The sequence below is a fragment of the Biomphalaria glabrata genome, chromosome 4 (assembly GCF_947242115.1).
Source record: "Biomphalaria glabrata chromosome 4, xgBioGlab47.1, whole genome shotgun sequence".
Lineage (NCBI taxonomy): Eukaryota > Metazoa > Mollusca > Gastropoda > Planorbidae > Biomphalaria > Biomphalaria glabrata.
In genome coordinates this window covers 38,044,081-38,158,149 of record NC_074714.1, presented here as the reverse complement: position 1 = coordinate 38,158,149, position 114,069 = coordinate 38,044,081, and the positions used below count along the sequence as shown (strand labels likewise).

At 35.3% G+C, this 114,069-nt stretch overlaps 4 protein-coding genes across 24 annotated transcripts; all 4 read left to right on the top strand.

Moving 5' to 3' along the window:
• The first annotated feature begins 2,778 nt into the window (after window positions 1-2,778).
• On the top strand, window positions 2,779-11,623 carry LOC106077650 (chitin deacetylase 7-like). 2 transcript variants are annotated; one of them, XM_056028021.1, is made up of 8 exons: window positions 2,779-3,008; window positions 3,340-3,574; window positions 4,768-4,850; window positions 5,002-5,227; window positions 6,743-6,890; window positions 8,189-8,409; window positions 9,153-9,317; window positions 11,226-11,623. In XM_056028021.1, exons 1-8 carry the CDS (start codon window positions 2,981-2,983, stop codon window positions 11,446-11,448), a joined length of 1,329 nt encoding a protein of 442 aa, XP_055883996.1. In that variant the 5' UTR covers window positions 2,779-2,980; the 3' UTR covers window positions 11,449-11,623. The 2 variants fall into 2 exon arrangements, with proteins under 2 accessions (XP_055883996.1, XP_055883994.1); XM_056028019.1 differs by having other exon boundaries at window positions 2,781-3,008; window positions 3,337-3,574.
• Window positions 11,624-29,966: 18,343 nt separating this feature from the next.
• LOC106054082 (6-phosphofructo-2-kinase/fructose-2,6-bisphosphatase-like) lies at window positions 29,967-82,935 on the top strand. Of its 11 annotated transcripts, none has more exons than XR_001215372.2 (16): window positions 59,248-59,419; window positions 63,314-63,964; window positions 68,377-68,502; window positions 69,133-69,229; window positions 70,996-71,062; window positions 71,446-71,580; window positions 71,690-71,873; window positions 72,556-72,629; window positions 72,746-72,817; window positions 73,790-73,936; window positions 74,905-75,009; window positions 75,222-75,263; window positions 75,831-75,918; window positions 78,474-78,567; window positions 80,363-80,490; window positions 81,372-82,935. XR_001215372.2 is itself a non-coding variant. In XM_056025693.1 (16 exons), the coding sequence occupies exons 3-16, from the start codon at window positions 63,625-63,627 to the stop codon at window positions 81,429-81,431; spliced, it is 1,665 nt and encodes a 554-aa protein (XP_055881668.1). In that variant the 5' UTR covers window positions 59,251-59,419; window positions 61,188-61,293; window positions 63,314-63,624; the 3' UTR covers window positions 81,432-82,935. The 11 variants fall into 11 exon arrangements, 10 of the variants coding, with proteins under 10 accessions (XP_055881671.1, XP_055881670.1, XP_055881668.1 ...); XM_056025693.1 differs by lacking the exon at window positions 78,474-78,567 and adding an exon at window positions 61,188-61,293 and having other exon boundaries at window positions 59,251-59,419; XM_056025696.1 differs by lacking the exons at window positions 59,248-59,419; window positions 63,314-63,964; window positions 78,474-78,567 and adding exons at window positions 29,967-30,286; window positions 46,508-46,830.
• Window positions 82,936-84,694: 1,759 nt separating this feature from the next.
• On the top strand, window positions 84,695-93,857 carry LOC106054084 (glycerate kinase-like). Of its 2 annotated transcripts, none has more exons than XM_013209809.2 (6): window positions 84,695-84,750; window positions 85,460-86,169; window positions 87,134-87,294; window positions 87,386-87,561; window positions 88,262-88,683; window positions 90,593-93,857. In XM_013209809.2, exons 2-6 carry the CDS (start codon window positions 85,661-85,663, stop codon window positions 91,134-91,136), a joined length of 1,812 nt encoding a protein of 603 aa, XP_013065263.2. In that variant the 5' UTR covers window positions 84,695-84,750; window positions 85,460-85,660; the 3' UTR covers window positions 91,137-93,857. The 2 variants fall into 2 exon arrangements, with proteins under 2 accessions (XP_013065263.2, XP_013065262.2); XM_013209808.2 differs by having other exon boundaries at window positions 84,726-84,816.
• Window positions 93,858-95,143: 1,286 nt separating this feature from the next.
• LOC106054086 (glycerate kinase-like) lies at window positions 95,144-113,429 on the top strand. 9 transcript variants are annotated; one of them, XM_013209814.2, is made up of 8 exons: window positions 95,147-95,254; window positions 95,955-96,014; window positions 98,497-98,527; window positions 99,549-100,050; window positions 100,779-100,930; window positions 101,956-102,131; window positions 102,990-103,414; window positions 104,167-107,096. In XM_013209814.2, exons 4-8 carry the CDS (start codon window positions 99,557-99,559, stop codon window positions 104,705-104,707), a joined length of 1,788 nt encoding a protein of 595 aa, XP_013065268.2. In that variant the 5' UTR covers window positions 95,147-95,254; window positions 95,955-96,014; window positions 98,497-98,527; window positions 99,549-99,556; the 3' UTR covers window positions 104,708-107,096. The 9 variants fall into 9 exon arrangements, with proteins under 9 accessions (XP_055882635.1, XP_013065268.2, XP_013065266.2 ...); XM_013209812.2 differs by having other exon boundaries at window positions 99,530-100,050; XM_056026660.1 differs by lacking the exons at window positions 98,497-98,527; window positions 99,549-100,050; window positions 100,779-100,930; ... (1 more) ...; window positions 102,990-103,414; window positions 104,167-107,096 and adding exons at window positions 108,654-109,128; window positions 109,367-109,572; window positions 110,648-110,799; window positions 111,722-111,897; window positions 112,064-113,429 and having other exon boundaries at window positions 95,144-95,254.
• The last annotated feature ends 640 nt before the right edge of the window (window positions 113,430-114,069 follow it).

Sequence of the window (114,069 nt, the reverse complement as noted above, 5' to 3'; positions counted from 1 at the left end):
CTAAGGCATTTCTTTTACTACTTTCTAGATCCTTGAACCGAAGCACAATATCTTAGACTTCACTGAGTCCCATCATTGATAACATTTGTACAGGTCAAGTACAAAGAATTAAAGTATCCTTTACAGACCTTGCGATCCATGGATCACGTGACGTATAGGTAATATGTTTCTCTGGTTAACGAGGATGTCATGGGGCCAGCACGACGATCAACCATCACCAAGTTTATATTCTTGAACGTCAGATATCCATTAGAGTTGCAGGGACTCGGTGGCGTCCTTAGAATCCTAAAGTTCAAAATCCCATTCTTCAATACCAATTAATTTTTTTAATGAAAAAATTAATACTTGACACTTACTTTAAGAGGAGAGGTAGTCTTCGTTTAAATTCGAACCTAAGAGCCCTCACCTCAGGAGCTCCCCCCCCCCCAATCCCATTCCACTCAGCTACTACATCCCTTCAGTCTACTGTAGGTGGGTTTCCAATTTGAAATAAATAGGACGTTAGTCAATGACCAGTATCGCTAAAATACATGGGACCTTATTTCCAAATCAAGATAACTTCTATGTGGATGTCTAGACGAAATTGAAGAACAATAAGTACTTGGGCAAGTCAAATATCTGGCACACCAGAGACTGTAGGAATTAGGCAATAAGTACTTGGGCAAGTCAAATATCTGGCACACCAGAGACTTTAAGAATTAGGCAATAAGTACTTGGGCAAGTCAAATATCTGGCACACCAGAGACTGTAGGAATTAGGCAATAAGTACTTGGGCAAGTCAAATATCTGGCACACCAGAGACAGTAGGAATTAGGCAATAAGTACTTGGGCAAGTCAAATATGTAGTACACCAGAGACAGTAGGAATTAGGCAATAAGTATTTGGGCAAGTCAAATATCTAGTACACCAGAGACAGTAGGAATTAGGCAATATGTAGTAGAGAAAAGAAAAAAAAGGTAAATAGGTAAGTAGTGCAAATAAACCGAAAAGAAATATTAAAAAGACTTGACCAGTAAAGACGGTGCAAAGAAAAAGCGGGAGCTGGGGACCTGGGGTCACTTCAAGAATTGTAAAACATGTTCGTCCTTTCCTAGAGGTGATTCCAGTTCAGAAGAAGTGGTTTATGCAATCTGACGACGAAGAAGACATTTGAAGATAAAGCGCTGGAACACTTCGTGAATGAGGTCTGTGGCTGCCGCTGCAAAGGTCACTTCTGAAAGCCAGCTTAAGTTATAGGCCTGGCTTGTTGCTGTATTAGAAGTATGCTTCACGGGCAGTTACGAGGAGGCAACTGATGCACTTTTGCGAATGCAATTTGAGAATCAATGTGTAAGTAATATTTGCAGACGTATAAATCTAACATGGTACTGTGTGTGTGGTACTGTGTGTGTGTGTTACTGTGTGTGTGTGGTACTGTGTGTGTTACTGTGTGTGTGTTACTGTGTGTGTGTGGTACTGTGTGTGTGGTACTGTGTGTGTGGTACTGTGTGTGTGGTACTGTGAGGTAAGTCAAAAAGTCGTTAATGTTTTCTACATTCAATACAAACAATATCTTGTAATTTAAGTTTTATTATCAAAATATACAAAAGAATTATCTGTTAGTCAACAAGATAGTTGTTAGATAGGTAGCATGTGTAGCTGTATTGTAAGATAGGTAGCATGTGTAGCTGTATTGTAAGATAGATAGCATGTGTAGCTGTATTGTAAGATAGATAGCATGTGTAGCTGTATTGTAAGATAGGTAGCATGTGTAGCTGTATTGTTAGATAGGTAGCATGTGTAGCTGTATTGTAAGATAGATAGCATGTGTAGCTGTATTGTTAGATAGGTAGCATGTGTAGCTGTATTGTTAGATAGGTAGCATGTGTAGCTGTATTGTTAGATAGATAGCATGTGTAGCTGTAGTGTTAGATAGGTAGCATGTGCAGCTGTATTGTTAGATAGGTAGCATGTGTAGCTGTATTGTTAGATAGGTAGCATGTGTAGCTGTATTGTTAGATAGGTAGCATGTGTAGCTGTATCACGCGAAGGTAGCTTTACCTTTATCTTCACCTTTCCTTTAGTATGTTGGACTGTTGGGGCACCACACAAGATCTGTTGACCAACTTTTCCATCCCTCTCTGTCTTTTGTCTTGGATCTCTTTCAATGTCAAGCCCGTCCATTCTTTTATATTGTCTTCCCATCACTTTCTCTGTCTGCCTCTTCTTCTTTTTCCTGCTAATGTTCCCCGAAGAAAGATCTTTGGGAGCCCTGAGGACTTTGTAATATAGTAATCATTTAAATAGCAACTGAAATGAGGAGCGGTTTAAAAAGATGTTACGGCTGCGAGCAAGCTCCTCAGGACATTTAGACTTAGTTTGTTAGTATTTTATTTTAACTGGTCACTACTACTTGGCCTGCTTGAGACTTAGAGTAGTCTCACTGGCTACATAAATATTCATTTGTGTAAATATTTAAACAAGATTCTAGATGCATTACATTAGTTTGTCTCTAGTCTCACTGGCTACATAAATGCTTGGCATATGTATTATGTTAGTTGATTGTTGTACTACCAAAGTGCCTTAGTAAGTCTGTGCTTGACAACCTTCCCTCTCTCACACACATACACAAACACACACACACACAAACTACACGAGGCCGCCATTTTCACATCTTGATTTTATTGCTCATCAAAGTTTCTATATCTGTCACTTAAGTTCACCTGACAGGGTGAACCTTTGATTTCAGTTTGAACAAGAGAATCTCTTTTTTTTTTATATTTTAAATCAAATTTCATTGCACCAATGAAAGACTGTATAAAATACAAGAGACTTCTTTTAATTAGACTACAGTAGTGACCTTTTTTTTTTGTTTCATTTAAAAGTTTTCATTGGCTTTTGTGAACTTTAGCCAAGAGTCTAACGTGAGGATAGAGATCAAAGTTTAGATCGTATAGAACAGCACTGGTTTTAAATACTGTCTGATATAAATAGCAGCACTATGAAGTCTAGAGGCTGTATGAAACTAGGTAAATAACAACAGTGTATTATATTATGTAGGATATATATGTATTAGAATAACTGATGTTTATATTATATTTTGTAATGGGAAGGTGGCCAAAAGAAAAAAAAATAGACAACGCATTTGTCGGTGTCAGGTGACAAAATAAGTAGGTCTCGGACGGGTCTCCGTGCTACTTCAAAATGCTGCGCTCTTCTTTAATCTTCTGGTCGAGCGCACTGCCTTATTATTAATATTATTATAGTTCATGTTGATATGTTTCATTACTTCTACTTATCTTTATATTTTTTTTATTTGCGTTTCTCAGCTTTGTAATTCTATTTCCCTTCTACCAGAAGATGTCCTCAGGTCAAACATCAAACTCTCTCTACTTCTGCTCCTGCTTAACGTCTCCTCACTGACTGCTGCCAACTACGGGGACTGTCTGAACGTTCAATCTTATCGCGGTGTCCGTAAGATCCGTAACGGGCATAAAGTGTGCGCCAAGGGCGACAAATATGATGACGATGGTCGCAAATGCACTCTGTGCTTCAACGGACACGCGTTGAACAGAGTCTGTTATCAAGAACATGGGTAATGAGAATTTTATTTATTTATTGTAATAATAGTGTAAGGTAGTTAAAAGGTTTCTACAGATTTCGCTAGGGTATTGTAGGTCTTGACGTCATATCTGGGACATGGCAACGAGTTATTGGCCTAAACTGCCCACAGGTTGCGACGTCGCAGGTCAGTGATCAAGTGATCAGTGATCTATTACGATTGGTCTCGGTTGTACTCCCCTTCTCTTATTATCCTAATGATGTCAGGCTTCTGTTGAATCCATTAGTTATTATTTTTCTTTTTCTTTGGCCCTTATTTATCGGTATAAGACAATAAGTCACATCGGTCATTCACAGAAATGGAGTCTCGAGTTTATCTGGTATACAAACTATGGAAGTATAGATAAGCATATAATTTTTTTTTTATTTTAGCACTTTATATTCAAATTTCTAAACTGTTCCGCTTGTATAAAAAAAAAGTATGTTGGCAAAAAAAAAGATGTATAACATAGGAGCATATACATTGTTTTGTTTGTCCATTTACTTCAAAGTTCTCATAATGTTCCTTTTTTTCATTTTCTTCCTTTTTTCTTAAGAATCCATTGTATCGTCACCACTCTTTTCCGTATCGCTCTCTCTTCTTTATTTAAATCTCTTAATGTATATAGCGCAACATTTTATTTTTACAAAGCTTATATCAACTCACTCTGTCTGTCTTTTAAAAAGTTTGTACACGTTATTTCTCCCTCACCCATTCTCGGATCAAGCTGAAACTTCGCACAATTATTCATTGACATAGATAATGAATCAATTTTTTTTTTAAAGTAACCAGTTAGACTATTAATTACTGGTAACTATTTTTTTTTATCAATAGCAGCAAGGGAAACTACTACTTCCATATTCACAGATATAACTAAATATGTTGGGTTTAGTCCCCTTAAAAAAATGTTAACGCTATTTCTCCCTCCCGCATTCTCCGATCAAGTTGATACTTGAAACAATTATTTAGTGTACCTAACTCAACATGTCAATAAACAAAAATACTAACTTAGTCAATTAATTATTGGTAATAAATTAGTTTGATATCGAATAAGGGAAATAACTTGTACATTATTGGTAGATATAGTTTTAAGGGCGGAATTCTTCCCCTTTAGATAAGCTTAGATCTTTTTTTTTTTATTAAAAAAAAAGGATTTTTTATATTTTGCTTGTTTTTCTATTATACAGTTGGATAGATAGAGTAGTGAATAAGCCAGGGAAATCAAAACATACCATATGTTACCCTGAAGATGGTTACCCATATCATAAAGGTAAGCGACGGTATAGCCTGTATGTTTATACACTCCACAGTGTACATGATTTTGTATGTGTGTGTTCTGTAATAAAGTTGCACCATACTAACCATTTAAATTCGTTCAGAAACAAAATGCATTGTTTTCATCCTAATAACTCTTTTTTAAGGGGAATCCCAAGAATGTCCCGAAGAAACCTGCACTGCTGAGAACTGCCAACTGCCGGACTGCTTCTGTCACGGAGACTCGCCACATATTGATCAGTCTGAGAGGCCCATGTTCGTTGTTATCACTTACGACGACGGCGTGTACGAAGTGAACTTTGACACGCAGCTGCGGCCTTTCTATGTTGACAATGAATACGAGATTTACAATCCCAACGGGTGTGGCATAAAGTAGGTAGAGGCTTCTTAAGTAGAGGCTTCTTTAAGTAAGTAGAGGCTCTTTTAGGTACGTAGAGGCTCTTTGAAGTAAGTAGAGGCTCTTTTAAGTAAGTAGAGGTTCTTTAAGTTGAGGCTGCTTAAAGTAAGTAAAGGCTCTTTAAAATACAGAGGCTCTTAGAGGTAAGTAGAGGCTCTTAAAGGAGAGGTTCCTTAAAGAAAGTAGAGACTCCTTAAAGAAAGTAGAGACTCCAAAAAGTAGAGGCTCCTTGATGATTGTAGATGCTTATAAAAAGAAAGTAGAGACTCTTTAACTCTTTATCTCCGTAATTATTTTTGCACTTTCTGACGGAATTTTTCATTTTTCACCTTTGCACCTTCTACCCTGTTATGATTGAACTTCAATAACATTTTTGTTTGTAATCAGAAAACGTTACTTTTGGTATAGATTTATAGGAGAATAAATGCTTTTATTATAAAACACAAATTACAGTTTATAAGACCAAACATCAATTTAATTTAATGAGGTTAAATCAACGATGATATCGATAATTAGGAGAGAAAGAGTTAAAGATAGTAAAGGTTAGTAAAAGGTTTCTTAACCATGGTTGTTTTAAAATTAACATTCATTAATTATTAAGAGAAAACAATCGCTCTATAAGTTTTGCAAAAGGCATTATTGTCTTTCTAGAAAAGTATTGTAAATGTTTTACTTTTTATGTTTTACTTGGTATAATTGAGTTCATGGTGTTAATTATGGTCTAGGTTCACAGTCAGCAATAAACAAACAACAACCATTAGTGTCATGGCGGAGAATGATACTTTATTATACTGAACGCGTGCACCTTTGCGCACCATATCAACATCTCCTTTTCTTTAAAAAAAAAAAAACAACATCATAACCAAAAAAAAAAAAAACACAACAACATAAACAACAAAACATAACATACATATATACGCTTCAATGATTATGAAACATATTACATTTAAAAATCAACATTCAATTGTTCATTAAGACACATAGTCATTGAATCTTGTCGGTTTCTTCAACTGATCTCTTGATCGCAGGGAGTAATGAGTTGATGAGTGGCGAATGTGTTGATTTATAAGTTCTATTGTTCTGTAAGTTGTCATCAGTATCGGGGAATATATCTCCTTCTGTTTCTCTGTTCGGGTTAATATGCACTCTGTTCCTTTGGTACACTGCACCATTGTCACCTCGAATAATGTAAGCTCTCTGATTGACTTGAGACTGGATTCTTCCACGTCTCCATGTAGAGTCATTAGGAGATTGGAAATCACACCGCTTCCACCATGTTAATTATGATCTAGGTTCACAGTCAGCAATAAACCAACAACAACCACAATGAGTGTCATGGCGGAGTACGATACTTTATTATATTGAGCGCGTGCACCTTTGCGCACCAAATCAACACACGGAGTTACAACATTGTTGTCCGGTGTTTCGTGTCTCAGTCCAGAACTTAAAACTAGCTTATGAACTTTTTCATTTCGGTTTGAATCTTCTAGAACCACTCTCTTTGTCTCCATGGACTACACCCAGTCTGACAAGGTGAAGGCCATGTACGACGCTGGAAACGAGATCGCAGGTCACACAGCAGACCACGGGCTGCCCAGTGGAGAGGATGAAGAGGATTATAAAGATACCATTGATGCGGTAAGCCCTCTAAAATTCAACAAGAATGTCGAAATATTGTATCACCGACTGTAAAAAAAAAATGTTTGTAAAATATTTTACGTGTTTCGGATGTTCCTTCAGAGCTGAAGATAATTTGTTTCCTAATCCAAAGCCTCCCGCAGGAAGGCAGAGGATGGCAGTGGGCAGGGTTTGAACCCGCGACCATCGATAAGTCCGGACGACAGTCCAGCGCGCAAACTGCACGACCCGGTAGGCATATTACCAATGTATAGTAGTTTACATTGAATTCTTCAAAACCATACTATGCCGGGGTTAGAGTAACAAATAAACTGTGTGATAACTACAACATTGGTCAAACACTGAGATATGGTCCATCAAGTGTAGACATTTTATACAGCTAATCTTATGCTAGTTAGTTATTGCAGAAAAAGGATTTAAGTTTGCAGTTAAACTCTACAAATCTATACATTTTAATTAAATGGGTTCGTTTGAGTATTTGCAGCCAATTATAATTTCTCGTTAACATGATTATATTTCTAGTAGATTATAACCTTTTCAAAATTGATATAAAAGTGGGCAGTGCAAAACTTAACTGTATTGGTTATATTCCTGACTTTGTACCATTGCTTTTTTTTTATCTTTGCTAGTCATTCTTTACAATAGTTATGGTCTTAGCAAGGCCTGTCTTAGATAATTAGGGGTCCTAGGCGAAGTGAATTTAGTGACCTAATTGAGATAGAAAAAAAATGGTCAATCGGAGACGATAAGCAGCCGCCTAGATTGTCTGCGCCTAAAGTCGGTCCTGGTCTTAGCAAGTCACGCAATAACTCTCCAAGTATGATCTTTGTAAGCAATGAAGCTCTTTTCAAATAATGATAATCTTTATTTACTAGATATCTTTTCATTTGCAAATTATCTTTACAAGTATTAAAGATCTTATCGTGTAGAACGATCAGTGTGAATACTTATGATCTTTTTTTTTAAATATTTATTATCATTGCAAGTACTAAAGATCTTTACGAATACCGATGCACATTGTAAAGTGATCTTGATAAACACAGGATTTTTTCCCAAATATTGCTGGTCTTTGCAAGTAATGAAGATTTTTTTTAGATACTGGCGATCTTTGTAAGTACTGAAACTCTTTTCGGATACTAAGGATTTTTTTTAAAATTATTGCAGATCTTATTGCGTACTGAAAATATTTTCCAGTACTAAAGATCTTCAAATACCAATGATCTTTATAGTAAAATTGTAAAATCGTTACGTCTGGGGAGTACTTCACTACCCAATGTTTTGAAATATTCCTGTTTTAGATCGATGGTATGAAGCGAATTCTGCTGGAAGAGACCGGTGACTCTCGCCTGGTCAACTCCATCCTTGGATTCAGGGCTCCGTACCTTCGTGTGGCTCACGAGCAACAATTCAAGGCTCTAAGAGACCTGGGCTTCGTGTATGAGACGTCGTTGATTTCTAGACGTCTGGCCAGAGAGGGCAGGCCGCTGTGGCCCTACACATTGGACTATAAAGCTAACAAGTATATTTTGTTTTTACAAAGCTTATATCAACTTTGTCTGTCTGACTGTCTGTCTGGTAAAGTTTGTACACGTTATTTCTCTCTTACCCATTCTCGGATCAATATAAAAATTTACATTACACAATTATTTTTTGGCATAGACAAGACAATAATCAATAAAAAAAAAATAACCAGTGTTAATTAATTACTGGTAATTACTTATGTTGTCTTATATCTATTAAGGAAAGAAATTGTATTTGAATGATGTGGTGGTATAAGTTGATTTAGTTCCTTTACACATTACAAAGAGAAATATGTTTGAAACTAGCAATAGATAACTATAAATCCTTCTAATATCCTAAGCACTTAGTTAGTACTGTGCTGAGTATAGTAACTTGATGAGGCTACAGGTCATTCAACTTTTTTTTTTATAAATGCATTTAAAAAGCGATCACGTTAACCTTCACACATTTTATCCCTTCTTTCTCTCATAACCTCTTGTTGAACTAGCCCAGATAAGTCATAGGACCATTGCATTTCTTTTTTTTTTTTTTTGAAGCCTCAAGTCATACATTTGTCAATGTTTGGTTTGAAGCTTCAAGTTATGTATTTCTCAATGCTGTTGTTGTAAGCCTCAAGTCATGTATTTCTCAATTATTTTTCGGGGGAAGCCTCAAGTCATGTATTTCTCAATGTCTTTGTTTGAAATTTCAAGTCATGTGTTTCTCCTTGTTATTTACCAAACCCAATGTTTTATTCAACAGGTGCGACAGTGCTTACTGCAATCATTATTGTTACAAAGGATTCTGGGAAATCCCACTGAACGTCTGGAAGTGTTCCAACGGTTATTACAGCGCCATGCTGGACTACTGTTGTGTTGGTCAAAATAGCAGCACAGCCACAGTGGACGACTGGTTTGACTATTTCTTGTGAGTACTTAGCTCAGTTTTAACATCTTTGTGAGAATATGTTTCGAAGGGTTTTATTACCCTCCTCTTTGATCTAGGATCTTAAGGACAGTGGCGGAGAAGTAAAAACTGCTATGCTGCCTATCAAGCGGGTTGGAATTCGAATCACAACCCAAGATGTGTTTTCTTGGACGTGCGCATAAAGATGGTACAGAAATCTGCTTCCAGACATCCCCTCCTCCCACCAGTTCACGAAAGAGATTGCACCGAAGTGCACTAAGCATTCTATCCTCCCTTACAGGAGCGGGTCCTTGGGCGGTCGCCCCTGTTTGAAACCCCCAAAGACCGCCTCTTCTTTTTACAATAAGCCTTTTTTTTTCAACCTAGTTTTATAGAAGGTGGCGCGGTGGCTAAGTGGCTAAGCGCTCGGCTTCCGAACCTGGGGTCCTGGGTTCGAATCTCGGTGAAGAATGGGATTTTGAATTTCGGGATTTTAAAGGCGCCCCTGAGTTCACCCAGCTCTAATGGGTACCTGACTTTAGTTGGGGAAAGTAAAGGCGGTTGGTCGTTATGCTGGCCACATGACACTCTGCTTGTTAACCGTTGGCCATAGAAACAGATGACCTTAACATCAAGATCGCAAGATCTGAAAGGGAAACTTTACTAGTTTTATAAAAAGGAAGAGTACTGTTGATCTACTCTGCTCCACATTGCCTTTCAGAGTGTACTTTATACTTTATACAGGATTGTTAAAGATTTATTTTTATCATAAAATAAGATTACATTTCTGTATGTTGGCTTTTGTAGGACTTTGTTCTGGACGTGTTTGAACCCCAACTCACTGAGTTGTACGGCAAATGAAAGTGCTATTCCAAATAATTCTTTTTATTGATACAGTCGGATGGCTGCCTGGTCGTGCGGTTTGCACGCTGGACTGTCGTTCATATTTATCGATGGTCCCGGGTTCAAACCCTGCCCGCTCCCATACCCCGTCGTCCAGCGGGAGGTTTGGACTAGGAAGTAATTATCTTCAACTCTGAAGGAACATCCGAAACATGTAAAACAAAACAAACAGTCCGTGCTATGAAAAAAATATTTGCTATTTTGATCTTTTCTGGATATTTACGATCAGCAAAATGTCAAGGACGCTAAATTGAACTCCAAAGTTGCCAACTAAATAGAAGATACTAACCTATGAACATAGAAAGTTGATTGGCGAGGCTAAAAAAGTGCAGAAAATGTTTAAACAAAACAAAAACAGCTTCCTTAATTCTTTACATCGAACAGACACAAAAAGCAAATTGTAAAATTCCTTTAAAAAAAAAAGCAAAGCTTATCTAAGGAGAAGAACTCCGCCTTACAGTTATATCATTCAAGAATGTACAAGTTGTTTTTTTTTTTATTATTTTTTTATAACAAACTAAATAATTAATTAACTAACTCGCTAATTTTTCTAAAAATAGATTCATGTTTTGTTAAGTGTAATAAATAATTGTTTAAAGTTTCTAACATTGATCCGAGTATCATCCGAGAAAGGGTGTGGGAGAAATAACGCGTAACGTTATTTAAGGGGACAAAACCCCACATATTTAACCACATTGTGAATATACTAAAGAATTAGTTTCATTTGTTGGTATTAAATAAAATATTTAATTACCACTAATGAATTGACCAAGAAATAATTCTTTAATTTTTTTTTTATTGATTCATGTATTGTCTACGGCAGTGAATATGTATGTAAATGTTCAACTTGATCCGAGAATGGGTTGGGGGGGGGGAGAAATAACATGTTCAAACTTTTTACCAGACAGACAGAAAAACAGATAGAGTTAGTTAATATAAAAAGTTGTAAAAAAAAAGCCAATTATAATCCTATATGAACATCTCTATCCTAATTCTCATCTCTATGGTAACTCTATGTTCTACCAGGCACAATTTCGAGCTTTCCTATGACAGCAAGACGCCCCTGTCGTTCTACACCCACACCCACGTTTTTGACTTTTACCCCAACGCTTTCCCCGCCTTTATACGCTGGCTGCAGCACATCTCCAGGAGCTACAAGGACGTCTGGTTTGTCACCATGCAACAACTTCTGCGCTGGATGAAGGACCCGCTGACACACAAGCAAATGCTGAAGAAGTGGCAATGGTGACCGATGGGGACACTGATGGGGACACTCTATGGACAATAGACGTGGTACTTAGATTTGTATTTTATTTAGTTCGTGTATTACAAATACTCTTATAGTATGTGACTACTGCTGACATGCTGATATTGTTGCTCAGCATGTAACCAACGTTTGAAAATGAAACATAATGACAAACTTTTCTCTGACTTGTTTTGTGTATGTGTGTGTGTGTTTGCTTACTTCCCTTTAGACAACAAAAGTCAAGTTGAGTGCTGTTGGGGAATGGTGGATTCAGTACAAAGGGGTGTGTGGGGTAGGGTTGATCCTCCTCACTACTCAAAGCCAATAGGGTTGCGGCTAATTCATTTTAAGCATTTACACAATTCGTTTCAATACATGGTTACAATGACAGTTTGTGTGGAAAGACTAACTCAAAATCGACCCCCCAAAGTAGTTATCGATCATTCTTTCCCTCTAGACCCCCTCCCTTTCAGCTTCTCCCTACCGTGACTAAAAAAGTATTACATTAGTAAGGCATTAGTAACATTAGTAACATCAGTAACGCGGGTTACTTTTAAAACCCTTTTATCGTGGAGAAATAATAAAAAAAATGTGTCAAAACGGCAATGGAGTCCAAGGATTAAGGATGAGTGCAGTGTTTCAGACAGACTACGCCAGCCCAGTTGTGACCTGCATATTTTTCCTCGTCAGATGCAGACAAAGCAAAATGGCGACTGAGTTGATCTTTATTTGACATTTTGGATATTTGGCACATCGGCACAATTTTAGCCATGTCGTGGCCCGTATTCCGCAAGGATTACGTCTCCATATCCTGTCAAAGAAAGTCTTTTGCGTTTTACTAGTCCATAGTGTTTTGTCGTTGTTGTTTTTTTTTTCATAACTTTGTAAAACTACATAAGTTCTATAACAAAACGAAGTTTCATGCGTATCAAAATGGATCACTCGCTTTGGTATGATTACAAAATTGCAACTTTCTTTTTATTATTCAATTTTTTTTTTGAAAGGGTGTTTTCTCAAACCTGGCTGGCTCAGAGTACGACAATCTAACAAGAAAGGCGTGTGGTGAACAGTTTATTTTAAATATGACGTTATAGAACCTGCACTACCGTTGACTCCAAAGGTCATTTAAAGAAAACTTTTCAATGTGTTTTGTTCACGTGATTCTACGTTGCAACGGCCGAATGTCTGTAGTGCGTCGAAAAATAAACAAATCAGAACTAATGACGTTCTAACTTTATTTCATTAAATTTGAAATGCGAAATCGTTTATATATTTTTTTTTAAAATGTAGACTGCACCAAAAAGTCACCACCATTTGCACAACCCGCTCTGAAAACAAAACACGTAAAACTTGTAAAAATTGCCCTTGAAGAACATTGTCTCAAAAAGTTCATTTATAGAAAGTTCTATGAGGTTGGTTGAAATACTGATAATAGTTGAGCTAGATATCTCGCGTAAAATTATTGTCGCTATTAGCACTTAGGTCAGTCCGCCCCTAGCGATGACAGTTCTGTATGAGAATTCTGTCATGGAATCCACATATTGATGAAACTACAAAAAAATCAAACAAAGCATTAGGATTTATTAAAAGAAATTTCTATAAATCAAATAAGAAAATAAAACTAAAATGTTATTTAACCTTGGTTAGGCCAATAATAGAATATGCATCCACTGTTTGGGACCCCTCAACTCAAGAAAACATTAAGAAACTAGAACAGACACAAAATATTCATAACAAACGAATATTCACATTTGACTAGAGTAACACCTTTAGTAAAATCACTAAATTTAGAAAGCCTTCAGGACAGAAGGCTCAAAAGTAAAGTAGCAATAATACATAAAACACTGAACCATAATCTTCAAATACAAAAACAAAATTTAATAAAATACTCTGAAAGACACAAAGATAAAGGCACATTTCTCGTCCCATATGCTAGGACAAATTTGTACAAATACTCCTTCTTCCCTAGTGCTATTAGAGCATGGAATGGGTTGCCTGAGCTAGCCAGGAAAACCAGTGACTTGGCAGAATTTAAGTCATTGGTTAATATGCATGACTAAATGCATGACGCGTAGGACGTAATCATCTTCTTTTTTGAAGTAACGTCTGTATTATATAAGATAAGATAAGATAAGATACAAGAGGTTATGCTAAAAGCAATTTCAAGCGGGAATTTTCCCGCCTTAATTCAAATGACCATCTCTTAGTGTTTGCCAGCTTAACAAATACAATGACAGATTTGGGCTCTTCATATATCACCCAAAAAAGGCATCGCTTTTTGCATGCATTGATAATTCAAAGAAATATACTCTCTGAACAAAATAACAAGAAGAAATACCGACACTCAGAGCTCAAAACCAGAAGACTGCAAGAATGGTTACTTCTCAAGATTGATCCGAATATCTTCACACTATACACATTTGAGACCCCAATTGTCATACTAATTAACATACACCTCTAGCTCACTCTAATTAATCAACTCTAATAGTATACATCCTATCTTACTCAAAACTGTCATTACTAATAGCATATACGCTTACATATATTGTCACAAAACTGTCATTACTAATGGCCTATACGCTTACATATATTGTCACAAAGCTGTCATTACTAATGTCCTATACGCTCACATATATTGTCACAAAACTGACATTACTAATGTCCTATACGCTCACATATATTGTCACAAAACTGTCATTACTAATGGCCTATACGCTTACATATATTGTCACAAAGCTGTCATTACTAATATCCTATACGCTCACATATATTGTCACAAAACTGTCATTATTAATGGCCTATACGCTTACATATATTGTCACAAAGCTGTCATTACTAATGGCCTATACGCTTACATATATTGTCACAAAGCTGTCATTACTAATGTCCTATACGCTCACATATATTGTTACAAAACTGTCATTACTAATGTCCTATACGCTCACATATATTGTCACAAAACTGTCATTACTAATGGCCTATCCGCTCACATATATTGTCACAAAGCTTTCATTACAGTTAACATACTTAACTCATATCTGAAAATGTTTCATTACCATCAGCATACTTCGTTCATATCTTACCTTAACAATGAAAGCTTCTATTGAGACAAGAGACTTGTATGATAAAACAAAATGTCTGTTTCTGGCGGGATATTCCGCTGAAGTTCCAATACTACCCGCCACGTATAACTGCCACTGAAATGATTCCACCTTCGCTAATTGGGTGTATGTTAATTACATTAAACGTTTCGAGTGAGAACTTGCTTTTTGAAGACACTGTCTAACGTTCGAATGTAACAAGCTCTGAATCCTGGGGCAAGAATTAGGCGAGCTTTAAAACTGGGGAGGGAAGATTATGTCAGCATTTTGTGTGCGTGGCGTGGTGAACCGAGAGTCTCGGGTTCGAATCCTGATGAAGACTGTGATTTTATTATTTTGGGATCCTTAGGGCGCATTTGAGTCCACCCAGCTCTAATGGGTACCTGGCATTAGTTATGGAAAAGTAAAGGCGGTCGGTCGTTGTGCTGGCCACAGGACACCCTTGTTAACCGTGGGCCGCAGGTGACCTTTACATAATCTGCTCTATAGACCACAAGGTCTGAAAGGGGAACTTTACTTACTTGATGTGCAGGATGACAGAATAAAAAAGGTCGAAAAGCATCAGAGACTTTATTTCGATAAAAAGCTGAAAAGTCAATGAATACTTAGAGATTGTATGTAGGTTAGGATACCATACGATAAAGGTATTGGTGAATGGCCTGATTGGCCTCTCATTATTGGCTTTTAGAGAACGTACTTCCCTTGGGTTAAGTGTCTAATTGAAATTAGGCCAGAGCTAGACCCATGTCATGAGACTAGTAATAAATAAAACACTGTCTATTAAAATTTTACTTTTAAATGTGAGCATTCTTTTTTTTTAATTGAACAAAATTCTTTGCTATAGAACTATTAACATTGGTCCAATGACCAAATCGAACAGAGCGAGTTATAGATCTTGTAGTATAATGAATAGTGAGCATTTGTGAAATCGATAGTATTCAAATGACCAGGGTCTATCTAAAAATATATTTTTAAGCGCTATTAAAATTCACGTGCTAATTATTATATTTTTGTTACTGTTGGAAATGGGTGCGTAATAATGCAAGACGCTCTACAAGACAATGTTTTAAAAAGAAAACATTCGCAACAAATAAAGAAACATGTCAACTTTCACGCTCTCTTTGCATTATGCGGGATATTAAATCGCCACACCAACTTTTTTTTTTTTACTTAGAGAAGTACGGGCAGAAGCTAGTACACAAATTAGGAAATTCAAAAAATTAAATCTAAGCAATTTGTCACTATCGTTTTACCGATCTGCATCACTGAACACTAAAGTAAATAAACTTACCGCCTGGCTTGCATAGTCTGCTGGCTGAAGGACGCGTGCCAAGGGTAACGTCGTGTGTCACTGAGTACGATGGACGTCTTGGTTCGATGATTATGCTTGTACACTGAAGTTTGAGTCCGCGGATTTCTTCTTCATCTTGCAGATCCACGAAACTGTGCGTGCAACTTGAGACTGCGTAGAGTACAAGAATAAGGTAAATATTTAGTTTAATGACACAATGTTTGGAATTGGTCGAATTGACCAAGGGAGATAATTCACTTACGTAACAGCATTGTAAGTATTTTGGCTGGCCTCCTTTCACTACACCTACTGGTCTCTATCCATCACTTCGTGTCTCTCTCTATTTTACAAAGCTTTCAATATCAACTCACTCCGTCCGTCGGCCTGGTACAATTGCCTATTTCTATCACTTCCCACTCTCGGGTCAAAGTGAAACTTTGCACAATTATTCAAGGTCTCAAAAACAAAAAATACTGAATCCAGTATAGAAAAGCTTTTAATAAAAAAGAAAAAAAAAGCTTACATTAAGTGTAGTTGTATCAATTACTTTGGATCAGTCATGTAATTATCTACTATATGTAAGCGAAAATAACCCCTATTAACTGATTAGTTGATCATAAAAGCTCTTAAACTGTCGTACGTACTTAAAATTTCGTACACAGGTTCCTTTTACCTCCTAGACTCTCACTAAGAATGGTTTTTGAAGGAATCACAAACTTGAGACTTTTCTATCAAACCTTTGTATTTTATTTTCGTTATATCTCTAGAAGGTCTCAGTCTGTCTCGAACGCATTTTTTTTTAATATCACGAATTCAGTCTTTTTTAAAGAATTTTGTTATTCTGTTTCCTAAGTCTACTTGTTTTTTAATATGCCTTGCGTCATTTCCACTTTCCTTCAAAATAGACTCAACAAAACACTGAATGAGTTGGAGGGGATAAGAAGTGCTACTAAAATATATGGGCCCACAGTATGTTTCGGGGGCGCATTATGAAGCTGGTCTTACCAAATCAAGTCTATATGGAATTAATTACGATGCGCAGGTAAAAACAAAAAAAAAATTGGGGAGACAGAGACAGAGAGAGAGGGACGTGAGATTTCATTGTAAGAGATCCACTATTTCACGGGCTATAAAAGTAGGTTAGGTGGATTGTTAAAATAGGGTCCGTTTATTAAAATAAAAAAGGCGTGTTCCGGCCATAAAAAAAAGAAGTTAAAAAAAAAACCTGTGAACAAATCAACGCGTGCAGCATGTGTGTAATACTAGTTTGTAATAGATCTAATTTAGACTAACAATAATTTAAAATATTTTTAACAATTGATTTCCTTTAGCGCAATTTCATGCTTTTATCTTTCTCAAAGACGCTATGGTCATGTCACTTGTCTCACTACGCTATGATCCTGTCACTTGTCTCACTACTCTATGATCCTGTCACTTGTCTCACTACGCTATGATCATGTCACTTGTCTCACTACGCTATGATCCTGTCACTTGTCTCACTACTCTATGATCCTGTCACTTGTCTCACTACGCTATGATCATGTCACTTGTCTCTCTACGCTATGATCCTGTCACTTGTCTCACTACGCTATGATCCTGTCACTTGTCTCACTACGCTATGATCCTGTCACTTGTCTCACTACGCTATGATCCTGTCACTTGTCTCACTACGCTATGATCCTGTCACACTTTTATGTACCAGTTGGACAGGGATAGGGGGAGAAGGGGGTATCGCTTTTTAAATGTAGGTTTAAGGAAAATAAGGGGGAGCAACCTTAATTCGAACTCGAGGTCTAAGACCTCCTCAGCCTCCTCAAGCCAACACGTTAGCCACTGTGCCTAGAAGCTGCTTATGAAAAAAGGTTTTATAGTTATTTATAAACGTTTCTTTCTACAAACAATAAAGGGAACTAATGCAACGTATACCATCTCTTCAGTAAAGTCAAATTATTTTTTTATTATTCGGAATACCAAAATTAATTAACTTAATTAACTAATTGGCTTTTCTAAATTGATTCTTGTGTTGGCAGATAGAAGAAATAATTGTGCAAAATTTCATCTTGATCCGAGATTGGGTGAGGGAGAAATCATGTGTACTTTTTCCCCAGACAGAGTGAGTAAGTGAGTTGATATAAGCTTTGAAAAAATAGCCAATTAGTTGGCTATCTAGAGGTGATTAATTAATTTAGTTTGTTATAGAAAAATAGAAATAAATCCTATAATATTTAGAGATATGACTGTATGCGCAATTCTTTTCCTTATATAAGCTTTGTTTCTAAAAAACAGTTTTGCTTTTTATCTTTTCATCTTTATTTTTCTTGTACCTAAGTTATCTTTTGTTACTATACGGTGAGCTGCGTACCTTCCTTCTATCATTGGAGTATGTTGTGAATGTTGATACTTTGTTGTCGGTTTGTATCTACAAACATCTAGTATAACTATACTGGTGTGGGTGTATTGTAGTCTTGAAATAAACTTGAACAAACTTATTTAAAAACAAAATTGAATGTAACTTTTATATGCAACTACGTTCAGATTTCAACTTCAATATACATGTAGGTAGAAATACAAGTGAACAATGATACTTGAACACAAGATATATGTAGGTAGAAATACAAGTGAACAATGATACTTGAACACAAGATATATGTAGGTAGAAATACAAGTGAACAATGATACTTGAACACAAGATACATGCAGGTAGAAATATAAGTGAACAACTCGATACTTGAACACAAGATACATGTAGGTAGAAATACAAGTGAACAATGATACTTGAACACAAGATACATGTAGGTAGAAATACAAGTGAACAATGCGATACTTGAACACAAGATACATGTAGGTAGAAATACAAGTGAACAATGCGATACTTGAACACAAGATACATGTAGGTAGAAATACAAGTGAACAATGATACTTGAACACAAAATACATGTAGGTAGAAATACAATTGAACAATGATACTTGAACACAAGATACATGTAGGTAGAAATACAAGTGAACAATGATACTTGAACACAAGATACATGTGGGTAGAAATACAAGTGAACAATGATACTTGAACACAAGATACATGTAGTTAGAAATACAAGTGAACAATGATACTTGAACACAAGATACATGTAGTTAGAAATACAAGTGAACAATGATACTTGAACACAAGATACATGTAGTTAGAAATACAAGTGAACAATGATACTTGAACACAAGATACATGTAGTTAGAAATACAAGTGAACAATGATACTTGAACACAAGATACATGTAGTTAGAAATACAAGTGAACAATGATACTTGAACACAAGATACATGTAGTTAGAAATACTAGTGAACAATGATACTTGAACACAAGATACATGTAGTTAGAAATACAAGTGAACAATGATACTTGAACACAAGATACATGTAGTTAGAAATACAAGTGAACAATGATACTTGAACACAAGATACATGTAGTTAGAAATACAAGTGAACAATGATACTTGAACACAAGATACATGTAGTTAGAAATACAAGTGAACAATGATACTTGAACACAAGATACATGTAGTTAGAAATACTAGTGAACAATGATACTTGAACACAAGATACATGTAGTTAGAAATACAAGTGAACAATGATACTTGAACACAAGATACATGTAGTTAGAAATACAAGTGAACAATGATACTTGAACACAAGATACATGTAGTTAGAAATACAAGTGAACAATGATACTTGAACACAAGATCTCACTCACTGAGAAGACACGTCTTTCTGCCTCCCCTTCTTCAACTCCCACACTTCTATTTAGTAACTAGTACTACGACAGACCACCTCGTGGTTTCATCAGAATCTCTTCAGCGTTCACAACCAAACCATCCGCTCACCTTTATATATGGTTACATCAGAAACACACCCTTCCCCACAAAAACACACCGACAAAATCCTGGATACGCCTATGACATATATACTGCTCTATGTGCATTCTCTAAAAGCAGCAGTCTTTGCTAAATAAAATTACATTATTTGTGGGAAATGACCTTGTTATAATTTGTTTAAACTAGTTTTACTGGAATTAATATATTGTACACTAATTAACTTTCATACCTACATTTGACATTTTTCTCAAGGTCACATTATTTCAAAGTGTTTACATAACAACAGGGGGCGCGGTGGCTGATGGGTTAAGCGCTTGGTTTCCAAACCTTGTGTCCTGGGTTCAAATCTCGCTGAACACTGCGATTTTGAAATTCGGGAAATTTTTATGGCACCCTACGCGTTAACCGTTGGCCAAAGAGACAGATGACCTTAACATCGTCTGCCTCATAGATAGGAAGGTCTGAAAAAAGGAAACTTTACTTATCCTTAATCCATACCAACTCAGATTCGAGCGACATCTTTTTTTAGAGATGTTAAGAACTTCATCTCTTAAGTAGGCATGCTAAACATAAAATGTTTAATCTCAGTTCAAAGTTCAAATTGGAGATAGAGAGGAGGAGAGGAGGAGAAATGGGGCGAGAAAGGGGAGAGACTGAGAAGGAGAGAGAGAGAGAGAGAGAGAGAAATGGAGAGAGAGAGAGAAGAGGAGAGAGAGGGAGAATGAGTGAGAGCATGTGTTTAAAAGCCAGCATGGAGCCTAGGCCGAATTCCTCTCTCTTTGTAGTGTTTAGTTTTAAAATCTCTTCTTAATTTGCTTACCAAAAGGGTAAAGGTGTAGACGATGCCATCCTAAATATATTAAATTGTGTCTACAAACATCTGAACTTACCGAACACATATGTAAGATTGTTCTTTATTGATTTCTCGTCAGTTTTTAACACTATACAACTTCATTTACTCATTGAAAAGATGAAAGCGTTGAAGATTAATCCATACATAATACGATGGGCTAATGAATTTTTGAGCCAGAGATCGCAGAGGGTTAGGGTAAACAATGTTATATCAAATAAAAGCATAGTTAACACAGGGGCGCCCCAGGGGGCTGTGACATCGCCATTGTGGTTCATTTTGTACACCAATTATTTTCAATCCGATAGTCCTTTTTGCTCCTTCACAAAATTCGCTGATAATGCGGCTCTTCTTGCCCTGCTCTCAGAGAGCTCAGACGTAAATGAGTATTTCAGAGAAATAGAACACATTGAAAAATACTGTAAAGATAATTTTTTATTATTAAATGTAAAAAAAAAACAACAAAGAAATGATAATCAATTTTCGTAGGGAAAAGAAGGAAAATGATATTGTTTCTGTAGCTGGAGAGACTATTAAAATAGTGCAAACCTTTAAATACCATGGTACTATCCTAGACAATAAACTAAATTTTACTGCAAATACTGATTATATCAGCAAAAAAGGGCAGCAAAGATTACGATTACTAAGAAAACTGTCCTCGTTTAATGTTAGCGAAAAGGCATTGGCTATGTTTTATCACGCTCACATCTGCAATATTTTAAGTTTCAATATCACTGCCTGGTATGGCAATCTGAGCATTAAAAATAAAAATAAAATCCTAAATGCTGCTGGTAAAATCATTGGCAAAAAACAAAACCCATTTGGGCAGTTGTTTGAGACAAACATCTATAAAAAAGCTAACAAGATCCTTGAAATAAAGAATCACCCATTGTGTCAGGATTTTGTGATTTTACCATCACAAAAGAGATACAAGACACCGATGGCAAAGACAAACAGACACAAACACTCTTTTGTTCCCCTGGCAATCAAATCATTAAATAACAACAATCTGCTATAAACTTTGTCACATGTAAATTATGAGTGAGTCTGGTGTGAATGTACACTTTGGTTTCTTATAGTTATAATGTTTTTTGTCTGGTGTAATGCACAAATTGTGAGACAAATTTCCTTACGGACAATAAAGATTATTATTATTATTATTAAGAACAACGAACCTACAAATGACAATTTCCTATTCTGAATCTATTGAGCACGAGCAATTTTTTAACATTTATTTTATTATTATTTTTTAAAAAAATATTTCATTAACGTTTTGTGTCATTGTATGAGCAGGAATAAACTGACTTGTCATTCTCAACGCACTTTGTTCTAAAGAAAACATTACTAGGACAAGCTGTTGGACACTTGCCAGTGTAGTTGCCAGATGCTGGATCAAAGTACAATATACCATCCTAATGACACATAGCTTCAGTACAGACTAAATGATGATGATACTATTGAACGTGTGTAGAGATGTAAATATTTTTTTTTTAATGGCCAAATGGTTTAAGGGCCAGATAATAAAAAGCTTAATTGTTTATACGATCAAACGGTTCAAATGGGGGTGACATGTAGCTAGCAACACGGCCTGCCGACTATACAATTGTAATGGAGCTATTGAAACTGGGTGGGGCTATGAAGGACTAGAAATCCATCATTACACGCCATAGCCTTTTACATTAAGAAGAACTAGAGATTCATGGCACAAGATACGAAGCATTTAATGACTCGGTTAAGGTAATTATATAGCAGCGTCTTCTTGTCTTGAGATTATATGGGTTAGTGCAGAGTTCCGTATGCATGCATAGACCCAGCTGCGACCTACATATTTGCCACATCTGATGAATATGAAGCCGTTTTACCTTCCTTTTCTCTCTAAATTGTAGGCTATGTGTAAGATTTATTCATCTGTGCCAGAGAAGATAAAATAGCACCTACAAGATCAATGATGCAGTTTTAAATAAACAACAATAATGGTTATAAACAAAGCGATATTCCGCCCAAAAAATCCCCCTTTATAACTGTAGATTTACCTAATCCAATATTTACTTTTATCTAATAAGAAAAGAAAGGTCTTAGCAATGGTACGTCACGAAACTAATGCATAGAATGGCTCCCTAGTACGTCATCATCTGACTGAAAGATAACTAATTGGGGGGGGGGGATGTAATATTGTTGATATTGAATCCAGGAGGATTGTTAGTCGATCATTTATTAATTACATTAGGTCGGTCTGGTCGATGTAATGGATTTTGTTAATATGCTTTGTATACAATATTTGGATCTTCCTGCAGCTTTATCAATGAGATTGAATGTTATTTGCAATAGCTTTGGAAACTAAAAATTCATATATGCTATCACTATATTACAAAGTTCAAATGCAGAACTGCTTTATATGCACCATTCCATGGGTTTTCATTACTATCGTAGATAACAACTCAACTAAAATATTCGCTTTTAATTAGATGTTTTCTGCTTTTGCATGACCACACATTTTATGCCCCTTCCTAGCGACGCCACTGCAGTATATTATTTAAAAGAAAATTGAGATTTGGAATGTTTAGTCTGTTTTATGTTTCCATTTGCGTCACATATCTTCTCGTTTTGGCATTATGATTCACTAAAGCGTGAATTTGTATATTTATGCCAAAACAAAACAAAACCGGAACAAATAGATGGGGCGGGGACAGGAGGCCGAGACAGAGGGCGAGAGAGAAAATAAATGGGAGAATTGTTTAATTTTGTTTTTCCCGTTGGTCATTGAAAGTAAGTTGGAAGTTGAAATCTCTCGTTTCAACAATCAGTTCTATATTCTGTTGAAGTGGTATTGACTGAAATATGATTGGGCTGAGAATCGAGATGGCCTGTATCCAATGAATGATCTCCATTCGTTAGTATTTGTCCAGCCAGCTAGAATTCATGACGTCTACAGTCCTGGTGCAAACTTTAAAATAGATCTATAACTATAGTGCTATGTGTGAATCAGTGATTCCCAAAGTTTTCTATATAGACCCGTAAGGGTTTACGGCGACTTCCAAGAGTTCTATGTAAGTCAAAAAATAAATTGGGGGTGTATGAGATGTAAACAGGGGTCTACGATAGTTAATCTTATTTTAGCAGGTAGTTACTTTAAATAGGATTTCTCATTAAAGAAGTTACCTTATACTATATACTCATTTATGATTTGTAGGACCTTAGGAAATCCTTTCAATTGTAATCCTGTTCTTTGTAAAGCAATTATTACGGTAAAAAGTTTCGGGTCCGTATTCTCGTTAAGGCTGAGTTGAACCTATATCCGTGAGCTATTACACGCTTTCCTCGTTTCTTCAGTTACAAAGGGTAGCTAGCAGGTTTAAGAAAGAACAAGTCTGGCTTGAGTGTTCGTTGTATGGGATTGAATGATACACCTACTCTAGGCAGCCATTGATATCAGAAATACATTGCGTTAGGTTCAGGATCTAAGCTAAAACTTCTTTTTTTTTTTTTATGATTGAAATGAATGAATTAAAATATTCAGAACATGTTTTTTTGTTTTGTTTTTTTGTTTTACATGTTTCGGATGTTCCTTCAGAGTTGAAGATAATTACTTCCTAGTCCAAACCTCCCTCAGGACGACGGGGTATGGGAGCGGGCAGGGTTTGAACCCTGGACCATTGATAAATCTGAACGACAGTCCAACGCGCAAACGGCACGACCAGGCAGCCATCCATACGATTCAAACTAAAACAAAAACATGACCCCGATCTGAATCTTAACCATAAGGAAGGTTATGTTAGGGCAGCTGATGCCATATGTGCTTTCTTTACAAGCAGAGCTCTATTGTTTTTCTTTCACAATTTTTTAATACTTTTTTTTATATGCCTCTCCCACTGCAACACCTCTGAAACGTCAGTGATTATAATTTGAGTCATGAACTATTTGATGTCGGTACAACAGTAAAGCCATTCGTAAGGTGCCGAAAATGAAATGGAACATAATTACATGAATAGGGCTGTTGACGTAATCACTTCGGCACGTCTGTCAATTTTTTATCGACATCGCAAAAATGTCAAAGGCGTTAGTCTAGAAGCTTCTTTTTGTAATCGATTAAACGTCTAGATCTATATGACGAATAGGGAAACTAGGAAAGTCTCTTACAGCAATTTCGACTTTAGTTTGAAATGTACAACGTAGACCCAAACTTGTACCCACACACACACACACATACACAACGATTTGTCTCCCCTTGTTAAGTCATGTCAGCAGTACCGAGCTACAAGAAAAGCTCTGCTTATTTCCCATTGTTTCTTTCAGGAGCAAAAACTCCTGTCACGAAATGCAGACAACTAGCAGACGCGATTTAGGACGAAAGGTTTTAGCGGGGAAAATGAGAGAGGAAGGAACATAATTCATTGCGTAGGTTGGCATTGTTCCTCTCCCCTACCCGTAGCCCTCCCTCCACCAGGTCTCAAGCTGGCAGCAGTGTACAAAGCGAGAAGTGCAGACGAGGCAACGCCCCTCCATTTCCACACCGAGTCAGAAACCCCATTGACAACGAAAAACATGCTGAGAATTACTCCCTTAGAGCACGTGAGAGGAAGCGAGCAGTGAGTCTTAAGGTTGCCTTGTCCCCGTACAAGGACAGCCTCTGTGTCGTACATGAACCAGTAATCTCTCTATCTATAGTTTGTCCCAATCGTCCTTCGTGCAGAACTCTGCATTCGTAAAGAATGTGTTCTATTGTTTCATCGTCCTCCATGCAATGGCGACACCGTGTGTCGTAGTTCTCCTTCCATCGTCCGAGGTAAGCACCAATTGGACAATGGTCGACCCGGAACTGGGCTAGGACTGCCTGTTCCGCACGATTAAGTTGCCACCATGCATCCCTTCTGTCTGGTCTCCTCATTGCCCGATAAAGCTCACGCCCCTTGTCCGAAGAATCCCAGCCGTCGTGCCAAAGTGTCAACATGCGCTGGTTGACTAGGGATCGTACACTTTCATATGAGTACGGTTCATCATTTTCGAGCGCCGTTGCGACCGCGGTTTTCGCGAGCTGGTCAGCCAAATCGTGGCTGACCACCCCACAATGGGCGGGCACCCATTGCAAAGTAACGTTCACGCCGAATCGTAGGAGGCGCCCTCCGACCGTTAGGACGTCCCATACCCTTCTAGCACCTTCATCCAGCCGTTCTATGGCCTCCAGTGCGGCCACCGAGTCCGTGAAAAGGACTATGTCGTGCGCTGACGCAGTCCCGTTACGTACCATCGTAGCCACCCAGTCCAGTGCTTGGAACATTGCTTCGAGTTCAGCCTCGAGGCTGCTTTTCTGCTGACAGGATCCACTGAGCTCGTCACTTTCGGGATTGCCAGAGAGTCGAACTACCGCTCCGTACCCAGCTTTCACAGTTCCCTCGAGCGTCCGCACAGAACCGTCTGTGTAGATGGTGGTTACTCCGGCTGGATATGATGCGATAGTCTCTCTGGCTGCTTGTAGTAGCCGTGTGGTTGGACTCTGCTTCGTCACCACTGGGTCAAGTAGGCTCTTCCGTATCGTCGGCATGCCGAGAGCCTCCATCGGGAAGTTAGAACCGGACGGGGAAAGAGCAGCCCGCTCCACCGGCAGATTCGCCTCTCTGACCAGCCCGCGTGCCACATGCATGAAACAAGGCCGGTTTTTGAGACGTCTCCTACCCTCCCAGTTGTCGACCAGACTTCTGAGTGGGCATCCATCTTCCAGCCGCATATATCTCTCGTGAGCTAGTATGACGGCTCGTTCTCTGCGCAATTTCAACGGTGGGATGTTTGCCATAACTTCGCCAGCGGCAATTGGCGTTGTCCTAAAGGTTCCACAGATTAGTCTTAAGGCTTGGTTCTGAACAGAGTCTAGGCTTGCTAAGGTCGTTTGCGAGGCCCAGACCTGAACAGGAAGACTGTAGTCCATGTGAGAGCGTACTGCACCCATGTACAGTCCTCTCAGCACGTCAGCTCTCGCTCCCCACTTCGTTCCAGCTAGTTTCTTTACGATATTCAGCTTCTCGGAAGCTGTTTCTTTTACCTGCTGGATATGATCGCACATAGTCAGTTTCTGATCGAGAATTACTCCAAGGTACTTGGGCTTTTTATCCCATTCCAGAATCTTGCCATCCATTCTAAGCTCGACAGGTTCCTTCAATATATCACGGCCCAGCGTAAACCATGAGTAAACCGACTTCGAGTGGTTTACCTCAAGGTTCCACATTCTGGCGTAACAGGATATAGTTGTTAATGCCTGCTGGAGAGTGTCAATGAGTTGTTGACGGTCTCTCCCTGACTCCCACAACACGATATCATCTGCAAACAACAGCTTCTGACATTTCAAAAGAGCCGGCAAGTCGTTGATAAAGACCAAAAACAGCGTACAGCTGAGTGCCGATCCCTGCGGCACCCCCTGCTCAAGTGGAAGTTTCCTCGACAAGTGCTTACCAACACGAGTCTGTACCGTTCTTTCCGTGAGGAAATTTTGGATCCACCTAAGCATATATGAACCGACACCTAAGTTCATCAGTTTCAACAACAAGCCGGGCCTCCATACTCTGTCATAGGCCTGCTTGAGATCGATAAATACCGCTAGCGTCGACTGACCAGGTCGATTTGTGTTGCCCCACTGGAAGCCATCCGCCACTTTCTGCATGAATAACGTCACTTGATCGATCGCATTTCGTTGCCTCCTGAACCCGCCCTGTTCAGGAGCAATGAGACCCTTCGTTTCTAGAAACCATGTGAGCCTTCTGTTGACCATGCGTTCGGCCGCCTTCCCGACGTTGGACGTCAACGAGACGGGTCGGTAGCTTTCTGCACGATCTGGGATTTTCCCCTTTTTGAGCAGGGGAACAATCGTTGCCACTCGCCAAGCCTTGGGGAAATCCCCCTTAGTCCAAGTACGATTGATCAAATCCAACAGTTTCCTTCTGCCTATGGGACCGAGATGTTTCAGCATTTCGTTGCTGATCCCATCTGGCCCCGGTGCCTTGCGCAATTTGCACTTCCGAAGTGCAATTTCTAGCTCTCCGTAGGTAAAAGAGTTGATGAATGTGCTCGTCTCATCCTCACCATAGACATATCTGCGTTTCGCTTTCGCCTTCATGATGCTGTCTAGAGCCTTCGACACTTCGCTCCTCTCACCCGTCCTAGAGATGGCCGCAAAGGCATGGTTTAGAGCGTCCGACCGTTTAGAGTCAGTGACCACCAAGCCTTGGGTCGTTTGCAGGGGCGCAGCTGCTTTTGGTTCTTTCGCCCTGGTTAGGTTATTGAGAAGTTTCCATGCCTGTCGTCCGTCCGCAAGATCCAGGTTAGCACATGTCTTTGCCCACTTCTGTCTCGTACCCTCCGCAATGGCTTCCTTTACCTCCGCCGTTAGCTTGTTGTAAGCTCTTCTGGTTTCATCGGTTTTTCGACGACTATGCTGCCTGCGTGCAGCCCGCCTTAGTCGGATTAGGCGTGCCAGTGCGGGAGACCAAAAGTGACTAAACTTGCGCCCCCCGTAGGACCTTGGGATAGCTTTTCGAGCAGCACCTAAGATGGCTTCGACAAAGAGTCCGTAAGTCCGGTTAATGCAATCTGCTTGGATATCCAATCCGTCCAGAGCTACATCCGATGCACTCCTAAACAGATCCCAGTTAGCACGTTTATACACCCATTTTGGTTCTGTATATGGGGTACTCACGCTGAGCTTTCCGAGTTCGATAGTGACCAAGACCGGCAGATGATCACTCCCAACGTCGTTGAGCACGTCCACTCTTGACTGTGACCTTAAGTCAGTTGACACCAGGGACAAGTCTGGCCGCGACATACCCCCATGCCCGGTGTGCAGAAAGGTCGGGGGGCTGTCTTTGCCCTGCAAAACAACCAGATTTGTTTCGTCACATATCTCAAGTAGTCGGCGCCCTCGGATATCGGAGTCCGCGCATCCCCACATTGGGGACTTAGCGTTAAAATCACCCGCAACGATCATCCTTGTACCAAAAGGCTCTTGCAGTTTGAATTGCAACTCAGACTTAGGTGGATTGTATAGGTTTACGCATGTGAATCGCTGACCATGTTTGTACACCTCCACTGTCAAAGTATCAGTCCCACCGGGTCCCGCAGGGGCGCTGGATTCCACTACTCGGGCTGTAAGCGTATTACGTACGAACGTTACAAGTACCTGGCACCTCGAGCAGGAACACCGGTAGGCTGTGAAGCCGTAAAGAAGAGGTGGCCCCTCGTCTGAGCGTAAAGTCTCTTGGCACAATAGGACATCTGCCTCGTATTGCTCTGCTATCGTATAGACCTCGATCCGTTTCAGCGAGAACTGCCGATTCAGATTGAGGTGGATAATCCGTAGCTGTTTGCTTCGGTCGTAACCGGGTGGGGGGGGCACCACTCCCCCCTGCCTTGCCTCCTGGTGCGTTCACCTTTCGGGTTCTGGTGAATGAGGGTGTACCACGTCCTCTCGCCTTGCCTCCTGGTACGGTCACCTTTCGGGTTTTCGTGGGGGGCACAACTCCCCCGTTTGTGCGTGAGGCCATCGTGGCGCTCTGGGCTAGTGGGCTGGGCTCGGGCGTCGTACTCGAGGGATGCTGGCCACCTGTCTCACATCCTATGATATTGCCGGTCTTTTGGTGGGGCACGACTCCACCGTATGTGCTTGAGGCCATCGTGGCGCTCTGAGTTAGTGGGCTGGGCCCGAGCGTCGTACCCGGGGGATGCTGGCCACCTGTCTCACATCCAGAGGAAACCGTTTCCTCCCGCGTTTTCTTGTCCGATAGTAGCACATTTTTCGACCACAAACCTATCGTTGCCGTTGTGTGGTCGGAGCCTGTTAGACCGGTAATGCTCATACCCGCGTTTTCGACACTTGACTTTTGCATAGATAGAGAGAAATTTTGCCCCGGGGGGGGCGGACTGGTTGCATGTAAGACACATAGGCTGTCCCAATCGTTGAGACAGTAGCTGAATGTCTTGGACTGGTGTCCAAGACCGCTGAACCCATTGTCGGCACTGCGAGCTTGCCCTCGAGAGAGGGGAAATTTTGGAGACCGTCTCTTTCAACGTTCGTTACCAATGCCGTCGGCGTGGCGGCTTAGTGCGATGCCGGTGTCTCCGGAAACACTGGCCCCGAGGTCCCCCAACGTTTATGGCGCGCCGTTTCGTAGCACGCTGGGCTCCGGTCTTTTCACCCCCGTACTCAGCCTTGTGAGCCGAATACAGTGGCTACTAAGTTAGCCATGCTCCCCCACTCGGTGGGGGGCGGAGACGTGTGGCTGTTTTATTTTACATTGATCACCCGGCCTTTAAAACCTGTAATCAAAAACCAGTTCCACTTGGCCACCCCCACATGGGGTGTTCACGCGACAACCACGATGAGGTGGGATCTGGAATTGCCGCGCCATTTCCACACCAGACATTGTTTACCAACAAGCTGCGAGTAGCAGACGATACGTAGTCAGAGCCCGGTCACACGCCCACCCACACACATCCAATAACACATCTACCTGGACATGTCCACCGTGATTATGATGTGTAGTAGTAACAATTTGGTGCGTGTGTACCAGTGACACGGTCTCCTGTTAATTAGTGGATTTTTTTTATAGTGAATAAGTAAAATATGTGTCGTATATTTCAGAAGGATTGAGGATTAATGTTTCTGTAGGTTTTGAGTATAGGCCTACCTTGCTTGTGTAAAGCAAATGTTTTGAACAACGTGAATCCAGATCTAGATTGGTTCTTGATCTGTTAAGGTAAGTAAGAAGAGAGTATTAAATTAGCAACATTTAGGTGTAATTATGTACCTACATTCTACATACTATATAGAGGTAAATCTTTATTTGAACAAATGATATAAGAATACATCCTGTTTAATTTGTACGATAACTTCGTTCTATTTTGGGCTTTGAGCTATGATCCGTTTTAAATGCAACATATTCACAATAATTGAAGCAACGATATGTAGATCCATATTACAATGCTTCCACTGATTTGAATGTAGATCTATGTTAGCGTTTCTCAAATCGTGGATCGCCCACCCCAGGGAGGGCGATCGTAAGGGCCTAATTGTTTTAAAGGAAAAAGTCATGATGTATTAACATTGTTGTTAAAAATAACAATATCGAGTATTGCTCTAGCAAACGTGACACTATTACACATGTTTAAGAAATGAAATGATTCAATAAATGACGTAATTTTATCTTGTGAGTGATGGTATCCCAGTGGAAGTAGTGAAAGTCAACGAATCACTCCTGCTCCCTGAACTCTATATTCTCCTCTGCCGCTGTTGGGAAACAGGTCATGTCCCACAGGACATGCGTGACGCAACTATAGTCACAATATACAAGAACAAAGGGGATCGGAGTGATTGCAACAACTATAGGGGTATCTCTCTCCTCAGTATAGTGGGCAAAATCTTTGCTAGAGTGGCACTATCCAGGCTGCAAGTGATAGCTTCTAGAGTCTACCCAGAGTCTCAGTGTGGATTCAGGAGTGGTAGGTCCACTATAGACATGATATCTTCTCTACGACTACTGCAGGAGAAATTTAGAGAGAGAGACAGACCCCTTTACATTGTTTTTGTCGATCTGACTAAAGCTTTTGACATGGTCAGCAGAAGTGGCCTTTTCAAACTCCTGAGGAAAATAGGTTGCCCTCCCAAACTACTGAAGTTAATTGAGTGTTTTCACGAGGAAACTAAATGTACTGTCAAATTCAATGGAGCCCAATCAGCACCTTTTGAGGTTTGCAGTGGTGTCAAGCAGGGATGTGTGCTCGCACCTACTCTGTTTGGCATATTCTTCTCGTGTCTACTGAATTATGCGTACAGCGACATAAACGAAGGTGTGTTTCTCCATACAAGATCCTCTGGAAAACTATTTAACGTATCAAGGCTGCGGGCAAAAACCAAGGTTAGGAAGCTACTCGTCAGGGAACTCCTGTATGCCGATGATGCAGCTATTGTGGCTGATTCTGATATTCAGCTACAGTCCATGGTTGACAAACTATCTGCTGCTTGCCAGAAGTTCGGCTTAAACATCAGTCAAAGCAAGACTAAGATACTTGTCCAAAACACAAACACTGCACCTCAAGTAAGCATTAATGGCCAACCACTAGAAATTGTTGATCACTTTTGTTACCTTGGCTCCATCATATCCAACAACACTCTACTGGATAAAGACATAAACACCAGGATAGCCAAGGCAATGGCCACCATGTCACGGTTGCAGAAAAGAGTCTGGGACAACATATTGCTGACTAGCAGGACTAAAGCCCTAGTCTACCGGACCTGTGTGTTGAGCACCTTGCTGTACGGAAGTGAAACATGGTCAACCTACTCATGGCAGGAAAAAAAGCTGAATGTCTTCCACCTCCGATGCCTAAGGCGGATCTTTAAAATAAGGTGGCAAGATAAGATAACAAATGAGGAAGTGCTACATAGAGCAGGATGCCAGGACATCCGCTCTGTTATCAGCAGCAGACGCCTTGGCTGGCTTGGCCACGTTCGTAGAATGCCAGTAGGTCGACTTCCACAGGACATCCTGTATGGCGATCTAATTGAAGGCAGGAGAGCCGCTGGTCGCCCACTTTTACGTTATACGGATGTATGCAAACGCGACATGAAGCTCTTCAAAATCGACACTGGCAACTGGGAAGAGGTGGCACTGGACAGATCCACATGGAGAGAGAGCATAAAGGAAGGGTCACAGATTGCAGATGTCATACACAACAGAAGCAGAAAGAAGGGTGAAAATGCAATGGCGCCTGGTGATTTTATATGCCCAACCTGTGATCGCAGCTGTGTATCAAGGATTGGCCTCTTTAGTCACACAAGAAGTTGCAAAGGGAAAAGATCGTCTCGCGAGACGTAAAATGCCACAGACGACATTTCATACAGTTTTCTGGTGAGAGGAGTCTGGCTTAGGATCGATTCAAAATGTTCTTTTCAAGTTCAAAGGGCATTACAAAGTCTCACGCACTTCAATATCGACCTATTTCATGATTCATTGAACTTTAAATAGACCTACATTGTTTTTTTTTGTTGTTGTTTTTTGTAATTAAATTGTGTAATGTCCACGCCAGGAGAATACATTTTAAAAATCTTGGAATGCGGGAAAACGCTTGTCTAAAGGAGCAACATGTAAAGTTTTAAGAGACACTGATCTAGATCTCGGTTACTATACGGTGCACCTAATTGTGTAATGTAAGTCAATTACTAATTACTCGTGGTAGTAAATATGGGGCTACGCGAGCGATTGTTGGTCAAAGCTTTACAAAATACGGTCAATAGGCCTACTTCATAGATGTATTATAAGCATATTAGGCCTATTTCATTAATGTATTAGGCAGCATTAGGCCTACTTCATAGATGTATTAGGCAGCATTAGGCCTACTTCATAGATGTATTAGGCAGCATTAGGCCTACTTCATAGATGTATTAGGCAGCATTAGGCCTACTTCATAGATGTATTAGGCAGCATTATGCCTACTTCATAGATGTATTATAAGCATATTAGGCCTATTTCATTAATGTATTAGGCAGCATTAGGCCTACTTCATAGATGTATTAGGCAGCATTAGGCCTACTTCATAGATGTATTAGGCAGCATTAGACCTTCTTCATAGATGTATTAGGCAGCATTAGGCCTACTTCATAGATGTATTAGGCAGCATTAGGCCTACTTCATAGATGTATTAGGCAGCATTAGGCCTACTTCATAGATGTATTATGCAGCATTAGACCTACTTCATAGATGTATTAGGCAGCATTAGGCCTACTTCATAGATGTATTAGGCAGCATTAGGCCTACTTCATAGATGTATTAGGCAGCATAAGACCTACTTCATAGATGTATTAGGCAGCATTAGGCCTACTTCATAGATGTATTAGGCAGCATTAGGCCTACTTCATAGATGTATTAGGCAGCATTAGGCCTACTTCATAGATGTATTAGGCAGCATTAGGCCTACTTCATAGATGTATTAGGCAGCATTAGGCCTACTTCATAGATGTATTAGGCAGCATTAGGCCTACTTCATAGATGTATTAGGCAGCATTAGGCCTACTTCATAGATGTATTAGGCAGCATTAGACCTACTTCATAGATGTATTAGGCAGCATTAGGCCTACTTCATAGATGTATTAGGCAGCATTAGGCCTACTTCATAGATGTATTAGGCAGCATTAGACCTACTTCATAGATGTATTAGGCAGCATTAGGCCTACTTCATAGATGTATTAGGCAGCATTAGGCCTACTTCATAGATGTATTAGGCAGCATTAGGCCTACTTCATAGATGTTTTAGGCAGCATAAGGCCTACTTCATAGATGTATTAGGCAGCATTAGGCCTACTTCATAGATGTATTAGGCAGTATAAGACCTACTTCATAGATGTATTAGGCAGCATTAGGCCTACTTCATAGATGTATTAGGCAGCATTAGGCCTACTTCATAGATGTATTAGGCAGCATTAGACCTACTTCATAGATGTATTAGGCAGCATTAGACCTACTTCATAGATGTATTAGGCAGCATTAGGCCTACTTCATAGATGTATTAGGCAGCATTAGGCCTACTTCATAGATGTATTAGGCAGCATTAGGCCTACTTCATAGATGTATTAGGCAGCATTAGGCCTACTTCATAGATGTATTAGGCAGCATTAGGCCTACTTCATAGATGTATTAGGCAGCATTAGGCCTACTTCATAGATGTATTAGGCAGCATTAGGCCTACTTCATAGATGTATTAGGCAGCATTAGGCCTACTTCATAGATGTATTAGGCAGCATTAGGCCTACTTCATAGATGTATTAGGCAGCATTAGGCCTACTTCATAGATGTATTAGGCAGCATTAGGCCTACTTCATAGATGTATTAGGCAGCATTAGGCCTACTTCATAGATGTATTAGGCAGCATTAGGCCTACTTCATAGATGTATTAGGCAGCATTAGGCCTACTTCATAGATGTATTAGGCAGCATTAGGTCTACTTCATAGATGTATTAGGCAGCATTAGGCCTACTTCATAGATGTTTTAGGCAGCATTAGGCCTACTTCATAGATGTTTTAGGCAGCATTAGGCCTACTTCATAGATGTATTAGGCAGCATTAGTCCTACTTCATAGATGTATTAGGCAGCATTAGGCCTACTTCATAGATGTATTAGGCAGCATTAGACCTACTTCATAGATGTATTAGGCAGCATTAGACCTACTTCATAGATGTATTAGGCAGCATTAGGCCTACTTCATAGATGTTTTAGGCAGCATTAGACCTACTTCATAGATGTATTAGGCAGCATTAGGCCTACTTCATAGATGTATTAGGCAGCATTAGGCCTACTTCATAGATGTATTAGGCAGCATTAGACCTACTTCATAGATGTATTAGGCAGCATTAGACCTACTTCATAGATGTATTAGGCAGCATTAGGCCTACTTCATAGATGTATTAGGCAGCATTAGGCCTACTTCATAGATGTATTAGGCAGCATTAGGCCTACTTCATAGATGTATTAGGCAGCATTAGGCCTACTTCATAGATGTATTAGGCAGCATTAGGCCTACTTCATAGATGTATTAGGCAGCATTAGGCCTACTTCATAGATGTATTAGGCAGCATTAGGCCTACTTCATAGATGTATTAGGCAGCATTAGGCCTACTTCATAGATGTATTAGGCAGCATTAGGCCTACTTCATAGATGTATTAGGCAGCATTAGGCCTACTTCATAGATGTATTAGGCAGCATTAGGCCTACTTCATAGATGTATTAGGCAGCAGTAGGACCACGCAGCCACGTGAAATACAACACTCCTCATTACTTGTCGGATTGAAGACAAATCTTATTGTTATTATTGTTCTACACTACAGAATAGATTTGTATAATGCTCAGCCTCCCGACTTTAAGTAAGCACTCCTCCATTATGTAGATCTCGTATATATTACTTCTCTGGAGGGTTTTTAACTCCGTTCAGCTTAGTACCTCGAATTTCTTTTTTTTTTTAATTCAATTGAATATCCTTCATTTTTAACATACACACACACGCGTGCAAGTGGTGACCTAAGCGCCACCCCTGCTCACTCCCTCCTCCGGTTCCTATTTCCCCACCCTACGACCTTTGCTTATGGTCCATCCACTAAAAGTCCCATCTCTAACAGTACGCTTCTCCCTCATTGCCTTCTCCGTGACGTTTTAACTATTGATTAATGATCTGTCTGGCAGTGTCCCGGCGTGTCAGTGTGTGTATGCGTGTGTATAAGTGTGGGTGGGTGGGTGGATTGGCGTACGCGCGGTGGTTGCGGATGAGAGTGTGAGAAGGGGGTGGGGAGGGGAGGTGTTAAACTTCCTCTCACGGTAAGACACGCAACAGGTCAACGAGATGTCGTAACTCATTTGTTTTTATTTGTGTAAAGATCTACAACACTGGCCTAAAGATCTACATCACTGGCCTAAAGATCTTTAGAAGTAATACGTTTTTATTTAAGTCTGTGGTCAAGAGTATATACGTTATAGGCCTAGATATAAGGTCAACAAAGTTGTGTGGATTTCATCACTTCTAAAACATTAAGGTAATTCTCTAGCTGATGAAATGTGAGTTCACACTTCTCTGTCGTCATTCTGTAATAGAGTCATATGTTTAAATGTCACAGATCTGTCTTTGTTCTAAGCTCCATGTAAAGCTTACCGTGATATGTGTCACTAAGCGGCGGTATTTTGCAATGTGTTGCGTTTGTGTAATTGATTTTTTTTTTACATCTGTGTAAGTTTCATCGTTCAGGACTTTAACATCTTAACAGCTGACCATTAAACCTTAACGCTGAACTTAAGACTGGAGAATGATAATTAGATGTATTAAGAATGGAAAGAAAAACAAAACAACTAACGACAAAAGAACTAAAGAATTGCTGTAATTGTTGTATTACATTGCAACTAGATCTATGCTCGTTTTATGTTCTCCTTAAATCTTTTCAAATACGATTTTCAAAAGTCCAATACGATTTGGTCATTCTTTAGTGTTACTTAATTTAATGTTTGATTTTTTGTAAGAGTCTCTGTTGATGTATACACACCTGCACACTATTTACAGGCAAGTAAAATGAATAGTGCGATTTGTATTAAGAGCTTACAGTAGTCCTGAACAGATATAGAAAAATGTTGAAGTTTACAGTATATACAAATGGTAAATACAACTTTTCTTAAGATAATAATTAATGAAATATTCTAGAATGGCAAATATTGTTCCACTTCTTTCTTTAGTATGTGGTTAAGTTTTTTATTTGTCATTGTACCTATATATATATATATATATATGGAAGAAAGTATGGCCTTATTCAGTCGCAAAACGACTATGGATCATTTCATGGAAATGAGATAAATGCCTGGACATTAGCTGTGGTCGAAACGATGTCGCCCACACCGCAGTTCCCCCCTCTCCACGCAGTTGATGTATCTAAAGGAACGGCAAGTGTCGATACAGTTTGGGATCAGCGGCGTCGCAGGCTCCGTCAGAGTGTAGTGCTGAAAACTGCCTAAGGGTCGCCGGCACCTGATTTTTACCCAGGGTTGTCTACTGAAGTCTTTCCAATGAATGGGTATAGCTTAGAGGCAGCAGAGATTTGAATTCAGAGTTTTTCTTCTCCTAGTTGGGTAGACCCCCCCCAGCCCGAATCTCACAGGTTTAGACTCCACTGGAATGCCCCTTCTCCTGTTAGTGTATAGTGTTAACAGTTCCGCCCAACGTGAAGGTTCCGTAAGGTTGACGGATACTGGATATAATCACCACACTACCTATAGAATGCTTCCTATTGGCATGCTTCTCAAAAAGACTTTGACAACTAGTCCAACTCCTGGCCTTCACGTGTGGAAGAAAGTACTAAATAATAAACTAGGTAATAATACCATTTTTTTAAAAATCTCTTCGTCAGCTAATAATGTAATGCCAGATCTTATCATTTTCAGTGAATCGATGCTTCATCACTCGTCAATCACAGCCTCTTCGCAGTTTAACGAAGCGTGTTTAATGACCGGGGGGGGGGGGTTATCTCTCTAACTAGCCGTATGAAAACTGGAGATATCCACGATCCGTGACAATGTCTCAATGAGTTTATTATGTGAGTAAAAAAAAAAAGGTTTATGTCACGATCTCGGGTTTTATTGAGACCTTTTGGATCTGCTTTGCCTGACTTTTTCTTTTCCTCATAAAAAATCCCAATGTTTTTATATTGGCACTTTGTTTACTGTGGTTCATGCAGGTAACCTTGCGATTATCATGCCACGTATTGTATTAATTTGTGAGCTAGATCTATTGATTAGAAATGCGAAATTGTATTCCATATCATCACCTTTTTATATGTTATCGTGAACTATTCAACCATGGAACTATAATTTAATGATTTCCTATGCCATACAGACTTTCACACATGGAGGCTCATCCGCAAATAGCAAGTTCTTGGTGTATCCGGTGTATAAAATAAAGGAAGTGTCAAACTAGTTTTTTTTTTAAAGTTAAACGTTAATTTGTGTGCACTTTTTAGCACTACAACATCAAGATGTCTAGATTTGTAAATCACTTTTTTTTTACTTAGTTGGCAGCATTAAAATTTAATTTAGCGTCCTTTGTATTGCTTAGTTTATTGTGAAAATATCCAATAACTTTACCGATGTGTTAAAAAAAATAGTGTTTTCTTGTTAGATCTAGATGTACCGGTACATTTTAGGTCTACACTTTTACACAAGTTCATTGTCCTTGAAAGTGTTGAACTTGTCCTAGTTTCAATGAAATCCGACAACTAGCGAATCGGAAATTTCCACTCCGCCATTACAATTACTGAACCCCTTGGATACGTCAATAGCAAAAAATCAGTGATTTCGTTAAGCATCTTATTTGGATATTGTTGGCTTTTAATTAAAGTAGAAGTAATTAGGAAATGTTTACTTGGGGAAAGGAATGAGAATTTTGCAAGTTTCTATAAAATGGGAAACTTTGGTTCAAGAATGTTTTCTTGATCGTGATCGATATTCGTTTATGAGAAACAAAGTGCACTGTTCCTTTGCAGTGCCTTCTGGGAAATTGTGAGGCAGAAGTACCACCGTTTAGCAGGTTACTAGAAAACTCTATGGACAGGTATAAACAAGACTTATTTAATTACAGCTCTAAGAACAGTTTAACAAACTAAAAAGGGGGAGAATGACAAAAAAGTTTAGAAAATCTGCTAAAATAATGGGCAAAGAAAATCCTCAGAAACCTTTATGGTGCCATTCACGAGGAAACCGGATGGAAGACTCGCATCAACCAAAAAAATAAACCAGCAATGTGAAGACCTCTCCATAGTGACAGAAATTAAAAGGAACAGATTACGTTGGGCAGGTCATCTCGAAAGAATGCCAGAGAACAGAGGAGCAAAGATTGTTCACCGGCAAAAACCAAAAGGCAGGCGTCCCAAAGGTAGACCACGAGTACGATGGCTTAATGACGTAGAGGCAGATCTACAATAGAGCTCTTTCCACAAGACCAGGCAGCCATCCTGATACAGTATTTTATCATCAGATATTCTCCGACATTGCGCTCAGCCTAAAAATTAGATGAGAATCTGAAATTGTGAGAAATTAAGTTCTACATTATATAACACAAATGTAACTACAAGTAGTTATATAAATAACAGCAGATCAACACAATTAGTTGAGACTGAGAGCTTGATCTTTTAAATTGAATTGTCAACTATAAGTCTTGCTGGCCTGGGTACATCTGAACTATTCCAAACAGAGCAGTTAAGTAGTCATTGTTTGCATTCTAAGCTCTAGTAGACCGTTGTTGGGAAGTTGGACCAGTGTTTAGTAACAGCAAATAGATGTACGTGAAAATAATTTAGGTAATAACATTTGAAAGTCAAAGATATTCATTTGTGGGACATGGTTTGAGTGCTCTGACCTACTTTGCAGCTGAAAGGTCACGTACTACCAATTTTAAATCTCCCTGGCTCTTTTTTTAAATTTTGTTTTTACCCCCCCCCTCTTTTTTTATTATTTATTCTTTGGCGCCCTTAAAAAAAATTAAAAAAAAATCTTTCAAAGTTATAATATGATGAACACGTCTCCTCTTGATGAACACGTCTCCTCTTCTCTTTCTCCCCTGTTCTTCGCTCAATCTTTCCCATTGTCCTATAGACTAGAATCTGCGTCAAGCTTTTAAATGATTTACAAATGCTACAATGGGATGATTAATACTAAACAAAAAATGAATAAGAACACGGCAAAGCCCTTTGTATGACAGTTTGAGATCCAACAGTTTGAACAGACATTCTGTGCAATAAAAGAGAAACCTTAAGATTTAGTTCACACGTTTTGTTCCCTAGAGGAATGTCAAATACATTCAACTGTGTATGTGTTTTATAGAGCACCGATTATTTTTGGTTCTTATGACTATACAAGGGAAGTATAGTGACCTATCCGCATTTAGTGTCAAACTTAAAACTTTGGTCCTTTTTGATGAGAATTTTTGTTTAGGAGGGCCTGCAAAAGATGAGCCTGGATTGACTCAGTTCTAGTGCACTATGTGTCATACACCAGTTCGTTGTTTGGAAAGTTAAAGCTGAAAGTAAATGTAGACTACAGAATAACTTCATCTCTCTGTGATATCTGATCGGAAATATAAGATGTTGGCCATGTTAACAGTATTTTCATATTTAACTATTTCCTAATCTCTCTATGTTTCCTCTTCACTAGAATCTCTATTCATGGTTCTTTGATTCTATCTTCCCCTTTATCTCCCTCTTATTCTTTCCCTGATACTGTTCCCTGCAGGAAGGTCTCCGAGGACCTCGTGATAGCCATACAGTGTTTCGTCTTGTGATTGTGGTCACATCCAGTTTCATTCTTTGACGTTTTTCCATTTTCTGGTACTGCAGTCTAAAAGATAGTGGGTTTGTTTTTTTGTTTTTTTTCTCCTGAGTATTTTCAATTAGTCACGAATCGAGACAAATCTTCATAGAAGGGCTGAACACTGAACTCCAAGGTCATAACCTGTGGGCACTGGAGGCCAATAGCCCGTTGCCAAGTCACAGGTCTGTACCACGTGGCAACGACCCATTGGTCTCCACTGCAAACAGGCTACGACGTCTCTGGCCAGTGTTCAGGTCTTCTATAACAAATGGTCTCGCACGAATTCGCTCATTTAAATCTCTGACCATTTCTGAACCTCTGTCGCTTCCTTGAAAGAAATAAAAGTGTTATGGTATTGATATGTTCCAAGCTTGATACCACTTAGAAAGTTACTGCTTCTCACAACTGTGATTATATCTAGATCTTTTATTGCTACTCTTGGTACTTGAAAAGTAGCAAACTCGTTCAAAAAAAAAGGGGGGTAGCTACATCTGACATTGAATCTTGTGCACTTGTGGGTCAGCTAGATTTGAGAGTGACTTTGGTGCACTGGTAAGTTAGCTATATCTGACAGTAACTCTGATTCACTAGTACAAACTAGATGAGAAACCATTGCTAAAAAATTATGTTAAAAGATATGGTAGACAGAATAGTTCCCCGAATACTGGCACATACCAAGTACTCATCATCAAAGAAAGGAGATGTGCAACTTTGGCCAAGAACATTTTTAGCATTCAACCCCCCGTCTTTACTTACTGCTATCTAGAACCGACCAAACTTCATTTCATGTCGTCAATGTGAAGCCTTAACAAACATTGGTTTCACAGAATTATCTTTTACTTATCGGTAGTTACAAAGCTTATATCAACTCTGCCTGTCTGATAAAAAGTTTGTACACGTTATTTCTCCCACACCCAATCTCGGATCAAGCTGAAATTGTGCACAATTATCTAGAACAAGAGAAAGAAATTGTATTTGACTGAAGTGGTGGTATAAGCGGAATTAGTCCCCTTCATAGGTCGCCGCTTTAAAGTAAGTTTGAAACAAACAATAGATAATCATACAATCTTCTGTTTTTTTATAAGCACCTCCCAAGCAAAGTGATAAGTATGTCGGCTTGAGGAGGTTTGAGCCATGAGTTCGAATTCAGGTTGTTCCCCTTTTTTCTTTCTTCCCTCCCCCAACTGGTCCAGATAAGTGATAGGATCATAGCGAATTGAGAAAGCTAAAAGCATGAAATAGTGCCAGGCATAAACAATTGCAAAAATATGTAGTATTTTTATGCTTTTCTCTTTTGTAAAATTGAATACTCTTGCGACACTGAAGCCCCGCCTTCGTTATCCAAATAGAAAGCAATTTAATTTTCTATTTACCGAAAAATTTCTGAAGAGTCTCATATTCGCTTTAAAAAAAAAATACTTTTCGGGGAAAAGGTACATTAAAATAAGCTTTGCGTTGAACAGAAATTAGAATAGTTTTTGCTCCATCATTTGCGGGTTTGGGCCAATGCCACATACCAAGAATTTGAAGACACTGTGATGCGAGAGATAAACAATGACAGAGACCGTGGTCACTGAGCTGCTACTGGAAACACGACTGCCCTATTCACTAAGCCCCATCCGACAAGACTTGACTTGGACACGTAATAACTACCTCGTGACCCGGACACCAACTGAACCCTTCAGAAAAACCAAAGTGATCAAAGTTCTATTGTAAATAAATTGTTAACAAATTTAAAAATATAAAAAAGGAAGGAAAAAAACAAATCACGGACTTTTTTTTAATTGTTGTCAAGGTCAAACTTGTTTGTCATCTGAAGTTTTGATAGTCTAGACATCTGACGTCTGCGTTTTGTGTCACCTGCCTTATGCAGCTTCTTAATGCATTGATATTATCACGGTCGGGTGATTCCGACCAGGCCACGAAGACATCATTATTGTACAAAGTCTATTCGATTACTGTTTGACATTATCCCTGATGTAGTCTGAGTTTTATGTTTGATTATTTATAAGTATTATTTAGCAGTTTAACTGAGCGCATGTATATTTGCATTATTTTATAGCGAATATGAAATTGTTATTGTATTCAATTGCGAACTCTCTCCAGGGCCGGCCTTAGCCCACTGCAACCTTTGCGGCCTCAGTGGGCCTAGCACTTTCATAAGCCACATGCTAATTATAGGTGTAAATTATTAAATTAGACCATTATAACTTATATATATAATATAATAACAGGGTTTCCGCGACTTCGGATTATTCAGGGCCTCCTGGAAATCTCCTTAAATTGCAAAATATAAAAAAAGTCCTGGAAATCTGAAATTATTAACATTTCATGAAAACTAGACAAAATTGTCATTTTGGTGTGCCAAACTTACGAGCAATAAAAAAAAAAACGGCTTTATCAGCTTTCATTTAATTAAATTTATAGCAAGACGAATGTATTTTCTTTTACAAAATCCTACTTTGACATTATGCTTATCCCTCTCTACCCAGATTGGGCTCCGCGCAAATCGTTTCGCATAGGGGCCCACAATTGTTAGGGCCTGCCCTGACTCTCTCTCTTTCTCTCTTATATGTATATTAGATAACATTATCTGATACTTTTTAGAAAGCAAAATGCAATGAGGGCTTTTTGGGAAGTAATAATGTATAACTTCTTGTCATTTTATTCCTTTGTGTGCTGTTTCAAGTTTATAAAACATTTTTCATTTGTCATGTAACAACATTTGTCTAAAACTTGAGACTTATTTGATTAGGTCTCGTGGATTAAAACTTCTACAGCCCTAGATGCCAGTTCACGCAATGTACAAGTGTGACATTCAGTGGCGTCGATAGGGTCGGTGTCACCCGGTGCGGTTTCCTCAGGGTGGCATCCTACCCCAATCAACTTTCTCCCGAAAATTTTAAAAAGTAAACCATCGTTTTGTTTGTTCTTTTGGTTGAACCTCAATATAGTTCGCTAATTATATACATTTGTTTCTTATTGCAACAACTGTAAAGTGAATGTTAACACTATTTTATTTTTATTTAATGTTGTTTTTGTGCTTAAGACCTGTTGGTAATTTTATTACATACATCAGAATGTAAGATTATTAAAATGACAGACTTAATATCAACTAAAGTTATTTCCTTTGTTTGACTTTTAAGATATTTATTCTTTATGGAAACGGTGTTTCTCAAATTTTGTTTATAGTGACGCCCCCCTCCCCCAGACCACTTGTACCCAACATATACTTTTCCGACACAAATGTTCAATGTTATTGATCCGCTGCATGTATTATGCATTATGCAACGAGGACAGGCATGTCTAAAGCCCAATAACACAGCGTCTCGTGACATAGTTTACTTATTGCTGCTTTAGACCAAAACATTTACGTTTGTGGTCCTCTTAGCTAGGGGTCTGCAAGCTACTTGGCGGTGAGCGGAGCCGAGCCCTTGGCGCTTAACGTTTTCCTGTATTTCTGAGGTTCAAAATCTCATTCTCTTAGCGTTTACAACACAGTTTCAAATGGTAAGAACATTTCAGGTGACCAAATTATACTAATAAGGGATGGGACAGGTCGATACTGAAGTTTGAGAGACATTTGAAGCAGTTCTGTTCACGTCTATGACCGTAATAGTTCTCATGCATTACTCTGGAGAAATGGTTCCGTTCTGAGGTAAGGAGGTTGTAGACTCTTGAAAAATAGTTGGCGAAAAATACATTGTAGGGCCTACAGCGAGACCACGCGTTCTAGAAGGCCTGAACACTGACCTGTCACGTCACAAACTGTGGGCAACTAATAGCTCGTTGTCACGTCGCAGGTCGTGACGTCAGAACTGTTGTAGATCGTTTCTAAAAACGTATTTGCATAAGGCATGATCGTATAAGCGGACCAGCAGGTTAAAAGAAGCAAAACGATCGCGAAGCAATATCCTCCGATTTACTGGATTCAAAAGCACTAACATATGTGTTTATAACTGTGAATAAAGTCGATTTTGTCCTTAAATAATTGCCATTGCCCTCCCCCTCTCTCCCGTCTTCCCTTTTGTCAGCTCTTAACGTTTTTGGACATTTGTATGGAATTTAAATCAAAATCGAGATCTATATATTAAACAGGCATAAGCATGTCTGTGTATGTAGATACTGTCAGAAATTTTTAAAATGTTTTTGCAAAAATTCATTTTTCTTCCATCCGGTGCGCCCCCTATTGACGCCACTGTGTGTCACCGAAAAGATGTATGGTTTCCTGGTAAGATTAGTATGTGTTTGTTATAAGCTATTTTTAGAACTCATAGAAGGTAGATGTGTTTATGTTCCTTTGTGTGGTATTCAAACAATGGAAGTTTTGGAGAGAGAAAAAATCACTAGAAGTTATATAATAGAAAACCGGTTTTGAGATGTTTGATTTTACAAGTAATATTGAAAATGGCACACACGCACACCACATTGCAAACAGTATACTTGCTCATGTTTTATTGTATTTTTCTGAAAATCTTTCATTCCTTTTTTTGTTTTTATAAAAAAAATAGGTGCCGGTACTCAGTAGTTGATTGCCTAACTTTTAACTACTAAAAATTAATAATATACGTTAAAATACAAGAAAAGTAATAATTTTTTTTCAAAAACGTGCCGATACGCCGTACCGGTGCGTACCGTCACAAAAAAGCCATGTATATATATATATATATATATAATAACTATTACTTTCTCCCACTTTCTCCTTTTCTTTTCCCAAACTCCTACTTGTAAGAATATAAATGACCACAAACAGCCTGGTATAGGTTTGGTTGTAATTCCTAGAACATTCTTTAATTTTTGTCTCTCTTAACCCCCCCCCCCCCTTTTTTTTCCTTTTTCCATTTTCTCGATCAGTTGAAAATGTTGGGCAGATGAGACGTTAGTTCTGGAATCGAATCCTGGTGGATTTTGTTTTTCTGAATTTAAATTACTTTTGAGTCCACATGACATCTCTTGGCGCTCGGTCATTGTGCTGGTCACGTGACGTGCATCACCTGCTCAACATATCTTGAAGTCTGGAGGAGAAGCTACACTGACTTCTGTTTGCTTGACCAGGCAATGGAGAGCATTGGATGACATGGTTTAACACACACGATTCGTTGTATTCACAATTCCATTCTCAAACCCTGAATCTTGTCTAATTTTAGTAGCTCTTTACATTGAAATTTTAATTCTATAATTACTGTTGGGGAGGGATGGGGTTTTGGTAAGCTAATATAGCTACTACTATCCCCTACCTGTTTATCAATATACATGCCAACTAAGACTCTTTTCGTACCCAAGTTCGGTTCATGTGGTGTATTAGTAAACAATACGAATATCTTGTTCACTATAAGCCAATCACGTGACAACATCGATACCAAAGTACGTATAGTGAAATATATAGTGCACATTTAAGTGGCTCTAAACTAGTGGTGTATAGTAGTACCCAAAGGTTGGTGACCCTGAAATTTGCCAATATTTTTTTTTACTACCAGTAAGAACAAATGTGTACTATAAAACTAATCACCAGATCGATGATCTTTCTATCAAAGCTATCAGTGACAGAATTGGTATAGAAGACTTTGCGTTGCAGGTCTGAAACACAAAACTAAATGTCTTTTACTTAACCCTAAACCCGGATATCGTTATCAATAAACTGCGTTTAAATCTCAATGTATCCAAGTTTACATTTATCTTGGCTCATAGCCAATGGTTGAGATATATATGTTTACAGAGCTACAGTGAAATAGTTGATCCCACAATAGTTATTGTTAGAAGGCTTCACACTTTCTTTTTGAATATACGAATCAGTGTTTGTTTAGCTTGACAGCACATGCATAATAAGATGTGCTCATTTTAGCTCGACTGACTTTGATCTTACAAAATGTTGAACACTTGGTGACACAGTACGGGGCTTAGGGGGGGGAATCCATTAAAAGACAGGACCGCACTGTTTGAAAACCCAATTATATTTGTTTGTGTTTATCTTATCCACCTACCACGTGAGTGACTGACATAGATTTGGGTTTCTTTACCATTCTGTCATTCACTTGTGATGTTGACTAATAAAGACCCAATAATGGCTTTTTTTTTCTTTTTTTTCCTTCAGGCTTTCTTTGTTTGCTCTGTAGCCACCACGGCAGCCCCTTCACACATTAAATCTTTGACACGGATTACTTATAGATAGTGAGCGAATCGCTTGCGGGTTGAGCGATAGGAGCCTTAAGAGTGGACTAAGCTTACCAACAGACACTATTATATAGTGACCAGAGGAGCGGAGTTAGCAGCTCTTATCTTCGTTTGTCATCTGATAAGAGTGTTTGTCGCCAGGCAGTTTTTTTTTTCTTATTGTTGAAGAATATTTTATTTCAAAAGATGGACTAAAGAGGTCTGAAGGGAACGAGGAAATGCCAACGTTATTGAACCATCACTGTGAGTAATTCTTTTTATGTACATCTCTATGTCTAGCGGCAATAGTAATACAGGGGGAGGGACGACGTGCGACACAATTCTAAAGCATAAATGTGCTTTTTTTTTTAAAGATGTAGAGCTACAGAGAAGTGAATGTGTCTTGTTGACATGGAAAGTTTTCCTATTAGATTATCATGTATACATTTATTTTACATCCCATACCCTATGTTTTATACGTATAGATATGTTATTAGATCTATATGTTTTTATTATATAATATGTTTTAGTACAGCCCCTGATTATAACTGCAACTTATTTTGTTTTATGTTGCACATTTCAACAATAGTCTGTGTCTATTGATTTGTAAAAATCTATATATTTAATAGAGAAAAGCGTGTGCATGCTTTGGTGAATTTGGTATTGTGGATTAAGGTCAGGGGGGTTATAGTTAAGTTTATGTTAGTGTTTGTTTTGTGGCTTTGTGACTTTTCGTGGTATTTTTTTTACACAGATTTTGTACAGTGTTAGAAACCAAATAAAAGTCTTTAGGCCTATATAGAAGACTTTTAAACACAAGGTCTTAATAGAGAATATCTGTATGCACTGAAATGTGTTTATTTATCACATACATGTATGTTCCCAGGCCGGCCTTAGGCCACTACGTCTACAATCTATGCGACCGCAGAGGGCCCCACACTTTTATAGGCCCGGCGCTAATTCTGAGTGGAAATTATTAATTAAACCATTATAACTTATAACAGGGTTCCCGCGGCATCCTAATTATCCATGTTACTGGAAATTTCCTGAAAACTCATGAAAATCTTCAGAAAAATAGACAAAATTGTTGTTTTGGGGTGTCAGGCATTGCCAGCTTTCATTTAATAAAAGTGTAATAATAGTGCGAATTTTAACCAAAACCGGAAGTTCCATTACTTTTACTTTAATAGTCACTGGCATATAAATATTGATCTAAATCTATCTCGATCTCTTTAAAAAAAAAATCAAAAGCAATATTTTTTTTTAATTTGATCGCGATTTTGTACTTGATAAAGAATGAATAAAATGCAAAGACGAATTTATTTTCTGATACAAAATCTTAATTTTCCCTTATTATCCTTTCCCTACCCAGACTGGGCCTCGCGCAATCCGTTTCGCATAGGGCTCTGTATGTTCCAACACAGTTTTCACTAAATGATTCCCATAGAGTGACCTGGTGTGAAAATGGCTTTTGTTTCTAAAGAAACGTCTCCCAGCTCTATTGCCTCATTTATTCAAGAACACTGATTCCTTTATGTATATTTGACATTGCGGGGTCTTTTAATGATCACTTGTTGGTTCATTTCTTTTTAAATCGATATATTAATTAGTTTTAATAATTAGTTTATTAAAAGAACTATTCAAAGTGTAACAGTTAATGTGTTGACCTTGACCCACATTGTGAACTTGACAAAAAAAAAACTGTGTGCAAGATAACTCTTGCAGACCTATTTGTTTTTAAGCTGTGCAGTAGGTTAAGTCTATGGTCAGAGTGGAAGAGATGACGAGTGCAGTTCATAAGTGTTCAATCTCTGGAGAGACCACTTTTGGCTGATCGATAAGAAGCTACTCTGTGGTAATGAGAGGTAACCAATGATAAAATATGTCTACGTTAAGCCATAGCACTCTAACCAGGGAGTCAAGAGAGTCATAATGCATAGACAGCAGATCTCAGCCTGTTGTCGAATTCTTCCCCTTTAAATCGTTCTTGAAAAAAAAGTGGTTATTAACGTAAGGATGATACCTAACTTTTAGATGAAAAATGTCACGCTTTCAGCAGCGTTTCTCAAACTGTGTGACGGGAGCGCGACGTCCTCTCAAGTAGGGGAAGTCATTTCATCTTAGAACAAGGAGCTTTTTTAAATGTCTGCCATTTACGCGAGAGGCGTCTGACACAATATCGACTTTAAAACGTTTTGAAGAAATTTCCAAACGTCTCTTGTTGTGTCAGAAATGGTCGAAATTGTCCTGACTGGTGTATGTCGTTATTGACTTTTTATAGCCCAAAATAAAATTGTTTGCAGCACGAAGATGATCTTACAATGATCCCAGACGTACGTGCGCTACATGTTCCTCTAATTCCCCTTACATAACAGCATTGGCCAGTACTGCTTTATTCCTTATTTCACATAATTTGACCTGAGGGACTTTTTATTTACTAGGATGAATAGTACGTTCTGATTGCAAAGTATCACTTCAATAGCTTCCCGCATTTTGACTTTTTGTCATGCGCTCCATTTTCATGTGAGTCTTGACGCTAGGAGACCTACTTTCTGTAATTTATAACGTAGGAGTCCGTTTGGCGGCTGGGCACTACAAGGCGCTCCACCAGATCCCCTTGCTGAATCGAAGAAGAGCATGCTGCATCTCCAATACTATCTACTGAACTAGCTTTTTTAGTATACAAAAACGCTTAACTATCTACACATTAACATTGTGAATAATTAATATGTAAAATACAACGTCAGCCTTAATAATAAACATGTATTATGTAGATTTGGATTCTAAACAGAGTTGAAATAGCAACTTTAGAAAACAAAGACGTTCTTTACTTTTGTATGACATTTTCCACCAGGTTCGAGCTGGCTAAGTGGGCTGGGAAAGATTTTTTTTTCATATCGCATCCGGCAGGAGTTTGAGAAACACTGCTTTTAGTAATGAAGCAGAGTAGTGGTTCCGATCTTGTTACAAGGTTATTGATCTTTATGTAGTGATTGTGAGGCGACCTCAAATTTTGTAAATTAATTTGGTCTTTGAAAATTTGGTTGTCATGACACATAGATCTACATCTAATAATCGGTGCTCTGATTGACACGAGGAAGTTGGCTCACTCGCTCTCTCTCCAGACGTAACTAGTAAATAAAATGTAAGTGTCGAAGTTCACAGGCGGATTATTTATTTTGCTGATGTTTGATTAGCTCTTTACGTAAACATGAACTAAAGGGCGGATTATCATGGGGGTCTAGTGCTTTGTTAAAAGCTTTGGGTAGATAGGCGGATTTGTTATTATTGAACTTGAAAATCATTTAAGTGCCTTACATGTGAAATCAGACAACATGAAGAACATTAAGACCTACCTGTTTAAAACTTTTTTTAGATTAGTTTGTCATTTTAGCTCTCGTGCTTTTGTTTGCAATATTATCACAGCGCTTTGAGCGTACATTTTGTTTGTTAACAGCGCTATATAAATTAAATTATTATTATTATTAAAATAATTAATGCAATTTCATATTGTTTTTAAAAAGAGTTTTTTTTTCAATATTTTACTTGTAAAACTACTCATGCATTGTCACTGTTTTTAAAGCTTTTAGATTACTATTCTTTAGTCGCTAAAAGTGCATATATGTATATATGGAATAACGCACATAACAATCTTATCATGTTTTCTTAACAGCATGTGACTACAACTGAATTGCCCGGACGAATGCCGGGCTCCTACTTAATAACTTGACACAGAAGGAATGACTATGTCAATAGACTAATAGCATGCACAGACACGGGATAATAGAAGCCTCGCTTAGCTAGTGACATGCCTGTAAATAGTCTAGATACGAGTTTAGGAAATGTAACAATAGCATAAACAGGTCATCCAACCCTTAAGGTACATTTACACATCGTATACATTGTAGATTTTTTGTGATTTGTTTAGGATATGTTAGTACAGCTTGCACTGAGACATAAGCCTACAAAATAAATATGGATAGAATTAATTAGTTGTTTTAGGTTGGTACTGTTTACGCAGTGCAATGATACAATGGTTAGGTTTTCAGCGTGGAAACATGAGTCAACTTTTGCAGCATTTGCATTAAATGGAAAAACAATTTAAAACAAAAAACAACAAGTTATTCATTATTTACAAAACAAGTTATTTATTATTTACAAAACAGATTATTCATTATTTACAAAACAATTTATTCATTATTTACAAAACAAGTTATTTATTATTTACAAAACAAGTTATTTATTATTTACAAAACAGATTATTCATTATTTACAAAACAATTTATTCATTATTTACAAAACAAGTTATTCATTATTTACAAAACAAGTTATTCATTATTTACAAAACAATTTATTCATTATTTACAAAACAATTTATTCATTATTCACAAAACAAGTTATTCATTATTTACAAAACAATTTATTCATTATTTACAATATTTTCCTACCTAATATTCAAATATTAGAATAAATTAAACGTTGCAGTTGTAAAAACATGGTAAACAAAGGTATGAGACCAATTACACATAGATAGCCTTCAACCAATTACACATAGATAGCCTTCAACCAATTACACATAGATAGCCTTCAACCAATTACACATAGATAGCCTTCAACCAATTACACATAGATAGCCTTCAACCAATTACACATAGATAGCCTTCAACCAATTACACATAGATAGCCTTCAACCAATTACACATAGATAGCCTTCAACCAATTACACATAGATAGCCTTCAACCAATTACACATAGATAGCCTTCAACCAATTACACATAGATAGCCTTCAACCAATTACACATAGATAGCCTTCAACCAATTACACATAGATAGCCTTCAACCAATTACACATAGATAGCCTTCAACCAATTACACATAGATAGCCTTCAACCAATTACACATAGATAGCCTTCAACCAATTACACATAGATAGCCTTCAACCAATTACACATAGATAGCCTTCAACCAATTACACATAGATAGCCTTCAACCAATTACACATAGATAGCCTTCAACCAATTACACATAGATAGCCTTCAACCAATTTAAATAGTAGTATAGAACTAACAGTAAGCAGTCGGCGTATATACAGATAAAGTCACGTTACTTGCCCCTTATGCTGGGACAAATCATTATTAGTGATCTATATTTCTAGTGCCACTAAAGCAAGTTGCCTGAATCAGTTCAGAATATTAGCGTGTAACAAAGATAATGTCTCTAGATTATCATGTGATTCTTTTGCTGTTGCATACTCCGTATTATTTTTTTTTTGTAAAGATGAGATAATTGCGTAACTTATTAATAGTTTGTAAATTTAAGTGTTACTATAACTGCCACCAGTTTACACAAGTTTATAATCACATTCACCCTATAACTTGGTTTGTTGAACGATAGGGGTATTGTTGAATGTGTGTTGAATAGAATTTCTTTCAATGACAGGTCCGTCCATTCTTTGATGTTGTCTTCCCATCGTCTTCTTTTATTTTCTGTCCCCTGAAGGAAGGTCTACTCGCGTCCTGCCAACATTCTGATAAGGACATACCGTTTAAATTTGCTTTTTTAATAACAGAGGTCAGCAGGTCATCTTGGGGCCAAATTGCCATTGTAATCCTGTTTGAAATCTCCTCATTTATGATGCGTTCTTTGTAGGTGCTTCTGTAGCATCTCAATTCCATTGCTAGTATCCTCCTCTCTATCTCTGCAGCCGGCATCCAAGGTTGACAATCATAAAGAATGTGGCCATCACGAAGGTTTGGATCAGTCTGATTTTAGTGACGAGGTCTATGCCTTTGTCTTTCCAGATTGTTTTTGGCTTTGCAAGTGCTGGTGTGGACTGTGCAGTTCTGGCCAGTAGGTTCGGGTTTGGTTCCTTTGTCTGAAAGGATACCTTACCGATCCCTTAGTGACTTAGTCTGTGGGGGCACCAAGTTATCAAGCTCTGTCACTGCCAGACAATCTATATCAGCGCAAAGTTAATAATATTCTATTTCAAAGCTTATACCAACTCACTGTATCTGTCTGGTAAAAACGTTTGTACACATTAATTCTCACCCAATCTAAGCTAATCTAAGCTAAAATTGTGCACACTTATTTCTAGTACCGTACCTAACAAAACAAGAACCAACAATAAAAAGTAACCAATTATTTAGTTAAATATTAGTAATTAATTATTATGTTTGGTATGAAACGATGGAAAGAAATCGTACTTGACAGATGTGGTGGTATAAGTTGAATTAGTCCCCTTGGGGAGGCTTGAGCCCTGAGTTCGAATTTAAGTCGTACAACTTTTTTTAATGCATTTTTTTTTAAATGGTTCCCCCCCCCCCTCCTCCTTTCCCAACTGGTCCAGACTAGTGAAAGAATCATAGCTTATTGAGACAGCTCAATAAAAACAGTTTTAATTTCTAATCGCACAGATTTATTCTTGTTAGTTTTGTTATATTACAAATTCAATTACATGACTAATTGATACAAGTATGCTAATATACGCTTTGTAAGTTGTTTTTTTTTAAAGTATTTTTTAAAATGTCTTGCTTGTCTTATCTCTGGACGTTGGGCTTGCTGTTGTGTTGTCTGTAGTGCCAGCTGCGATGATAGATTGTAGCTCTGACACAACACACTTTGTAGTGTATATCTTGCACTGGAAATATCTATTTGTTGAATGAAATCAAATATTTCAGTGAATCAAATTAGAATAGGTAGAGTATAGGTTGAATCACAATATTCACTTCACGTGAAATGGGTTTGCTAGCCGAAACTAGTAAAAAATAAAAAAAAAACAGAATGAATCGAACAACCTAATTCCAAGCAACTGTCTGGTCGGTCTCATTACATTGTCTATGGAGAGACCTAGAGACCTTTCTAACTAAAAGCATCAAACCTCCACCAGGACTAGAGGACACAATATGTCATCGTTTGAAAAAGATCGATAGACTCAACACGTAATGAAAAAAAAAAAAATTTTTAAGTTGCGTCTACAAAACAGAGACTAAGTCTTGTTTAATTAAAATTTCTAGTCATGGAAAAGGCTACAGGAAATAGCAACACGATTAATTCGTATAAGGAATAGGCCTACACTATTTATATATATATCGTTGTAGTTGCTTAAATTCCTACTATTTCGTTGCTTACAGTCCTATTTCATACTCTTTTTTTTTTTTTTTTGGTTTGTGTGTGTCGATGTTTCATAAACTATAGACATTTCATTTTGTTTACAAAGCTTATATTAACTCGCAAATTTAGTACACGTTATATCTCCCACTTCCCAGTAACTTATTATCATCTGATTAAAATAAACAATAAAAGAAAAAAAAAAGATTATTACTTTCTTTGCATTTTTTATTCAATGTTGCTTTTACCTATTACAAAAACTAAACTTTGTCTACATCAAATTGACAGTATGATCTAACGCTACCTCCATATATTACATTCATGCGAATAGCAGGAGCCTCATTACATAAACATGGAATTCAAAGACCGTTCGGTGTTTTCCATTGCGTACGTACGTGATATGTGTGACTTTGTGCAATTTGGTCTTCGGTCGTGAGAACCTTTGAACTTTTTGAATAACCTTAAAAAAAAAAAAGAAAGATTAGAAAAAGATTAGACAAATCTGCTGGTGACTTTCCTGTAACCTTCTTGACTTGACCTAGCTGCTCTATAAATAGAAAAGGTTGCGCTGTTCGGGTCACTCGGTCCGAAAGTATAAAGGTAAAAAAAAAGTCAATATTTTAAAGTAAATGAAGCTGGGACATTAGCCACCCTTTTTGCTCTTGTCTTAAACACGTAGTCTGGATTCTTCCCCTTTAATACAAGTGAATTTCAGCAAAGAAACAAAATGTTTGTCTGTATTTTCACATTAGAAATACAAGCTTCACATTAGAAATATAAGTTTCACATTAAAAATACAAGCTTCACATTAGAAATACAAGCTTCACATTAGAAATATAAGTTTCACATTAAAAATACAAGCTTCACATTAGAAATACAAGCTTCACATTAGAAATATAAGTTTCACATTAAAAATACAAGCTTCACATTAGAAATACAAGCTTCACATTAGAAATATAAGTTTCACATTAAAAATACAAGCTTCACATTAGAAATACAAGTTTAACATTAGAAATACAAGCTTCACATTAGAAATACAAGCTTAACATTAGAAATACAAGCTTCACATTAGAAATACAAGTTTCACATTAGAAATACAAGTTTCACATTAGAAATACAAGTTTAACATTAGAAATACATGTTTAACATTAGAAATACAAGGTTAACATTACAAATACAAGTTTAAAATGAATCTGTATACAAAATAAAATAAAATTGGGGCGCTGTGGCTGAGTAGTTAAGCGCTTGGCTTGTTGATTCAATGGGGTTTCGGGTTTGAATCTCAGTGAAGACTTGGATTTTGAATTTCGAGATTTTATAGGTGCCTGAGTCCATCCAAATCTGATGGCTAACTGACCATGAGTTGGGGAATGTAAAGGCGCTTGCTAGTTGTTCTTGTCACATGACTCGTTAACCGTAGTCCTAATAAACTGATCGCAGGGTCTGGGTTCTATTAATAAATGATAGTTCAATTTTTTATTTACATTGAATGTTAAATATTACGCCATTAGCTCAAGTCGTGATTTCGAATGTCAAAATGCAGGGGCCCCTAAAGAGGTCAAGCCCCCGGGCAAATTCTTATCTAAGCTACTGATGTATATCCTATAATAAAAGCAAAAGAGAAAGATTCTGACAGAGAGAGAAAAAGAGGGAGAGAGAAAGGTAGAGAGAGAGAGAGCGCGCTAGAAAGAATGTTTGAAAGAGAAAGCGAGAAAGAATAAAAGAGAAAGATGTGGAGAGAGCGCGAAACAGGTAGAGGGAGAGAGCACGACAAAGAGGGACAATTGGAAAGAGAGAAAAAAGGTGAGAGAAAGAGAGAAAGATGTAATTATCTTCAGAATGTGAAGAAACACCCGAAGCATGTGAAACATACAACCTGGTTCCCTGCCCCACTTACACCGCGCAACCAATGTCCACCAGCTCCATCTAATCATAATATTACTAATAATATAGAACGCATAGAAAATTTAAAAAAGAACTAGTCGACCCACGGCGTAGCATACGAGGCTATTTTGCAGGGCCTGCCTTAGGGCACTGCAACCTATGCGACCGCAGTGGACCCAGCACTTTCATAGGCCCCACGCTATTCCTAGGTGTAAATTATTAAATTAAACCATTTTATTTACTTATAACAGATTTTCCGCGGCCTCCTGGAAATCTACGGAAATTGCAAAATATACAAAATAGTCTTAGAAATCTTTTGAAAACTCATAAAAATCTCCTAAAATATATAGACAAAAATTGTCATTTTGGGGTGTAATTCAATATGGAAAACGCCAATCCTACGCGCGATAAAAAAAAAACGGCTTTATCACGCAATTTTGGAATCTGGTGAAAGAAGCTTCTCGCGCCTCAAACTAATGAAGAATTACTTAAGGTTAATAATTATTTGCTAATTCTTGCTAATTAGGCCTGTTGTTGGCGACGATAATAAAAAGAATTTCAGTGATACCCAATATAGACTATGTCCCAATAACAAACCATTGCATAACAGGAACCTTTAAAATTTACTCTAAAAATCAAAAGAATATTCGTTTTTAACTGGTGCACTATGGTGTATTTTTTGTTTACCTAAACGTATATATATTAGTTCCTTCAAAAGAGAAGTTACATACATAGTACACTTATCCTTGTGTTAATACTAGTCGTGCATGCTAATCTGAGACTCTAACTCTACTAAGCTTTTGGTTTTCCTGGCTGATTCAGGCAACCATCGCGTGACAGACAGACCGACTTTTTCTAAAGAAGACAAAGTGGGATAACTCATGTTTTAAATGACGTAGAACGATTCAAGAGCCTCCACTTTGTAAGTGCTATGATGTATATATTTATCCTGGTTATTTCCCTTTTACGTACAATTATTTTTAAAATATAGTCGGACCACAAGTCTATCGTGCGCACAAACACAATCAAGAGTAATAAAGAAAATATTTTTTATTAATGATTCACTTTTAATTTTAAAAAATCAATTTTAATGGTACCGGCTAAAATGGCATTCTGAAATACCGCTCTTTCATATTTTCTAAACTACATTATTTTAACAGTCAATTATTTTTTTTAATGTGATGTTTGTACAAATACTTTTTCAAAACGTGATCGCATGGTAGAGAGGAAGATCCGGTGTGACGTCAAACCTATTAAATAATGTTGGTCATAGGTGTACACTGGTAGTACTTCTTTACGTTGTGACCTTTGAGTTCATGGAAATGATCTACTCACATTGTGTAAAGAGATTTACATACTAGTTTGGAAGAGCAAAGATTATCCAAAAAATGATACATTTATAACGGAGAAAAAGACTTTTTTTTTAAATTTCAGTTATAAAATGGCCAATTTTTCCTTTTAATTGGGCTCATTATATGAGACATTGTAGAGATTATTATATTATTTTTAACGCGTACTTAACGAAAAACAAATCCACTCTATTTCCCAATTTTCTGCTCAGCCCAAACGCATGGATATAGTATTTATTATTATTATGTTAGAAACGAACAAGTATTCGTTCTCTGGCACTGCCAGGGTCGAGTTTCGTTATAGAGAAACAAAATTCAATACAGTCTCTTTATCATTGTCCACTGAGGAATTTTCTGGAGAAGTGCCGTCTGCAGCAGTACCTCCCTCTGACAGGCAACGAGAATGTTAAGGGCCTTGAAGGTATCTGTGAGGTCAGTTGTTATTATCCCCTCGGTTTTTCGTTGTTTGTCCATTTCCGACAGTGGTACGGCGATGTCAATAATTGGTAGCGGTTTTTTTTTTTTTTTTTTTTGTATCAATGAACAGCAGATCAGGGCGATTAAAATCTACCGTTTTGTCGGTCAAATTAGGCCTATCACAGTACAGCAGTTGATCAGTAGACTCGAGAAACTCTATTGGCGAGTAATTGTAATAAGGAGGAGTGTCCTTACCGATCAAATTGTGCGTCAAAGCCAAGTGCTGTGTATTAGCTTTGCATTTGTCCTTCGGCATTTGTCAACAATATTGAGTTTTAGGTTATGCTTCTCGTAATTTTTTTGTCCTAATAACTCTGTCCTGTATTGCTATTATATTATTATTATTATTATTATTATTATTATTATTATTATTATTATTATCTTGTGTCTCTGCAAAAGAAAGCCAAAATTGTTCGAACAAATGCCTAGATTATATATATATAGCCTTTGTATTTCAACATCATTTCACTACGTGGGGGCCTAATATTGATCCTTTACTCATTTTGTTTTTACAAAACTTACTCTAATATATCCTTAGGCATTTCTGTACACATAGAGAGTTAGGTAATAAACTATTAGTAATATTATTAACACGCATGATGCTTATGACCTCATAAGGTACCCCGACAAAATAGCGCGAACAAAATAGCGCAGAAAAAAATATATTTCACTCATTTTGCAAGAAATAGGCTACTTTAGATATGGTAAAATAGGAATTGTGTCAATATTTTTTTTTTGTTTTGTTTTAATGAAATCATTTTTCAGTCATTTTGCAAGAAACACTTTAGATATCTTAAAGCATACATATACAAACAGTAGGCAAAAGTTATAACAAGCGAAAATGAATTATTTCAAAATATATTCCAAAAGTGAAAACTGGCAAAGATACTTGTCAGATTTATACACACACATACACACACAAACTTTCACAAAGTTAAATTGTAGGCAATGTCACGTAGAAATTCCATCCTTGTTGGAACGGGGTCAAAACATTTCAAAATCCTATTTTTAGCAAGTTATGCATTTTAAACAAAGGTGAAAAAGGGGAATGATATAAAATTTAAAGTACTCTAGTTCTCTGCAAATATGGCATACTTTCAGATCTATTAATGTTAGAATACGTATGAACATCAACAAAAATGCTGCCCCAGACATTAAATTACTAATAATCTGGTACTTTTATATAGTTTCTATGGCCGACGGCTAAAGTGTGACCAGCACAGTGATGGTCTGCAAGGAAAACTTGACCTTTACAGTTACCAACCGCCTTACTTCTCCCAACTAATCTCAGGTACCCATTAGAGTTGGGTGGACTCAGGGGCGTCCTAAAAATCCCGAAATTCAAAATCTGTCTTCACCGAGATTCGAACCCGAGATCACTCAGTTATAGGCCAACCGCTCTACCACTCAGCCATCACCGCCCCCCCACACACACACAAACACTACACCTTTCTAATCTTGTTGGCATAGTTGCTATTTCAAATAAAAAAAATAGAAAATACTTTCTTAAAATTTAGTTAAGCTAAAATGTACACACACTTTTCATGTTTCATCCCCGACAACAGCTTGTATTGATTTTGAAGACTAATACCTAATTTATCAATTAAACTTTGAAAACACTTCCGATGTGTTTACGTTTGAAGAAGCGGGTGGGTGCTTACAATTTCAGGGTATCGATCTAGTTATATTACTTATAATTTGGCTAATATGTTTACTGTACAAGCTGCTCAACAACGCATGCGCACATCAGTTCAAATCAAAAGTAACCCTTCTCCAGCTCATCTCTTTAAATTTAGTGACAAGGGAGGGAATGAGGTAGACGCTGTTTTTTTTTTTTTTTTGCCCCTTCTTTCGGCACACGATATCGGGAAACGGAATAAAACGGCTGGGCTCCATTGTGACCTCATTTAGCCTAAAGTTTCAAGCTAACTCGTTTACTGCTTTAACACATGTGTGCACTAGTTAAACATGCAAATCGACCTTGATTTTTATGATTTGTGCAGTTTCTGACATTTGTGTTACGAGTTTACAAGTGTGCATTTTTTAATTGTTCGTAGTTATATAGATATAGATGTACTAGGTGTAAAGCGAGGAAGACAGTTCTGCATTGCCAAATAAGCTTTCTGGCTAACTGGATCAATTCGGTCAATAGTGTATCTGCTTGCGTGTTGCTGTGTTCTGTTTGAATTCGGTGTGCTCGAAGCGAAGCAGCTGTCGCTCTGGTTCGCCGTGCATAATTTGGTTTGCGTATGTCGTAGAGGCTCGATTCTGACCACATGGTTACTACCTATGACAACAGTTACAGCACACCATGTGTCAACTCATAAATCATTTACATGATATAGGTGTATATGTCGTCATCCCTCTCTCTCTCTCTCTCTCTCTCTATTTTAATCGTGTTGTTTTTCCAAAATGTAATAGCTACAATTTGCAGTAACTTTTGTTTGCATGTGAGATGATATATCGATGATGTGACCTTCCAGGGTTCAGCCTCTATTGGAGTTGTTGAAATACTTAACCTTAATCCATGATAAGCAACAGCTCTGACCTTGGTGTTGGAACTTGCCCAGACAGAGCTAAAAAAAATCCTTTGGGAAGGTGCCAGGGTTGAACTAGATTGAATCACTGGTAACAATCTAAGTTGTAGATTATATTTTCATTTAAGTTAGGCCTACCATATTGCAATGTTTAATCGGGAGAGATCTTTAGCTCTAAGCTATAAATACGTGCAAACTTCTCATCATTTTTTTAATATGTTAGACATGCATGTGCTGGATTTACCGATAGGCAACACACAGAGTCCCCACTTGCTTGGCCACCCCACCACCTCCAACAAATTGTTCCAGGGTTTTCAATTATTTTAAAGAAAGGGCAAAGGGAAAATAGCCAAAAATTGATGACAATGTGTTCCAAATAGGTTAGGGCCATATTGCCAAAAATTGATGACAATGTGTTCAAATAGGTTAAGGCCATATTGCCAAAAATTGATGACAATGTGTTCAAATAGGTTAAGGCCATATTGCCAAAAATTGATGACAAGGTGTTCAAATAGTTTAGGGCCATATTGCCTAAATTGATGACAAGGTGTTCAAATAGGTTCGGGCTATACCAAGTGTAAATCCGGTTCTGGATCTACATGTTAAATTTGTTAAAAGACTTTTTTTTAAATAGGCATTCAACAATGAATTTACCTACGCTTATTATAGACTAATAATAGTATGCAAAATACATATAGGAGTATGCATCTTATATCTTATGAATTATAGACGTTTCTTCACATAAGAATGTGTTAATCGTGCATGTTAATTTAATCCTGCTAAGTTATTAGGTTTCATGTCTGATTCAGGCAACCCTTTCCATGCTCTTATGGCACTAGTTGACACTAGGCAATACCTTAAGTAGCATTTGTAGGAATTTATTAGTGTGTAGAATACGAAAATATGTCTTTATCTTTGTGTCGTTCTGAGTATTTTATTAATACTGGGTTGAAAAAAAATTCATGTGTGCATATTAATAGTAAAATGTCTTTATTTTACTGTTACTTTTATCTTATAAGCTCTTTTTATTACAAATAAAATGTAAAATTAAAAGTAGGCCTATTTGATATTTGGAAGTAGGCGTGCTATATATAATGTGCTATACCGGTACACAACGTTATAAACAATGCTGTTATAAACACCTCGCTGTCTTAATGCTAGTTGACCCGTGCATATAGGTTAATGTAATCTTTAAGTACAAGCCGATCTGAATGGGTAAAGGACGTGACCTGTGTTTAATTTGGGTTTTTTTCCTCAACCAAGCTGTATAGTTATCCTTTGCTGTCTCATAATGAGTGCCCAAGTACGACCGACAATTATAAGTATACATACTCCTTGTTCTTGACAACTATGGATAAAGTGAAGCCAAGTAAGATAAGATGTTAAGTTTTTAGAGTTGTTTTTTTTTTTTAAAGAAGTTGGATAAAGATCTGGTGAAGCTATGTTTTTAGCTTTTATAAAAAAAAAAATAACTATAAATAGAATGTATTTAGATAGATCTAATGAAACCTTATATTATTTTTAAAAAATAATCATTCAATACTTTTTTTTCTATAATAAAGACTGTCAAAATCATGTTGGCCTAGATTGAGATATACTTAAATTGTATTTGTTATGTAGACTAGATGTAATATATATATATAGCGTATATTCTATTATATCAGAAATCCGACTATCTGTAGATGAAATGAATGATTCAAACTAATTATTTTAAATCTAGATCCAGTAATGCTTAAAGAATGATGATAAGCTCAATCTCCGTAGGAACAATCCTCTTACGAGTCAATACCTTAATTTAAGGGCTTATCCTTGTACTAGAAGTTTCGAGAATCTAGAAAATAGAAATATACTTAAGACCGCATACAATGCATACACGTGACCTACATGGACCGTTATATCGAGTGGGCCCTTCTATATTTCATCGGGCAACGGTTATATAAAGTTTTCTCCAGGTACTTCTGGTAGTATAGGTTAATGTGTTTAAACAGAATGCAGAATAGATCCATGCATTGCTTTATTCTTAGCCTGGCCTAGGTTGTATATATTTCTTAACCTATAGGCGTTTTTTTCTTCTTCGGTTATCTAACTGTGAGATTATACTTTTCAGTCTATCCATGCCCTTTGAACTTTTTCCTTCCCTCTCATGACCCCCCCCCCTCCCCAATGTCCAAGTTGTGTTTTTCACCACGCCATGCGTTTTCTTAACTAAAAAACTCGTTTCTAAAATAAACGTTTATATAAGCGTATGTATTAGGCTTCCTTAGTGGTTCCAGTTAATTATAGATTATATTTAAACCCCCTTTTTCTAGCTCCTGCAGCCTTTTTTCTTAACTATGTTTGTCATACTATTTCCAAACCCAGTATTTTATCAGAACTCAAATTATGCTATCAACATTGTCTTGTGGGTCAAAGATAAGAGACAGATAGGCCCTATCGTTGCCAGTGCAGATAACTTCAGACACCTTGTTTCACCATCCCCATACAGTGAACCCCCTATTATTCCCACGTGTGTGTTTTGTAAGTCGTGGGTTGTGTGTTGCCCAGCGTGTCCACGTCATACCAGCACACCATTTGCACGCTTATAAGTGTCGTGTGTTGCAATGTGCCGGTACTTGGTTGTAGGCCTGTTGTATGTTCGTGACCCGGACACGAGTTAACCATGCAATACCATCAATAGCATTGTCGTAGTTCTGAAAATATCACTACATACGGAAGCAATGTACTTATGCTTCCATAGCAATGATTCAATAGACTTTGAATAGACCAATCAGTACGCAACGCTTTTGCAATCTTTACCTGAATCTATTTCTTATTGACTGTTAATTCTTAATGTCTAAACATATATCTCCTCCCCAAGAAGGGATAAAAACTTCAATTATATATGTGTGTGGCAGATTTCTAAGCGAATATTTTCTTGGTCAACAAACACATTTACAGTCACACACACACTCACGTATTCCCTTTAGCTCGCGCCAGTCACCGCTTCTTCTTGTAGCGAATGATGTTTCCAAATACAGAAGATTCTTGATCTAGCTATTAGAATCTATACAAGCTACCTGGGTCTTAATTAGCATCGACTTAAAACTGTACTGTTTATTTTATTATTAGATTATTAACCAGGGCACAGAGAAGAAAGAAATTGTGGTCCACTTTTTTTTGGTCTACTTTTAAAAAGCGCGTCTTAAATGTAACCATGCAATGTGTACAAACCAACGTGATAGTTTTTTATAGCTTCTGTTGCATGGTTCTACGGTCATTAAACTAAAATGTAAGCTTACTTGTTTATATGCTTAGCGGGAGTATTTAGTTTTCTGTTAGTTGGACTTGGTCCAAGAAAGTAGATATAAGGAAAGGGGAGGACTACTTACTTACATGTGTCTTATACGCAGCTTTATTTCTTTGCTTGTCTACATCCCGTGAATGTTTGATACAACCCGCTGAGTGGATAGTCTTAACGTTGGCCAGCATTACTGTGTGTGTGTGTAGTCTAATCGAGAGCTCAAAACAGTTGTTTACGCTGGACATTTGAACACGTCATTCTATTGCATACAAATGCTTAATCTGGACATATAATTTGTCATTTCGATTAATACACACTGCTTAAGCTGGGCATTTAAACAGACATTTCGGTGTATGCAAATGTTTAAGCTTGGATTTGAGTAAAGAACGTTTGATCTATTCACATTTCAATCATTGAACAATGATGTCCGACCAGTCCGATTCTATGGATGCGTCTACGCCGGACTCACAGTCTCAGTCCGGTGACGATGTTTTTGGAGCATCAAACGGCCAAGAGACTGCCCCGGCTAATGTGGCAATGGAATGTGTTAATAATTCAGAATGTGCAAATAATGCGGACTGTGGCGCGCCTCCTTCATTGGTGGACGGCACAGATGGAGTCCAAGAAACGCCACATTTTGCCAAAGAAAGACGCAGGCGTCTAAGTGGCTGGATGCCTAGAAGCAAAGATTTGCAAGAGTCTACAACAAAATCTGGCTACGGCTGGACAAAGACAAAGTGCAGCAGTTGTGCCAACAAATGTAAGTCTAGGTTGGAAACTCCTTACATTGCAAAGGCAGACCATAAGGCACTTTGGCTCTGACTAGATAGACACAAGAGGTTAAAGGTCAACATTATTGTGCTTTTGCCTACATAGAGATAAATATCTTTGTTGTTAGAAAGCCAGTATATATCTTATTTAATGTTTGTTTTTATGTAAGCGAGTCAAGATAATTGGTCCAAACTATTAGAAATTCTGTTTGACTACAGTATTGTCCACCCCAGCTTTTTTTTTTTTTACTATAACAATGACGATATAGATGCAAATACAAACAACATATTCTGATCATCCATATATATTTGCATTTTAAAAAATACATTTGATCTGATCTATGTTTATTTAAACACTTTTTAAGTTTTACTTTTTAAAAATTCCACATGCATAGGCCTATACATATACAAGTTAAAAAAAAAAAGAGTGAAATAGTGTTGCATGGGGAATCCATCTGTTAATTCAGTTAACTTAATCTTTCATATTAATTATTGATGTAAATCTTTTCTCAGTCATTGGTTCTTGTGATATTTGAGATGCTCCCGATAGTTGATATCAACAACGTCAGGAACAAATAACCGACTGTTCGACCATCATTTGTGTATGAGAAATTCTCCTATAGAAATATAACACGAAGGTTATTTCATGTTCCCGAACTCTGATCAAGAGCTCGGAAGTTCGATCAGAAACGAAGATTATTTTAAGGATGAGGATCACTTCAGTTATTAACTGGCTGAGCGCTTTGCAATAGCCAATGCATTTCTAAGCAAATTAGTTTTGAGATTGAAATGCCCAGCTACTAACTGGCGCATGCGCAGTGTAGATCTTGTTCTCTTTAAATTTCAAGATATCAGAGTTCGAGAATCCAGGGTTCCATCATTCATTCCTTCGTGCTGATGTAAGTAATGTCTCGCAAGCCTAGATCTACATCAACGTATTTTACCGTTCTCAGCTTATTTTAAGGGTTATGATCTCGCAATTTTTTTAGTTGAAGCGTAGTGTAACTGTTGGAGCAGGCTGGTCAGAACCAGTGACTGAAATGCGTAGGCCTACATCTACAACCGTACAGCCCTTTCAGGGGTGCCACTTTTCCGGAATAACCCGGAAATCCGGTTTTGAGGGGTCCGATTTTCCCCCCCTCCGGGTTTGCCTTCTACAATTTTGTAAAAATCCAGGGTTTAGTTGATTTAGACTTTTTCGAAATTTCTGGTCATTTTCCCCCGTTAATTTTAGTTTGTTAGTTCCGATCGCGCGAGCCGCCATTTTAAAACAAAATCGACCAGTCTCATATCTCGCTATTCGCGAGACTTTCACTTTGCATGCGCACTAAGCTTTATTTACCGGTACAGTATTTTTTTTTTTTTAAGTGACAAAAAAGTGTAAACATTCTAGATCTAGATCTATAAAGAATTTCTAGATCTACGGAACGCGCCTCGAATCGGCTCGATTTAGAGTCTAGATCTATTTCTATGATCAATCTAGATCTGATCTAGACTGTAAAGTCTTGTATTTAGTATAGATATAGTCTAGATCTACTCGCGTACCTAGCGGCTAGTCCTAGATCTAGAAATAGAAAGAAAAAAAAATTCACGAGTGAGAATTTTTTTTTTTTTCGTGTTTTATATTTTAAAATTTGTATAGGTTCCATATAGACATAGAGCCTTAGCTTATGTCAAGAGTATTATAGAAGTAGGATCTAGATTTAGGATATTTATATCGTTTTTAGATCAGAACTAGAATCAATGATTGAAGAATTAAATTAGTAAGTTTGCGTTCGCCTGAAGGCTAAAAAAAATAGATCGATTGGTCAATAGATTTATACAAATAAATTATAATTATGTATAGGCAGTCCAGCACATTCTAGCCATCTAGGTCTACATTTAAATATTAGAAACTAAATCGTAATGTTCATTTTGGAGTAGATCTGTACTAAATCTCAAAATCAATTTTATCTTGTTGCAATAGATTTACAGGTCCATTCATGTACATTGATGGAATCAGTTTTATCAATGTTGATTAAAGTAGGCTGCTTCAAAGGAATAATGAGGGAAAAAATGTTAAGAGAGAAACATCATTTAAAATAACTGTGTGTTTGGGGGGGGGGGGGTTACAAACATTGTTAATATAAAATTGTACTAAATCCTCTTAACTTGTATTACAAGCTTTATCAATAAATACACACAAACTCTATTTATTATAATGATAGGCTTACTAATTACATATTTAAAACATGGGGGGCATATTATGATACAGATCTAGGTAGTAATTTAATACTGTTCTTCTTTCGTAAAATTTTGGTGCTTAAATTGTATATGCGGTACGTTTCAGGGTTGGTAAAGTTTGGGGTTTATGATTTCAGGGTTTGTCAAATTTGGAAATTCTGGTTTCAGGGTTTACTTGGTCTCATGGGTGGCACCCCTGAACCCTTTCTTTTGCTGACATACTACATAGATCTAGTTTCACCTCATTTAAAAATCATTCTCACACAGTCGCTTTCTTGGGTTCATAAGCATTTTAGTTCCAAGAAAGAAAATTCAGAGAGGGAAAATGTCATAAACCTAGACAATATTTATGAGGGCATGTTCAATTAGCATTACTTTGATATCATCAGCATATTGCGTTTCTTTCAGTATAGGCCTATTATAGATATATCTTCCTCTCTATCTGTTATAACAACTTTTCATCTTCACGTTCAATTAAAAAAACTACAGCTGATCGACCTTTTAGTTAGGCGTAGACCTATCACATGAGATTGACCTTTTAACTAGGCTTATCACATGAGATTTACCTTTTAACTAGGCTTATCACATGATCGAGATTGACCTTTTAACTAGGCTAATCACATGTACTGAGTAAGGCTAAGCCTATCATTTTGTTTGAATGTATTATCCATATTATGATGTTTTCTATCTTCAAATATCCAAAACTAAATAACTTAGATGTTGAGTGCTAGCTAAGGACATTAATAACTGTACTTATTTTACCTATTAAGGACATCCATAAATGTGATGTTTACAATAGACTTTAGAATGTGTCATAACCATGGTAGGCTAAATGAAAACAGCCATATCTGTGATGTTGGGTGCTAGCTGGAGACATCCAGATAGGTGATGTTTGGTGTTAGTTGAAGACCTCCAAATAGTGTGATGTTGTGTGGCAAAGCGTATGAAGACCTCCAAATCTGATGTTTTAGTGTTAGCTGAAGAAATCCAGAACTGTCATGTTGGGTGGTGAATGAAAACATCCATATATGTCATGTTAGCTTATGAACATATCGAGAGTGGCAGAACCGATGGGAGGCTGAGACTCACAGTAAACTCAGGCAGATTGTGGCGGATGTCAGGTGGCGGCCCACATCTAAGGGTCTGACAAGGCGTGGTAGCACAACCATGTCCAGACTTAGGATTGGCCACACCTACATCACGCACTCTTTTGTACTGAAGAGAGAGGAGCCCCCACTTTGCGAGTACTGTGACTCTCGCCTCACCGTGGAACATATCCTCGTTGATTGCCCCAGATACCAGGATGTCAGGGCGAAATATTTTAGAGCCACTAATCTAAAAACACTATTTAATAATGTCGACCCTGGGAAGGTACTGGGCTTTATTCGGGAAGTGGGGCTATCTACGAAGATGTGATTTCTGAATTTGTGAACATTCACTATTTACATTAGATTTTTACCAAATATTTAAATTTTTACTACCTTTACTATTTTAACTGTGAATAGACCTTGATTTTAATTGTATGACTGTATAGAATCTGGCCCTTGTTGTTTAGAGAGAGAGTAGTCCTTAAGGGACTGCAGGCACGACATGGCCTAAATTGTGCCGATGTGCCTCAAATAAAAAATCAAATCAATCAGCTTATGAACACATTTAGTTGTGCATTGTTGGGTGTTAGCTGATGAAGGCATCCAGATCTGTGATGTTAGGTGCTAGCTGATGATAACGAGATGTGTGTTGTTGAGGGCCAACTGATGACCTCCATATATTTGATGTTGGGTGCTCAGCAGAAGATATTCAGATCTGTTGTTTGGTGTTAGCCCTAAAGACATTCAGATCTGCGATGTTAGATTCTAGTCAAAGACAACCTTTGTAATGTTGGAAGCTAACTGAAGACAGGCAGATTTCAACGTATTTATTGCTATTATTTCACAATCCAACTAAATAGAAATGTATAAAATAAAAAAAAAAAATGCTTGCATTATTACAGTTTACTATGCCACATTCAAAGAAAGAATCTGTTTAAAGGATTAATTTTAATGATTTGACAGAGACCCGAGTATCCCACCTTGGATTGGAAAGAATCCTCCAGTTCTGTGATTGTAATTTTTTTATTGAGGTGCTGAATAAAATGCCATAAAGTATAATATAAAGCTAAATTTTCTGTTTCTTTCTGCAGCATCATGCCCTCATGTACTACGAGCACCCACTGTTATTGCAATGGTGGGTCTCCCAGCTCGGGGTAAGACCTACATTTCAAAGAAGTTGACAAGGTACCTTAACTGGATTGGAGTGACCACAAAAGGTATAGTTAAGCAATTTAAAGAAAAAAATATCCACACTTGTGAATTACAACTGCATATAAAGTTATGTTAAAAAGTAGCAGCTTATATTCTATCTAGTAAATATGAATATTTATATTCCCATTCCCAATATATACCACCAGCACTGTGGACAATTTCAACAATTATGAAGAAAGTACTTGATAGTTCTTATGATTGAGAAGAAGCAGGCTTCGCATTCATTCTTTCTATGTGCAATGTAGCCCAGGGAATTGTCTACAAGACTGAGTGGGTCACAAAAAGTTTTATAACCTGATGATTTGCTATATACAAATTATTTCTTTCTTCAGGCTTCAAAATTGAGCAGATTGCTATTTTAAAATGTTGACTCCTATTTGTATTAGTTTCATCATACTGTTTATTAATAATATCCACTCCTATTTGTATTAGTTTCATCATACTGTTTATTAATAATATCCACTCCTATTTGTATTAGTTTCATCATACTGTTTATTAATAATATCCACTCCTATTTGTATTAGTTTTATCATACTGGATGTTAATATTATCCATACTGTAGAGGCTAGATAGACAATATATTCTTACATAGATCTTCCATTATATTTAATTCCTAAACTGTTTTTTTTTCTAAGTATTCAATGTGGGTGAATACAGGCGAGCCAAAACTGACAAATACAGGAATCATGAATTTTTTAAACCTGAAAACAAAGAAGCACAAGAACTGCGCAGGTAATTCATAAAATACATGTCCGTACCGTCAACTTAAATGGACAAAAAAGAAAATTATAAAGTAACTGTAAATCTAGATATTAGACAACTATAATAAATTGTTACGCCGTATAAATCTAGCACGTCAGACATTTACACAGCTAAAACCAACCTGGAAATCTCCTTACATCTCAAACAAGACTAAACTAAGAATCTTTAATTCTAATGTCAAGGCTGTCCTACTGTATGGTTCTGAAACATGGAGAACAACTGAAGCCACAACAAAAAAAATACAGACCTTCATCAACAGATGCCTGAGAAATATCCTAAAAATACACTGGTATGACAAAGTAGAAAACACCAAACTGTGGGAGATGAGTGGACAGAAAAATATAGAAGTGCAGATCTTAGAGAGGAAGTGGAGATGGATTGGTCACACCCTTAGAAAAGATACCAGCAACAGAGCTAGGCAGGCCATAGAGTGGAACCCCCAGGGAACAAGACGCAGAGGAAGACCAAAAAGAACATGGCGACGCAGTGTACTTGAAGAAGCAGAGAAGACCGGGAAGAGCTGGGACACCATCAAAAAGCTAGCAAGAGACCGTGGAGAGTGGCGTGTTTATGTCGAGGCCCTATGTTCCTTGAGGAACTCAAAGGAATGATGATGATGATAATAAATTGTTCACTTATTAAATTAAACTTGTTTATATCATTAATTTTTTCAAACATATTTTTGTTAAATTAAACTAATATATACTAAACTTTAATAAGATTACCAACTTTGTAAGATTATAGCTTATTAGATTCTTAAAAAATCAATGTTTCAACCTATATTGGTTTCATATTATTTTCTTACAAGCTTGTAGATATATTGAATTTGAAAAAAAAAACATGACAAATCCTTACAACAGTATTTGCTGTTTACTTAATGACTAATATAACAAATACAAGCCTATAGTTAAGTTGTGCAAAATGTGTGATAGCAAAAGACTTGAAGCTAAACAGGTTTCACTTTTTTAATTTTTGGGTCTAGAAATAGTTCTTGTGAAATGATTTGGGTCATCATCATTAATCTCCATTTTAGTGAGCTCTTGAGAGGCATACATGTCACCATACAGGTCTAGAATTTGTGGTTTCCCAGGCCTATCAGGTATCAAGATGGAGATCAGAAAGTCTTGGGGAAGTCAAAAAGAATATGAGACACTGTTTCCTCTTCTTCCCCACAGCTGGGGCACAGTGAGTCAAAGTTTGGCCATAGCCATGAGAAATATTAGCCAGACTCCGGGGGCTTTTTGGGACTTGTCCGAGCACTCAAACTGCTTTTCAATTTCTATTTTTTGGATTGTAGCCAGAGCATGATGAAAACTCACAGCCTGCTCGGTGGGTGGGGCCTTGCACATTAACGTTATTATAGGCAAGAGGGCATGTCAAATACTTCACTGAGTCCTTGACAGAGATGAAAAGTAGTAAGACATGATTGAAACTACAGCTCAGAATGCAGAAAGTATTTTAAGGCTTGTGTCTCTGCCAATCTCCTCTGGGAGATCTCTCGGCACTCCCTGAAACCCACTTCTCAATTCATAATAATGATCTCAATTGTTACTCAGAGCCTTAACATTCCAATGTCTGAATGTCACTATTAACTTGAGGATACAAGCATACGATGGAGTTATTTTGTGGTCATTGGCCACCAATATAGGGACAAGTATTTTTGTTTCTTAAAGAAACAGTTTATTTATATAAAGAAAACATATTTAAAATAATGTATCTTCTCTATCTATTTGCAGTCAGGTGGCAATGTTGGCCATGGAAGATGCTGCCAAATATCTAGAAGAAGGGGGAGGAGAAGTAGCAGTAAGTATTTAGTGAAGAGTGTGTAGGGCTACAGTGTGTAGAGCTATAGTGTGTAGGGCTATAGAGTGTTGCAACCATTTCAAATAGTTAGTTGACTTGATCATTAAAAAAAATCTCTTACTAAATTATATTTAAAAATATTTATAGGCTTATCAGCTTACTTCGTCAGAAGACAGCAAAGACATATGTTTTGATAACTATTTCATAATGTCAGCTTCAAATCTATTAAATTTCTTTTTTTCAGTGGTAATAAATTAATAAATTTCTAGTTAGTTTTAGAAACTTATATCCAATAATAATTCTCAGCTTACACCCCATGCTGTGTTTTACTTTAAACACAGTTAATTGCTCTAAATTTACACATTTTAAAAATATTTCTTAAGGTTGTGGATGCAACCAACACCACTAGAAGCAGACGAGCCATTCTTGTTAAAATGTTTACAGTAGACAGGAATTTTAAGCTCTTCTTTGTAGAGTCTGTATGTGATGAGCCATCTATTATAGAGGCTAATATACTGGTGAGTTGTTGTAGAAATTGAATACTTGTATTATTGAACTCTTTGGATCAAAAATTATTTTATTTTCGTACACATTTACAGGGTAAATTATGCAATAATTCCCTTACAGGAAGTCAAGGTTTGTAGCCCTGACTATTTGGGCATGGATAAAAATACAGCTCTTGAAGACTTTCTTAAAAGGATAGAGCACTACAAGCAGGAATATGAAGCCTTGGACTACAGATTTGATAAGGATATATCATTTATACAGATCTTCAACCAGGGAGAAAGATTCATTGTTAACAGATTAGCAGGTAATAAACCTTGGGATGAATATCTTTGATATTTGGGAATTAGACATACATCATTACATTTGATTTGGGATAGGTAGAAGGTTCAAACAGAAACTGTCAATGAGAGAAAATAATTTAGCAAAATTTAGCATTAAATCTGAGGGAAAAAAATAGATTTAATTTAGTAATGTAATTTACTTTCTTTAACACCTAGTGATTTATAAGGAAAATGAGAATAACTAAAGCACATAATAAAGTTGTCTTGTGACTATGATAAGGACCAACCACTTTTACATTGCAATATCAATTTCACATATTCTTTAGAACTGGATTGTCTCTGGGATGCCCTAAAATGATAAATTGAAAATCCCTGCCTTTACTCCAAGTGTGGCTACTTGGTTGTGCAGTATGCATGCTGGACTATCCATTTGTCATCTCGATGGTCCCTGGTTCATACCCTCTCGCTGCCATCCCTTGGGAGGTTTGGACTCTGAAGGAACATCCAAAACTTGTAAAACATTTTACAATCCAAACTGGAGACCCTCCTTTTAAAAGTTTTACTAAGCATTTTACCTTCAATTTTCCTATTTACAATGTACTTAATATATCCATTGACACCCCCCCCCACACACACACACACTTGTAAGGATTTCCCCCAAAACAGAATGTATACTCAGGAAATTGTTTTGCTTTTTATTTAAAGGTCATCTGCAGAGCAGAGTTGTCTATTATCTCATGAATATTCATGTGCTTCCAAGAACAATTTATCTTACCAGAGTCAGTATTTTTATTGCTGTTATTGTAATGATGTTAATTAGATGTTGTTTTTTTAAATTTAAAAATGAAATCACTACAAGAACCTACTTAATATTTTCCAAATAATTTTTGTTTAGCATGGTGAGAGTGTCATGAACCTACAAGGTCGTATTGGTGGCAATAGTGAACTTAGTGATCATGGCCATAGAGTTAGTACCACTTTTTTTTTTTTATTGCAGTAAGAATATCTTATCTTGATATGATAATTTTATGATTATTATTTATCCTGTCTTGTCATTAGCAGGCTCAATACTCTGTTGACTGATATGACATTCTGTTAGTTGACTAATGTGACATTCTGTTAGTTGACTGATGTGACATTTCGTTAGCTCACTGATTTGATATTCTGTTTGTTAGCAGATTTAATGTTCTTTTAAATATAGGATATATTTTTGTATTAAGCCACTATCATAGCAGTACAGCAATACTTTTCAAATTCTTGTTTATTGTTCTTTGTATCTTTTAACTGATGTGGTTGTTTGTTTATTGTTATAAAGCTTATATCAACTCAGTCTGTCTGGTAAAAAATGTGTACACATTATTTCTCCCATGCCCACTCTTTATCAAGTTGAAATTTTGCACAATTATTAATTGGGGTAGATAATACAAGAATCAATAATAACAAAAATAACCATTTAGTCCATTAATTATTCAGTATTGACAGATATGGCTAAATATTTAGATTTTTGTACCCTATAATAATTGTACATGTATTTCTCAAATAGCCATTCTCGGATCAAGTTGAAACTTTAATCAATTATTTATTGTACCTAACAAAACATGAATTAATTAAAAAGTAATTAGTCAATTAATTATTGGTAATTATTTTATTTGATATTGAATATGGGAAATAGCTTTTACATTATAGAGATATAGTTGTAAGCATGGAGTTCTTCCTCCTTAGATAAGCTTGCTTTTTTTTTTATTAGGATTTTGCTTATTTTAATTGATATTGATGAAAGAAAATCACAGTGAAAATAATGTCAAACTAAACATTTAATGACAAAATTTAAGCCAAATTTAAAAATGTTTTTCAACATTCAAAAATATGGAATATCTTAAGTTTTCAATATTTTAAAGAGGAAGCTTCACCTCATTGAATACTTTGTTTATTCTTCCAGTATGCTGAAGAGCTTGGTCGATTTGTTCAAAATGAGAATATACCCAACTTAAAAGTGTGGACAAGTGAGTTGGTTCGAACTATTCAAACTGGTAGATTTATAGATGCACCAAAGGAGCACTGGAAGGCTCTCAATGAAATTGATGCAGTAAGTTCAACCAAAAGTTTATGTACATAATGTTAAAGTGAAACTTAAAACTGTAAACTAACAAGTCTTTAATCTGTGATGAGATGTGCTTTACTTTCTTATTCATGCACTTCTCCATTAAGTTTATTAGTCAAAGCATAGTGCTCGTGACCAAGTTCATATTTTTTAATGTAAAATATGGTGAGTTCTGTGTCCTAATTCAAGGCACTACGCCTAACAGCAGAGTTTCTCGCCAAGGCTCTACGGGAGGACTGATCCTTCCAGCCTTGTCACCGATTGGAGTTCATCTCAGGTGTCCTAATTCAATATTTCTGTGTAAAACCATTTTGCAACATTACTTTCACTACATCAATACATCCTTTCTTTAACTATCCATTGCCTTCCATCCTGACATTAGCTGGCATTTGAACTTAGACCATTCTGTTTATTCTTTGTCAAGACATAAATTTGTTAATAACCATCAAACCTGAACACACTCAATTTCTTTGAATATTAAGACCATAGGATACCAAAAAGATAGTTAATAATCATTACTGATAAAAAAAAAAGTACAATTCTTTATTTTATAGAGTTCATGCACTCTCCTTATGAGAGATTAAACTTGTTTGTTTAGAACTCAACAAGTTGCGGGGCTTTTTTTAGTTACATTTACTATTCCATACATAAATTTTTATTAAGTAATTTTATGATTATTATTTATCCTATCTTGTCATTAGCACGCTCAATACTCTGTTTACTGATATGACATTCTGTTAGTTGACTAATGTGACATTCTGTTAGTTGACTGATGTGACATTTTGTTAACTCACTGATTTGATATTGTGTTTGTTAGCAGATTTGATGTTCTTTTAATTCATTGACTGTGATATTCTTATCGTTAGCTGATATATTTTATTTATAATCTGACTTTATATTCTAATCATTAGCCAATTTGTGAAAAAAAAAAGCTTTTTTTTTTGTTCATTTAGGGTATATGTGAAGGTATGACCTATGAAGAAATTCAGGAGACATATCCACAAGATTTTGCAGACAGAGATCAAGACAAGTATCATTACAGATATCCCAGTGGGGAGGTAATTTTTATAACATGTTATTCCTTCACTGACTTTATTTCTTTATGAAGTAATACAAATAAAAGGCTCAAAAATATAAAAAATGTCTCAACATCTTCAATTCTCAACTTTGACTAATACTTTTTAATATTTAAAGCCAAATGATCTTATGCTTGTTTGATATATAAATGCATACTTAACTGTATGTGTACTTTATACAATATTTGTTTCAGTCATATCAAGATCTAGTGGCCAGACTAGAGCCTGTTATACTAGTAAGTACTGGTGCTTGCTTTATGTTTTTGTTTTTTTAATTAAAGAAAAGTAACGTAAAATTTCCCTTTGAGTCCTATTGTATCAGCCAATGTTTAATGAGGATGTTTTATGAATGCCTTTGCTCTCTACCAATAAATGTTATTTATTTTTTAGGGGCAGTTAGACTTAGACATACCTTAAAATGTCAGCCTCCACTAGTGTTTTTTTTTCCCTAATGCAGAAGAGCATGGAAAGGTTGGCTGAATCAGCCAAGAAAACCAATGACTAGGCACAGTTAAAATCTCTTATTAGCACACATGACTAAATTGACTCATAGATATGCATAGGAAGTAATTGTCTTCCATTTTGAAGGAACATCTGTAATTTATAAGATAATTCTTTTAGCTTAGGCTTAAATCTAAATTTAAAAAAAAAAATTTATCTTATACTTTTTATATGGTGTCATTTTTTTTATCATGTACTTTTATTAACAATAACGTTATTTTTTTTTTTTTTTAAATAGTTTTCTATTGTTTGTATAGTTAAACTATAATTTTTTCATTATTGGAATATTTGTTCTGAATTAGGAGCTTGAACGTCAAGAAAATGTTATGGTTATATGTCATCAAGCAGTCCTTAGGTGCCTTCTAGCCTACTTCCAAGACAAAAGTGCAGGTAAGTGGATTGATGCACACTTCAGTTTGCTCCTCTATTTCTTTTCCTGAACTCTTGACAACAAACTTTGCTTCCTTAAAGCCAATCAGTAGTTGTTTTGAAGTAGACAGTATTTCAAAGCTGTAATTATATTAATATTGAAATGAATACATTTTCTTTTTTTTTTTTTTTTTTGCATAGAAGCTAAATATTTTTTAATTTGAGCATTTATACAAGATTAAGTTTGAAATAATAAGAATTAGTTTGTTTTCTCCTTGCATACCCCTGCTTAAGCATGTTTTATTCAAAAATTGTACTCAATTGATTTTGAGAGTGTTAATTTTTGTAGAAATTTTAGTCTTAGCTGTGTTTTTTTTATAGAAGCATCAATGTTTCATAATATTACCAAAATTATAGTTGAATTGCTTATTTTAATGTAGCTTATCTTTAGTTTGGATGTTTTGATATTGTTGAGCTATGAGCTTTAAAAAATTATAAAATAAAAATCCCCTGCCTTTATATGTTAGATTGACAAGCTTGAAGGATAAATATCAAATTGTTACTAGACTCTTGGTGAGTTCATTGATAGGCATTTTTCAGGATTAAGTTTATCAGAATCAGCAAGGACTTGGTTTAGTCTAACATACATTTCAACACATATAACGAAAACAAAAGTAAAGCCCAGTTTAAACTCAAATATTTTCATAGGAATGCAAGTAGTTTTGATGTTTTTATCAGAAAATCTGCTAGATTTTTTTTGCTCAGTAAATTTTACTCAGAATTAAAAACTAACAACTTCTAACTTACTAACGGAATTAAATGTTGTATATACTTAAACAGTTAATATGAAAATCTTGTTTAAAATATTTGTGCATGCTCTGTTTGTCATGTGCAAAGAGGTCAATAAAATAATGATGCTAATTCTCATTCCATTGTAGACCAAAAATTAACAGCTTAGTCCTTTCTGTTCAAATAAATTATTGCTGCATAGTTACACTTTTTTTTTTCCTTTTGTGACTTTTTTTTAGAACAACAGAGCTAAGCATGTTCTATTTGTCATGGGTTGCTGAAGTTTTCACTAAGTGGGGATGTAAATCTTTAAAGCTGCTGTCTTGAAGTTTTAGATACAAGTCTTTGTTGTGGTTTTTAAATTTTAGAAAAAAATGTGTGCTTTACAAAAGAAAAAAAGCAACACAAAAATACTCTTTCATATTAAAATGAAACATGGTGGCAGAATGGATGTAGTTTACTGCCAAATTTAAGGCTAAGAGTTAAAGCATGTTCAACATTTTTCCTTATGTGTTATATGTGTGGAAAGAGAAAAAGGAGGAAGAGGAACTTATGTTGGATAATATCTATCCTAATTTTTTCTGTGGAGGGTTTGTGCCCTAGAAATTAAGGTTCTGTGACAGTGGTAAGACAGAAAGAACACTACTACAATCGCATCTACATCAAATAGATAGTTGACATCATTTGAGGAGTCAATGCATGTGTTCATTGTAGAGGCTGAGCCACTGAGCAGAAGAAATCAATTTTTTTTAAACAAAGGGGAACAACAGCCAAACCTTGTTATTATTAAGATATTGTCTATTGAGTTTTAAAAACCCAACTTTAATCTTATGGCTATTTATTCTATGGGCTATTCATTTCTTTGCCCAATTAGGATCTTTTTGAACTGTCTTCTCTTTCAAATATCTTTAGAGGTTGCTTCATTTGTATCAATTTTTCAGTAGCAGTTAATTAGTATATTTTCAACCAAAATATTTACTAAGGCCTTCATAGAAACCCAAAGCTTCATGTTGTAGATCTGGATAGTTTAAAATCAGACATAAAACTATTTAAATATAGAAATGAAGGCTTGATTTCTGCGCCACTAATACCTCATCCATATGTCCTTGGCTCAGTGTAAATGTCACTTAGTAGCTTATGTTATTCAGTTCATTATAAATATTGTCTGAAGTCAAGCTTAAGTATTTCCTTGTACAATGCTATTTACATTACAGGAGCATTTTTGTTTGGTCTCAGCGTTTTCTTTTCTAATCCCTAAGTTAAATTTCTTAACAACTGAAACTTCAGTAACCCATGACATGACCAGCTGTATTTGTCTGAATGTCTTTCCTGAGCAGTGTTTGAAGAAGCAGCCAGTGTAGACACTCTAGCTCTCGTGTTCTTTAACAATAGACAATGTGCTCAGTATGTTTCTTTATGTCATTCACTTAATTTTTTTTTTTTCTATTCCAAGTATGATATGAACTAGTGTTATGTATTTTTTTTTTTTTTTTTTCAGTTTTCATTGGCATAGAAATTCCTTTTTTTTTTTTAGAATCAAACATAACTTTGCAAAGTAACAGTAGATAAGAATTAAATATAATAGTGATTTCAAGAAAAAAAAAATCAGAATTTTTATATATATAAAGTGTATATATATTTTTTTTAATTGCGTCAAACAAAAATAATGCATGACTGAATTAATTTTTTTAGTGAAAAATTATTTTAACTCAAATGACATGCTCTCTATAAACAGTTCAAAGAAAATGCCAATGTTTTTTTTTTCGGTTGCTGTGTTGTTATTATAGAAGAGAGCCCTTATGTGGAATTCCCAAATGAGACGGTCGTTCGGCTGAGAATCTCGGGTAAAGGGTGTGTGCAGGAACATTTTCCACTGCTCAGGTGGGACTTATTTCAGTGTTCTTAATTAATGTAAAAGAATATTTTTTTGTTGCTTAAATGATATTAATTTTTTATTTATTCAAAAATTTAGGGTCACAAAATAATATGTTGTCTCTAACTTCTTGTCATAGGATAAATATTTTTAACCCATCAATATCATTTTAACATTAAAACTTTAACTTTTAAAAAAATTTATAACTTATAAATTCTGTCATTTTTGTCAGTTAATTTTTTTTTTCATCTGTTAATTTTATACAAATAAATTTCATACACATAAGAAAGGGCTGTGAAAAAGGAAATCATTTTTTTGGTAACTTTTTAAAAAAAATTGTTCTGTTGCTGTTTTCTTTTTTTTCTTTCCTTTTTTATGTTTTTTTTTTTGTGTTGAAATAATAGAACATTTAAATATTTAGCAAATTTTATCGTCCTTTGCTGTTTCATTGAAGTGGCTAAAATCTGTTTTATATTATCTATTTTATGAAATCTTTTGTACTTTTGGGGCTCTTACACTTGTAATTGATTGAGACATCCAGTGTTGGTATAAACATACACACAAAAAGTGCTTTGTATCATCATCTTTCTGCTTAGCACACATCTTTATGATGATTGCTTAAACAAAAATTACTATTTTTCCACCTATCTGCTTCAAATAGCTTAGCCAATTTCCATACCTTTCAATCCAAATAAATATTAGAGTTTTATTTCAAATATATATTTTGCATCCCAAATTTTATGTTGTACAACCTAAACTTTTTTTTTTATAAATGTCTTTATTCTAAACAAAGCTAAACTGATGTCCCATTTATTTTAGAACTTCATGTGTCAGTCTAAAATTAAAAAAAAAAATATTTTTTAAAGCATGACAAAAACTATTACCAGTGCATGCACACTGGAATAAAAGAATTCTTTCTCCTTGATTTCAGCCAAAACTTTGAAGTTTTTAATAATTTTACAAGCATGAGATGTTTTAACCATTTATAGAAAATGGCATAGGCCAATGGTGTGAGAAAAAAAAATTAACAACTCATATTTGCAAGAGGGGCACGGTGGCTTAGTAATTAAGCGCTTGGCTTCCGAACATGGTGTCCTGGGTTTGAATCTCTGTGAAGACTGGGATTTTGAATTGCTGGATTTTTAGGGTGCCCTGAGTCCACCTAACTCTAATGGGTACCTCACTTTATTTGGGGAAAGTAAAGGAGGTTGGTCGCTGTGCTGGCCACATAACACCCTGCTCATTAACCGTTGACCAAAGAAACAGATGACCTTAACATCGTCTGCCCTATAGATTGAAGTTCTGAAAGGGTAACTTGACATATTTGCAAGAAAAATAAAAATGAAGCTTAATTTCAGATTTTAACTATATGTAGTTTCACAAATTAAGAAAATTGTCAACCTTGATCCTTTTTTTTGTTCTGAACATTTCAATGGAAAAGGCACATGACTTGTTCATTAGGTTAATTCTTGTAAAAGTAATTCATAGAAAGATTGAAGATAAACTGTACATGTTTCTAGGTTTATATGTTTCCCTTCAGTTCAACTTCATATGCAAATCGATTTTTAGGCCATACAAATTCTTAGTAGCTTAATCTTTTTACAAAAGCTCAACATATTTCATTACTTTTGTTGATGATTTTTTCTTTTAATAGAGATACAAAAAAAAAAAGAGCAAAAACTCAATTGTAATTATTGAAAAGATTAGGAATTTGTTTTTCTTAAAAGCTACACTTAATTAAATTGTAGTTTGTTTGTTTGTTTTTGCTAAATTTATGTTTTTTTATGGGCTTTCTATTTATAGACAATCTTCCTTATCTGAAAGTCCCCCTTCACACTGTCATCAAGCTAACACCAGTGGCTTATGGTTGTAGAGTAGAGTTTGTAGCTCTTGATATACCTGCTGTCAACACACACCGGGACAGGCCTGTGGTAAGTGAACAATAACTTGGATATGAATTTTAATATTTTTGTTGCTTAAATTGGTGCACTGTTAGTGTTTAATGATAGTTTTGTTAAAATTAAAATTCCACTTAGACATGTTTTGATCTCTTGTACATTGCTCATTCATTGCTAATGATAGTAGTATGTAGCCAGGACAACAATACCCTACCTTTCCTTTGCCCATCTAGTATCTCTCAGAGCTTGATAAGTTTCTAAAATACTAAGTAGATCTATAAATTCCTTTTAAATTGTAGTTAAGTAGTTTAAAAGATTGACTACTCTGCTAAGTGCTGTAATAAGTTTTCAGTACTTCACAAAATGACGGCCATGCTGCTTTACCTAATTTTCAGTATGGTACTTACCAAGAAGGTTACATGAACATTCTTGAGAAACTAAAAAAAAACAAATTGTATTTAATCCACATGTATTTATGTGGACTGAGTATTGTTTACAAGAAAAAATGTCTGAAAATGCACCATGTTGATGAACCAGTTCTACCAATGTCAGGTCTAGGCTTTTCACAATCTTAATTAGTTGATCACTATATTAGTTGATCAATATTTAGGTTGATTTAGGAGTCAGAAATACATGGAGATTCTTTTTTTAGTTCAATTGATGGTGACAAATCAATAAAAAAAAAACAATGAACTGTATCAATTGTAAGAAAAGCGGGGCATGTCCCTCTGGAATTCTTGATTAGATGACAATTAGGGTTAGGAACAAAGGACTGGTAGGGTAGTCTTTTTTTTTTTATTTGACACTATAAATAATCATTTTATCAAAACCCTTGTTTTTTATTTTGATGTTTTTCAAATTTTAAATTTACATTCTTATTGTTAAGGCACATGCTTTTTTATTTTCCTTGACAGAATGTGACTAGGTCCCGATCGACATGTGAAGCCCTGGAGACTGTACCAAACCATGAGTAGTGCAGCTTGACTGACTAGGAAGATTCTGTAATATGGGAATTAAGAAATTGCAAGCATGTTTTTCCCTATTCTTGATTCTCCCATAGACAGAATACCTACAGAGAAATCATTATCCACCATAATCAGACTTGTTCCAACAAAAGTCATTTGGATGCTTTCCACAAGAAACTTCAGCATTGCTGTGATGCCAACTATTGTGAATGAATAAGGAGAAAAAGAGCTGAAAATATTTGTTTGTACACAGACAAATTCTATTTTAACATTGCAGGTCTACTTTTCTGTGTAACCAATATTTATTTACACTGCCATTTAATCTAGGTTTTGATGTTATCCACTGTACATTATATTTGAAACATTTACATTCCTAGAGCTTAGATACCAAAAGATTGAATAGTGTGTTTCAGCTATTGTAAGTTAATCACATAGAATGATTTGCAGTGTAATTATTATTTTTTTTTGGCTCTCATACTCATTATTACGTTGCATACCCAGTACACAAATAAAAAAAACTTATCTGACTTCTTTCTAATGGTTTTTAAAGAAAAAATGTGTTCAAAGTGAAAGCAGTTAGTTGTTTTTTTAGTTACAATTTTAGAGTGGTCCTATATTTTTATAAAAATATTTAATGTATGCATGATCATTATAACATCAGTTGCCATCCCACAGAGTTATTAGTGTGATTAAGATTTTAACTGATTTTGATAACTTTTATTATAAAAATGGAGGTTACACTTTTTCATCTGATCTATCTTAAAGCAGCAATCATAATGTTTATAACAATCTATCTATCTACTAGAATTTATTTGTTTTTGATTTGAGTTTAATATTTTAGTTTAAACCAGTTTATTTCAAAAACAACTTCAGCCTGTGGTTTCTAATGATTCTCTTGAATCAACACTATTTTACTCAAGTTAGTATAAAAGTCATATTAGTGTCACGAAGTTTGAATAGAATGCTGTGCTCCTGTGTTGTTTCAAAAGAGTTTCCTTATCTTACTTCCAATTAGAAGATTAAGCAATAAGCATTAATATGCATTTTGTGAAGTAGTTTCTGTTGTATTAGGTTTCTTACCATTTATTTATTTTTTTTAAATTTTATGTTGACCATAGCAAGATGTATTGAAGAGGCTTATATACATTTATAGCTTGTTGTCTAAAAAAGGGTTGGTAAATAAAAGTGACATTTTAGTTATTTTGTCAGTCTTTTTACATTTTATCTAAGTGTACTTGTCAAGTATCATACCTTAGTCTCAATCTATTTAAATGACGGTGAAAGTATTAAAAAAAAAAGATGTTTTAATTGTATGATTATATTTTTTAATGAACAATAATACTAGAGATGATCTAAGGATGAGTGAAGGTAGAAAGCTACATTTTCTGCATAATTAACTGTTGTTAAGATAATCTATTTTAAAGCTTTTTTATAGCGCACAAATTTATGCTGTTGTGTATATTTATAAATATAGAACTATATAGTAGACAAAAATAAACTGAGTATTTAGTAATTTCTTGTGTTGTCATTCTAACTCACTGTTTTGATCATAGCAAATACTAACAAAAATAGCTTATCACCAGATCATTAACATTCTTTACATCCCATACTTTTATTAACCTTCTACTATTGCTCATCTACTCCCTCACAAGCACATTTATTTGGGCAATATTCAATCAAATGAAATGTAGTTTGAAAGAAATCAGGAGAAAAAAATAATGAGGAATGTAAGTTAAATATTTTTATTTAGTATGAAAAATTCCATGCACATTAAAATTTTATTTAGTTTTAAAATAATAAACACCTTTACCTAAGAAATAGAAAGATCTCCAATATTTGAAATTGCATGCTAGCTGGTGAAATAGATACTTAATTTGTTAAAAGAAATATTTGTTTTTAATCTAGATCTTTAAAAATAGTTACTAAGAATTTTGTTTTTATTGTTGGGAACAATTTAAAAATAAATTAGCCCATTGTGTTTCCCCTTTTCTATTATTTTAAATAGCTCCATTTGAATGTAATTTATATATGTAATGAATTTAGGGAGTTGATAAACTGGTCATAGCTCCTGCCAAGATGACATTGATATGATAGTGATCTATAACATATTCGTATGTAGCCTTTTGCCATTTTTTATTTCAAAATATGTTTCAGCAAACCAATTCTAGATTCTATAATACTGAACCAATTTGTGTAATCTTTGAGTCAAACTCTTTATTCAAGCGTTTGATAGATTAACATTAATAAGTGTTGATACTTGGCTGTTGGTTTATAGCGCCAAACAGCTAGTACAACTATCCAGTGTAGATGTATTAAATTCTTAATGTACAATTTGAAATAAACTTGAACAAATTCTTTTTAAAACAAAACTGAATAGAACTTTTATTAACAGAAAATATGCACAGCTTTCTTCAATATAGATAGGTGTATAGGTGTAAGAAGCAAATGTGAAATAGCCTAATAATTTTAACACGAAATAACTCTGAAAAAAAAAATACACGTCTTAATTGTTACTCGTTTCTTCATCAACTCTCACCTCCATTTATTAACTTGAATAACAAAAGACCACACCACTTGTTTGTATCAGAACCTAATCAGCCAACTCAACCATAGAATCCGCCCACCTTATCTCATAGTTACATCTGAAACATGTACATACATTCCATAATAATAATAGGGAGGTAACCTTTATTTACTACATGCTGCAAAATCGGTTATTACAGCACAGTAGAGTAAAGCTCCGCTGTCATGGCAACACAACGAGGAGATGTCTTTCTACAAGACATCACAAACACATCCTAACAATTTAAGATCTGCCTTTAAGTACTGCTTCTTCTCAAGCTCTCTAACTATGGAACTGCCTTAATTTGTTCTCTACAAAGTCAACATTCATATCAAGTTTAGTCTCTAACAGTGCACAAGCTATATAGAGCGCACCTTCTGTACTAACTTGTGCAATGCAGGGTTATTGCTAGATATAATATATAGGGCCTATATAATATATAGGGCCTATATAATATATAGGGCATATATATATATACACAGTACACACACATTTTATTTAATAAATTTATAGTATTATAACCTGTTCTGGTCCTCGAAAGAAATTTAAGAAAAGGTTACAGAAAGCCGAAAGATTTTTTGTTCAGGAAATCTATTGATTTGTTACGTAGGACTAAGTTGGTTGACGTAAGCGTAAAACATATATATTATATTCCCCCCCCCCCCCTTTTTTTTTTCTTTGTACATGGATTTGTTACTTTGCTTATAGCTGCAAAGTTGGCAGCAGAGTTTATAGTTACAGAAGGTCATGGGTGAATCAAGGAAGGTGAATTTTTTTTTCCATAGATCTAGATTAGAGATCTACATTCATTGGAACCAAGCTAAACTTGGTGTTAGTGTTAAAATAAATTAGATTATTACACTATAACATGAATCCATTAGGATTAGATCTAGATCTAATAGTTTTTTTTAAATGCTTAGGCTTATAATTGCATTATCTTCTAATCTAGATCTAGTTAGTTGTTTTCATAGACAGCGCTAAAACTACTAGATCTAAATGACAGTGTCAAAATAAAGATTAGTTTGACCAGATTAACCTACTTTTGTAGATCTAGGTCAATCTTCAGGAAGGCGCTAACTAGCATTAGTCAAGATCTGAGAGGGGGGGGGGGGAGGTAAATAATACACAGTCATAGACTCTCTAAATCAAGATTACTATAATACTATATACTATATTATTATAATCTATATAGATTTCATCACTTGCGTTTTAATTAGTCTTTTGTCTGCTCTTTTAATTAAGAAAACTTATTTTTCCATTGTATTTTTCCTATGATTTGCTGACTTAGCAAACTTTGAGCATAATTAACTAAATTAGCACGAAAGTCGTCACAAAAATAAATAAAAAAAACAAGAACAAAACTGGCTTTAGTTAGTGAGGTATATTGTTCACATAGCAAGACAACATACCAAAAAGGTTTCACAAAAATACTGTGCATAATTGAATTTATTAATTAGATTTCTGTTTGTTACAGAGTCGGCCTACAAGTCACAGTAGATTCTGCCCCATTCAAGAAGAAACCAACGCCAACAGTGGCAGCACATACATTTCAGTTGCATGTATTTTCTATGGAGTCAGAGATAACCTATATAAATAGACAATCTGGATTCAAGATACTGTAAAGCCCTAGAGCAAAATTAACTTTTCAAAAATCACATTACCACTTTTAAAAAAAATGTCTCTGATAAAACATTTGAAACAACTGTGTGGAAGATCCATAAAGATTCAGAATGTTGCTGGACTTGCTTCCCATCCAGTCTCAGTCCAAAGGGTTCTGTTCAAACTACAAACACAACATCTCCAAGTGATGAGCTCAGAAATGTCAATAAGAAACTTTCATAACTCATCATTTTGTTTTCAAGAAGCAGTTCTAAAGAAGAGAGACAGGATGACAGAAATAGACCTGAAAGCAGATGCTGCTGATCTTTTTAAAACTGCTGTCAAGTCAGTGTGTCCTAAAGTGATGATAGAGAATGTCCTACAATACAATCGAGCCACATCGACCTTGAAAGTTCAGGACAAGACCTACACAGTCAACAAAAATATATTTGTAGTTGGTTTTGGCGAAGCTGTTCTTGGTATGGCTAAAGTTGTTGAAGACATCTTAAGCGATCATTTGGTGACTGGTATTATCAGCATTCCAAAAGGATTGAAGGAAGAGATTTTCAATATTGAAAACAACAGGTTAAAAATAAAATACTGGTTTAAGGTTTTTCCCTTTTATTTTTTTGGTCGGGATATTTTTTAAATTACTGGTACCATATACTAAAAGTAAAGGTACCCCTTTACAATCTTGCAATCTATGGAGCCTTTTCTCTATTTCTTTCACTTAATGTGGATGTCATGTGACCTTTGCAACCACTTCTACAATATATGTCAGGTACCTATAAGAGTTGGATTGACTCAAGATGTCCTAAAAATTCCAAAATACAAAATCCCAATTATCACTGGAATTTGAAAGCAGAGTGCTTCACCTTTTGGCCACCATGTCCTAATTATAATATAAAGTACCCGGTAATAAATACAATTTTACTTTATCATTTATTCTTAGTAACAACAAATATTCATTTGTGAGCTCATAGATGCACGGCCATCTCTTTCAATCATAAAACATTTTGTTGAGATGGGGGTGTGATGGCCTAGTGGTAAAGAGCTTGGCTTCCAAATTACGGGCTCCCAGATTCAAATCCTGGTGAAGACTGAATTTTTTTTCTCACTTTGGAATTTTTAGGACGGCCGGGAGTCCACTAACTTAAATGGGTACTTGACTTTGTTGAGGAAAGTAAAGGCATTTGGTTATTGTGCTGGCCACATGACACGTTTGCTTATTAATTGATGGCCAAAATAATAGATCATTTTTAATCCTCAGCCTCCATAGATCGCAAACTCTGAAAGAGGGAACTTTACATTTTCTTACATATTTGTAGATGTTTTATCAAGGTTTCTTTTACATCATTCACTAAACAACTTTTTTTTTTAAAACACAAAATTAAAATGTATTTGTGGATTGTGATGGCAAAATGGGAGGTCACTTGGCAGTAAAGCTGTATACTTTTTCAATGAAATTATATCATAGTTAACTTTTATGTTACCGGATGTTAATGTTGATGTGCTGTTTCTTAACTTATTCACTTCTATAATTTGACAGAGATATGTTTCTTTCACCTACTTCTAAGATTCAAGTCTTTGAAGGTGCAGCAACAGTTTCATCTGTAGAAATGGACCAACGTTCATATAATGCTGCTATAGCCATTCAAAATTTGGTATCTAACCTTTCACCCAATGACATATTAATTGTAGTTCTTTCAGGTATTGATATAATTCTATTCTGTATTATTTCAGTGGTTTTCTAAATATGATGTTACACTGATTGGAGATTTTTTTATTTTTTTTTTTGCAGAAGGAGGATCCACATTATGTCCATCACCATATCCACCAATCACTTTGCTAGATCTGTTTGAGCTGACCAGACTATTAGCAAGAAATGGTGCTACAGTGCGTGAAATAAATACAGTTCGTAAAAACATAGAAATTCTAAAAGGTGGAGGACTTGCTTTACTAGCCCGACCTGCAAAGGTAATGTTTGAAATACATTGAAATAATTAGAATTTCTTTTTCAACTGCCTTTGTCTAGCTCACTTTTCATGCTTATAGCATGCACACTGCGCTATGGTCCAATCTCTTTTGTGAACCCATAGGGAGAGGTGTCTGGAGAGGGTTTCCATACTGCATTTATAGCGCTCAGCAAACACAACTAAGTTTCAAGCTTGAGCTCTCTTAATAGGTGGGCAAGCAGTTTATAATGCCTTTTAGCTACACATCCACATGTTGTATAGTTATAATTTAAATGATCAAAATCTAAATATAAAAAAAATTATTTCTATTAACATTATAAATATATTATAAATATTGTTTGACAGCTGTAGTAGGTGCTTCACCATCCCAACTGACATGTCAAAGGCAATCTTTTATTTTCCAGTGATTTCTAAGATGTTAGCACTAAAGGATTATTCATTTTTTAGTCCAGTTCAAATTCTTTCTGGCATTATTTAACATTTAGCATTACCTGAATTCTGAAAAAAAGGACATCTTGAGAATCTTAAAAAAACCTTAGTATATACCTTTTTAAAAAAAAAAGTTACTGCATAGAAAATATACAGTTTATGAAAATATCATTGTACTTTTTTTATTTGTTTTAAATTTATAATGTGATAAAGTTTTAAACTTTTAATGTTGTTTTTGAAACAAATTACATTTATTGCTGTTAATCCTATAGGTAGTCTCATTAATTCTGTCTTCCGTCATTGGTGATGCAGTGGATCTCATCGCTAGCGGCCCTACATGCCCTACCCAACGCACTCCACATCACTGCATGGAGATACTCATGCGGCTTGGCATCCTAGACAAAACACCTGAAAGCATTAGAAAGTTTCTGGAGAAAGAAATCAAACAACTCAACATGATTCAAGCTCAGGCAGGTTTAAAATCAACTCAGAAGAAAGTGCAACAACATCAGTTGGAAGGTGTTCAGAATGTCATAGTTGGAAATAATCTCATTGCCTGTGAAGCTGCCGCTAGCCGAGCTACAGAACTTGGCTATTTGCCTGTTATTTTGACTACTGAAATGACAGGAGAAGCAACAAAAGTTGGATCATTGTATGCAAAACTGGCTAAGTTTGTCATGTTTTGCTTTGACAGGTAATTTAGAATCTAAAATAATTTCACTTCAGATGATGATAGGATGATACTAAGATTGAGGACATTGACCTTTACCTTGTGTTAGGATGTAATTTGGTGGTTAATACTCTAAATTTGATGACACAATTTCCACTGTATCACCATAGATTTGTAAAGAAATACTTTAATAAACTAAAATAATTAAATATTCCAAGTAGAAACCACAAAAAGCTTAAACACACTATTAACACAAATTATAACTTAATTTTAAAAATAGACTCAGAAAAGTATTTAACTTGAAACTTGATAATTGATGAACCACCAATATAAACTTGTCTTCTCTTGTATAGGTTTTAAATTAGTAACATCTCAAACAGAAGATATTTTTAAAAAAATATTTAAAAAAAATTCTGTTTCTAATTAATTCCCTTTCATTCTACAATTCTTTGTTTAGAAACTTGAAGTTTCTGAAAAGTGATAGGTAAATAACCTTTCTGTTTTCACATTGTTTGAGATCTAGGTGCCTAGATAACTGATAAGGGTTAGGTTTAACTTTTAGAAATGTAGCAAGAAATTCCTGATAATGAAAGGTCTTTTCTACCAACTTGGGTATGATGGCTGAGAATTGAAGTGATTTGGCATCCAATCACTAGTAGCAGCTTTGAATTTGAAGTCTAGTCAACTTCTAAAAATTAGAGAGGAATCACACTTTAAAAAAAAATAAATTTTGAATGTGTAAGTGTAATGTACTAGATTATGAGATACAAGTGATAGATTGTTGAGCTACAGGAGTTTTAGAATTAAATTAGAAAATGTTTTCATTTCATTCTAGAAGTTATTTCTCTTTTGACATAAAATTTTAAAATATCTTTAGTTTCTTCTTCTTCCTTGTTCTTTTTTTTATGTTGGAGCGTTCAGATGACTAAACCAATATATAGATAAACTGTGCAGTGGTTTCCAAATCAAGGCGCTCTCCATATAGTTTTCTTTCTATTGGGGTGTTTTGGGGCCAGTGTCTTGTACAGGCCTCTTAGTAAAGAGAGCAGTTTTGAAGGACATGGTCAGCATTCTCTGGTGATACTCCACATAGGCAAATTTCACTGGTTCCAATTTTTAGCTTTCGGTGCATATGTTGTCTCATTCTGTTGTGTCAGGTCCTGAGTCAAAAGATTTGACATTGATCTTGTCGGGATAGCTTATAATAGGCATCATCTTTCTTGTGATTCGGATGAGAGCTTGTCCATTTCTCATTTATTTTATTCACTATTAGTTTCTTCATTTCTTCTGAATAGAGTGCAATGTTTAATTGTGTGTTTGCTCTGCACCTTTTAAAATTTATTAATTAATTTTTTTTTTTGCAAAGCTTATATCAACTCACTTTGTGTGTGTCTGTCTGGTAAAAAGTTTGTGCATGTTATTTCTCTGACACCCAATCTCAGATTAAGCTGAAATTTTGCACAATTATTTCTTTTTTAAGCAATTTTTAAAAAATTAACCAATTAGTTAATTAACTATTGGTAATTAATTATTTTGTTTGGCAGCTCAAACAAGGGAAAGAAATTGTACTTGACTGAAGTGGTGGAGTAAGCTGAATTAGTCTCCTTCATAGGTCCCCGCTTTATCAAACAAACAATATATAACTATTCAATCTTTCTAGTCACTCATAAGTACCTCACTAGCAGAGTGTTTAGCACGTTGGTCCAAGCAGGCATGATGAAGGAGTTCGAATTCAAGTCATTCCTCCTTTTTTTTGTGTGTAAATGCTTTTAAAAATCAATTATGGTAAAATCCACCCAGATATCAATTTCTTTTTATGTTTTTCTTGTTTTTATTTTATTTGGCTGTCAGATCTTTACTTTAAGCAAGTTTTTTTTTACCTTGATTTCAATTTTTTAAATTATAATGTTTTTATATTTACTTTCTCAATCAGGAAAGCATCATGGGAACCCAATTCAGAACTCTCCATTATGGAACTAGAATTGGTAAGCTTGGGCATCAAGAAAAAATGGATCAACTACATAGCCAATACAGTGGATAAAGCCCACAACATGAATAGAGACATTTGTATCATCGCTGGAGGGGACACTGTCGTCCATGTCCGAGGCTCTGGCCAAGGTGGAAAATGTATGGAATCAGTATTGGCTGCTGCCATAGCACTGCAGGAAGAATTTCGGGTCAAAAAGCTAAATGTGGCCGAATGCAGAATGTGCTACCTTAGCTGTGACTCTGATGGCCATGATGGCGTCACCAAGATGGCTGGAGCAGTTGTGGATTTAGAGTTTCTTGATAAAGTTGAAGCTAGTGGCCTGAGCATGAGAGAGTATTTAGAAAACAATGATTCTTTCAGGTTTTTTGAAAAAGTCAACCAGGGAAATAATTTTATACAGACAAATCTGACAGGAACAAACATTATGAATGTTATGATCATGTTAGTAGAGAAACCAAGAGAAGTCAAATATCAATACAAAGATTAATTCTTTAATTATAATGTTGCAGTCCTTAATATATGTTATTTTACAACAAAAAGTAAGCACAATAGATTTAGGAAAACAGATCATATCAATGGGTTTATCTGTATATGAAAAATGTTATGTATTTATCTTATTGTTATTTAATATAAGAAAGTTGGAAGGCAAGTATGTTGTAAATAAGTAAAAGCTTCATATTATCAAATTTAAACAAGTTGACCTGAATATCAATTTACTTTTTTACTGTTGACATTATGATAGACATATTTTGTGGAACAGTGATCTGTTCTGAATTATTTTATCTCCACACAGAGGCCAGCTAGTTGTAGCTGAAGAGGTAATACGTGTAATTATGCTAGCTGTGTCTCTGAGTTAAAGGGGCTTTTAACCTGTATTGCTATTATAGTCACCTGTATATAAGAGCATTTTATTTCAAAAACTGATTCATTTTATGGTTTTGCACAAATAGATTTTAAAAATCCTTTTAAGTCTTTTTTTTAATAGCTTTATTGTAAATTTATGATAATTGAGAGATAGCTTTGTAGATTACTTCATTATTCTGATGTATATTAAAAACCTAGCCAAATGTATGCCACTATAATGTTACTTCATTACAGTGAGACCTCACTTTATGACGGGTATGTTTAACAACTCAAAGTTACGATGGACTTTCATGAATAACCATTAATTTAATTTAATTCTAATGTACAACCAAATTACAAAGATAGGACAGATGGCTTAGTTAATTTTTTAATTTCACAAGAAATAATTACTACATGCTCAACTATTAACAAATAAGTAAGACCTATAACCCTAATCTAGGAGCACACTTAATGATGAAATAAACTTAAGGATGGACTTTCTGGTCCCTAGCACTATCGCTAAGCAGGAACTCACTGTACTAAGTTTAAGATTTTTTTTTTTTTTTTCAAAAATTTAAAGCGGTTAAAAAGAGCTTAAAGAAAAAAAAAAGAAAACTATGTTTATTAAGACTTTTTACATTAAAATAATTGCAGCTTCCTTTTTTTTCCTCATATTCTTACTATAATGTCATTGTTATATTTATTTATCTATATTTACTCCAGAATGTATGCACGAATTTGTTGTCAAATGTATTATTTTATGTGATATTTGTTATTCTACCAAATATCCAATAATGATTAGCATAGCATGTTACTTATAATGGCAGCTCTAGATCACAATAGTTATTTGAGATAAGAAGGTGAAGAAAAATATGACCATTAAATGGGCTCTTCATCTTATTTTCTTTACTTTCTTCTCTCAATAGCTATGTACTCCAGTACTGCTGTATATGTTACATATCATGTTGATTCATCGTTTGTTCTACACTAAAGCTCAGACTCCCAATACCAAATATCCACAATGAGATTATTTTGTGCATCATTTTTTAAAAATATATTTCTTTTATTATTTGAGTACATTGGATTTTAGGGCCTTTTGCCTGTGACATATATTTTTACAAATGTTCTCTTAATATTGCTTATTTTTACTAATTTATTATTTGTATAAAATTTTACTTGTATTGAATATTAGATCTAAGCCTTATTTACTATTTGCAAATAAGGTCTAATGTTATGTCTATCATAAAAATGAAATCATTATTCAGCTTTCTGAATATATGTTGTTTTGTAACATATGTTTTTTCAAATTTCTATCCTGTGTCAGGCAGTTAAAAGAAAAAAAAGTAAAATACCTTTTTCAGACCTTGTGATCTATTATAAAGGGCAGATGATGTAAGGTCATCTGTTCCTATACGACCCACAGTTATTGAGGGTGTCATGTGGCCAGCACTGGGACCAACTAATGTTAGGTAAACGTTAGAGCTAGGTGGAAGCACCCTAAAGATTCCAAATTTAAAAAGCCAAGTTTTTACCAGGATTTGAACCTGGCACCCTGTTGTTGAAAAGACAAGCACTTTACCACTCAGCCACCATGTCTTCTCAGGCTTTTTCAGGATTGTCTGTGGAACACCTCTTTATTATCAGGATGTTAGTTGTTTTTTGTTTTTTTTTGTCATTTAAAACTACATATTGTTTTAAACTGTATTTGTTAAGGCAGTTTATAATTTTATTATTTTATATTATGATGCGCTTGAAGATTTATAGAATATTTTAAGAAACAGAACATTGAATAAGTTCTTTACAAAAAAGAGAGATCTGGCCAATTGTTTGAAAAAGTTGATGAACATAGTCGCAATCCTTTAATTACTTTTAACAAACTAAGCTCTAAGTTAATTATTAAATTCTTAGGAATTACACATCTTATGTATAAAAAAACATTCTTTACAAAGACATGTTTGTATCTTTTCAGGTTTTAAATTATTTTTATTCAGGTCTTGAGTATCCCAACTTTCTGTATGGACACATGATTTAAATTGAGGATCCATTCAGTATGCATTTTTAAAATAATTATTAGTATTTATACCTGAGTTTGGTTTAATGATTTGTTTTATTTTTGTAATTTCATTTACACTTTGATTAGTTTCAAGGGCATGTTGTCATGTTATATGTATGTTGTATTTCCATTATACATCAAATATATTATTTTATGTTTTTTTTTAGAAACGAAACTAACCCTGTGATTTTTATGCTTTATATATTGATTTACTTTAACAAAATTTGCAATTTATATTATTGTTATATTTCTAATAAAAAATTAATTACTATATAAGCTTGCTAATAAAAAAATTATGTATTATGCAAATCACTTGAGCAATTTCACTATTTTAATTTTACAAACATTATTTTCTCTTGAAAATTTTTTTTTAGATTTTAATTTAGAAGGTAAACTACATCTGGGACATTCTCTTGCACAACTATTGAAACGGAGTCAAGTCTTAGTATTTAAACAGAATTAAATTATGTAATTATATTTGACTACCACCTAGTATATATATACATCCTATATACACAGTAAAATCTGTTTAGTGGGACTTCATGACAATCCAGTCATTTTGGTCCTAATAACTAGTTAGTCCGATTAACTGGATTCTTTTGTATAAAAGGACTAGCATTACCCACCAGCTTTGCCCATTGATTTGTTTTTTCTTATTACATTCTACAAATGCTCACATAAATAATTTGGTCCTACCCTAATTTTTTGCACTTTCAATAAAAAGGCATTTCAACAACTCCCAAGTGTATATGTTACATTTAATTGAAAGAGCCTGCTTTAAATTGCCCTCCAAATCACTTCTGGTCGGTGAACCCTGCATCAGTGTTTCTCTCCCCTCCCTTTGGAAAGTTTTTAAAAAATGGATTCATGTCAAAATAAACAACAAAACTTAAAAAACGGTTTCCTGATTGAAAACAAAATCTTGTTATTGTTTTTTTTTTTTTTTTTTTTTTGTTTCACTATTAAAGAAAATATAAGGTCAATGTGTTAATTAGTATGAAAAAGCGCGCTCTGGCCTAATATCTTTTTTCTATCCAGCCATATTTAATCCGGCTCCGGCATATATACAAAAATTACTTCTAATTGAAAAAGAGTTAAGTGACAAATCTTAAAATTTTGTAAATATGAGATAAAGAAAATATACATTAAAAGCATCACAAAAAAGACAGTATTGTGTAGGTCTATTAGTAATATTAGAGTTACAAGAACTGAAAATTTGAATATATATATAGTCACTATATATATATATATATATATAACCCCACCCCAAATACAATTGACAGTATTGAAATATATCTATCTAGTAAGCTACAAATATTCTAGGACATTGTTTGAAAAAAAAATTAACAGAATTTCACAGATCTAGGACTTAAATTGGATAGATTAAAAAAAACAACAAGAAAACAAAAATATTTTTAACTGACAGAATGAGATCTAGATCTATTAAAGTACACAAACATCTGCAGGGTGTGGCTTAAAATAAAGGCCTTTCTTTTTAAATGACATTTAAAAAAAGAAGAAAAAATTAGGGTTTTATTTTAACATCATATGGACAAATACAAAATCGAATTGATATAAATATATATAATGGTCAAAGGTTAAAGTTGAAGGTCTATTATTAGACTATCCTGTTTACCTGTTATTTTCACGTTTACTTGTTCGGATTTCGGATGTGGTTGCTCAAAATCAAAACAATAACAATGCGTGAGGTAATAAAAAAAAAGAGGCTAAATAGAGTAGATCTAGATTCTAGATCTATATAGATTCTACTGGGATAGAGTCTAGATCTTATTCAAGTATAATCGGATTAATCCATATAAATAATAGATCTAAAATCTAAATTATTCTAAATAGGCCTACTCGTCATTTAGTCTACTTAGTGAGTTAGTCGTCTTAGTCTTAGTCTAGATTCTAGATCTAGACGTAATTTATTTTAACTAGATGTAGTCTAGATCGAGACTATTCTAATTCTACTTCTAGACTGTCACTGTGACTGTCTAGACTAGTCTAGATTATAGATACTGTCTAAGTTGTCTAAGATAGTAAGTAGATATTAACTTAATAATAATAATTAAGATATAAATTATAATCATATATTATGATATATTTAATAATATTTATAGACAATATTATAAAGATCTAGACTTCTAGTAGATACTAGATCTAGACTATATTATATATATATATATTAAATATATACATATATATATATATATATAATTATATATTAATTATTATTAATATATATATATATATTATAGTAATTATACTATATTATATAGATCTATATTATTTATACTATTTATTCTATATATTCTAGATCTATCATATAAAATGATAATGATCATAATTCATAATCATAAATGAATAATCAGATAATAATAATCATCGTCTTCCTTCACTTCCTAGCGTCTATATATAGTAGAGTGAGTTCCGTGAGTGTCCTAGGCCTAGACGTACATTGCAGTGGTGAGTCTAGTCTAGTAAAGTAATACTAAAAACTAATAGTCAGAGGTCTAGAATAGATAGATCTAGATTCTATTCTATAATTATCAATAATTGTCTATATTAGTATGCAGTGGCGTAGCTAGGGTATTTGATGCCCTGTGCGGCAGTTCCTCGTAATGCCCCCCCCCCCCCAAACAAAAAAAAACCGTTTTAAAACAGCGAAAAGTTTCTGATTTCTAAATAATGTGTATTCATTATTTAAGCATTGCTATTTCGCAAAGAATCAATTTTACAAAAAGGTATACAAGTGAATCTCGTACGTACTTTCTTGCCGGCAAACAATCGATAATTTTATCGAAATCAGTTTTTTTCCACTATGTCTTGTTCAATAGATGAAATCACCAAATTAATTAGTCGTAAATACCTGAAGCCCCCAGAAAAAATGTGTTTTTGTCTATGTCGCTAGGAGAGGGAGAACCATCGAGATTTCCATCTGAGGATTCAATAAAGGCGACTAAAATTATATTTATCTGCCATATCATGACGCTGTTCTTATGGGTTATTTCTTGAACAATGCGGTCCAAGGAATATATTACCATCAGAAGCTCTTTCTTGTGTGTTGATGGAAAATCTATCTTCATCTTTTTTCGCCTGGCAACTTTTTCTTGTGGCCAATAAGCCTACGTCTTTGAGGTTCTGCATGACAATGTACCATCAAATTTTGATCCAGCTAGTAGTCGTTAAGTGTAATGTCGGAAATAATCGAGAAATATTTGACTTTAAAAACTTTCTGTACGATTTTTGTTTTTCGTGATCACTAGTATTATAATAAATTCGTTTTGTATTTTTGGGGGAACATTTACATATTCTGTCTCTCAGGAATGGATGGTACTTGGATAGTAATTTCACTCGAAGATATTTCTTTGATTTCGTTCTGCCAGTTCTTCTTCAACCAAAAGCGATGCCAGCGAAGTGACAGATTCTGCTTTAAGAGAAAACGCATAATGTCCAAGATTCTCTAAAAGATTCTCTTGTTGATTTAAATCTTGAGCCTTGCTGTCAATACTGTTGCCTACTCACAGACAAACTCCAAGTTCCATCCAAGCAAGTGATGTGTGGCCGAGAGGCCAAAACCGCTTGGCTACAGCTTGGCCACCTTACAAGGGGGCTTGAGCTCGAATCCCGATTCTAGCAGGGTTGTATTTGCTGCGCACCTAAAGGCAGCACAGAAAACCTTCTCCCAGAACCCCCTTCCCCCACTGGTCCACAAAAGAGATTGGACCACTGAGCGTACTGTAAGCATAAAAAATGCGATATAGAAAAGCAATTTTAAAAAAAAGCGATCACTGAATGTGACCTCTGGTGGTTTCAATTTTCGACTCTAACTTCCACCATTCATTGAACCCATTGGTGGATTTAAATGCAGATCTATTAATTGATCTTGTTGAGAAGTGTATGTAAAGTAAGCCAAAAAAACTTTTCTCAAAACTTTCTCGCCATTTGGCATTTGCCTATAGAACCATACATTTGAAAGCTTTTTCACCTTCCCTTTTGCTGATTCTTTTTACATTACAGTAATACACAAAAATTAATTAGTAATTTAAAAAAAACACAATTATAAATGTATCCATAACCAGTGCATCATGTAGGGCTTCAAAAAAAAAGTGTTAAAGTGCGTTGCCTTCAGAGATTTAAACAACTCTGGTCTCTGATAAAATTTGGTTCAAACTGTTGTAAAGCTTACATTTAATGTCATTTTAAAATAAAGAATATAAGACATAACAAATTACCAAAATAAAAAAAAAAATGGCATGTCTTTGTTTATGTAAGTACAATGTGTAGTTTTACTGAGAAAGTTTATCCTTAATTTGATGCCCCCCCCCCCCACCACCACTTGATGCCTGTGGGGCCCGCACCAAACGCACATTACTAGCTACGCCACTGTGAATAGGTCACTCTATAATAATAATATACTAGGTGTATAGGGAGTTTAGTATAGAGTCTAGATTTTCTAGACCATGACCATGATCTGTCTAGATTAGATAAGAAATACATTTTATAAAATAATCTATTCTAGAATCTATAGTCTCTAGACAAAGTATAGATAAGATATAGCAAATATTTTAGCATATGATGAAATATATGTCTATATGAGTAATTATATTATGTTGTAGTGAATTATTCTTTTCTGTTTATTAATGAGTAATTATAAGTAACCATGTATATACTATAGTACTCAGAGATGACCGCCCCGATTAGAATTCTGGTGAAGTTAGTATGTCATCATATGTGTGGATAGACCACTGTCAACTTATTGACCTGAAAAACAATGACTGGTTACTCCATCCAAAGTCTTACCAGTCAATTCAGTCTAGAACTAGAGGCGATCTACTTTTTGAAAGTCTTTTAATAACATTAAATTAAATTAAAAATCTAATTAAACCTAAGTTAAAAGTTAACCGTAAACTTTGTTTGATTACCTTCATATCAATTGTTTTACAAGTGCTGAGCTATCAAGGTACCAGTATTTTGAGGTAGGTATTATACTTATACAAAATCATGAATAATTTAATTTTCATTTTATTTAAATTTACTACTACACTTATTATTGATTTGATTAATTTTATACAAGTTTCCTACTCTGAATAAACATCTGACAGCTACACTGCCTAGCAGCAACACATGACTTGCCGTAACGCAAACCCTACCCATGTGGGAAGTAACTTCATTCCTATCTTCTGTCAGTTCTTGCCTTTATTTCACCATATAACATATAATATATAATCGATTCCCCATTTTCTCTTGTTAAAATGTATTGTCTTCTAATGCTGCCATTTTACAGGTAGTCTGTATACACCATTTACTGTTCTAACAGTCGGTGGATTCATATTTGTATTTACATTTACAGCCTTTTCATTGAAGAGTTTATATATTAATGTATTAATGTTCTTGCAGTGTTGAGAGAGAGACAATTAAAACAGGGTCTTTCTTTGTCTGATGAATGGTTATGGTTTCACATTTGTTGGCCTTGTATCAATTGCTGGTGAAGGGTGTGTGGTGGCATGTGGGCAGAACTTTTGGATCAATCATATATGACACATGACCTCTAAGTAGTGAATATAGAAGTAACATTATCAATTTGAAATGTTTCTTGGGAATCTTGATGGTAATTTGATTTGTTAACTTCATCTGCTAGGCAATGTTGCTGAATCAGAAGTCATAGGTTCATACCTAGTTAACGACATCGATACATCAGTAGTAACCTTGTTACCTGATGACCTTAGCGATAGACAGCACGGTGCTGCCATTTGCTTAACATTCTTCAAAAGGGGTCTTTGATGGGAAGTTTTACCCCCTTTTCTTTATTTCACTGTATTTAATTCACCAATTTTCTCTTTAAAAATGTTATGTTGCTTCATAGTGCTAAATGCATATATATACGTATGTACTAAATAAGGCTTTAACTGCATTCAATTAAATTTTGAATGTAAAATATTAAAAAGAAAACAGTTAAGTATATTTTCATATCATTACAGGATTAATCTCATCCCTTAGAGAGCAAGATGCCACCATTTTTCCAAAGCTTGAGGACACTGTGCTTCCCTGTGACACTGCAACTCAAATATCGGAGTTTCAATCAATTTGTTGCAAGTACTAAAGTTGTAAGATTTATAGATACCTCTGTGAAACATCTATCTCCTGTTGCTTATTCAGCATGCAGACAATTTTCGACTTTAAAAACTGTGGAAAACATGGCCCCTTCTCACTTGGACATAGATATGAAGCCACAGGCTGTAGATATTGTCAGAAATGCCATCAGTGCAGTGAGTCCAAAAGCTATGATAGAGAATGTGTTGCTTTATAATCAGACAACCTCCACCTTGAACCTTCACAATAGACAGTACAAAATTAATAAAAATGTATTCATTGTGGGTTTTGGCAACTCAGTTTTAGGAATGGCTAGAGTAGTGGAAGATATGCTGGGGGAGCATGTTGTGACTGGAATCATTAGCATTCCATCTGGACTTAAACAAGAAACTGTAAAGGCTCATGATAAGTGAGTAATTATTTATAGGATGTATGTAACTGTAACAAAAAAAAAAGTAATCTTTTATTTTTTGTTTAATTAAAATGTTAATTCTGTAGCATTAGTGATAGTTATTATAGAATACCGGTATAAATTGAAATGCAAAGGAAAATAATTTTATTGGGTACATTGTAGAAACTGAACACTTTTATGCTTGAATATTCTGTGTGAAGTACTTGTAAAGCAAATTATATGGGCTGAACTAATATCAGGCACTTCAGTGGTGTAATGCCATCAATTGATCATCATTATGTCCACAGGTCATCATTACCTCGATGGAGCATAGAATTCCATTTTATCTCTGAGCATAGGCTTTCATCTAAACTCTGAGCATAGGCTTCCATCTAAGCTCTGAACATAGGCTTCCATCTAAACTCTGAGCATAGGCTTCCATCAAAGTTCTGAGCTTAGGCTTCCATCAAAACTCTGAGCTAGCTCTGAGCTTAGGCTTCCATCTAAGCTCTGAATTCTTCAGTTTATTCATGAGATTTATGACCTACATTCAAGCACACTATTTAAAAAAAATTATGAGTTTTTGAAAACTTGGGTGAACTCTTTTTAGCTAATTAAATAATGGTCTGCAATGCCATTTATTTAAGAGAAAACAACAACTTCTAATTTAAAAAAAAATAATGAAACATTTTTTTTTTAGTGTGTTTTAAAAATTATTCATCCTCTGTTTCTTTTGGCTTATTCAGCGACAGGTTCTTATCATTGAAAACTAAACTACAGGTATACGAAGTTGCAGAAAATAATGTTATAGATGAAGCCGGACATAATGCCTCAAAAGCCATTCACAGACTTGTTTCCAATCTAACAGAGTCTGATGTTCTTATTGTCTTATGCACAGGTAATAAATATAATTTACTCCTTATTGTAATTAACAAACATTTTGTCTACTTAAGCTTGAATTTCACTCCTGGGTAATATGGTCAGTCTAGTAGAAATCAACTATATTCACTGCCAGGTAGTATGTATTTAGTTTAACAGCATGCAAATAGAAAGCTCCATGTCATCTCAATTAAAGTATTGTCTTTTACTTTAAAATGACTTTAGAGTTACGCTGTAACATGAAACTGGTAGAATCAGCACTCTTGACTTATTTGGTTTTATCAGATCATGTTATCAATTTGATATGGTTTGGCACAAGAAGAGAATTAGAAGTTCTGAAATGAAAAATGTTTTTAAAAAAGTGGGATTGGAGCTGAATAATTTATGTTTTGCTCTGAGTGCTTTGTGGATACAATTTCTTTAATTATTAGGCCTCATGAATAATTCTTGTCGACATTGAAGAGGAAAAACCCAGGGCAGTGAAATAAGATTTCAAAAAGTTGACTTTTTGTTGCATGCTTACACTAGCTATCACATCACAATGCATGCCATATAAAATATTGAAGCTAATATATTGACTCACATACTCTACATCCTTTTTTACAAAGCTTATATCAACTCCCTCTTTTCTGTCTGCCTGCCCACCTGTCTGTCTGGTAAAAAAAGTTTGTACACATTACTTCCCTTACACCAATCATCGGATCAAGCTGAAATTTTGCATAATTATTTCTTTTACCTGACCAACACAAGAATCAATAAAAAAAAAATTACCCAATTAGTTGATTAACTATTAATTAATTATTTTTGTTTGTTATCTTGAACAAGGGAAATAAATCATACTTGACAGATGTGTAATATAAGGACTATGCAAACATTAGTTTTACTTTTCCTAATTTTTAATATTTTGTAGAATATATTGAAATATAGTGATTGTTTCTTCTCATATTATATATTGTTTTATCATATTTGTAAAACTAAGTTCATATCTTGGAGGATTCTTTGCAGAGAAAAAAAAGTCATGTCATTATTTTTGTTGTATTGTAGCTGGAGGCTCTGCACTATGTCCATCTCCGCGTCCACCAATCACATTGCAAGAACTAAACCTTACAATCAAGCTATTAAATGAAAATGGAGCTAATACTAAAGAAGTCAATACACTTAGAAAAAATCTGGAGACACTTAAAGGTGGAGGGCTGGCATTGGCAGCTAGACCAGCCAAGGTAATTATTATTCATTATTCATTTTTTATTTTAGGAATATTAGAATAATATTTCCAGTGAAAAGCAATGGCGATTCTGAAGCAAATGTTCTGAGTTTAAATCTTACTCTTGAAACTTTCCCTTCTTTTAGTAGTTTTCATTCATGCTTTACAGTTATTCAAGAGTCTGCCAAGGTCTTATAATAAGTAGGTGACCTTTTATCAGCCAAGGTGTCAATTCATTAAGATAGTCTATTTTTGGTCTGTATAATGATTAATTTGTACATTTCAGACATTTATAATTGTCCAAACCTCCTGAAGGGTGGCAGCGGGCAGGGTTCAAACTATGGACTATTATTATGTGCAGACAGCCTTCCCTACAAATATTCGTGACCTTGATATGACACTCATCCAGGGCCCCATGCACTGCTATAGATAAGGACTATGACAGAAATGGCCTTTTGATGTGGTGAATGGGGCAACCTTCCAGCACCTTTGGGGGGCCCAGAGATAAAGACAATCTTTTGTCACCATCAGCCCACTGTACATATATTCATGGCCCTGATGTGACTCTCACCCAGGGCACCGTGCACTGCTAAAGCTGCCTCTGGTTATGACAGTCCAAAGCTCTTGTCACATGACTGGGCAGCTATAAAGCAAACATTCTCTTTTCATATTAATGGAGTTTAGACTTTTTTCAGGATTGCATTCACAGTGTTTTATTAACCAAGTCTCTTTTTATTTTTATATGTGTATATTGAAACTCAATTTATATCTTTTATTATCTTTTTATTTTTATATGTTTATCTATTGAGACTCATTGTAATTTTTCCCCCTTTCTTTTAAACTTGCAGATTATTTCTTTGATTATTTCTTGTAGATTATTTCTTTGATTCTGTCATCTGTGATGGGAGACAAAGCTGATCTTGTTGCCAGTGGTCCAACTTGCTTGACTCAGCCAAGCCCTCACCACTGTCTGGAGATCCTTCACAGACTGCACATCATAGACAAGGTTCCAGCAAATGTTAAACGTTTCCTAGAGAGGGAAGCCAATCTCATCAATGCAACCAAGGTCATATCTGTCCAGGACCCACTAAAGGCCAAGACAGAGAGGGACAAGGCCTGGGAAGATGTACAAAATGTTATAGTAGGCAACAACTCTATAGCCTGCCAGGCTGCGGCTAAAAGAGCCAGTGAGCTGGGTTATTTCCCTTTGGTTTTGACCACTGTGCTAACTGGTGAAGCTAAGGATCTAGGAGCTCTGTTTACCAAACTAGCCAAGTTCATAATGATTTGTTATGACAGGTAAGTTCACATTTATCTTTTTAGATAACTTAATGATTTAAATATTTTATAGAAATATTGTGATTAGCCAGCCTGACAAATTGACTGAAGTTACTAACCCACAATAATTTAAAACCCCTAGAAATGTATATTTGGATATAAATATTAGCTAAACAAACTTGTGAAATCAGAAAAAATGCTAAGATTTTTGCATGCTAGTGATTTCAACCATGTTCAATGTTGGAGCATTTTTTCCATTCTTACAATTTAAGTTACGGTAGGTATTATTGTACTCTCTGTAGGTAAAGGGGTTTAACTCTCAAGTCTTAGAAAGAAAAAGAGAGAATGATCTCAGGTTTAAGACAAAAACACAATAAACTAACTTCCCACCATCTTCACTGACTAAGTACAGGGGAACTAGAACATTTACTTTTGTCACAATATAAAATGAAATCATGTATTAAATATTTCACTTTGTTTGGCTGTCATGGAAAGGGAACAAACAAAAGCATATTCCATACCATCTATTGATATATTTTAAAATAATTTTTTACCCTTCAATACAAGATTTTTTAAAATACTTGGTGCATTCATTTCTTATTTCAAGATCATTGATTTATTGTATTCTTTCTCTTAGATCCTAGTTTTTGTCTACATTTGGCTTCCTTGTATCTTTGCTCTAATGAAGCTTTCTGTTGACACTTAAGTGAGAGAGTTTCTGGTTTAAGTTTTTTATATGGTGATAATTTCCCCATGATTGTTTTTCTTTCTAGACGTGCTGGCATGGATCCTAACCCAGAGCTGTCTATGCTGGAGGTGGAACTTGTGGCTGGGGGTATAAAAAAACAGTGGATGAATCACATAGCCACGTCAGTTTATAAAGCCCACAACATGAACAAGAATATCTGCATCATATCTGGTGGAGAAATAGATGTGAATGTTATCGGAAATGGCATAGGGGGAAAGAACACAGAAACAGCGCTGTCGGCAGCTCTGCAGATGTATGAAGAGTTTCGAGTCAAGCAGATGAATGTCAAAGAGTGCTCAGTCTGTTTTCTGAGTGTTGATTCAGATGGGATGGACGGAATGACAAAAGTGGCCGGGGCAGTTGTTGACCAGACTTTTCTGGATGAAGTGGACAAGTCCAAACTTGATATGAAGCCATACCTTTTAAACAATGACTCATATACTTTTTTCAAACAGGTGAAAGATGGGAAATACCTGGTGCAGACTAATTTGACAGGGACAGACATTATGGATCTCACAGTGTTGATGGTGAAACAGCCAACAGAAACCAAATATGTTTGGAAATAATCTTTCATGTTTAACATGTTATTATTTTTTGACAGTAGGCAAAGTTACTGTTTTAAGTTTCGTTTCCTATATATTGTTATATTAATAAATAGTGATTTATAAATTGATATATGAAAAAAAAAATCAGTTTGTACATTTTTTATTCATTTTATTGCATGTATATCTCTGTGATAAGTACTATTTTTTTTTATTGAATGACGACAAGAAGGTATTTTAGGATAATATGTCAGTTATAATAGTTGTGCATGACACATGACAATACTTTAGGATGAATTATACAATAGCACACAAAATATAATTTTGGCAAAAACATTTTTTTTTCATGAAAATTCTAAGAATAGTTGACATGTTAGGCAACATTAAGGGATATACTATTTGACAAAAACTAATCAGCATCAGATTTCATTTAGAATCTTGATGGAATATAGACTAGAGAAAGTGTTAGCTACCACTGCTCTCAAACCTCTCTTACTTTTAGGCACTAAATTACCTGAACATTTTTTTTTTTCATTTTTTTTCTTGAATTCCATTTCCAAACATTTTAGTGCAATAAAGAACACCTGTTTTCTTACAAATATTTTTGTCCATATTAAATTGGTTTTTTTTTTTTGTCTTTTCTCCATCAAATCAAATCCACTATTGAATTTCAGCAGAAGATACAATTTTGGATACTGCATTATTTATAAGTAAATATTCCTAATAGAACTATCTTTCATCTCTCCTTTTGTGTCCTGTATAAGTAGTAGACTGCTTTATGGCATTAAATTCTATTTGAACTACTAGTCCTCATTAAATTTCCATTATCTTCACTGGCCAAGAGTGGGAAAACAAAATCACAATTAAACATATCACTCTATCCAGAAGAATTGAAGAAACTAATAGTAAATAAAATAAATGAGAAATGGACAAGCTCTCATCTGAATCACAAGAAAGATGATGCCTTTTATAGTTTATCCCAACAAGATAAGCATCTAATCTTTCGACTCAGGACCAGACACAACAGAATGAGACAACATATGTACCGGAAGCTCAAAATTGGAACCAGTGAAATCTGCCCATGTGGAGTGTAACCAGAGAATGCTAACCATGTCCTCCAAAACTGCTCTCTTTACCAAGAAGCCCATACAAGACACTGGCCCCAAAACACCTCAATACAAAGAAAACTATATGGAGAGCTCCCTGATTTGGAAACCACTGCGCATTTCATCACATATATTGGTCTAGTCATCTGAACGCTCCAGCATAAAAATGAGAATGAAGAAGATCCTCTAGTCTTTAAAACAAAATAAAATAAAGCTATTCTTCTATAATTTTTCTATTTTCTTTCTAGTCTATGTACTGCTGTATTAATTTCTATAACTCTGTTGATTATTATTTTTTAACCATTTGCTTTTTTATTTTATGATGGGAATAAATGTGATAGTTAAACTTAAATCTACAAAATTCTTTTTCTTTAGAGTAATTTTAAGACTTTGCAATGTATTTGTATATTTGTTAAATTATTTTTGTTTTTTCCTTTTTCATTTAGTCTTTTGTATTTAAAGGACAAAGCCTGAATGTCAACCTCATAAGCTTTAAATACATCTGCCAAGCCACCTTATTGGGTGGAGCCCATAATAAATCATGAAAAACTTAAAAGCTTAGTCATTGTGTTGTCTACACATTGTGGGCTGAGCTTAAGTTATCAGAAGAAACAAGTGCTTTGTTCCGAGGGATACCATGAACACTATATATTTTTTTTTATTTTGCTAAGATTGTTTTGTTTTTTTTATTCTAAAGAAGAATATCATATAAATATTAAGACAGTTGGGTTTTTTTTTTTACTGTATTTGCAAAAATATTCATTGATATTGAATTCTAATTTGTAAAAAAGAAAAATTTAGTGTATATAAATGCTTACAAAACAAATAGATTTTTTCCCTCATGTTAGATTATATATATATATTTAGTCATACATTTCATTTATATTGTTAATGAATATAAACCTTTTGAGATTGAATTTTTAAATTTAAAAACTCACATAGTTTCAAACTAAGTCTTTTTTGTGTGTGTGTGAGAATGAATCTCCAAAGTCTCCATTTACCAAAAGATGAATCAATTTTCTTTTTTGTTGTTATTGTTTTTTTACAGTTATAATTTCAACTTATTTTTTAGTATATTTTAAAAATCGTTTTGTTTGCTATTGTATTTTTTTATAACAAATATTTTTAACTAGCATTTATTTGTCCCTGTTATCCAATATACGTTTGAATTGCATCAAAATAGATATACCCAGTACTATCAGTTACAAATTGTTTGTTTGCAATAAAAAAAAAAGTGTAGTAAAAAGGATCTGTAAAAAAAATGCCAGCAAAATCCAATACATTTTTGAGACAATAATCAAAAACTTTTACTGATTTTCAGTGTTCTTTCTTCTATCATATGTTTATTAGAGTCTTTAGTTAAGAGTTCACTATTGTCTTAAAATTTGTATTAAGTTTGAAAGGGGAAAATCCACTAGTAGTTTTGTTTTGTCTGTCTGCTCATCTGTTTCTCGTGTATAAATCTCAAAATCAAAAAGCTATATTGAAAATCATATTCTTAAGTGTACTAAAAATTGGTTGAATAGGTTTTTTTTTTGTCTTTTGAAAGCTAACACTTTTTATTATCACTATGAAAAATACAAACTCTTTTTTTTTCATACAAATACAGAATTTTTAAAACAAGACTTTACAAATCTTGTAGTGTGTACACAGAAGAATAGTAACTAAATGAAAATATTTTTTTTTTTTAAATATAATTAATTTTTTTGGGGGTGGGCTGACATTTAGATGTAAATTGTTGTTTTTGAAAGGCTATAAAAAATAAATATGACACAAAAATATATAAGTTTTATATGTGTTCATATGTGGATTAACTATGTAACTGGTGTATGATTAAGATTTAATCAGCAGTTCCTATTATTTAATAGTTATACATAATGCTATTACCAGATGTTGGTGCAACTCTTTGCATGAAAAAAAAAACACTGGCCAATGTCAGGTAGGTGACAAGCAAGACAGCAAGTAAAGTTTTTACCATCCTGCATCGAATAAAATCTCAGGCAATCATGCTTTATAGATTTTGTATGCGGGAAGATGGGATTGTGGTTATTCAGTTTCCACATATGAAAATTTCCTATAACTTTAGATTTATTCAAAGGTACACTTAGCTCTTTATATTAACAATTACTTCTAAAAGCCACTTATTCATATGTCAAAAAGGAAAGCAATTTATTGTGTATTCCTGTATATAGTATTACTAGTAGGATAAATCACTTGAAACAGAATCAGCAGAACTAATTGCTGGTCTTTACAGGGAATCTGGTTCTAAATAAATGTATATATTAATGTGTGTTGATGTTCAACTTGTTGATACTGATAAGCAAATGTGTAACTAAGCATTGAGATACTGCTTCAACTAAATGACCTTGACACACTTTTGGTAATCAGGGTTTGTTACAATTGAATTAGGGCTGGTAACTCTCGTCATTAAATAGGAACACATCTTAAGTTTAGCACACAAGAAAAAATAGTGAACAATGTGGTTTTGAGATTGATTGCATGATTACAGTAAGTAAACTTGCATCTTACATTACAGGTAAAGTTCTTGTCTGTTTTTGTATTTGTCCCTAACATCCCATTAGGAAAACAATTGATCTAATTTTGTATTGTGACATATGTAATGAATATTACTTTTGTTTATTATTGTGAATGGACTTGGTAGATGAGTGTGTAGAAATATTTACTTTTCTCTATTAGTTTAGTGTAATTTGGGTTAAGTTACATTGAAACAAAGTTGTGTTGACATTGTTTCATTTATTTATTAAAAAAACAATAAAATTAAACTCTATTTAACTGAACATTTTTAAAATGTTTTTTTTTTTTCAAATAATTGGAATTTGTATTTGTTTTAACATATATTTCAGGTTGCTGCTGAGATCAGATGTTTTGTTACAACTGTAACAAAGTTTAGAATGGTAAAGATGAACAATCTTTTGTGACTTTTTTACAAATTATATAGACACTCAATGAAAGATTTTCAATGCCCAGTTTTTTATTTCTTCATTAATTCTCCTTATGAGTCTCACAAGCTCTTGTTTTGCTTTTAAAAATGTTTCATTCAAGTTTGGACATTGTTGCAAGCAGTTATATCTCAATGCTTATAAAGATTACAGTGAACTGAAACAGACATTTATAAAGTATCAATTAAAACTTAGTACTTGTCGAATGATGAGTTCCAAGACGATGAGCTCTTCAACAGAGACTGGGCTGATAGTGCCAACTTTTAATGACAAAGTATTGTCAACATCAGTTGACCTGAATATGCAGTTGGTGATGGAGGCTCGATCTATATTTCAGACTGCTGTAAATGCAGTTCTTCCACATCAGATGATATGGAATGTAAGTAGCTCATTTAAATTGTGAATTATTTTTAATTTACAGACTATCTGTCTTTTCATGTCTGTTTGCCAAATCTCTTTTATCTTTGTCTTAAAAAATTTTTAAGCAAAAAGAAAGCAACATGTATATATAAAACAAAGTTTATTTTCTGTATATGAAGTAAAATAGTTGGACCCATTGATGTGTTGTTGTTGTGTTTTGTTGTTGTTTTTCACATAATTTCCTTTTCTTTTTTTAGAAACTCAACTATGATCCAAAAAAATCAACTTTACATGTAGATGGTATTGAATATATTCTTAACAATAACCTCTATGTTGTGGGATTTGGAAAAGCAGTTATTGGTATGGCTCGAGCCATTGAGGATAAACTGGGAGACCATATGGTTACTGGTGTTTTAAGTGTACCTCAAGGAATATCCAGAGCCTTGCTTAATGCTGGAAAACAGTGAGTTTACTTTATATACAATCAGATAAAGTTTTAATTAATGAGAGCATAAATGAACTTTCTAGTTATATTTTTTTCTTAGGTTGTTTTTTTTTTCCTCAATCGACTAGATCTTTTTGATAAATTTCATGCTGATCCCATTGTTCTCACATAAACACAAGAAAACTCGAAATCAAGCATACAACAAACCCAAGAATAAAACCACTTTAATTAGTAAATCCAATGTGAATAATACATCAAATAGTATCACAAGTTTAGAAATTCCATAAATTTATAAAGCCATTACTACTTGTATAAATTAAATGAACCAACTGTCTCAAATGTTTTGAGAACTAGATTGTGTAATAAGATTGTGTTCTTTGTATAATGGTTATCTCAGCTTGTAAGTACAAAAGAAAGTCATTCACAAGATTTTATTCAAGACCTCATGAATTTTAAAATTCTTTTTTATTTTCAAGATGGCCCAAGAGTAGATTAATCCTCTTTGGCATGTCTATGATACTTGAATATTCTACTTTGAATAAACTCAAATAATTCTCCTAGCTTTTGCAAGACAAACTAATTGCTGAAAAGATGTTGATATAGCAATTATTTATACATTTGTAAAAAAAACAACTTTTTCTTGAGGAACACAAGCAACATTCAGACAGTAAGAAAATATAACAATAATTTACAAATGACAACAAATTCCTAATTCTATACATTTTTATTGAGATGTATTCATGTGCACTTTCTTAAAATACTCTTTGGATGAATAAAAAAAAATATTAATAATTTTCAGATTTTTAAGTCTTGAAAGCTTAACTTGGAAGTTACATTCAAAACATGTAAAACAAACAAACAACTCCTACACTATTTCTTTGAAGTTTGCAATAAGACCTGCAGGGTGTTTCATAAAGTGGAATTCATAGTGATGCCAATTTTCTTTTGCTCAATTTCCTAAAGAGGCATTTAAAAAAAAGTTTATACAATGTTTCATAATAAATTTTTAATATAATATGTCGAATTTTGATAATTAAAAAATTTTTTTTTTGATTATTTATGGTAAATTAAAAAAAAAAGTTTTTGTTTCCAGAGACATGCTTCTGTTACCTTCAAGCAAATTTGAAGTGATAGAGGGCGCTTCACAGAATTTGCCTGATAAAAATGCTTATAAAGCAGCTATGGAAATAAAAAGAATAGCAATGCAAGTGAGCGGTGGTGATATATTGATTGTACTCATCTCAGGTTGGAACACAATTATGAAGTTAAATTTGAGAAAATGTATCTAATATCATGATGATAATGGTAAAAAATTCAAGCTAAACTAAAATTCTATTATTCTACTATGTTGAGTAATTTGGAAAGCTTTGCATATCTCTTTCTATATATATACTTATATTTTATTGAGAAAAATTAATTGGTTTCACAAATTCTAGCATCGTCACTGTTTCAATGCAACATTGGTTGGGGAAACTAATAGTGCTGAATTATTAAAAGCTTACACCAACTCACTCTGTCTGTCTGTCTGGTAAAAAGTTTGTAACATTATTTCTACATCATCCTATCTCGGATCAAGCTGAAATTTTGCACACTTATTTCTTTTAACTGACAATACAAGAATCAATTTTTTAAAATTAATCAGTCAGTTTTAATTAACTATTGGTAATTATTTTGTTTGGTATCTCAAACAAGGAAAATAAATAATACTTGACTGAATCAGTCCCCTTTATAGGTTGCCACTTCAAAGTAACTTTAATTTTTTTGTAAATGCTTTTAAAAGCGAGTATGGTAAAAATTTGCCCAGATATTCCTTTCTTTCTCCCCCCTCCCCAACTGGTCCAGCCAGGTAAGTGATAGGAACATTGAGTATTGAGAAAACTAAAAGCATGAATTAGCGCTAAAAATAATAATTTGTAAAAATATTTCTAATCGCACAGATTTATTGTTGTTGGTCTAGAATCCCAAGATCTATTACAAATTGAATTACCTGACTGATCCAAACTAATCGATACAATTACAATTTGTATAAGTATATACCCTGTAGTATTGCTGGATCTTATTTCAATAATGGACTTTTGATAGATGTGGTATATATTTCTTTATATATATTTTAAAAAAAAAACATTGTCAAGAAATTGGATTTAATTTGCTGCTTTTCCATTTGTAGGTGGAGGCTCTGCATTGTTGCCTGCCCCTGAGCCACCAGTAACCTTAGATGACATGCTTACAGTAACTAAACTCATGTCCCGAGCAGGAGCAACTATCATTGATCTTAACACAGTTCGTAAACAGATAGACATACTCAAGGGTGGTGGTTTGGCCGAGTTAGCTTGGCCTGCCAAGGTTGGTTACTTTTAAAAATGACATGGGCCAGATTTTAGATGAAAAAAATTGAGGCCTAACTCCTAGCCAAACTAAATATCTCATCTTTTTAAATCTAAAGAGCTGACATCAAATCTCAGAATAATTAATTTTTTGTTATCTCTAAATGTAAATGTTTATTTTTCAGACCATTTCTCTCATATTGTCAGATGTTATTGGAGACCCTCTAGACTTTATTGCCAGTGGACCAACAGTTCCTGATTGCACATCACCACAAGATGTACTCAAACTGTTTTCAGAACTGGGCATCAAGGATGCAGTGCCGCAGAGTGTGCATGAAGTCATTCAAAGAAAGTTGCAGCAGACATCAAGCGTCTCATGCTCACCAGTCAGTCAAACCACGGAGGAAAATTCAAGGCCACACGATTGGTCACATGTCCAAAATGTTTTGGTAGGCACCAATAAAATAGCCTGTGAAGTGGCTTTTGACAAAAGTTTAGACTATGAGTTACTCCCCCTGATACTTAGTACAGAGGTTAAAGGTGAAGCCAGGGAAGTAGGAGAACTGTTTGCAGTTCTAGGCAAATTTATTGCTGGTGCATTCATTACTAACAGCACTGTGAATGATTTGGAAAGTCTACTTAAAACTGAATATAAAACTACAGAAAAGAATATTCTCACAAAAGCTCAAATCCAAGAGATTTCTGACATAGTCAACATGGCTAAGACTTCTGGCAGAAGTGGCATATGCATTGTGGCTGGCGGGGAAACTACTGTCACAGTCAGAGGAGAAGGAAAAGGTGGTCGAAATCAAGAAATGGCTGTAGCATTTGCATTGAAAATGGCATCTCGTCCTCTTCCCCCACATGTCAAGGTCATTTTTCTGTCAGCAGGAACAGATGGGCAAGATGGGCCTACACCATCTGCCGGAGCAGTAGTCAGTCCAGAGTTCCTTTCTCTTGCTCAAACATCTGGCCTAGATGCGGCTGATTACTTGGATAGGAATGATACTCACACATTACTTTCACTAGTGGACAATGGTTCTTGTCATGTCGTAACAGGATTGACTGGTACCAATGTTATGGACCTTCACCTGCTGATAGTCAAATCAAACAGTATATAATGACCTGCTTATAGTCAAATCAAACAGTATATAATGCATTTTACATATTTATTATAGGCAATATTTGTTAAGTTTTTATCAATATTTTGTAATTCTGATTAAACAGATTTGTAGTGAATTATATTCAGCTTATCAAATTTTTTTCTCTTATTTGTTAAATTATTAAGATTTTAAATGTATTTCTTCTTTAAAACCTTTTTCTTTTTAAATGTATATACATATTGCCATTGTGCAATAACTCTATTAAAATGCATTCAGATGTTAAATGTCAGTAACTTTAGAAGTTAAATAACAGAGGATTTGTTTCTTTAAGACTAAGACTGCTTGTTTGATCCTTATTAGTTATTTACAAGGACTCTGTTCTCAATAAAAACTACTTGCAGTCTAATATTAATTACATTAAATAAATTAAATCTATCAATGCTTGTCACCCTTTTGTTGTTTTTTGTTCTTTACTTTCTAAAATTTGCGTTATGGTTTCTAAGATTGTTTTGTTTTTCCACTTGTCTTCAATCTCCTACTCACTTCCTCTGACACTGGTAGGATACATTTAACACTACTAAGATGAAATAAAAGGACACAGTGTAGATAAAATGTTTCTTGAGTTTAATTCTTTTAAACTCGAACTTGTAAATAAATACAATGCAGATACAGGATACTATAATATTAGTCATGATAAAATAAAGCTAACCACCTATTTACTTAAAAACAGTGACATTTAAATCTCACTCTCTGGGTCATAATTCTGACCCTGACTGCAACCCAGTAACCAAACTTCACTACTTTCTTTATAATCTCGTTCCCAAAACTTCTCTAACCTTCCTCCCACACTTAAAGCTTATCTTCAGCCTATAGCTCTAAGTTTCCCGCCTTTTTGTTTTCACCTAAGTCACGCACGTGAATCTGCTGATCATGTGAGGTCACATTCTTGCGACTTGCCTTGACCTATAAGTATGACAGATCCTACGTGCTAAATTTGCAAACAATGTTTTAAATTGTAGACAATTTTTGAGAAGCAGGTTTCGCAATTAATGAGTTTCAGGTCAGTGGCGTAGCAAGGTACTCGTGGG

What these genes read in the sequence shown, in the direction of transcription:
- LOC106077650 (XM_056028019.1), top strand. Translation starts at nt 2,981, where the DNA reads ATGAAGTCTAGAGGCTGTATGAAACTAG. An exon ending in CCCAACGGGTGTGGCATAAA is followed by an intron (nt 5,228 to 6,742) that starts GTAGGTAGAGGC and finishes TGAATCTTCTAG; the next exon opens with AACCACTCTCTTTGTCTCCA. An exon ending in GACTGGTTTGACTATTTCTT is followed by an intron (nt 9,318 to 11,225) that starts GTGAGTACTTAG and finishes ATGTTCTACCAG; the next exon opens with GCACAATTTCGAGCTTTCCT.
- LOC106054082 (XM_013209805.2), top strand. Translation starts at nt 63,625, where the DNA reads ATGATGTCCGACCAGTCCGATTCTATGGATGCGTCTACGCCGGACTCA. An exon ending in CATTGTTAACAGATTAGCAG is followed by an intron (nt 71,874 to 72,555) that starts GTAATAAACCTT and finishes TTTTATTTAAAG; the next exon opens with GTCATCTGCAGAGCAGAGTT. An exon ending in CACACCGGGACAGGCCTGTG is followed by an intron (nt 80,491 to 81,371) that starts GTAAGTGAACAA and finishes TTTCCTTGACAG; the next exon opens with AATGTGACTAGGTCCCGATC.
- LOC106054084 (XM_013209809.2), top strand. Translation starts at nt 85,661, where the DNA reads ATGTCTCTGATAAAACATTTGAAACAACTGTGTGGAAGATCCATAAAG. An exon ending in TTCAATATTGAAAACAACAG is followed by an intron (nt 86,170 to 87,133) that starts GTTAAAAATAAA and finishes ATAATTTGACAG; the next exon opens with AGATATGTTTCTTTCACCTA. An exon ending in GTCATGTTTTGCTTTGACAG is followed by an intron (nt 88,684 to 90,592) that starts GTAATTTAGAAT and finishes TTTCTCAATCAG; the next exon opens with GAAAGCATCATGGGAACCCA.
- LOC106054086 (XM_056026660.1), top strand. Translation starts at nt 108,805, where the DNA reads ATGAGTCTCACAAGCTCTTGTTTTGCTTTTAAAAATGTTTCATTCAAG. An exon ending in CACATCAGATGATATGGAAT is followed by an intron (nt 109,129 to 109,366) that starts GTAAGTAGCTCA and finishes TTCTTTTTTTAG; the next exon opens with AAACTCAACTATGATCCAAA. An exon ending in TTGCTTAATGCTGGAAAACA is followed by an intron (nt 109,573 to 110,647) that starts GTGAGTTTACTT and finishes TTTTGTTTCCAG; the next exon opens with AGACATGCTTCTGTTACCTT.